Below are 129,361 nucleotides of genomic sequence, written 5' to 3'. Positions count from 1 at the left end.
TCTGTGGGTGTGGCATGGCTTGGTAGGAGTGGCAAGGGAAGGATACTGCAAAATCCCCATTCCCTCCCAAATCCAGGGGAAGGTTACTGCAAAATCCCCATTTCCTCCCCAATCCAGGGGAAGGTTACTGCAAAATCCCCATTTCCTCCCGATCAGCTGGGACTTCGGAGGCAGAGAATAGATGTGGGCAGAGCCAGTCAGAATTTTTACTACCAGTTCTCTGAACTACTCAAAATTTCCGCTACTGGTTCTCCAGAATTGGTCAGAACCTGCTGAAACCCATCTCTGCTTTGCAATCACTAAACAAATGATTGTAAATCAAGGACTACCTATATTTTATTTTGCATACATTCATGTCTGTCCATATTGAAATGTCTGTGTTTTCAAACAAAAAGACAGACTTGGTATTAGCGTTGGAATCCAGCAGGTTTTGACAGGTTCTAGAGAACCGGTAGCAGAAATTTTGAGCAGTTCGGCGAACCAGTAGCAGAAATTTTGAGTAGTTCAGAGAACCGGCAAATACCACCTCTTGCTGGCCCCAGAGGGGGGAGGGAATGGGGATTTTGCAGTATCCTTCCCCTGCCATGACCACCAAGCCACACCAAGCCCACCAAGCCACGCCCACAGAACCAGTAGTAAAAAAAATTGAATTTCACCACTGCTTTGAATGGTCACTAAACAAATGATTGTAAATTGAGGACTGACTATATTTTATTTTGCATACATTCATGTCTGTCCAGATTGAAATGTCTGTGTTTTCAAACAGAAAGACAGACTTGGTATGAAGATGCTCCTATGTTGACTCAAGATGGGATGTGTTCAGAGGCTGGACAGTCAACTCTCTTAGATAATGTAATATGGATTTTGAACTGTGCAGCAGTTGGACTCTATGAGCCTTTCCAACTCTATGGTTGTATAGAACCCTGGACAAAACTTCATAGGCTGTTTTTAACCAGCTGGGTCTCTTCATCCTCCCAATTTTTATTTATCTATGGATTTATGTATTTGTTTGTCAAATTTAGGTCCTTCCAATCTCACTTTCGGCGAAGGGTAAAACATAAATAGTTTATTCTGGATAGTATAGGAACGACAACAGGCATTTCATATTAAGAATTCTAACAAGAAGTAATATAAACCATCATTTATACTAAAGCTTCACTAAAGCAGACAAGATATCGTAGAAGAAGAAAAAATATATCTTTTGGACAGGCTCGGTTCTTTCATTCAAGAGAGTCAAATTCAGTATTTGTTAGTTGAACTGTGGGTTTTCTGACTCACATCTGCTGCAGTGCTGCTGCTGCTCCCTCTCCGTTTATTTTTCTGCAAGACATTGGCGCGGGTGTACAAATTAGGCACAGTGGGTGGGAGGCCCTTGCTGGCTTCAGGCTGGGATTCGGGATAACAGCCAAGGAAGACATGAGTGGTTTCCCCCAAATGATATTCTCTTCTCCTCCCATCTCCAGCTGGTGTCTGGCTACCAGGTGAAAGCCATTGGGGAGGAAGGAAACAGAGAAAGAAAGGAAGAAAGGAAGAAAGGAAGAAAGAAGGAGGGAGGGTGGAAGGAAGGAAGGAAGGAAGGAAGGAAGGAAGGAAGGAAGGAAGGAAGGAAGGAAGGAAGGAGAAAGAGAGAGCGAGTTAGGTCATTGCCATTATTTCCAACATCCCATTTCCAAGTTATGCGAGGCAGAAATAGAGCTCTGGCATTCAATCTGAAGAGGCCACAATCTCATGGGATAGTTGGTATACCTTCCAGCATCCCTGTTCAAGAGGAATTTGTCCTGGCTGCTTTTGGTGTGTGTGACTTGCTGGTCAGAGCTGGAGAACAACCCTGTTCTGGCCTCCACATGGGGCCAACTCAAATATGGCCTCCCTGGCTTGAAACCTCCCCATTTTAATTCTCCTAGAATTTAGTGGCAAACCGATGCTTTTCAGAATTGCAGCTTTCAAAGAAGTGCATTAAGCATTTCTCAAAGTCATCTGTTAATGTAATCATAAAAATAAAAACCATCCAGAAGCAACCATTTGTGTCTGTATGTTGAATGTCAAAATGGCTGCCATGATTATATGGATGCCATCTTGACCTTCTTTGTCTCTCTCTCTCTCTCTCTTTCTCTCTCTCTCTTACACACACACACACTTGCTGCAGGCACCCCCTGTAACTGGGAGCTTATCCAGCATCCTTACGCAACTTATTTCCTGCCTTTCGGTGTGATGAAAATATTCTCTTTTTGGCAAGGTTAAAGTAAAGATTTAAAAAATTCTGCATGCATATTGGGAAGGTGCCATCTTCTTCAAGCTGTAACCGGTTTGGGCCAGTCTTGGCTCTTATTGGCAGAGGTATTGTAGAGAACAACCAACACAGGTGAGAGCGTGTTTTGCCAAGTATTAGGGCAGTGATCAGGTGCCCAGGCAATTAGTTCTTTTGGATCTAGAGACAATAAATACCCCAAAAATACAGGTAATTCTCGACAACCACAATTGAGCCCAATTCTTGAGTTTTGCCCCTTTTTTACAACCTTTCTTGCCACAGTTGTTAAGTGAATCACTGCAGTTGTTAAATTAGTAACATGGTTGTTAAGTGAATTTGGCTTCCCCATTGACTTTCAGAAAAGTTGCAAAAGGTGATCATATGATCCTGGGACACTCAACTATCACAAATACATGCCAGTTGCCAAGCATCCAAATTTTGATCATGTCAAAACCACAGGGGCGCTGCAATGATCAGAAGTGTGAAAAATGGTCATAAGTCACTTTTTTCAGTGCCATTGCAACTTTAAATGGTCAATAAATAAATGATTATAAGTTGAGGACTACCTGGGAAGGGATTTTAAGCTTTATTATTATTTAATGTGAGCAAAGTGGCCAACTTCCACAGTACTTAGTGCTAGGTTCCATGAAGAACCTTCCCATGGACAATAGCAAGCCCACAGATTTTTATCAAAACCTGGCGCTATGATTTCATAGCCCTGGTATGGTCAAGAGACCACAAGATCTGACATTGACTGGCTGACACATGACTCCAGGATGGGTATCAAAGACCGGAGACTTTCATAGCAGGAAAAGCTTTGAAACTACATGAAAATTCCCCTCCACCCCTTCTCTTTCATTCAGTGAGCAAGGGTGAAAATAAGCTGGCTAACTCAGAATGAGCTCTAACTTTCTAGAATGTTCTTAATACGAAGTAGCAATCAAGATATATGTCACTAAATTCCTCAAAATAATGGTCTTTCACATTGCTACCAAAGAGGGAGAACTCAAGTGAAAGGCTGTATATAAAAACATGACTGCAGAATGAGATGGTGAGGAGTAACACTGTCTATGCCCACACAAGAATTCTTTTCAGTCATCTTATTTCCAGACACCAAGCTTGCCACTCAGCCCCATGGCTTCTCACAAAGAGAAATCAACAAGCCATAAAGGGAACAAAAAGACCAAAACACCTCCCCACCAGGGGTGAAATCCAGCAGGTTCTGGAGAAACGGTAATGGGAATTTTGAGTAGTTTAGAGAACCGGCATATACCACCTCTGGTGGCCCCAGAGTGGGGTGGGAATGGAGATTTTGCAATATCCTTCCTCCAGGAGTAGGGAGGGAATGAAGATTTTGCAGTACTCTTGCCCTGCCAAGCACTTTGAATAGTGAAGCATCTGAAAGAAAACAACCAAACTCAGAGAGCATCAAGGACCTCTCAAACAGAAATCTGGTTTCTATGGCAACCTAAAAACTTGGAGCTCCCCATTTTCAGGAAGCTGACTGGGTATGAGGAAAAACACTTTGCATGTGTTCAGATACAATGTTCCTTATTCAACTTTTGTAAATTGAGATCCAGGACTTCTTGCCTGAAATCCAAGCTTTGTTTCTGGGATCTAGGTCTGCTTCTGGTCCGAATGCTTAGAGTCCTTTTCCTCTCCAAGAAAAGCCTCTGCCTTGGAGGGTCACAAGGTTAGACAAACCCAGCAGCGCTACACAAATTTGCTTTGGCCAAGCCCTGGTTTGCTGGCGCAGATTCGCCCTTCACAGACTCTGCCTCCTGGCTCACCAGATCCACTCAGCTCAAGTCAGATTAACAGATTAACAGAGTTGGAAGGGACCTTGCAGGTCATCTAGTCCAACCCCCTGCCCAAGCAGGAGGCCTTACATCTGCCTCTACCTAGGATCAAACTCACAATCTAACTCACAATCTCCTGATTGTGAGGCAAGAGCTCCACCTCTAGGCCACTGGGTCTTGCAAGACAAGACAAGTCAGCAAGACCCACTTCTCAACCCAAACCAGGGATTAATGAAATGGTGGAAGAGATGGAGAAACTGGTTCTGGAGGTGAGAGAGAAGGAGAAAGATCTAACAGCAGAAGTGTCATCCCTGAAATGACCAAAGGAGAAGGAGCAACCCTAGCAAAGACAAAGTTCACGATACAGCAAGACACAATGGGAGAGGGATTTAATCAGTGGTAGAATTCAAATTTTTTTACTACCTGTTCTGTGGGCGTGGCTTGGTGGGCATGGCATGGCATGGCAGGGGAAGGATACTGTAAAATCTCCATTCTCATCCCAGTCCAGGGGAAGGATACTGCAAAATCTCCATTTCCTCCTGATCAGCTGGGATTCGGGAGGCAGAGAATAGATGGGGGTGGGGCCCCACAGAGGTAGTATTTACTGGTTCTCCGAACTACTCAAAATTTCTGCTACTGGTTCTCCAGAACTGGTCAGAACTTGCTGAAACCCACCTCTGGGCTTAATGCATTGGATGACAGATTCCAATTACCATCCTCTGGGATTTTTAGAAGGATCTGAAAATCTGTTTATTCAATAAACTGATGGAAGTGACTATGAACAGAAGGCTAAGAACAGTGATAGGTCTGTTTTGTTGAAAATCTTATTAGTAAAGCCAGGTGGAAGGTAGGCTTCGAATCTTTTAATTGTACATCATTACGTTCACTCCAGTTGTCAATATATTCCGCTTGATTTTATTCCCTTTGCATAATTTTTAATTGCTGTTTGGTTCTTATTGGTTAATTTTGCAAAATTGTGCTTGGAGTGTGTCCTCGTAGGGAGTGTGTTATAAATAAAAGTTTTATTTGTTTATTTGGTTCCTAGACGCTTTCCTCTGAATAGCAAGTTCACAACCACCCACACCAACAAAACAGACTAGTAGTAAAGCACAAACACCCAACAGGAATAATATGTGCGTGAAATTCTGGGAGACATCTAACAGACTGCCACAAACATTTCACATCTGCACAGCCCTACACTCACAGCCAAGAAACTGCCCTCTCTCTTACAAGCACTGCTTTGTCAGATCATGTATTTGCTATAGGCATAAAGTAAATGTAACTTCTGCTTCTGCGGAGCTGCACAAAATATCTGAATCCTAGAAACGGAAGGAACAATTTAAGAGCAATTCTCTGCTCGGTGCAGGAATTCAAATTATAGTATGACAGTCCTTAATTTACAACCATAATGGAGTCAAAAATTTCGGTTACTAAGAAAGGCAGTTGTTAAGTGAGTTTTGCCTCATTTTTACAAATCTTTTTGCCACAGTTGTTAAGTGTATCAATGCAGTTGTTAAGTAGATCTTGGGGTCATTAAGCGAATTTGGCTTCCCCCATTGAATTGGCTTGTCAGAAGCTGGCTGGGAAGGTTACAAATGGTGATCGCATTGCCCTGGGACAGTGCAACCGTCATAAATAAATGCTAGTTGCCAAGCACCCAAATTTTGATTATGTGACCATGAGGATGCTGCAATGGTCGTAAGTGTGAAAACCGACCATAAGTCACTTTTTTCAGTGCCATTGTAACTTTGAAAGGTCACTAAATGAATGGTTGTAAGTTGAAGACTACCTATATCTCTTGCAGATGACTGTCCAGCCTCTGATTCTGAATCCCACAGTGAAAATTAACTTGCCAACTAACTCATAAATTGTACTGCTGACAAACAGTTGTTCCTTTTAGGAGTTTTGTTCCCTCCCTAATATCTGCCTTCCTATAATTGAACGCTCATCCTCCATTTGGTGACAACACACCACTGTTATTGATCTTCTACAGGGCTTCCCTTTGAATGCTTGAAAAGTATTATGATAATTTTACCACCCATAGTCCAAACCATATTTTCCCAAGGCTAAACAAATCCAGTTATTTCACTATTTCCTTAGGTCTTATTTTCCATCCTCCCATCCCTTTTTTGCATCAGTTTTAGTTTCATTCAATCTTTTTAAAAATGAGATGCCCCAAACTAGATGCAGAGGTATTGAAGCAAAATCTAACCAATAAAGAATAATTATTACTTTCATTATTACCTTCCAAAATTTGAAAATGTATATATTATGCATGTATTTATTTATTTTGAGTTAATATCTTCTTTTTTTTAATGGGGCATTCAAGGCAGTTTACAACTATACTTCGATCGATAATCTAAAATCCATTTCCTTTTCTAGAACTCTTATCACGTTAATTTATGTTCAAACTTTGAACAGCTATATTTCTCAATTCTTTTTATACATACTGTTTCCAAGTCAAATGTGTCATATACTATATCTCTGTGTTTTATTTCTTTTTGCTAATGAAGAACTTCCTTTGCAATTAAATTTCATTTGCTATTTTCAATCAAAATCCTTTTAAACATAGCTGCCATCTTTAAGACCATTAACTGTGCCACCTCATTTTGTGCAAATCTGATAAAATATATTTTACCAACTTGATCCAAACCATTAACGAAAATGTTGAAGCAATAAAAAATGTTTAATGCATTATCTTGTTCCTTGAGGGTTGCGTTTTAGGACAGTCCCAAAAAATAATATACAATATGCTTAGCGCTGTGTACAAATCCTCTGTTCATTATTTAACTTATTGAACAGTGAGTGTGCAATCCATATCACCAAAATTGTGTACTATTGCTACCATATCACAAAAATTGTGTACTGTTATAGATGTTACCCAGTGTGGCAGGGTTTACGCAACACACTAAGCTTAGATGGACTGGGCAGTTTGTAATTAAATATGGTTGATTTGTTTGGGACAGTTTGACTAAAAGTAGGATAGTTTGGCAAATATTAAATCTGACGTGTAAATGATTTAATGGTGAGAAAGTGATTAAAGGGAATAGACATGAAAACAAAGTCAACAGCAAGGATATGGAAGAGCTATCTGTCACCTTATTCTAGTGTAGGAAACAGATGGATGGATGAAAAGTCATGGTTCATTTTAATTTCACTCCTTTTCATCTAAGATCTGTCTTTCTGTGTCTGCATTTGTGAATTCCTTTTGTCCATTGATCAATACAGTCCCCTTCTGTCTTTCTATCTCTTGGTTATTTTTTCTTTCTCCTGGTTGGCATCATTCCATGGAAAGTTGTATAGTTATGCCAGCAGGGAGTTGGACCCTGAGTGTACGTCTGTTTGGGGTGGAGGAGGTGGGGAAAATTCTGTCTGTTACCATCTCCAGACCAATCAGACCCCTAAATGTCATTACAGCACCAGTCCCTCAGCCCCTATTGCTGACGTCCTGTCAAAATCCCACCTCAGGGTTGAAATAAACAGGCTCCTCAGAATAGACAGGAGCTGCACCAAGGTTCGACCCCAACATACCAATATTAGCAGGGTGCGAAGAATGTGAGAGAAGAGAATTTGCAAACCCAGACAGATACGCACAGATCCTCTTCACATACAGGAGACTTTGCGCCATCACCGGCATTAAGAATGTAGAGGAAAGGAAAAAGGGAATGAAGATTGAAAGAAAAAACTTCTTCATGACTAGATCCAAAGCAGTGACCATATGCATCAGATACAAGAGAGATGGGGGGGAAAGTGACTCCCCCCAAAACTATCCTTTACAATCTCAAACCATTTTTTTAAATACAGCAACAGGATGGAGCAAAAAGAGGAATGGGAAGGATCAAAAGGACAACAGATAGACTTATAGATGGAGTAGAAGACCAAAAAGTAGAGAGACAAAGAAGTGGTATGATATTGACTTTGATAATCAACTTAATTGATAAGTAGAAATAGAGATCGGGGGTTCACTTTCCTTGATTTCTCTCCTGAGGACTAGAATGTTAAAAAATTCTTCTGAGCAGCTTACCTTGGACCATTTCCTCATGATGACATCATCAACAAACTTTTCTTCGTGGCTACTGCTAGGCAATGGCTCCTCATCAGAAGGAGACGAATCAGCGGCAGTCCTGGGAGCTGTCTTGAGCCTGATGTGTGTTACCGGGGTGGCTGGCAACCTCTATGCTCTGGCGGTGGTGCGGGCCTCAGCCTCGGTCTCCTCTCTGCATGTCCACCTAATTAACCTAGCTTTGGCGGATCTTTTGTATCTCTTGACAGCTCCCTTCATTGTTCACAATGGGCTGGTGAAGGACTGGCCTTTTGGGGAGGCTGGCTGCCGGATTCTGCTCAGCCTAGACCTCCTCACTATGCATGCCAGCATCTTCTTGCTGACTCTGATGAGTTGTGAGCGCTACACTGCTGTGGTGCACCCGTTCCAGGCTGCCAGCCGTGCGCGGCGATGCAGCCGACCTCTGGCCATTGCTGTTTGGCTCCTGTCCTTTGCTCTGGCTCTCCCCATGATGATCATGATCCACCAGGAGGAACGTACAATGGGGAATGGAGCTGGGGTGCGTCGCCTCTGCTCCCCCACCTGGAGTGAGGAGCAATACAAAGTATACCTGAGCATCCTTTTTGGCACTAGCATAGTGGCACCTGGGATAGTCATTGGGTCACTCTACTGGCGCCTGGCAAGAAGCTACTGGCTGTCACAGACCCGTGGAGGCTTGGGACGTTCCCCTAAGAACCGGGTCTTCCTCCTCATTCTTGTGATTGTCTTGGCATTTTGGGCCTGTTATTTGCCCTTTTGGATCTGGCAACTCCTTCCCCTTTATTGCCCATCAGCAGCCCACCTGCCCATCCACACAGAGATCTCTGTCAATCATCTGGTGACCTGCTTGACCTACGGGAACAGCTGCATCAACCCTTTCCTCTACACTTTGCTAACACGCAACTACCGTGAATACCTACGCAGTCACCAACGAGGGGCTTCCTGGGGCTTTCTGCCATGCCTCCAGAGCAGAAATGGGTCTCAGAGGGAAGGGGTCACAGGCACCTGAGACACAGGTAAGCAAGGAGGGACACTAGAGGAAAGCCAAGATGAATCTTGCTCATAGTTTAAGTTTAAGTTTAAGTTTAATGTGATTTATATGCCGCCCTATCTCCACTGGACTCAGGGCGGCTCAGAACAATAAAATGCACAATTGCACATTAAAAAAATATGAAATTAAAAGTCCAAATTAAAACAGTTTAAAATCAATTAAAACTATTAAGAACCCCCCCCCCATCAGTCCATAGTTGGTATGAACTTGACAGAATCATGACTTATAATACTAGGGTAATTTTTCAGATGTTTGAGATCACAACCTGATCATCCCTGTGATGGATCTGGAAGTCAAGAGAATGGCCCAGCTAGCATGCCCAGGTCATGCATTAGGGGCAATCAATAGAAATGCTAATTCTCAAGTGGATTAGAACAAGGTTGCTACCAATTCTTCGTAATGTGCAGAATGGAGAAACCATATTAATTGTGTCATTAGCATATATGCCAGGTTTTCCCCTTATTCCAGCCACTCTCCAAATTAATTTAGTGATTTTTTCCCCCACTGGGGGAAATAACTCTTGCTGAGTAAAGCTAGATGATCTCTTTTAATCTAGGCTGCTTAGTAAGTTTCTCCTATGCCTCCATTGTGGAGTTCAATTCCAACTGACCTAGTCCTGGATCAGAAAAGATCCAGCTCCATCAAAACCATGTTGAAAGGGGGACTTGTGATGTAAGAAATCAGATTATAGGAAATAAGAGTCAACTTCACAATAAAAACAGGGTGGCTAATTAATTGATATCCAACTGTAGCATTTGCATCCCATCCTTATTTAAAAAAATCTGTCCAGCTCAATTGAAAACCATTTAATTCCTAAATTGGGTTTCTTTTTTTTCAGGCCCACAAGTAGCCCACAGATTGTAAAATAATGGGGATCTTTTAATTGAAAAAGAGATCATAAGCAAACTTACAGTTCACCACACAAAGATGCTGCTAATTTTATTTTAAAAATTCTTCCTTCAGTAATACAATAAAATGAAGTAATGTAAAGTGATTTCTAAAATGAATTCAGAGAATATATTCTGGTTTACGGAAGGGATAGGAAATCTATCAATTTACCACTTGGAAATTTATGTGCTTAATAGATTCCTAAAGTGTATGTGCAAATATATATATGATTTTTTAATAATTGTGTAATTAGGATTAGAAAATATTAATAGTGAACCTATTCAAATACACACAGAAAAACATTTTAACAATAATATTGTGTGTCATAAAATTATAAGTTCCACATCTGATAATATTTTTCAAGGTTTTATACCACACATTCACATACAGATTTCTGAGCATACTTTTTTTTCTTTCAATAGTTAGAAATAGAAAAAATTGATCCTTGCCAAATTTTGAATTTTTCAAAATTAAAGTTTTTGACTGCTCTAAAAAAATTCAAAATAATGAATATGTGTTGTAATGAATATACCTTTTGACAATAGTGCTTTAATACAACATAAACTTCCTCTTTATTATCATAATTAATTGCATTATGGGTGTCACAATTGTCTTTCTCATTAGGAAGTCTGGACTGTTTATTGTCCACAATGACTCTTTAGAATGCTGAGAAAATCAAACTGGGAAAGAAACTAAAATTGTGCATTTCATTTGAAATGCTCTGCTAAATTCTACTTCTTAAATATCCATCTCTACAGCTTCAGCCTCCAACAAATTATATTGAACTTGAAATTATATTTCAAACTGCCAAGGTCTTAGCAGATACACGAAGTTGACTCAATTTATTATTTACTGTTTATAAAAAAAAAAAATTATATGTATATGAAATCTTAATCTGTTCACCGCCCTGAGTCCTTCGGGAGAAGGGCGGTATAGAAATTCAATAAATAAATAAATAAAACTATATTTCAAATTATTTCAATTAAATTGAGATGAGTGCACCCTAGAACAGAAAATCCTACTTTTAATTTGTTATTTTCAGTAATAATACGTTAACTTCAGACTCTAATCCTACCTCACTTACATAGAAAAAAATCCTATTGAATTTGTATAGGATTTACATCTGTGTAAGAATACAATGTGTTGTCATTTAAGATGAGAGTAAGTGTTGAAATCTTTGAGCAAATTTAAAAATGTTTCTTTCCATTTTTTTCACTGATTAAATCATTTTCTAGATTAGCTAATATAATATGCATTAATTTTAAGGTGCTAAAATCAGGCATACATTGCCCAAGTTATATATTTACCCATTAAAAGCATTTGTTCACTGCAGTAATTTTTCTTTTCTTAAAATTAAATAGAAGATAGATGATTTAAAAACAATTTTAATATTTTAACGTTTTTAATATCTTTAATACTTAAAGTCTAAATTGGTTTTAAATTGATTGGGGTTTTAATCTTTCTGGGCCAAACTATTTAATTCAATTTTATTTCTGCTTTTTAAATTTTGTATGTATGTATTTTATTGTTGGCTGTTCACCGCCCTGAGTCCTTCGGGAGTAGGGCGGTATACAAATCAAATAAAAGTAAAGTAAAGATGAGAGAGAGAGAGTAGGTAGATAGATAGATAGATAGATAGATAGATAGATAGATAGATAGATAGGAAAGAAAGTGAGAGGGGGCGGTGGAAAGGGAGAAGGAGACAGACAGAAATAGAAATAACACAGTTTGGGTTTGCAGACAAATAGATACATATTTAATATTATTATTTTTACTTTTAAAATGTATTACAATATGGTATGCCAATTATATAAATAAATGACATAATTTGTACATGTTATTCCTTTCCTCACAGCTAAATGGTTCTTATTGTGTACTCAATATAGCGGAACAGCAGAAATGGATTCTGTACTAACGTTTGGCTGTAATGGTGCTGTTTTAAATGAGCTAAAATGTGAACTTGCATTTGTGCTAAAGATAATTACATTTCAGTAGAAATGAAAAACATGATTTGCTTTGTTCTGAACATAAAATATACAGGGATGCAAAAGATATTGTAATGCATAAAACGGTAGAACAAGACAAGAAATTTCATGATTGAAGTAAACTATATGAAAAATGAGCATAAATTTATGAAAGGCCTAGAGTAGATTATCATATGTGGGGTCTAAAATGACTTAACTTGTGATTTGGAACTAATAGAGCAGAATTTCAAATTGGGAAAATGAATTCTACACAGTCTTGAGTCCCAATTCTTGTCTTTTATAAGTAATGCTGCTGTTTTTCACCTTAATTTCACTTTAATGAGACTTCATATCTTTTCTATCTTTAAGGATTGAAGAAATGTATCTCAAGTGCTTCCGTCTGAGCTTTCTCCTGTTCTATATCTTCACACTTGATGGGGGGGGGGGAAAAGTACTTTTGGATAAAAATGTAGCACAACGTTCTTTGTTATATACAATATTTCCTGGCTAAGACAGAAACTGAACATCTGTAGCCAGTTATAGAGGCTTATCACCTGATCTAAAATAGAATTCCCAGGTTTTTATATACACCAGTTCTTAAGCATCTGAAGAGCAGAAAGTTAAATGAAAGTTTTCCTCATTCCTTTGGGTGTGTGCTGATGGACAATTTTAGATTTTTGAACAGGGTAAATAATACCTAACTTTGGTGCAGGCCACTTGATCAACCCCCTATTTCAATTAAATCCTTCCTGGGCTCTTAAATCTTCAACAGGAGACTTTTTTCAATGGCTGCTGAAAATATTTGTAATCTCCACATCACTTTTTCACTTTTCCTTTGGAGTATCCTAAACTATGAAGCAACTTGCACTGGAGTAGAGGCCGGTTCATCCTGCTGAAGTTTAAGAAGGTGGTAAAAAGATGTAATTTTTTAAAAAAGAAATGCTGCTTTTTACTGGTTTGTTAGATTGTATTTTATTGTAAAGAAATATTTGTAAACCACCTGGAGCATGACATATTAATGTTGAAATAAATTAACTAAATAATTCCCCAAGCTGGAAGGATCGTTTCTTTTTTCTTTCTTTCTCACTTCTAAGCAGTCATTCAGTGCACACTTCATGCTGGTTTCACGTCTGCTTTTTAGTTTTTATTGTGGGGGTGGATAATAGGTTTATTTCAGGTTGAACAATTCACACCTCTACTGAATGTCAGTATTGAATACCGCTGATTTCTGCATCCCCCAGAAATTCCTAAGATTGCACTGCCAAGTAACGTGGCATGATTTTCTTCTAGTGAAAGACCAGATATAATGAGTTAAGCTCATGACAACATGCCAATTAATGTTTCATGTTTATATGGTTCCTAAAAATAAAGTCTCCTTCACATTGAGTTTAGCCTCTGGAAACTTCATGGGGACATGCCCATTTCATTTCCTTCTTTTTCATATAATAATCTTTCAGTACAGTAATACAGAAATGGTTTGCCACTGCATTCCAGCTGGATGTTTTTCGACTTCCCACCTTAGACTCAAACCTTGGTGGTTTTGGTGTCTTCCATCCAGCTGTAATAAAGTCTGGAGGTCACCACAAGAGGGTTAAAAAAAGTCAAGAAGGTCACATGACCCTGGGATACTGCAACCACCATAAATACATGCTGATTGCCAAGCACCCAAATTTTGATCACGTGACTGTGGGGATGCTGTGATGGTTGTGAGTTTGAGGACTGGTTATAAGTCACTTTTTGCAGTGCTGCTTTAACTTTAAACAGTTGTTAAACAAATGGCTATAAGTTAAGGACTCTGTATCTGTAACTAATAATGCATTAATTTTTTTTATCCTTGTAATTATCGTAGGTTTCCTTAAGAATCTGGAGAAATGGTCAATTAATGAAGGGTCTGAGCTCACCACTATTTATATCACACTTTTTCATAATACTCTGGGATGAAGAAATATTTATTTAGGGCCCTTTCTTCTTTACTAGTTTATGGCATCTCTCTGGTATCTCCCAACCATTAATGCAGAGATCTAAATCTTGTCCACTGGTTATCTTGGAACAATAATAATTAGATGACCTAGAAGCGAGTAAACATCTCAATTTGCAAAATTAGAATAAAATAGAATAGAATTTTTTATTGGCCAAGTGCGATTGGACACACAAGGAATTTGTCTTGGTGCGTATGCTCTCAGTGTACATAAAGAAAAGATACTTCATCAAGAATCATAAGGTACAACACTTGATAGTCGTAGGGTACAAATAAGCAATCAAGAAACAATATCATAAGGATACAAGCAACAAAATTAGTCATACAGTTACAAATGGAAGGAGATGGGTGGTGGAAACGATGAGAACGATGATTAGCTTTGGGACTGCTGCAGTTCCCCATTCTGGAAATAATTATTCTGAAGAACGGATTTTTTTTTTAGTTTCATATTTTAAAACCACCTTTGTAAATCCACTCTAATTTGTATTGCATTATATTGATTTTCTTGTTACTGTATATTTCTAGTTCTTTGTCACAATTCTTTTTCTAAAGAATAAGAAAAAAACAATACTTGGGCTTTTAGATATTTTGCTTAAGTGCCTTGATAGTACAGTGGTCTAAGCACCCTGTTATTAACACAGCTGCCTGCAATGACTGCTGGTTCGAATCTCTCCAAGGCTCAAGGTTGACTCAGCCTTCCATCCTTTCTAAGGTAAGTAAATTGAGGACCCAGTTTGTGGGGGCATTAAGCTGACTTTGTATAAATATACAAAAGTATGAAGGCTATCGCTTAACGCATTGTAAGCCGTCCTGAGTCTCCAGAGAAGGGCGGCATATAAATCAAATTAAAAAAAAAAAAGTGGATTTTGAATCACCTTTCAGGCCACGTAGCATATTTCAATAGAATAATTTCTTGCTGGTTTAAACACACACAGCTACAGCAAGCAGCCTAAGAACAGATTCTTTGAGGGTTGGGTTTTTTTTATTGTTGAGGTTCATTGGAAATCCTTCTGGAATAAGATCTTGCATCTCTCTGCACACACCATTTTCCTGGAATTTCCAACAATGTAAAGTGATGGGTGGATGTTTCAACTTGAATTTCCCGTCAGCAAAAGTAAAAATACTTGGAAAGCAAGCAAATCTCTACCTAGAAACCACAACATTTTTTCCTCACACAGTCATTTTTAAGTTTTAGAACTCTGAATCTATAGTTCCATCTTTGTAGCAGTTGGCCAATGAGCAATTTTTTACTTCTAAGAGAAAAAGCTCTGATAAATACTAATGTATTTTCTTTTCTTTTTTAAACATTTTTTATTGATTTTACAACAACATAACACAACATACAAAACATCAACACATCATATGTGTGTTTCTACCTTCTACATTCCCCATTTTTCTCATTCTTTATTGTCTTTATCTTTATCGTCCTTTTATTTCTAGTTTTATTCATTTACAATATTTTACACATTTATCACATCATTTATTCCCTTTTACCTTCCCTAGTCTTTAGCAAATCATACAACTTATTCCATACTTGATAATATTCTGTATCTTCTTTTTCTTTTATTTCTTTTGTTAATTTATCCATTTCATTCTTTTCTTTTTGATAAATTTTATTAAAACTTTTTTTAAAAAGATAAAAACTAATATAAAGGAAGGAAAGAAAGGAAAGGAAAAAAGAAAAGGAAAGAAGGGACAAAGGGGAAAAAAGAAAAGATGAAAAGAAATAGGAAGAAATTTCCTTTACAACAAATACAAGTACAACTATAAAATTATATCTTGCGCTATGGTTACCAAAAAAAAGCCTATTTCTTCAATTATTTTCTATTCTAATGTCTTCTAATGATCAAAATCACAAATCAAGAGTTCATTTTTTTCCTGCTTCATGGAAAAAAGTCTATAAGGGGTTTCCAGTCAGCCGAAAATATAAATGTTTTCTTTTCTCTAATCAAAGAAGTCGATTTAGTCATCTGTGTAACTTCCATCATCTTCATCCACCATTCCTCCATTATGAGTAATGTCAAGCTTTTCACTTTTGAGCATATAATAATCTCACTGTGATTACCATATATAAAAACAAAGTTCTCTGACTTTTTTCCCAGCTGTTTATTCATTAATCCCAAAAGAAAAATCTCTCATTTCAAATGTAGATTAATTTTTAAAATCTTCTGAACTAGTGGTATAGTTCAGGGGTCTCCAACCTTGGCAACTTTAAGCCTGGAGGAATTTAATTCCCAGAATTCCCCAGCCAGCAAAGCTGCCTGAGGAATTCTGGGAGTTGAGGTCCTCCAGGCTTAAAATTGCCAAGGTTGGAGACCCCAGTCTAGTTCATTACCTTATCTTTTGTTATAAAGAGTCCACCAAGAAGATGCACTTTTTAACAATAAACAAAAAGGCATACCCAGGGAGACCTGGTCTGTCTAACTGGCTTAGTACAAATTTATATTAAAGCACTTTTGTTGAAAATAAAAATACCGTATTTTTTGGAGTATAAAATGCACCTTTTTCCCCCTCTAAAAGGGGATGAAAATTTGGGTTCATCTTATATACCGAATGTAGCCCCACCCATCCACTGGCCCCCACCCTTTGGCCTCTGCCTCCCAGCAATTTACCTCCTTGCAGCAAGGAGCAAGAAGAAACAGCCCGTTTCAGCTTCAGCACAGCTTAATTAGCACATGTTGGTTGTTGGATCAGCCTTCCGACTCAGCTGTTTCAGGCTGCAGGGATTGCCATTGCCTATTGCTGCATGGGCCTCTGCTGTTTGCTGCAAGGAGATAAATTGCTGGGAGCAGTTTTTTTTTTCTTGTCAATCAAGCTATGATGAAAATGAAAATGAAAGTAAAGCAGGCTATTTGCTGTTTGCTGCAACGAGGCAAAATTGCTGGGAGGCAGAGGCAGATTTCTTTTTCTTGTTTTCCTCACCAAAAAAGGTAGGTGCGTCTTATAGTCCGGAGCATCTTATACTCTGAAAAATATGGTAATTTATAAAAAAAATAGTTAAAAGTTATTGTTCCCTTTCTTCATATTGAAAACGTCTTAAATCTTTTTTTATTAAGCTTTTTGCTAAACATTCTTGAATCTTTAAATCCTGAAAATCTCTCTTTCTTTTTTTGTAATCCTCAAAGGTTTGATTCACCCAAGAAGATATCTAGGTTTGTAGATTAATTACTTCTCAATGTGATTAAGAAATGAGGAAGAAAGGCACAGCTTAATGTCCACATAAGCTACACCACAACTGTAAGATAAATAGAATCCCAGGATGGAATTGGACCACTTAGCCTGACTGGGTGGCTCAGTGGCTAAGACACAGAGTTTGTCGATCAGAAAGGTTGGCAGTTCGGCGGTTCGAATCCTTAGTACAGGTCTCCTGTGTGAGCAGGGGGTTGGACTATATGACCTCCAAAGTCCCTTCCAACTCTGTTACTGTTATTATAACTTGCCACGGCCAACTCACCACAGGACAATTCCTCGGGGTACAATTCAACGCCAGATAACTTAAGAGAAGGACAAGTAGAATTGCAGCTCACCCCAGCCTCGAGGACCTCTAACTTGAGAAGGTTCAAACCAGTGGTGAAATCTACTTACCTTCCCTACCAGTTCAGAAGTGTGCGCGACATCATCATGTCCAATTTTTGACCCTCTGCGTATGCGCAGAGGACCAAAAATGGGTTACTTCCAGTAACCTGGTAATGATGTCCGCGCAGGTGGCCGAAACCTCGTGCTGCTGCCGCTACCGGTTCACTGAACCATGTGCCGCTGCCGCTATCAGTTCGTGCAAGCTGGACAGAACCGGCAGGATTTCACCACTGGTTCAAACCTTCAGCAGATAGGCCTACTGCAATTCACTTGTCCCTCTCTTGAGTCATCTTGCATTGAATTTTCCTGAGGCAAGTGGTCCATTGTCCTAGACAGAGGTGTTAAACTTGCAGTGTCACATTGTCGTCATGTGATGTATCACTTTTCCTCCTTCGCTAAACTGGGGTGGGCGTGGCCAGCATGATGCATCCAGCCTGCGGGCTGCGAGTTTTACACCTGTGTCCTAGACCCTCCCAGATTCCTGGTGTTGCGATCATCCTGGTGGGCTTCTCATGAGTAGTCCAGATTAGAGAAAGCACAAGGACAGGTGTTTCTCGTGATGAGAGAGCCCAGAGCTGACTCTGTCACCCTCTTTTATTATACAAGGGTATAGGGCGTATCAGAAGGCATGATTACAGCTATACATTCTCATATTACATCTGTGATACAAAGGATTTTCTCCATATCTGGACATAACTTTCACATCCTACCATATTACAGTAAATCACGTGAATTCTAGGAAAGCGATACCTAATGTAAAAACAAAACTTAACTCTGCCATGTTATCATATTTGGCTTTGTTCCCAGCATCCCATCACCTGCCAACAGAGAGGCCCTGTTACCAGAGATCTACCTCAGTTGTCAGGAATGTTCTACAAGGAGATATCTCTGCTATGCAGGCAAACACAGCCTCCAATCTAAATAGGGCTCCTCCAATGGTCATGTAGCTGAACCCGCTTTTCATAGTCAGATTATTTCGGTGCTAAAGTCCATACACGTGTCCAACCAGCTAAACTGGTCTATACATGTACTATGGCCACCGCATTCCCACACCTGGCAGCTCAAATACTGAGATAGCTGCAAAAATGTTCAGCTTCTACAGTTTACTAACTAGGAGCTGCTGTCCAGACTGCACACAGGTTATCTCATGATCTCCCTTTGATCCATGGAGATTACTCCAGTCTGCCAGCCAGTGTTCTTGGCTGCAATATCTCTCCATTCCTTTGGAGAGCATCATTGTATCATAATTCCCCACCAAAGTTCCACCACCAGCTTTAAGGGCCTTCTAAATGAGAGGTTTTATAACTGAACCTTCCAATAGACTGTATCCCTAAAATATTCAAAATTTAAGAAGACAAAGGGGGCTAGCACTGATATCATATGATCCTAATTGCTCTAGAGTTCATCTTAAGGGTTATGAGATGATTCCTGAAAATTTGAAGAGACAAAATGGTATGAGTTGGCCAGGAAATTGCCAACGCACTCTTGCCTCCCTGTTGACATTTCTGAAAATGTCTCTTTAATTTTCACCCTAGTAGCAGGAATTTTGATGGTGAGCAGTTCTGAAATTGGAGCCTTCCAGAAAAAATAAATCTGCTTCCACTTCGAAGGCAAATGGCTTCTTTCACAGAGTCAGAGCACAGGAAAGGATCATAAAGGTTGTCCATCATCCTGCTAATTAGTCCCCTTTTTTCAGCATTTCTGATAAGTGATCTAGTCTCTGCTTAAAAATTCAAATCACAATCCATTCTCTACCAAAACAGGTGGTTCCACTGTGGAATACTTCTGCCCTATGAACATTCTTCCTAATGTTTAATCTACACCTTTCCTGTAATTTAAAATCCTTAGCCTGGTTCTGACTCTCTAGAGCAGGGGTGTCAAACTCAAGGCCCACAGGCCTGATCCAGCCTGTGAGGTACTTAGATCTGTCCCGTGGGCCTGCCCTGGAAACAGTGAAGGGCCGGCCCGCGTTGCCTCTGCTGTTCGCAGCCCTCCCAAGCTCAGCTTTTGGCCGTGATGGCCTCCTGCAGCCCTCTGCTGGTGAAAACAGAGCTCAGGGAGGCCACACGCAGCCTGCCCGAGCTCCGTTTTCAGCTGTGACAGCCTCCCTAAACTCAGTTTTTGCTGGCAGAGGACTGCAGGAGGCCGTTGTGGCCAAAAACGGAGCCTCGACGAGTGACATCAAGCTGGCCATGCTCACCCTGGTCAACACCCCAACCACCCCCCCACCAAGGTCAAACACAACCCTGATGCAGCCCTCAATGAAATTGAGTTTGACACTCCTGCTCTAGGGGAAAACAGGGCAAATTCTGCCATCAACCATGTGGTAGTCAGGGGCATTCATGGCAAAAAAAAATAAAAATGAAATAAATAATGAAGCCCTGCCAGTTTTCAATGAGTTACAAAGGACATAAAAAAGAGTGGGGCATCAGGTTTTTTTTTATTTATTTATTTGATTTATATGCCGCCCTTCTCTGGAGACTCAGGGCAGCTTACAATGCGTTAAGCAATAGCCTTCATTCTTTTGTATATTTTATACAAAGTCAGCTTATTGCCCCCACAAACTGGGTCCTCATTTTACCTACCTTAGAAAGGATGGAAGGCTGAGTCAACCTTGAGCCTTGGAGAGATTCGAACCAGCAGAAATTGCAGGCAGCTGTGTTAATAACAGGGTGCACTAAACCACTGTACTATCAAGGCTCTTTGTACAGTTGTACAGTTACAGATGCCATCTTGATTTTTCTGCCAATCTGTATGGACCCTCAGGCCACAGATCTTCTAAGGTGGAAAGGTAGCAGTTCTATAACCTTTCATAGCATATTTGAAATGGAGATGAGCACCGCCCCCTAAAGTTGGCTATGACTAGCGGAGTAAAATCCACAGGGGCTCCTTTACCCTTATAGCATCTTCTCTAACTTTTAAATCTGTCCTCCTCAGACTTGGTGCCCATCTTTATCGTCCTCTTCTGGACACATTCCAGGATATTGATATCCTTCTGCAGTGACCAGGGCATAAAACTCTTGGGGCCCAATTATAATGACCATGAGAGGCACCATTAGATTGGTCTATACTACTGTTTCTCAACCTTGGCAGCTTTAAGATGTGTGGAATTCAATTCCCAGAATCCCCTTCTGGGAGTTGCTCCACACATCTTAAAGCTGTTAGGCTGAGAAACACTGGCCTACACTGGGCTTTCTTTAGGGCAGCTAAGAATCAAATTCTTGCCAACACTCCAGAAGATAGGCTTAAGATACAGAAGGATCTTGACAGACGTGAACATTGGGCCCTGTCTAACAAAATGAAATTCAATGGTAAAAAAAAGGAAGATTTAGGTAAGAAAAACTAAATGCACAGGTATAGTATAGGTGGTACCTGGCTCAATAGTAGTAATTGGGAGAGGGATCTTGGATTCCTAGTGGACAATCACTTAAATATGAGCCAGCCGTGTGCAGCAGCTGCCAAAAAAGCCAACACACTCCTAGATTGCATAAACAGAGGGATAGAATCAAGAACATGTGAAGTGTTAACACCACTTTATAATGCCTTGGTAAGGCCACACTTGGAATACTGCATCCAGTTTTGGTCATGACAATGTAAAGAAGATGTTGAGACTTTGGAAAGAGTAAAGAGAAGAGCAACAAAGAAGATTAGGGGACTGGAGGCTAAAACATATAAAAAACAATTCCAGGAATTGGGTATGTCTAGTTTAATAACAAGAAGGGGTGATATGATAGCAGTATTCCAATATTTGAGGGGCTGCCACAAACAGCCAATTTTCCAACGCACCTGAAGGCAGGAGAAGAAGCAATGGATGGAAACTAAGCAAGGAGAGAACCAACCTAGAACTAAGGAAAAATTTTCTGACAGAACAATTAATCAGTGGAACAACTTGCCTCCAGAAATTGTGAATGCTCCAAAATACTGGCAGTTTTAAAGAAAAGATTGGACTGATATTTTTCTGAAATGGTATAAGGTTTCCTGCCTGAACAGGGGGTTGGATTAGAAGACCTCCAAGTTCCTTTCCAACTCTCTTATTCTGGGTTGTAAATTTTTAGATATCATATCACAAGGTAAGCTGTTGTCTATTATGCACCTTACTGCAAGGACCAACATGGCTTACTTGATTTTGATCTCACATACACAGTGCATTCAGAAAGTATTTGGAGCCCCTTCACTTTTGTCAATTTTGTTGTGCTGCAGCCTGGTTATACAGTTGTTGAAATTCACTTTTTTTTCATTAATCTACACTCAGTACCTTATAGTGACAAAGTGAAAACAGAATTTTAGAAATGTCTGTAAATTTATTAAAAGTAAAATAACTGAAATATCACATTGGCATAAGCATTTAGACCCTTTTCAACACTTGAAATTTAGTGTTTTCGCTTCTTTCCGGGTATATTCAGTTCACTGCTTCTTCCTCCTCCCAGTCTTCATTGTTCTCGGGAACCTCAGTGGCCCAATCAGGTTCCCGTTGAGTGCGATGGACTCCGCTTGTCTTTTCGGATGCTGGCGGCGGAGTTATCAGATGCTTCCGCGGCTTTGGCTTCCTCAACCACATCTTTAAAGGTGACTCCCCTCTGGATCAGCAACTTCTTCTGCAGAGTCAGGTCCCTCATGCCCAGGATGAGTCGATCTTTCATCATCTCCTCCGGGTTAACGAATTCACACATATTTGCAATTTCTCGCAGTTTGGCCACAAAAACACTGATGGTTTCCCCCCCTCTTTGCTGCTGGTGGTAAAATTCATTTTGGCTTACCATTGGTACTGCTGTTGGGGCATAGTGGTCCTTTAGAATATTCTGCAGTGTGGACCAGATCATTGATTCAATGTCTACCGGTGATGCGAGGATCTGAGCCATCTTGTAAATTTTTGTGCCACAATAAGTGAGGAAAAGGGCTCTTTTGTCTGGAAGGTCTTGGTAGTTGTTGGCTTCCAGGAACATCCAGAATCATCCCATATAAGTGTGCCATTCCTCCGTCTGTGGATCATAGGGAGCTGGTGCAGGGGAGATTTGGCTGGTCATCTTTAGCTTTTTTATTTTTTTATTTTTTTATTTTATTTTGAATTTGTATACCGCCCTTCTCCCTGAGGACTCAGGGCGGTGAACAGCCAAGTAAAAACATCAAATACAAATATTAAAATACAGTTAAAATATACATATATAAATTTGGCCCCATTAATTAAAAACAATAAACAAAACACTTAAAAACACTTAAAAAAAATTAGGCCAGCCCGGCTTGCTGGAAAAGGAAGGTTTTAAGGGCACGACGGAAGGCACCGAGGTCTTGGATTCTCCTTATCTCTGGAGGCAATTGATTCCAGAGGGTAGGTGCCCCCACAGAGAAGGCCCTCCCCCTGGGGGTCACCAGCCTGCACTGTTTGGCTGATGGCACCCCGAGGAGGCCCTCTCTGTGGGAGCGCACGGGTCGATGGGAGATCGTCGGTGGCAGCAAGCGGTCTCGAAGATAGCTAGGCCCTATGCCATGGAGCGCTTTAAAGGTGATAACCAACACCTTGAAGCGCACCCGGAAGACCACTGGGAGCCAGTGCAGCTCGCGCAGGAGCAGTGTTACATGGGAGCGCCAGGCTGCTCCCGTCACTACCCGCGCTGCTGCATTCTGGACCAGTTGGAGCCTCCGGGTGCTCCTCAAGGGGAGCCCCATGTAGAGAGCGTTGCAGTAGTCAAGGCGAGAGGTGACGAGGGCATGAGTGACTGTGCACAGGGAATCCCGATCAAGAAAGGGCCGCAACTGGGCAAAGTCGTTCCTTTCGATAAAATGGCCGCGGATGCCACGAGGTGAAGGTCAATGTCCTTTGTCCCCTTTCTAGTCCTCTTCAAGACCCCACCTTTGCCATCAGTGTTAGATAGGGGCACGAATAAAAGAGGCAGGATGCTGTAGTCCGTTTCAACACTTTATTTCCAGCCGCGATCAGAAGTAAAAGATCAGCAGGCTGCCGGAGCTCTCTTTTTAAAGAGCTCCGGCAGTCTCCCTGGCCACTGACAGCGGTTTATTTCTTCCCACCGCTAGATTAGCCAATCAGTGGTGGGCATGCAAATGGGTGCTCCGTACATCCGTACCAGGGGTGTATTCTACTTACCTTTACTACTGGTTCACAACAGGGCCATGCACGTGCTTCTGTGCAGAAGCGTTCTGATGACGTCGGGGTCAGTGGGTGGAGCCTCCCGCTGGTTTTACTACCGGTTCTATAGAACCGGTGTGAACCAGGGGCAACCTACCACTGGTCTGTACGGAACACTGAACTACAGTGGCCTCCATAATTCTCAAATGGAAAAACCAGGACTTTTCCAAGAGTTTGTGCCCAGTCAAACTGAGCAATGGAGGAAGAAGGGCCTTAGTAAGAGAGGTGACCAAGAACCCGATGATCACTCTGACTGAGCTTCAGAGATCCTGTGTGGATACGGGACAAAGTTCCGGAAGTACAACCATTACTGCAGCCGTCCACTGATCTGGGCTTTATAGCAGAGTGGCTAGACGGAAGCCTCTCCTCCATGCAAAACACATGAAAGCCCATTTGGAGTTTGCAAAAAGGCACCTGAAGGATTCTCTGACTGTGAGGAACAAGATTTTCTGGTCTGATAAAACCAAGATTGAACTGTTTGGCCTCAATTCTAAATGTAATGTCTGGAGAAAACCAAGCACTGCTCATCACTGCTCAAAATCATCCCAAAAGTGAAGCATGATGGTGGCAGCAACATGATGTGGGGGTGTTTTTTAACAGCAGGGAGACTGGTCAGGGTTGAGGGAAAGCTGAATAGAGCAAAGTACAGGGATATCCTCAATGAAAACCTGCTCCACAGCGCTCAGGACCTCAGACTGGGTCGAAGGTTCATTTCCAACATGACAACGATCCTAAGAACACAGGCAAGACAACACAGGAATGGTTTACGGACAACCCTGTGAATGTCCTAGAGTGGCCCAGCTGAAGCCCTGACTTGAACTCTATTGGCCATCTCTGGAGGGACCTGAAAATAGCTGTCCACCGATGGTCGCCATCCAACCTGACTGAGCTTGAGAGGATTTGCAAGGAAGAATGGCAGAAAATCCCCCAATCCAGGTGTGCAAAGCTTGTCACGTCATACCCAAAAAGACCCAAGGCTGTAATTGCTGCCAAAGGTGCTTCAACAAAGTACTGGGCGAAGGGTCTGGATGCTTATGCCAATGTGATATTTCAGGGTTTTTTTTTCTTTTTAATAAATTTACATACATTTCTAAAATTCTGTTTTTACTTTGTCATTGTGGGGTACTGAGTGTAGAGGAAAAAAATGAATTTCATCAACTGTAGAATCAGGGTGCCGCATAACAAAATTGACAAAAGTAAAGGGGGTCAGAATACTTTCTCAATGCACTGTATATAACCTGACTTGTAAATGAGGCATCCAATTGATTGCTCTCTTTTCACACAAGACTGAGCTCATTAGAGTGTTTTGATTAATTAAGCTATATTCAGAACCAGATGCATCTCACACTCACCTATTCATGCAATAGATGATTTTCCTAGGACAGACACTCCCAATCATTGACAACAGAGCAAGCTGAAATTCAGCAGGTACAGCCTATTTTCCTTCCAGGTTCTTTCCTTCAAACTCTAATCCAGTTCTTTACTGAGAATTTAGTACTAGTAAACCACACATAGCATCCTTCCACTGCCCCCTTGAGGGAGTTGCAAGTCAAGACAGCCCAGAGCAGGAAATTATTAATAATAGAATAACAGAGTTGGAAGGTTATAGGTCATCTAATCCTACTCCTTGCTGAAGCAGAAGACCTTATCCTTTCTGACAGATGGCTATCCAGTCTCTTCTTGAAAGCTTCCAATGATGAAGCTCCACAACTTCTGAAGGCAAGCTGTTCCATTGGTTGATTGTTCTCACTGTCAGAAAATTTCTCTTTATTTCTAGGTTGAATCTCTCCTTGTTCAGTTTCCATCCATTATTCCTTCATGATTTCATGTAGGTTGCCATTTTATGGGACTTTGGAGGGTGTCCTGGGCGGGACAGTTTTTTGAAGTCTACCTCTAAATTCATAGAAAATGCTACTACTTTGGAGAATGATTTCCAACATCACAGATCCTTGGGCTGGTGTAATTTCTTTTTCTTTCATCAGCTTCCAATTTTTTTGAATGCACCAAACTATAGTGAGAAAACCAGATCTTGTTTGCTATACTCAGAATATCTTCAGTATTTATTTTTTATTTTAAATTTATATGCTACTTATCTTCTGTATAAGATGACTCTGGGCAGCTCACACTCTATAAAACAAATTAAAATATAATTAAAATATATTAAAATGATGCCAATTTATATTTTAAAAACTATACAAAAACCAAAACTAAAAGGGCGATGGCACAGGGATGGGGTCTTCTTTTAATTAATTTTAAGTATTAATTACTGGATAGCATCAATCACGTAATCATACATCAAAATCACAATATATATTGCAGAGTAATCCAGTTTGAAATGGGAGGTTTCAATTAAAATTACTAAAAGTGAAGCCTCCAAAAACGTGAGCAAAACTCTTCATGACTTTTTTTTTTTAATTTGATTTCTATGCCACCCTTCTCCGAAGACTCAGGGGGGCTTACAATGTGCTCAGCAATAGCCTTCATCCTTTTGTATATTTATACAAAGTCAGCTTATTGCCCCCACAAACTGGGTCCTCATTTCACCTACCTTAGAAAGGATGGAAGGCTGAGTCAACCTTGAGCCTTGGCGAGATTCGAACCCTGCAGTAATTGCAGGCAGCTGGTCTTAATAACCAGCTTAATAACAGGGTGCCTTAAACCCCTGTACTACCAAGGCTCTTGGTAAACTTGATGGTTTGGTAAACTTGATGGTTTACCTGTCTTTTCTATTTTTAAAAAAACTTCCTAGGCTTCTCCACAGCTTTGAGTTTTCTAAAACTGTCTATAAAGCTCAGGCCACAGGAGCACAGAGGAAAGGCCTGCAGACAGCCCTTAGTGTCAAATTAAGGGGCAAGGGGGCTTTTGCAGACTAGGTTGCTCAGTGGGTAAAACACTGAGCTTGTCTATCGAATTGCAGTTCGAATCCCTAGTACAGGTCTGTGTGAGCAGGGGGTTGGGCTAGATGACCTCCAAGATCCCTTCCAACTGTTATTGTTACTGTTACAGTCTGCTGGTGAAGGTAATGGAGTTTCACAAACATGAATTCCTCTCTGGTAACCTGGTTAATCTTCGGCCTGTCCTGTGTCTTCTCAACCACCTTTCCAACAAGAATTCTGGCTTGTGTTTCACTTCTTCAGAGGATAAAGTTGCCAAATGATTCCTGTGCATTGATCAGAGCCAGACATGTGCAGCTACAGAGGCTCCGCCAGAGAAGCGGCTACGAGGACTCCTTATGTTGAATTCTCGCCCTGCCCCTTCAAAACGCCGCAAGGCCGCGAGAAGCCGCTAATCCAACTTCAGCAAGGAAAGGGTTACGCCGGCAGCAGAGCAAGGCAGCGTCGGGGATCCCCGCTCTTTCCGCTTCCTGCTCAGGCCTCTGAGAAGACGGGCTGCTGCGATCTCGGGGTGAGAATCGGGTGGGGAGACACTTCTGCAGTGATAATCTCGATTAGTCGAGGAGGGGGCGGAACAGATGATATGCTTTGCAAGTCCTTGCATAATTGCATTATTTCGATTAATTCTGCGCTTCTAGCAAAAGGGCGAGGGTGGGGGGAATTCTCCTGGCTGGAACGTGCGAAGCAGCGCGGCTGAATTGTATCCAGTCTCGTTGCTATCCTGGTCACCCGCAGTGGCCAAACCACTGTAATTTTATATCTCCAGGTAGTAGCTTATATACAGATTTAACAAATTTAATAGATGTCTTTAAGACACGTGGACTTCATCTCCCACAATTCCTCATGCTGGCTGGGGAATTCTGGGAGATGAAGTCCACATGCCTCAAAGTCGCCAAGTTTCAGAAATACCTTAAAAAAAAAAAAACAAGTGGGGAGCTTTATTTGCCCATTGTGATTGCAGTAATTGATCTGGTCTGCCCTCAGTTTGTCAGTTCTCACTTTGGAAGCCATGAAAGTGGATGCCTGTTGTATTATCCCTTTCAATTTCTGTATTACTATTATTCTTCTCATCTTTCCTATTACCTATCTTCTTTTCTACTTATAACTTTGTTGCATATATATATATATATATATATATATATATATATATATATATATATAGAGAGAGAGAGAGAGAGAGAGAGAGAGAGAGAGAGAGAGAGTTTATATTGTTTTATTTAGTTTCCCAATATGATTTATGTTGATTGCTTATTCAGTAGTCTATGACTATCACTATTATATCTTATGATTTATGGTGAATGTATTTTTAGGATGACTATGATCATGATTTATCATTTATAGCTTTTATGTACACTGAGAGCTTATGCACCGAAGACAAATTCCCTGTGTGTCCAATCACACTTGGCCAATAAAGAATTCCACCCCACCCTTTCAAAAGCAAATTCCATTAAAGATCCTCCTTCAACTTGGGGTCCCTTTATGGTATTGAGACTACTGATGCTTAGCCAGCAAGGTGACTGAGGGATACAGAGTTATGGGCCCATTACCCACAAACGAAGCTGGCTTGCTTTACTTTAGGAACCTTTGTGCAAAACCAAACACCCCCCCCCCTTACCTACTTCTAGGTTGCAGTTTTTTCATTCCTGTGTCCTTACCTTTCTATTTATCTTATTTTATTCTAATTCTTCCTTGCCATAAATTTCCCCTTTTTAGCATTTTGGATAGGTAATTGTGGGGGAAAATATCTTGCCAAAATCATTGTTTTGCTGGACTTCTAAGGGAAAAGGTTATACTGGGAAGGTGAAAAGGGATTCTGTTTAAATGAAGCAGCTCAGGAATGTGGCTGCTCCCTGTGAGACTCAGAGCTATGTTGAATTAGACAAGGTTTTTTTTCCCCATACTCTGGTCTAATAACAGTCATCCAGATACTAAAACAGGTAATCCTTGTCTAGTAACTGGAACCAATCACATTTATCACCTTCGCAGGTCTGTAAAGCAAAGGAAACGTGGTGTAAGATTGTAAGCAGAATCAGTTTCACTTAATTGCTTCACTTACCAACTGAGTTGCCAATCTCAATTGTGATCACTAAATGAGGACTACCTGTACCAAGCTTCTTCCTCCTCTTGGCTAGCCAATAGATGCTTTGGGATCCATGGAATTGAATAAGTAGCTACTATATTTTGTATTACTTTTTAAAAATGTTAAAATCTCAAAATGTTGTAACTGGCTTGTGGTGGAATTGCTGCAGCTTTTAATCATTTGGCTTGCCCTTTTCTGCATTTTTTTCCTGCTCTTAAGTATATTATAGGTATACCTAAGATGTGCTCTTAGGTATATTGAATCTCATTTTAGGATGCCCCAGTGGCACAGTTGTATGTTACAATATACTTGTGTCTGATTAGAAGTATCCAGGCTTGCCGTATTCATAATTAATGCACGGTTGACTGATTACTAGGATAAGAACTGAGCTAGAAATATTTACATAATTGCTGAAATTGTTTTTTGGATTTTTCTTCCTCCCCAGAGCCATCTTCTGCCTGCCCCCTTTCTTTTCAATTGCTGCCCATGATGAAGAAAAACCTACGGAAAAACCAGGACGAACGTTACCGCCTGAAGTTTCAGCGTCTTTGTCGCGTGGCCAAGGTGCTGGTTTACGAGAATGCAGCCTTGTGCGATGAGATTGCCCGGCTGGAGGCCAAATACCTGCAGGTACGTGAGGAGCGCCGTTTCCTGCTTACTCGCCTGTTGCAGGCACAAGCCTTGGCTGAGGATGAATCTCCTATGCCGGCTGCGGCAGCCAGCCTGCAACCTTCCCCAGATGAACCACCTGCTCGCAAAGCACGCCGGGAACGGAAAGGCAAAGAGAATGGCCGAGCATCCAAACGCAGGGCACCCTTGGAGCTGGGCATCCGCCGGCTGGTCCCCCCGCTTCCTTTGGATCCTGCCGGACGGCCAATTTTTCCTATCACTTTAGGCCCACTGACCGTCTACAGTCTGGGTGAGATCATCTCTGACCGTCCTGGTTTCCATACAGAGAATGCCATCTACCCTGTGGGGTATTGCAGTACCAGAGTTTTTGCCAGCACCCGCAGGCCAACTCACCGCTGTTTGTACACCTGCCAAATCAAGGACGGTGGCACCGGGCCACACTTTGAAATTGCCCCTGAAGACGAACTGGGGGTTGTAATAACAGGATCCACCCCGGATGCCTGCCATGGTCAGCTGTTGGAAGCAGTGGGGGCTGGCCAGCTCGAGCCAGTAGGGGCTGAATTCTTTGGGCTGTCACACCCCGCAATCCAACACCTCATCCAGAGCTGCCCGGGAGCACATAAGTGTGCTGGGTACCGCTGGTGCCGCTTTGAAGTCTGTCGCCCAAATGATGGACCCCCTCCTGAGGGGCTGTCTCCAAGGAATCCAGGCACTGATTTTGAGGCATTCCAGAGTCAAGGTTTGGCCGGGCCTCTGAATCTAGATTTCCCTGCGGCTTCTCCTTCTTCACCCAGTGGAAACGGCTATACTGAACTTTTTCTACCTTGTGCTACTTCGGCTGGGTCCCCCCTCCCTCCGAGTCCAGAAACTGACCCTGATTGAGAACAGCCAGAAGGCAGCTGCTTTCCAGGTGCTCTATCCTTTCTTTCTAGCTCCTCTGTGTGGAGAATAGTATTGCCTAATGTCACTAGAATGGGCTTGATTGAAATTTTCAGAGTTGTTTTTCTTTACCTTTCGGTTTATAGTGGCTCCAAGCACCCACTTTATTTCTTAAGCTTTCAACAGGGACAGCATGAATAGAAGTAATTTAAACACTACTAAATTGGGGGAGATCGGGGCTTTTAAAAGGGGCTATGGAATTTTTCAACTCATGAGGTTCACAAAGCTTTGGAGCCGTAAACCCTCCACCCAAAAAAATATAAAAAAAAAAAATGAGATTGCTTCATTTTGCAAAATCATTGATATTGTGGCTTTATTTTGGAGGCAGCAACTCTCATTTCCAGTTCACTTATCCTGGAGCAGCATTTGCTCTGTAGAGCAGCTACAGAAGATCTTGACCTTTGTCATTAGCTCATCCAAAGTGGGAACCAGTCTGGAGAACAGTTCAGCTTCTTGTACAGAAATTCATGTGCTGAAGCGTTTTTAAACCACACTCCCATTCTGCCTGAATAAACAAGCTGTTGGCTTGTCCAGGTGTACCAGGAGCAAGGACTGTTACACGTTCATAAGTTCCCTTCCGAATTTGCTACCTTCTATAGCAGGGATGGGCAACTATGGCCCCTTTATGACCTATGGCAAGTTCAGGAATTCTGGGAGTTGAAGTCCACAAGTCATAAAGGAGCCATAGTTGCCTACCTCCCTGCTCTACAAGTAATCCTCACTTAAAAACCCTAACCGGGACCGGAATTTCAATTGCTAAGTGATGTGGCTGTTAGGCAAAACATCACATGACCACACCACTTAGCAATGGAATTGTTCATAGTCCTAGTTGCAGGTCATTAAGTGAGGACTGTACACTTTTCCTGCCTTGCTGTACTCGCCTCCACTTCAACTCCTCCCTGCCATCTATCTCACCCCAATCACTGCCTTTCTAGACACCCTGTACTCCACTGCTTGTCCCTGCTGCCCCAGCTGACTGCTGTCTTCCTCCCACTGCCAAAGACAGCTGCTTCGCATGGCAGCTGTTGAGAGACCACAGGGAGAAGAGAAGCAGAGGAAAGCCGAAAGGGCAGAGATGGGAGATGGAGGAAACTAAAGTGCACCCTGAGATCATAAATGCAAGTCGGCTGCCAAATAATTTTGATCATGTGAACGCAGGGATGCTGGAGTGGCCATAACTTCAAGAACTTGGCATAAATATTCATTTAACACCATTGGAACTTTGAACTATCACTGAATGAATGGTTGTTAAGTGAGGACTACTGGTAATATTTGTTTGTGACTCTGCAGGGAGTTACAGTTCAGTCTGAGAATCCTATCTTAAGCCAATACATCCAGTGATATAAATTATAACATCTGAAGTCAGGGAAAGTATACAACAGTTCATGTTCCAATAGTAGAAACTGAACCTTCATTTTGATCCCAAACAGCCAAAGAATTACTCAGGAACCATGTGAGATGAGATGAGATGAGATGAGATGAGATGGAATGCATGTAGCCTGTAGTTTACTAACCCCTGGATTAGAGTCGGGCATGCCGGGGTTTAAAAAAAACCCCCAACCCTCTGGCTATTAAGTGAACATCTATTCTCTTTGTTGAGTTTTCTTGCATCCGGGCTGGCAATTGGTGTCAAAATATTTCCATTATAGCCTGATTGAAAAGGTAATATTGTTAGATCATGTCTTGTGTTCAGTTTGGACATCAATTAACCTGTAGAAATTATAGTGGGTATATTTATTCTTTCACCCAGAATCTTGAAGTGAGTGTATCAAAGAAAAACAGTTTTTGTAAATTGTGTGTGTGATGCTCATTAGGCAAAGATACAATCAACCTCATGCTAATATTGTGTTAAGGTACCTTCTTCTTGTAACTGAGTATTGTAATCCCCCTTCCTGTGCCGTTTGTAATGTATGAATGCTAATAGATTAGCAATTAAATTACAAGTGTTCCTATAATTTTTCTATTGTATATTAGGAAAAAAAGGTAGAACATTTCAAAGTAAACCAGAAGCACATCTATTGAGGAACACCGGTGGTTATAGAGCTTCCAAAATCATACACAAAATCAAGCACATGACTGATATGTATTATCATGATTTTTTTCCTCCTGTTATTGATTTTTCTTAGTATATTAAAGAAAATTATCCAGAAGCCTTGACTTTGCAACCTGTTTTGTCTTTGAGCCTAAAATCTGCCTATCAAGAAAATTTGATGGTAGGAAAAGGAAAGAATATGAATACAAAAATAATGTTGCTCATCTGATAATAAATTCTCCTTTTAAGAAAAGGATTTCTTTTCCCAATTTGTAACACATAGGCTCATAATCTTATCTGTGCAAATCAATTGTGACAAGTTTACAGGTATGTTTATCAGCGTCCATATATACATAGTCCTTGTCTTATGACCAGTTGCTTAGCAACCATTTGAAGTTACAGTGGACACTCCCCATCACCTCCAATGGCACTTAAAACATGGTTCTGAAATTCTGACATCTGCCCCCCCCCCAAAAAAAACCATCCTGTGATCACACATTGGATGCTCAGCAACCACAGCCATTTGCAGTATCCCATTGTTATATGCTTGTGTTTTACAACATTTTTTGTTAAAAGCTATTTACTTTTGGCTTTCAGCAAAAATGGCCCATAGCAAACAATGGGTTCATTTTACAACCGCAGCATTCACCTGAATGCCAAAAAAAAGGTAAAATGGAGTCAGTCTCATAGATGAACTGTTTTAGATCATCACGACCTACTGTAATGGCAGGCTCCTATTATGGTCATAAGCTGAGGAGTAACTATACATATCTGAGACATGCCAGCTACATAACTACAATATGTCCTATTTTTCTCAAATTTGATAGAACCATACCAAATGGCCTTTTTAAAATATATATGGATGCACAATTATCAACGTAAATAGACATTGTTTGCACACCAGTTTTCTCTTACAAGTTCTGTATTAGTATTTCTGAACAATTTGATCTAAGGGGAAGAACAAAGTGATACTGATCCTAGCAACACAGATGTGAATTGCTGCTGAATGATTTTCCAGGACAAATGCTTTAGTATGATTCATAATGGCTATTTGGATGCATTTAATGTCCATCACAGAGAGATCTCAAAGGAGCCAAGTATGTATCCAAATAGGGTCCATCACACCACAGCATTCCCCTCCAGGTGTGTGTGTGTGTGTAAGATTTTCACGAGCTTTGCTTGAAGAAGGCAGAACTATCTCCCAACAACTCAGGAAAAATGGACCAAGAAGGTATCCAGTTATACTAAGATTACTGATCTTTCGGTTAATGTATCACTGTTGGCTTGGGAATTAACTGTTTGGATATTATTGTTTGGGTATATTGAGGTGCTAATGAGACAGCAACCCTGTCCTCCAATGGAAGCCAGGAAACAATACCAGATATTTCTGCCAGAAATTGTCCAAGTTATCTTCTTGCTCCAGCACTTTCCTAGCATCCTCATTTGGTACATGCCATGGGGCTGTCTTCCAACAAGGAACTTGAAAAGGAGAGCAAAGATGCACACAGGCATGTCCGAAACATAGAAACCTCATTTACCGTTAATAGCCTTGATTTGGATCAGGGTGGGTGGGTGGGTGGGTGGGTGGGAATAAAACCAGAATTTAGCTGGTAAGGCTTCAGTAGCTCCTGGAGGTATGTCGGTAAAATTAAGCAATGTTGTTGTATACCCGCACAACGTCTACGTGATCCTCAAGGGCCTCTAACAACCTCACAGCCCCTTCCATCTCTGCGTCTGATAGCTGAGCGTGGACAACTGGGATGAATTCAAGGCCAGCAGACAAAGAACAAAGACCCAACGACTCCAGTTTTTCACGTACTTGGTGCAAGGTGGACACAGCAGAAATAAACTAAGTGGTGGAGAAGACAAAAGAAGGAAAGAAGATAACTGTTATAGCCCAGGGATCTGCAACCTTAAACACTCAAAAGAGCCATTTGAACCCATTTCCCACGGAAAACACCAGGAGCCACAAAACCTGGGTGGGTATGGCCAACTCGATGTCACTCACTCCCACCTAGTCACATGACCACTCCCTAGCCACACCCACTCAGGTTTTGTGGCTCCCAGTATTTTCTTCTCTCTCTCTCTCTCTCCTCTCATCTCTCCTTCTCATCTCTCTCTTTCTCCCTCATCTTCCTTTTCTCTCAGTCACTCCTCGCCTGAAAAAGTAAGGGTGACGGCGGTGGTGGACACTTGCTCCATATTCCAAAGCGGGAAAGAAGCACCCCTGTACTTGCCTCTTCTTCCAGCCCTTGTTGGTGCTGTGTGCACCTCAGTAGCTTGGGGAGACATGCAACTTTCTCTCTGCCCTGTCGTAATGGGCTCCAGGGGGAGGAGGGGATGCCGCCTCCCCCACTGTGAAGCACGCTAAATTTAAGTCTGCTGTGCAAGGCGATGGAGGCGGCGAGAGCAGCAGCGTCAGCCACAGCCAGGCCAGACCAGTGTCTCGGGGTGGAGAGCAAGTTGCACGTCTCCCCGAGCAACCAAGGACTCCCAAGATCCCTCTCACAGTTACTACTACTGAGCCAGATACCACATATACTGTAACAGTATATAAAGTGTCTTGTTAGACTTAGTGGGAGTGAGTTCTGGCAGAGTTTGGAACGCACTTGATGAAGATCAACTATTGTATTTCCCCAAAAATAAGACCCAGTCTTATTTTTTCCCCTCCAAACGAGGCATTAGGTCTTATTTTGGGGAAATGTCTTCCACTGTCTCACCTCACGGCGGCGGCACCAACAGCCTTGCCCAGCAGGAGCCTGTGTGGCCACTGCCGGCCCACTTCTTCTGTGGCCGCTTGCCACTACTAGCACACGGCACCCCTGGCCTCCGTTTCGCCATCAGAGGCCTTCAGAAAAGGCCTCTGCAGCTGAGAAACGAGCTTCAGGTTGATGTGTGTGGCACCCCTGGACCTCCGCTTCACAGTCAGAGACACTGTCAGAGCTTGTTTATCAGCTGCAGAGGCCTTTCGTGAAAATGTGTGCTACTTACTTTGCTAAATTTAAACCCACCCTTTCAACTTACCCTGAGCACCACCTTCTCATCCTCCTCTTCCTCTTCCTCTACATCTTCAGCTCCGGCTTCAATTGCCAAGTCAAATGCCCGATCCAAGCTGACAGGACTGCCAGATTTGTCTTCCTTGCTGACAGTCACAATCCCCTTTTTTTCAAAATGACTGTGAATCCCTTCAGCAATACTTCCCCTGCAAGGAATCAAGTCTTCAGCCTAAGACTTAACTAGTTGTTTGCTAGAACGTCTACAGCCTCTGCTGTGGAAGGACTACTTACAGGAAAGCCCACTTCTCCAAAGGAACAAAGCACCCATAGCAAATCCCTGTTAAACTTGCATGCCCTCCCCATTACCTCTTGCAAACTAGCCAGCCAACACTCCTGAGGTTGCACTAACCCGTTTTTGTTTAAAAGATGTCGGATTTCATTGGAAGTCCTCTTTAAGTTGTCTGTCAGTATCTCAACATATACGGATGAGCCACCCGGACCTCGGACACCGCAGAGGTGATAGATGGATTTCGTTTTGTCCTGCCAAAGTTAACAATGGTAACCATCAGCAAATCACATAATCTTCCCCATCACTTGTTTTCAAGTATCAAGCATATTGTCCTCAGCTGCCCCTTTAAAGCAATTTAACAAAAGCGGGATCCAAATGCATTTTTTATTTCTTTAAAAGATTTGTATGTCCACCTATCTTAAACACAATTCTGGGAGACTCACGACAATGAAATTTGTATGTAACTCAATCATAGTCCACAAAACCATAACAAAAATACAATGCTTAACATGGAATGTATAAGTTGAATTTAACAACAGAAATAAAGATGACAATGATGAGTTCAACAGTAAAATAAAATGATTATGTTGAAGTTAACAGCTAAGAAATAAAAATGATTATGTTGTAAAGTAATGAAGATGATTAAAATGGGAGTAATAGTTAAAATATTTTTAAAATGTTTATAATAATTGTAACGATTTATATTGTTAAAAGATATCCATCTAAGCAAAAAGGAAAAGAAAAATGGAATGACATTTGGTTAGGATCTAAGATTTAAGTAACTGGTTTTTGGGATAATGACATAATTGACAGAATTTAGAGAAATAACCTTGTAAAATATTAAGTTGTGTTAATTGGAAGTTAAGAATTGTTAGTGATTTGTACTAATTTGTGACCGGATCAATGCTTCGTTTTGGAAAAGATGTGTTTTATGTTTGTGTTTTAAAAATTAAAAAAAAAAACTTTTTTCAAAAAAAAAATACAATGTTTAAGTCATCTCCTTGGGATGCCCTACAACCAACCTAAATATCCTCCTTCTATCCTAACACCTGGGTAACAAGCCAGCTCTTGGTGGGATATCAAGGGGATAAAAGGGAGGGGATCTGCCAAATCACCAAAGGAAGAGTGTTTCATAAGGTAGGATAACCACGGAAAAGGTATCCTTTTGAAGCGCTGCTAGATGGCGAGGGAAGGGGCCAGGAACATGGCTGTCCTATCTGATTATGGTAGGATAGACAGCTATTCTCAGGAGGAAGTGGTTCTGCAAATATCTGGGTCTTATTCCATGTAGAGTTTTAAAGGTGATAACCAACACTTTGAATTGTACCTGGAAGGAAGCTGGGAGCCAGTGCAGCTCAAACAACAAGTGACGTAATATAGTCAAACCTAAGGAACATCTAATATAGCACATGCTGCTGTTGTCTAGACCACTTATAGCTGCTACCTGGTCTTCAGGTGTTCTTCAATGCATCCCTTAAAAATGTATTCCTTAAAGATATTTCTAGGTTGCTTTTCTGCTCTACAAACTCCACAAAGGAATGGACAATTTAAGACCAAACAATAATAAAAATCACAAAGCAGAGACCAAAACCTGGTTGGTCCTAGTAACCGTTTTGCCCCCAAATATTGATAGTCCACAACTTACAACAGTTCATTTAGCAATGTTCAAAGTTACAATGGCATTGAAAAAGGTGACTTATGACCACTTTTCATAGCTACGACCTTTGCAGCATCCCTATCCCTATGATCATGTTGTCAAAGTTCAGATGCTTGGTAACTGGGTCATCTTTATGACAGTTGCAAAGTCCCAAGGATATATGATCCTCTTTTGTGACCTTCCGACAAGCAAAGTCAATGGGGAAGCCAGATTCACTTAACAACCATGTTACTAATTTATCAACTGCAGTGATTCACTTAACAATTGTCATAAAATGGGGCAAAAGTCTCTTAACAAATGTCTCACATAACAACAGAAATTTAGGGCTCAATTGTGGTTGTAAGTCAAGGACTACCTAGATGGCAACATTTCTCTTTTTTGCCACTACTGCTGGCTCACCAAGGAGGGAGCAGGACATTTAGAGGGAAGGATGTGGGGGAAGGCACATTTGTTGTGATATTGTGGAGCAAATAACACGCATCACGTCTTGTATCCTGACCTAAGTATATAATTCTTATCTTGACAATGATGTCATGTGGCTTATCAATAGGATTATACCCCCATCATGTTGGCATTGCCCCAGCTTGTATTGTACATCTTTGGCTATAGCCATCCCTTTATGTAGACCTCCAATGACTCAGAAACCTACCGCACCAGAGATGGCTGTTTCAATAGAGCCTTTCGGCATATTCTTCCTTCGACACACCTCAATAATGTTGGCTAAATTACTGTTAAAATTTGGGTTGGGTCCTCCTTCTGAAAAGGCAATGCAGAAAGAGATGGCAGGTCATTATCATTTGTTTAGGAAGCCCAACACTGCATTTTAAAGAACTGGAAATAAGAAAGATTTTTGTTCAGTTAGTACAAGGAAAGCAACAATGCAGATAGCAGAAAGTAAGGCTGTCCAGAAAAATAGGTGTGCTGAGTTCAATTATATATAATTAAGGATGTGCACACCATGGTTTCTTCAAATAGTTGTAATAAAGGAAAAGAGAACATTCCAGCCTAGTGTTAAATGCAGAAGGTCTTCTATTAAATCTGGGAAAACCCTCTGAAGGTGCAAATAGTAAGCCACATGTTTCATAGCTCCATTTTATTTTATATTCCATTTTTATTATTTTTATAAATAAGGCAGCAAACATACAAATACTCCTTTCTCCTCCTATTTTCCCCACAACAACCCTTTGAGGTGGGTTGGACTAAGAGAAAACGACTGGCCCAAAGTCACCCAGCCGGCTTTTGTGTCTAAGGTGGGACTAGAATTTACAGTCTCCTAATTTCTAATCTGGTGCCTTAATCACTAGACCAAACTGTTTGGTCAGTTTCATCCTAACAATCTTGGCAGAAAGGACTGCTCTCATCAGAAAACAACAATACATGTCACAATCCTGTCTTTTCTGCAAGTCCCTCACTCAGACAAGTTAGCACAACAAGAACCACACTTAGCTAAGATAGGTTTGTCCAACAACTATTGCCTGGAATATGTTTTTCCATATGGTAAATCACAAACCACAAATGGTTGGGTTCACACAACCCACAGAGCTAATATTCAACCAACCACATTATGGTTTCATGTCATATTGTGGTTTAGCCAAAGCAGTCCTTAGGAGTCTTCACCTTGATTATTAAAAAAAGCCAGTGAAATATTGGATCCGTACCCTTCACAGCAAAACGGATCATCATGGTAAGTTTTTGGAAGGCCAAGGCACGTGCAATATCTTTAGGCCCCTTAATATGTTTGACTTTGGACCACTTGTTGTGTCCAGCAAGTGTGGCACTGGAGGCATGGATGGCACAACTGGGATGATGGAAAAGCATCACACGTGATGGTCGAAGCAGAGGACTCAGCCGTGTGTAAATGCAGCCCACGGACATGACTGGATTGGCCAAAGATCCTGGAACAAAAGAGAATATGAAGGAAAATTACCATGGAGACACTTCAAAGAAAATATAATCTATATGTAAACATGATGGCGGTGACCTATTAAATCAATCCTGATTCTTGGTGACCAGAAACAAATCCACACAGGTGTCTTGATGACATTTTCAGAAGCGGCCTGCTATTCAGTTTTTCCTTCGGCTGAAGGAGAATGACTGACTCAAAGTCACCTAGCAGACTTTCATAGCTAGGGCAGGACTAGAACTCAAAAGTCTTCAGGATTCAAATGCTGCCCCTTTAGCAAAAAGTTTTCCAAAAACAAACCCACCCCAGAAAAAACAGCTCAGTTAAGAGTGAGATAATCGCAACTACCCTCCCCAAAAAGTATAACCCAAGTGTATAGTTTATCGGAACATTTCAGAAATGTAAATTCTGGAGTTCCCAGGCCCAACAGCAAAGTCTAAAACAACCAAACCTAATGATCTATTTCTTTTTATTATTATTATTATTATTATAGTTCAAAAAAATAAATGAAAAAACAAAATCTATTTCTTATGTCTTCAAATTTGACAGCTTTAAGACTTGTGGACTCTCAGAATTCTCCAGCCAGCTATGCTGCCAAGTTTGAAGACCTCTGATCTAAAGTGTTAGGAATAGGATAGCTATCAAAAGAACCCCCAAAATAAGGTCCAAATCCTTTTTTAAAAAAAAATCCGTGTTTTTTTTTTTTTTAAATGATTATACTTCGAAGGAAGCTCTTCTTGCTATTGATTCGTTATTTTGCTCTTTATTTCACACTTCTACCAAACAAGCCACGTTCCCCGTTTCGGCATTTGCCCTTCTATTATGGTTAAAGGCATAAGCCTGCCTGCCCTAACCTTGGTTTCAGAATGTCCGATTGGTCTGGGAAGATAGTTTTAAACCTGCGATCCTAAACATAGGCGGAAAGTGTCAGAGAAGGTCGGGATGGAGGTCTTGCATCATTTGCTGCAATTGACCCATTACTCCGCCCTCTCCATCAGCTCCCCTTACCTTCCCACCAGTAATAAAATCGGAATAAAATCCCAGAATTCTGCAGAATCTTTCCACTCAAAGCTCCGCCCCGTCGGGGGAAGAGCTTGAAATTAACTCTTTCTTCCCAGCAAAGACAATTTTGCAATGCCGATTCCCCCCCTCCTTTATTTTTTCCAATGGAAACTCACTCCCCTGTCCTTCAATTGGAAAGGTTCCCTGAGCCGCTTTGCAAAGACCAGCAGTTTTCCTGGCGCCGGAGCTTAAAGGATGCGAGGGACAAGGAGAAAGACCGGGAGGGAGGGAGGGAAGAGGGAAAAAGAACAATTTGGTGGGTGAAGTCACTTCCGGACTTGGGTCGCACGGGTAAAGGGAAACGTCTGCGCATGTGTACCGCACAAGTATTTCACCACTAACGAGCAATGGAAATAGACGGAGCGATAATGACTGGAGTTTGCTTAGTTCAGAGGTCTTCAAACTTGGCAGCTTTAGGACTTGTGGACTTCAACTCCCAGAATTCTCCAGAGTAGCTATGCTGGCTGGAGAATTCTGGGAGTTGAAGTCCACAAGTCTTAAAGCTGCCAAGTTTGAAGACCTCTGGCTTAGTTGCTCCAATGAGTAAAAATCTTTCTTGGAAAGAGAAGGCTGGCCCTGCACGGCACTTTCCTCTAATGACAACCTTGTATATACTGCAGAAAAAACAATGGCTACCAACCTGCCTTCCATTGAAGACCTGTATACTGCACGAGTCAAAAAGAGGGCTGTGAAAATATTTACAGACACCTCGCGTCCTGGACATAAACTGTTTCAACTCCTACCCTCAAAACGACGCTATAGAGCACTGCACACCAGAACAACTAGACACAAGAACAATTTTTTTCCCGAATGCCATCACTCTGCTAAACAAATAATTCCCTCAACACTGTCAAACTATTCACTAAGTCTGCACTACTATTAATCTTTTCATCATTCCCACCATCCATCTCCTTCTACTTAGGACTGTATGACTGTAATTTTGTTGCTTGTATCCTTACGATTTATATTGATATTGTTTCCTGATTGCTTATTTGTACCCTATGTCTATCATTAAGTGTTGTACCTTATGATTCTTGATTAACGTATCTTTTCTTTTATGTACACTGAGAGCGTATGCACCAAGCCAAATTCCTTGTGTGTCCAATCACACTTGGCCAATAAAAAATTCTATTCTAGTCTATTCATAGGAGTAGGTAATAAATTGTCGTCGGAGGATTTGGATTACAATTCAGATTAGATAGATAGATAGATAGCATTCTTTATTGGCCAAGTGTGATTGGACACACAAGGAATTTGTATTGGCGCATATGCTCTCAGTGTACATAAAAAGAAAAGATACATTGGTCAAGAATCATAAGGTACAACACTTAACGATAGTCATAGGGTACAAATAAGTAATCGAATCATATTAGGAAACAATCAATATAAATGGTAAGGATACAAGCAACAAGTTAAAGTCATAAGTGGGAGGAGATGAGTAATAGGAACGATGAGAAGATTAATAGTAATGCAGACTTAGTGAATAGTTTGACAGTGTTGAGGGAATTATTTGTTTAGCAGAGTGATGGCATTTGGGAAAAAAACTGTTCTTGTGTCTAGTTGTTCTGGTGTGCAGTGCTCTATAGCGCCGCTTCTGTCAATAGGGAATGCCAGATGGAGATGATTGAAATAATAAAATTACTGGTGGAGGCCAGGTTCTCTGTGATATCTGTGCAGTTAATGATATTCCATTAATGAGCAAATTTCCAGATGGGGGTTGCTCAGGGCAATGCTGGATGGTGATGTGCAAAATGTAAGATTTTTTTTCCTTCGGGGATATTCTGCTTCCCCCCTATCCCACCCCCATTTAATACTTCTTTAAATTGGCTTCCCAGTATATTTCATACTTTCCTGCCTTAAAATGGCATGAAATGCCACACTATTAATTTTTGGACACATTTTTAAGGGATGCAAAAAACATGTTCAAAAGGCACAAAGGCTGCACAAGAATACAGTCTTTAATGACAGGCTAAGCATCACTTTTTAGAATCACAAATGAAAACATAACAGACTATCCTTTGCTTAAAATTCTGTTTCTCAACCTCTGTAGATTTCAACTCCCATAATTCCCCAGCCAGCATGCAGGGGTTACTGGCCTCTAAGATGCACTTGTCATTCAAGTCTTTGCTTTAATTGAAGCATAGTAATTCAATAAGATTGCAAGGGTTTTCTTCAGAATAACAGAGTTGGAAGGGACCTTGGAGGTCTTCCAGTCCAACTCCCTGCTCAAGGAGAAAACCCTATATAGTTTCAGACAAATGGTTGTCCAATCTTCTCTTAACAACCTACAGTGATGGAGCACCCACAACTTCTGGAGGCAAACTGTTCCACTGGTTTGTTCTGTCAGGAAATTTCTCCTTAGTTCTAGTTGCTTCTCTCCTTGATTAGTTTCTATCTATTACTTCTTGTCCTGCCTTCAGGTGTTTTGGAGAATAGATTGACCCCCATCTTCTCTGTGGCAAACCCTAAGATTGGAACATTGCTATCATGTCACCTCTGGTCCTTCTTTTCACTAGACTAAATATACCCAATTCCCCCAACAGTTCTTCATATGTTTTGCCTCCCTCTAATAATCTTTGTTGCCCTTTTCTGCAGCCTTTCCAGTTTCAACATCTTTTTTTATAATGTGGTGACCAAAACTGGATGCAGTATTCCTCAGTTTCCACCAATCCATTTCATATAAACCTGTTACATAATTTCCCAATTTTTTAGAAAAGAAGAATGGAGAAGGCCCTTAATTATCTTTGGCTGGAAAAGAGATATAAATGACTAACTTTATAACTATGTATAAAAAATGTGATGATTAGAATATTGTCTTATATGGTATAATGGACTGGATAAAGATCAAGACAGAAGAAACACATAGAAGAAGAAGAACTTTGGAAGATAACACCGAGATGCCACAGGGAAGGAATAACTGATATATTAAATGTTTGTTTGTCTAAAAATAAAAAAACTTTTTTTAAAAAAAATTATCTTTGATGACAGGCAATAGAAATTTATTTGAGATGTGACTGATATTTGTACTAGCAATCTTTTCCCATTAAATTAATAATCTTGTAATAAATTCTGGTTCTACATGTATCTAGCCACTGATACATTAGCTATGCTTAATTTTTTCATGCTTCATCTTTAACTTTCAAGTTAGAAATGTTAGTAGCTTATATATGTTTTGAGTTCACGGTAGCATTTCTGCAGTCTGTTCAGTGTGTTTGCTCTTTTGATTAACCAAAAAAGCTAGCTTATTACTTGTCCCAAGCAACATAGCTACTGAGAATCATTTAGTAAGAACTATTAAGCAATACAATTGTACTCTAGGAATATTCTACTAACAACACATTGTTGTAGAAATCACAGTAAAGGTATGTTTATGTTTTTCTTATAACTTGCATTTTTTTCTATGTGCAAAGCAATGGGTGGAGGGGGGGGGGATTGCCCTTTAGAGTACTTCAAAAAGCGAGATTTCATGAGAATGAACTTTCATGTACAATACACAGAAATAAATATATTTGCAAAAACTACAGTGAACAAAAGAAAAAGAATAATGAATTTTACTTATTGGACTTGCTGCATGAATTGCAATAGGTTAATCCATGGCTAGCTGAACCATGGTTTACTGAGTTCTTTCCGTTGCTTTAATTCACACAGCACATTGCACTGTAAAGTACCCAACTGTACTAAAGTATTGTAACCATTATAAGCTAAATGTATTCAACATATTGAGCCACAAAGTAGTCAAACACATTTTAGAAACTATTTTAACTCCCTACCTCAATTAAAAGCAGCATTACATTTGCACATCCTGAATTCATCTTATTCCTAAAGTAATTTTGTTCTCTAAACTTGGCTACAGGCTATTTTTTTATTTTTATTTTTTTTTATTTGAGGTTAATAAACCTTGCTAAGTCACACAAGAGAAACAAGAAACGTCTATCTTAAGGTATATATATCCAAGGATACATTTCCCATTCTTGCCCAAGGCTTCTTCAGTTTGATGGGAAGAACAGTACTGCAGATAGATGAAGGAGACAGCACGACAACCATATGCAACACAAAAATCCACAAACAGGTTTGAAACAGAAAATCCTGGACTCTTTTCACAAATTATTCTGCTTTTTTCCCTGTTCCCATATTAACCATTCATTTTTTTTTCCAGAGGGGAGGGAGCAGTGTTATTCTGTCACAAAAATAAAAAAAAGAGATGTTGATGGAGTGGTATAAACCAGTGTTTCCCAACCTTGGGAACTTTAAAGCATGTGGACTTCAACTCCCAGAATTCCCCAGCTAGCTATGCTGGAGAAACACTGGTATAAACTGTATTTGGGTCTGTTGTATTAGACGTAGAAAGTGCTACTCAGATTTTCAGGTTCATGCACCACTATCGGAGAGGAATGCAGTAAATGTAAGTACAGGTAGTCTTCAACATATGACCACAATTGGGACCGAAATATCAGTTGCTAAGTGATGCAGTCATTAAGTGAGTCATCATAAGACGACCCAATTTTACAACCATTATATTTCAGTTGTTAACCAAATCATGTGATTGTTACGTGAATCATGTGGTCGTTAAGTGAATCTGGCTTCCCCACATTCACTTAATGACCACATTATATTTTGACTTTGCTTGTTGGAAGAAGGCTGGGAAGATTGCAGATTATATTAATGTGACTGCAAGATGCTGCAAATGTAGTAATTGTGAGCTGTGGCTAAGGGCCCAAATTATGATCACTTGATTATGGGGACAATGAAATGGTTGTAACTTCAAGGATGGGCCATAAAGGAGCTGTGGTGGCACGGTGATTAGAATGCAATACTGCAGGCTGCTTCTGCTGATTGTTGGCAGCCAGCAGTTCAATTCTCACTAGGCTCAAGATTGACTCAGCCTTCCATCCTTCGGAGGTCAGTAAAATGAGGACCCAGATTGTTGGGGGCAATATGCTGATTCTATAAATTGCTTAGAGAGCGCTATAAAGCACTGTGAAGCGGTATGCAAGTCTAATTGCTATTGCTAAATCACTTTTTCTGAGGCTGTAATAACTTTGAACAATCTTTAAATGAATAGTAATAAGTCAAGGACTATCTGTAATATCGGATACATTGTACATAACTATTGAACAAGACAATATATTGTAGCCACAGACATCCAGTGTTGATAACCTAATTAACACATGCAACCTGTCTTAATCCAGAAATTCCAGTCCTCATAATTTTCAGCAAATACTTTTTCTCCTCCCTAGACAAGATTCCACCTGACAGTCAGGTGTCTTTCAGGAGTATAATATGCACATTGCCTTTCTGAAATCCCCATCTGAACCCACAGCTCCAAGCATTGCTTGTAGAAATGAAACTTCAAAAGGCTGCTTCTTTGCCATGATGGAAAAATCTGCTTCATAAGCTATTTAAGGACCTGAGAAAACTATCCATCTACATACACAATACACAAACACATTTATGTGAACACTGGCAGTTGCCTGACTGAGTAAAAAGGGAAGCATAAATTAACCACTGTAATGGGGTTTATAAGACCAAAAATTATTATTAGATGGGTTACTGTGCAAAGAGCTAAATCTATCTGATTAAGAGACATGTAAAAGCATGCATTATATTCTATCCTAGTGTTTCTTAATGTTTGAAGAAGACTGTGGAGTAATTGAATTATTGACGTGGTTCAGATGGAAAGTACTTGTGTGGTTACAGTTTGTGGTTCTTTGTCTGTTAAGCAACTACCAGTAAGTGTAGCTTCAGTTAGTAACTGTGGCAAGTAACTATGCCATTTCCATTTAGAAGTCAAAAATATGAACAGGAAAAAAAAATATTGAAATCCAGCATATATTGAGCTCATTCATAATATGATGTTGGTGAGCAAACAGAACTAACCGAAACTTATTGTAGAAAGCAAAGAAGGTGACTGCTAGTAGAGATAAGCAGGAACTATTACGTAAGCAAAAACGGGTGGAAGCGTTTTTAAGGCCAGAACAGTCATGACATTCAGAAATGACTCAGGCAGATGCCTCTCTAATTTGCTGAACTATAAGGAGGTGGGGGGGGGGTGTCACAGCACCACCAAACTTTCTGTTATTGTAATGTAACCAATCTCAATAAAAATAGCTTTAATCTTCCTGTGGAATTGATTTGCTGGTCTGGTCCATTTGGGCTGACACTTATTAAATGAACTATGATTAAAACTAACTTTAGAACAAAGCTGGGGTTGAGCCCGAATTTGAGATATGTGTAACTATTTTATTTAGTTCTCTTTTATATTGATTTATTCTTTTTTTTTCCTCTTTACTTGGTAAGGGGTTTTTTCGGGCTCGCCACATTCTTAAAGTGGGGGGAAGAGTGAATAGATAGTGAGGATTGTTTTGCCTAGGTGACTTTCTTTCCCGTGGGAACAGAGGCTGCTCCTGGTGAGAATGGAAGGTGGAGTTTAAAGACACAGGGAAATGTGGAATGAATGTTTTTTGGAGAATGTGACTTCTGAGGGATGTTTCTAACTTATAATATTATGTGGTGTAATTCCAGTTTGTGTCAGATCCAGAATTACAACAGACTTTGCCAATTTGATGCCTACCTAAATAAAAGAAATTTATTTTGGAAGATGGACTTTGCACATTTCTTTTTTGAATGGGTTTCATCACTTGGAAACCTGACAACTGGGGAGTTTGCAGGGTGTGGTTAAAAAAATTCAAGATAGTAGCCATGGGGTTGCAACTGAACTTCTGTTTTTATGTATGTTGTGTAAAAATACATGTGAAGCACATTGTAACACCGCATTAAAAAATGAGTGAAATTTCAATCACATCTTTGTGGCTACCATCCTGACTTTAGTATCAACCTGGTCAAATTGGCAATAAAATGATTCATTCATCTATTGTGGTATAAAAGAGATTAAAGGTGTAATTTCTAGAGAGCAGATGGTAGCACAGAAACACAAAAACTCATGGCTATTGTATTTCTCTCTACAATGATGAGAGGGGTTTGCAAGTTAGAAGCAGTATACAAACAGTGGTTTGATGTGATTACAGCTCATTTACTACATGAAAAAAAATGAAAAATCTGTGTATAAACATTGCTTTCAAAAACAACTTAAAATAATACAGATAGTCCTTGACTTACAACAATTCAGTGATGACAACACTGAAAAGAGTGACATAGAACTGGTCCTTGCACTTACAATAGTCACAGCATCTCCATGGTTACTTGATCAAAATCTGGGCACTTGGCTATCAAGATATGATGGTTGCAGCATCCTGGGGGCCATACGATTATCATCTGCGACGTTCCCAGTTTGTTCCCGACAAGCAATGTCAATGGGAAAGGCCAAAGGTGTTTTTTCAAGAGGCAACTGGACTTTCTAGTTTTTTCTTTGAAGATGTTTCGTTTCTCATTCAAGAAGCTTCTTCAGCTCTGACTGAATAATTCAGCCCCACTATTCAGTGAGATCTGAAGAAGCTTCTTGAATGAGAAACGAAACATCTTCAAAGAAAAAACCAGTCCAGTTGCCTCTTGAAAAAACACCTTTGGGACAACCATGTCTGGATGACTGACAATATCCATAGTCAATGTGGGAAGCCAGATTTGCTTAATGATTTGCTTACATGATTTGTTCAACAGCTGCAGTGATTAGCTTAACAACCATGGCAAAATGATTGTAAAATCAGGCACAGCTCACTTAACAACTGCCTTGCTTAGCAACAAAAATTTCTGGTCCCAATTGTGGTCATAAATTGAGAGCTACCTGTAACTATATTCTGTCTTGCTCAGCCAAATTTGCTTTCCAAGCCACAGGGCTAAAAAAGACCTTTCGCACAGGATGGGAAGAAAACTTAGCTCAGTAGTGTCCTCACCTATCCCCAAATCAATTCTTTTCAAAGGCAGTGAGATGGGGAGTGGTTTTGCTTGTAAACAGACAGTACATTTACCACAGAAATGAGCTTTCATAATTCAGGCCTCAAATTGATGATTGTCATAGATGTAATCGATCTTTTTAAATATATATTGTTTATTGTAGTATTCCACACGTAGGAAGATTTTTTTAATGCATATTTCCAACCATGTCACTAAGCAGTGGGTGGCAGCCTTAGGATGTTAGGAACAACACAGCATTAACTTCTGCAACTGTTGCCCCCAGATTCTCCAGTTAAGCTGCATCAAAGGAGACGGAGGAGTTGAAAAATGGCAGTGCATCTTAGTGTTGCTAGAATAAGGGTTAAATATTTTTTTGTAAAAAAAGAATCAGTGGTTTTCAAAGTCCCTTGCCTGGTTGACTGTCACAGTGGGCAGAAGAATTTATAAGCATGCAGGCTGTATGCCCCTTTGGCTATCAGCAAAGGATGTGTGGATTGTATTAAGGTTTGTGGATTGCATTGCTACTGCACAAGGAAATGCAGAACGAGAGGTTGGCTACGTCAGAATTGGGAGTGAAAGCAGAAGGGGGGGGGAAACACGAAGCGTCAGTCTTGCGTTTTCAGAGTGACAGGTTTTCCTGCCTATCTCATGCTTAATTCAGAGGCTTAAAAATAGCCTCCAGATGTTTATGATTGGACAGCTGCAGAGCAAGAGCGGCCTGTCTGAGCAAATAGGACTGTGAGAAAAGACACAGCAAGATCAAAGGAGCAGATGCCAAAAGACAGCAGCAAAAGAAACCGGACAATTGGTGGGCAAGAGGAAATCCAGAAAGATTTGTGTGGGTTGAAGAAATCGCTCGGTGGGTGACGAGAGAAATGTTGCACCGCATATAGGTGTGGCCTTAAGAGACGTGAAAATTTGCCAGGGAAAGTGAAGAGAGAATATTTGTGGATCGATGGGGTGCAGGAAGAAGATTTTATAGAAGGAGCAGGAAGAAGATTTCATAGAAGGAGCGGGAAGAGAGGCACTGGCAAAAAACAATCTGGGTGAGTCAAGGAATTCCTTCAGTGGAGCAGGAAGTGGGAGAAGGTATGTTGCTTGATTGTGTAATAGTCGTGAATATATTATGTCATAGATTTCATTATTTGACGTGGATTCTGTGACAAAGTACATGTAGGATGTGGTATCCTGCTGACCCCAAAAATTGGGGGGGGGATGTCTGTGGGCTGAAAAAGGTGGGGAAGAGTTAAGCAGTGAATTAGACATTTGAGCTCATCTCTCCGTGAAAAGATGAACCTTGATCCAGAACACGTGTATTAAAAAAAAAAAAAAAAGCACATGACCATAAAAAGCTAGTGGACAGGTCCCTCTAAGCTTGACTCATACTTCTACCTCTCAGAAGGGCTAAAAGTTGTTGTGAGAGATGGAACCTGAGCAGACCTTGAGTTTCTGGACTGGAGATGATGGGAAAGTCTTGGTTAGTTCTCTTAGGGAAGAAGAGGCAGGTTTGACAAGAGATAATGCATCATGATGAAACCGAAGCAGCTACTACAAAGGAAGGAAAATGAAACAACTGTAAGATGCCTTTTTAGGCATCTTATATCCAGTATATGAATAGGAAAGCTGGTTAGATTTAGTGGTTAAAGAACCAGGCCAAAAACTGGTTGGTGAGTTGGTGAGTTCTAGTCCCACCTTAAGCATGAAAAACTGGCTGGGTGACTTTGAGCCAGTTACTCGCTCTGAGCCTACAACATTAGACTTGGATGACAAGCTGGATGGCCAATTTCTGTTGCAACCAATAGATCAGTTAATACAAAAACAAAAAAGCACAACTTTTGTGGGAAGACACTAGAAGCCATGATGGTGAACCTATGGCACACATGCCACAGGTGGCACATGGAGCCATATCTGTGGGCACGTGAGCTCTGCCTTAGCTCAGCTCCAGCACGCATATGCGCACTGACCAGCTGATTTTGGGGCCTTCCTGGCCCACTGGAAGTTGGGAAACAGGCTATTTCCAGCCTCCGGGGGAGTGGGGAAGGCCGTTTTCGCCCTTCCCGGGCTCCAAGAAATCCTCCAAGAGGATTGTAACTATTGTATCTCTTCTTTTGCCTGCCTGATTGTAAGTCTGGTCATTTCCTCCCATGAATCACCATGAATATAGGCTGGAGAATCTGGATCTTGGTTCTATTGAAGACTTCAGGTTGAGGAAGGTTCCTTTAAAACAGGGACAGGAAACCTGTGACACCCCCAATATTGAGGTAGTCCTTATGGCATAATTGAGCCCCGTAATTAGTCATAAATTGTAATGGTTGTAAAGTGAGTCCCCACATGTCCGTTCCTGATTTTATGACTTTTTTGGTGACATTTGATAAGGGAACCAATTGTAAATGCTGGGTTTCTGGCAAAAATTTCATAAATCATGGTCACATGACCACAGGGTGCTGCAAATGGCCATAAATGCAGACTTTGTCCAGTGCCCAAAATGCAGTCATGTGACTGTGAAGGGGTGGGCGACATTAGAACTAGATCATAACTCACTTTTTGGAAGTCCATCGTAACTTTGAATGGTCACTAAATGACTGGTCATAAGTCGAGGACTATTTGTAAAATTCTTTTAGTATCCCTTGTCATTAGTCATACTTCCTGATGAGTCTGGGAATTGTAGAGTAGACATCACCTTCCTTTGTCCTGAGGTCAGGTGTTCTGTCCATCCGGGTAGAAGACCTGGCTTCTGAGATTGGAACAAGGCTGGCTTTATCAACCCCAAATATTCACAAAGGTTGTCAGAGTCAGGTTCTGATGCAGTAATCCATATTTCATGCTGTTAGTGAAGAGACTTTTGAAACCTTGATGAATCCATTCCAGATTGCATCAATAAAGGACATTCCATATCAGGAGACATCTAAAAGCCAATATTGAACTGAAACCGGAGTGGAACTGTTTAGTTTAGTTTACTTTATTGTCAGTGCACCTCATACAAAGAAATTAAATGCCATCTTCAGTGTACACTATAATTATAAAAATAAAACACAAACACATATCCTTCACATTCTATACAATTGAATTAAAAACCAATATTGCATTAATATTGCACTACACAGTAGAATTCAATATATTGTATTTTTCGGAGTATGAGATGCTCCAGAGTATAAGACACACCTTAGTTTTTAGGGAGAAAAATAGGGGGGGGGAATTCTACCTCTGCCTACCAGGTATTCATCTGGCTAGCATCCTTAGCCTGGTCAGCTTCTGCACATTAGTTCGCTGGTTTCTAGATTTTGATTTGTTTTTGCTTCCCCCCCCCGAACATTCTGATGCTAACCTGTTTTCTGAAATTAGGAGAAATCTTAATTATATAACCATAAGCCTTTGACTTTTCCCCCCCACTCTCTGCTTAGAAGGATTCCTTAGAAGCACTGCAATTTCAGACTAGAAGGCTGCTATATCTCTTGGTCCTTCTGTTGTCACAAGTATTTCACAACCAACTTAAGTTGGTTAAATTATTTATTGGCTCTAAAAGACTGCATTGACTGTTAAGCACATCTCAACAGCTTCTTGGAAAGTTGTTTAGGCCCACATCACTGGCTTGGAAAGGCAATAGTTACTGCAATGGAGACTGGATTGACCTTTGACAGGGAGAGCCAATTGCAATCAACGTCTAAAGAGACTTATCATTCTATAAATGCAACTGAGCTACCAAGTTTAGTGCATCGTGGGAATACTGAAGAACTGCTCCCTCAGACAACATCACAGGAAGGTCCTCCCAAAACATCTCAATGCTGGAAAGATGCTGGAAATGGGTCATCACTTGTGGCCACTCAAGTATTGCAATCTATGAGCAGCCAGTCATGGCCAGATGCCATGAACCACGAAAAGCTGCAATCTAATGAAATGGATAGTCCTTTGAAGAGCTCAGATCCAGCAAATTCATCTGAAGAGGTTGTGGCGGGTGTGGATACTGTTCCTGAGGTTGTATCACCCTTGTCCCTTCCACTGAAAAACACATGGATGCTTCAACTCCACCTAGAGGATGACATTGAGGACTACCTGGAGGGATTTGAGTCCGTGGCCTACACCAACCGCTGGCCCAGGGCAGAGTGGGTTGCTAAACTGAAGCCATATCTGAGCCGCAAAGCTCTTCTAGCCTGCAGCATCTTGGAACCCAATATTGCCAATGACTACGACATAGTCAAAGAGCGCATCCTCAATCAATATGGCATCACAACTGAAATGCAACGCCAGTGCTTCAGGCAGTTCCGTTACCAGGAAGCCATGGGCCCCCGAGAAACCTGCCAAATTCTCCAGGCCCTTGGACGGCGTTGGTTGAAGCCGGAAAGGCACACCAAAGAACAGATTTTGGAGTTACTCATACTGGAGCAGTTTCTCATCATCCTGCCCCCAGAAATGCAAGACTGGGTCCGAGGATGCTGTCCAGAGACTTGTGCTCAGGTTGTGGATCTTGTTGAAAGTTTCCAGCTGGGAAATGAGGTGAGAGTGATATAAGTGGTGGAAAAACAATTGATATAAGAAGTTGCTGAGTTTTGTTATACAGGTAGTCCTTGAGTTACAATTGTAACTGAGCCTGGGAATTACTGTCTTAAGTTGTGATGGGGCATGATCAAATTTGATTTTATAACCTTTTTCATGGTGGTTGTTAAGTGAGCCTGTTGTTCACTATAGGTAAATCTAAAATGCTGGTTTCCAGAAAAACTGTTATAAATCTTGGTGACATGTGATAGGGAGTGCTGCCAATAGCTGAAAAACATCCTAGTTGCTGAGAGCCCAAAATGCAGTCACATAACTGGGGGGGAGGGGAGACATCAACATGTTGAGATCAATTTGTAAACAGCTTTTTTTAGGGGGGCATCATAATTTCATATGGGTTGCTAAACAACTGATTATAGGTTTAAGGACTACATGTATCAATATGCTAAATACCTGAATGAACGGATGCAAAGCTGGGCTGGAAAATTTAAGATTATCTGGCTGTTAGAATTGTTTTAATTTCCACCAAACCACGTTAGTTGACTCTCTTGAATATAGTAGCAGGGGTGTTTGCTCATTTTCAGGCATACCCTATGTGGACTGTAAAAAATCCAGAGAGCCATTAGATGCCAGTAGTGAGGTCTGCAAAAGCCTTGTTGCCATCTAGTGGTTGCCTAGATTTTGCAGCCTGGATATGGTAAATCTCACTTAAGTCAGGTTTTCCTAGTTCAGGGGTGGGCAATTGTGGCTCTTTTACAACCTGTGGACTTCAACTCCCAGAATTCCTGAGACAGCCAAGGAATTCTGGGAGTTGAAGTCCACAGGTTGTAAAAGAGCCACAATTTCCCACCCCTGCCCTAGTTCATCTGGTTCACTACATAGGTGAGGGGAATGAAGATCAGGTTGAGGCGACTGTTGTGGCTTTGCAAACAGAAATAGGAACTATAGGATGGTTTTGAGCCACTAATGATATGCGCTTTATTCTTGTCATTTGTTAACCAATTGTCAGCATTCTATCTTAAATCTGCATTCGCGCCTTTTTCACATATAAAAAATGTGTAGCTTCTCTTTCTCTTTGCAAAGCCACAACAGTCACCACAATCCGATGGTGCAGGCAATGTTAAGATTCTTGCCTCTAAGACTCTAAATTGGCTCGTCACTTGTAGTCATTGCTTAAGGAAACTCACATCTTGTATTGTAGCTTTTAGTAAAACTCTGTGTACAGCATCTTTCCTTCAAATGTGTTCAAATAAAACTTTCGAAATTTTAGTGATTGATAATTCAACTAGATGGCAACAACATTTTGAAATGAATGAAGTGGTTATGGGAGCTGTAAGTACTTGTCAGGCCTAAGATGAAACAATGAAATCCAACTGAATCCAGTTCTTTAGTTTGATATAAAGGATATTGTTTTACCTAATAGACATATATTGACATTGTTATACCTGATAAACAGAATCTTGCTGGACTAAAGATATAACCTTCTAGACTAACAGATAGACGGTATCATTGTTTCTTTTTTCACTGTTTATTCTATTGTTCCATTTCTTTATTACAGTTATATTTACACTTCTTTTCATTTCTCTGTTTTTACTGTTGTAAGCTGCCTAGAGTAGCCCCATGGTGAAATAAGCAGCAAATAAATTTAACTAAATAAATAAGTAAATAAAGCCTGGGAGATTCTAGAACAGGAGTGTCCAATCTTGACAACTGTTGAGACTTGTAGACTTCCCAGCACAGGGAATTCTAGGAACTGAGGTCCACTAGCTCTTAAAGTTGCCAAGGTAGGACACCTGTGTTCTAGGCTGTAATTATCCTGATCCTTTCCCCATCCTCATCCAGTTCAGCACTTTCTTGTCGTGGGCCCCTCTCTGGAATGAGCTCCCTGGGAAGCTGCTTTGCCACTACTGACATCCCCCCTACTTCTTCAGTTGCACATTCCATCACAGTACTGGAATCAGAGTCAAAGTAAAATAGGGACATCATTTGAACTCCATAGTGTTGGAAGAAATTTAATTCAGAAGTTAAATTTATTCCTGCACTGCCTCTATCCTTCCTTTTAATCATTAGCACAATGCAAATAACTGAAACTAGAAAATTATGTGGCAGACGAAGTTAATACAAAATTGCAAATATCACTAAGCTACTTCCTCCATCGATAATTACAGTAATGACCAGGCTAAATTAATTAACCCAAGTAAATAATAGCAGACAGGGAAAATTCTTTCACAATATAGTTTCCCTGGGTATACAGAGGTGGTGCCCAAACTCGGCACATAAAGACATATCAAAGAAAAGATCTGTAAATAAAAGTCAAATAAAATGTTTCACTTCCAGAGCTGCACATCCACCAAATTAAACATTGCAAAAAGCACATTCACACACACCTCATAAAGGACCAGCTTTCCTATAAACATTATCAGTTTCTGTACCCCAAACTGTAGTCTATATTTTTAAATGCCATATTTTCTGCTCTCGAATAAAATTACCTCCTTTCCAAGCAGCATCATTCTTGCAAAATCCCAGCTCGTAATAGAACCCCTCTTTCCTCTAACAATAGTTACATGCTGAGAGAGCTGACTGAAAGGATTTAAGGGTTCATGAAAGCTTTCAAATTGGTGTATTTGGGGATTAATCTATTTGGAGTTCTGTTTTTTTCTTCATCTGATTTTTCATCTCCTTTCTCCGCCATCCAAAAGCCACCAGTGCCACTCAAGGACATTGACGTGAAGTTCTCCAATGAAGAGTGGGCTTTGCTAACTGAGGAGCAACGAGCACTGTATGATGATGTCACGCTGCAGAACTTTCAGAATATGTCCACTCTGGGTGAGGATTGGCCAGTTTCTTCAACCCTCCTTGTTTTCATGGCAACTCAGGAACAATGCTTTTTTAGTTCCATGATGGATCTAGCTTCTAATGCTTCTGATCAAGGACCCAAATCACTAGAATGGGGATTTGTAGTCCACAACATTCGGAGGACATGTGTCTTGGAACGTTAGGTTAGCAGGACCCTGGAGGTCTTGGGGAAATGATAGTTGTCTCCTCTCCAGCATAATGTTATTGTCTGAACCTTCTAATATTCTGTAAAGGTATTTATTTACTTGGTTCAGACACTGCCTTTCATTCAAGGTGATATAGTTCAAGGTGATATATAGGTGGTCCGCAATTTATGACCTCAATTGAGACCAGAATTTCCATTGCTAAGCAAGTTGTTAAGTGAGTCATGCCCAATTCTGCAACCTTTTTTTTGCCACAGTTGTAAAGCAAATCACTGCCACTGAATGAATTGTAATGTCACTAAGTGAATCTGGCTTCTCTCATTGACTTTGCTTGCTGGAAGTGGCTGGGAAGGTCGCAAATGGTCAGGTTCATGTGATCCCAGAATTCTGCAACTTTTGTTAAATACAAGCCAAGCATCCAAATTTTGATCACGTGACCTTGGGGATACTGCGACAGTCATAATTGCAAGGACTGGTTATAAATTACTTTTTTCAGTACCCTTGTAATTTCGAAGTCACTAAACAAATCATTGTAATTCGAGGATTACCTATACATAGCAAACCCTTCCTCCTATTTGTTCCCATAGCAACCCTGGAAGTTAGATTGGCCTAAGAGAGAATAACTGACCCAAAGTCATCTAGTGAACTTCTGGGGTTGAAGCTGGGCTTGAGCTGTGTCTGCCTGCCCCTATTCCACCACCTTCACTACTATACTGAGCTGGCCTTGTATAGGGTTGGATAGGTTAATCAGGGACATTCAAGGGAAAGAGAATAGGACTGACATTGGTGCATCTTTATTTATCTTTTGTTCTGATCCAGATCAACTCTCCCTTCTCCTGCCTGTTTTTAATGTTTAAACCAATGTGATACCTTTTTGTGTTTGACCCAACTTTCATAATTTTTCACTGAGAAATTGAGAAGCCATAAATCTTTGGTTATGCTCCTTTTTCTTACGCTTCTTTCTCTTGGGCAGGAATTCCCCTGGAGAAACCTGAGGTAATCACCCGGATACAGCAAGGGGGAGAATTGTATTTTCAGAATAACACTATCAATTCTCCAAAAGATCGATTCATAGGTAAGGAAGAAGACTGAACGGGGAGTTTAGTTATGATCCACCTAACCTGTTGCCTAGTTCTTTGTAGCCTAATTTTTATAAAACACGCACATACCTTCATATAGACATCCATATTAAATAAGTCCTGTTTGTTCTGCTATTAGCATCAGGAATTATGATTTAAATTATTTGGAGGGGAGGAGGGGGGCTATGTGTGTGCAAATTCTCCAGGGATGTCTGTAGGAGAGGGTCAAAGATGTTAAGATGGCAGGTGCAACTCTATGATCAAAACTTCACCCATTTTGAACATATTTCATAAAAGATGTAAAAGGGTTGAGATTTCAATAACAAAATCAAGGGTGCCATTTGAGTGGTTTTGACCCACTATTACTGATGTAGCTATCTATGTATTTAGGGGGAAACAACCCACTGGTAGAACCCCAGACCCAATTTGCAGCCCCAGAACACATCCAGATTGCACACCCAAAATTTGACAACAAAATTTGCCCAAATATATTTTCTACTTTTTCATCCCCAAAGAGATTGAATAGACTTAGTAGATTTCCCCAGGATCTAACGCACCTTTAACCTTTTTAAAAAGCCATGTTTTCCTCCCCTTCTCCGTCCAGCCAAGCCTGTGCCATCAGCTTTCAGAGAATACCTCTCACAGAAAGAAAAGGAAAAGTATACCCTTGTTATTTTTCTATGAATCAGAACAATGCCCATCACAGCAACATGCAGTTTGGGAATCAAGAGAGAGCTTTCCTTACTTTCTTTCCTTAAGTTTATTTCCCAGTTAAATAATGGGGCTGGGGGGGAAAGGGAGATAACCTCTTCAATTTCCTTCAAAAGCAATCGCTCCTTGTTCTTTCCGTTACAGCAAACCAACTGTCACCAACTGTCACCCAAGGGGTGGAAAAACGTTCTTTTTTAAAGAGAGCCACAAAGACAGTTAAGGTACAAGCCATCGCAATGGAAGTACCTCAGGACAGTGTAGGTCTAGGGGAAACACTTGTCAAAGAGCCATCTTCTAATTCTATCAAAGAGGCTGCTGCATCAGTGCCCTCAACTAGTACTCTCCCCCTAAAAAAGCCATTGATTTCCTCAAAGCCTAAATCTTCCAAAAGAAAGAAGCACCAGCCATCTAGAACAGACGGGTTGGCTTCCACAAAAGGTAGGGATCAACCATCATTGCTGCAGAAAAGATCTGGAAAAAAGGAATCAGGAAGCCAAATTTCGACTGCCAAGGCTGGGAAACAAAAGAAGATCCTGGTTCCTCAAGGTGCTAAGTCATCACAGCTGAAGAAGCCAACTGCATCCGTAGGGCAGCACCCCAAACAGAAGAAGAAATCTGAGGTTCTGAGTGAACCACCCATGCTGAACAAGGAAACCCTGTTGAGTGAAAAGATTGTCCAGGACAAAGAGCATCAGCTGGCATTTCTGGAAGTAAAAGTCCACGAAACCTCTCTCCCTGTCACCACGTGGAATCCTCCTTTCAGTGCCACTGTGGTCTCTGATCTCACGTGCCTGGAATGCGGGCGGTCTTTCAAGCAGAGATTTGACCTGCGCCAACACCGGTACGTCCATACACGGGAGAAGCCATATGCCTGCACGTTGTGTGAAAAGTGTTTCAGACACCCAAGCAACTTACATATCCATTTGCGGACGCATAGCGGGGAACGGCCCTATCAGTGTCCTGAATGCGGGAAAGCTTTTTCCCAAAGTTGCAACCTTCGGACTCATAGCAAGATCCATACAGGTAATAAGCCGTACAAATGCTTTGTCTGTGGCAAGTCCTTCTGCCATAGCTCCAATCTCACCATCCATCAGCGAATACACACTGGAGAACGCCCTTATCCATGCTCGGTCTGCTCCAAACGTTTCAGTGACAGGTCCACCCTGGTGCAGCACGAACGGACCCACACTGGCGAGAAGCCCTACGCTTGTGCGGTCTGTGGACAGAGGTTCAGCCAGATATCTCACCTTGTGAAGCATGGCCGCATGCATCCAGATACCGGTGACCCAGCAGAGCCCACTGAAGACTCATCTTCCAACACTTCCAAAAGGGTCTTCATGCCACCTGGTGGAAAAGCCTCTTTCCGAATGAAGGGTCAGAAGCCACCTGCACGGGATGAGAATCTTGCCTGGATTTCAAAAACATGGGCTTCTTCTTCCTAGGCTAATGGTCAGCAGAATTGCACCACTACATAGAGGTGGTTGGGCATATTGGAAAGGCAAAAGAGAAACCAAGACTTACGATAAGCAAAAGAAATGGCTGGCAGAGAAGTGGTAACAGAAAGCGTAGGAAGGGATGGGAGAATTGCTTCGTCTGGAAGCCTCCCTTGCAAATAATCTGCTGTAAATTGCTAGACTTCATTATCTCATTCAGAGGAGCATCGGGGGGGAGGGGGGAATAATCCATGGGTGCAATACAGTCTATTAAAAAAAAACCCATATATTCTTGCAAAGTTCTCTTTCCCGAGCATTTTTTCCTTTAAAACAAATATTTTTAAATATTTATTTTCTCATTCCTAACTGCTTCCATAGCCTTTCGTGCTGCCATCATCTCCAGGGATTAACACTGCATATGGAAATAGATAACAAGTGGAAAATTCAAGGCATCTTTGCTCCCTTAGTCATTATCACAGAAATGGCAGGAAAAAGCTTCTTGTAAGATGTAAGGAAAGTGTATTGTGTTTGCAGCCAGCAATATTCAGTAGCTTCTCCTGAGTTTGGAGCAAACGAGAAAAAGAAATGAGCTGAGAGGCTTGTGTGGTCAAAGAAAAGCTATCTGAAGGCAGGGCCAAGATACTTTTTTTGACACGTTAGGAATTTTGTAATGCCAGCATATTTTTCATTTTTCCTACCTATGGAACAGCAATGCATCTTCTATACCAGGGTTTCCCAACCATGACAACTTCAAGACTTCTACTTCCAGAATTTCCCAGCCAGCCAACCAGAAATAATGTTATTTTTTTAAAAAAAATCAGTCCAAATACTAGTTAAATGTAAAGATTAAAAAGTAACAGCTTAGCTGTTTTTTATGGTCAAATAAATATTTATTTTTTAAATGTGTCCTAGGGAGGAAATCTTTCACTGCATAGTATACTATAGAGATTTCTCTCTCCTCTTATTATGGACTGGAACCGAGAGTGGGCAAAGCCCCCTCCATTGAATAGACTATTGCTTTTATCTATCTTGTTCCTTGTGCAGCTTATTTATTTATTACAGAATTAAATATACAAGGGCCAAATTCTTTATTTAAAGTTATGCTCAATCCAACATTGAAGTAAATGGAGCCTGGAAAAGCAAATGAAGAAAATGAACTGTAAAACCATAGGTGTAAAGTATAATGCTAAAATAAACTACAGTATTTGGTATATTAAATAGATTTATGTTATTATTGTTTCGTTTACTATTATTGATAATTATTACATTTAAACCTGGGCTGGAACATTAGAAGTATTTCAAAGGGAAGCCTTAATAATGTTTCATATAAGTTGCATAAGTGAGCTTTGCCTCATTTTACGACCTTTCGTGCCACAGTTGTTAAGTGAATTACTACAGTTGTTAAGTTAATAACTTAATTGTTAGGTGAATATGACTTCTCCATTGGCTTTGCTTGTCAAAAGGTTGTAAAAAGTGATCATATGACCCTGGGACAGTACAACCATCATAAATATGAGTTATGATGCGCACCCAGAAAAGCAAATGGCTTTGATGTTTTTAGATGCACAGAAAGCCTTTGACAATGTGAACTGGCGATTTATGATACTACAATTGAAACAGATGGGCTTTGGAGAGAAATTTGTCCAAGCTATAGAAGCTATATATTATAAACAAACAGCAAAAATAATGATGAATGGAGAGCTGACAGAATTTATTGAAATACAAAAAGGAACGAGACAAGGTTGTCCATTGTCACCACTGTTGTTTGTGTTAACATTAGAAGTACTAAACAGAAATATCAGAGAAGAAAAAGGAATAAAAGGAATGAAAATTCAAAATCAAGAATATAAATTGCAAGCATTTGCTGATGACCTGGTGTTTATCTTGGAAGAACCACTTCAATCTGTAAACAAATTGATAGACAAAATAGGAGATTTTGGGAAAGTGGCTGGTTTGAAAATAAATAAAGACAAAACGAAGATGTTGACAAAAAATATCTTAAAAAAACAGAAAGAAGAATTGGCGGAAGTATCAAGGATGCAGGTCACGAATAAGGTTAAATATCTGGGAATACATTTGACAGCAAGATGTGGAACTCTTAAGGAGAATAATTATGATAAGCTTAAACAACAGATAGCGACAGATCTAACAAAACGGGAGAATTTGCAGCTATCATTGATAGGGAGAATATCAACTATTAAAATGAATATACTGCCCAGACTTTTATATTTATTTCAGACAATTCCAATTAAGTTGGGGAAAAATATTTTGAAGATTTAAATAAAATGGTGTTAAAATATATATGGCAAGGCAAAAAGGCAAGGATAAAACTAAAATTGATGCAAGATGTTAGATCAAGAGGAGGTTTTGGTTTGCCGGATTGGGAATTATATTATCAAGCTTGTAATTTGATGTGGATTAAAGAATGGATAACGCTAAGGAATATTAGATTGTTGACCTTAGAAGGACATGATTATTGTTGGGTTGGCATGCTTTTATGTGGTATAAAAGTACAAAAGTGCAGGGTTATTTCAGAAGGCATATGATACAAGAATCTTTGTTATTAAACTGGGAGAAGATCAAACAATGTTACTATTTAAAAATTCCAGTCTGGTTATCACCTATTGAAGCAGTCTCACACGCAATAACATTCAGAAAGGAACAAATTGTTAGATATGGTGAATTATTAAATGAAAGGGGTGAACTTAAGTCGAAGCAAGAACTAGAAGAACAAGAGTTTGAAATGGACTGGTTTTCATATATGCAAATACAGTCTAGTTATGATGAAGATTCTAAAAAGGAGGATTTTTATAGTAATTTGACAAACTTAGATAAGATCTTAACAGATTCTGATGACCATATAATTAAAAAATTGTACAGTCATTTATTAGAAGTAAAACTGGCAGAAGAATAAGTTAAAGAAACAATGATTGCATGGGGGAAAAATGTGGGTCATGGGATTGATTTAGAGAAATGAGAAAAATTATGGTTGCAGAATTATAAAATGACAATGTCAACAGCATATAAAGAAAATTTGTATAAGATGTTTTACAGGTGGCATTTACCCCCGGCGAGAATAGCCAGAATGTACAAGAATAAATTGGAGAAATGTTGGAAGTGTCATCAGACTCCGGGCTCATATTACCATATGTGGTGGACATGCGCAGAAGCTAAAAGATATTGGACTAAAATCCACAAATGGTTGGAAAAAATGACAAAGAAACACACTGACTTTAAACCAGAGATATTTTTATTAGGGATTTTACCAGAAATATACAATAGAGAAATGAGATATTTAATTGTGAATGTTTTAATGGCAGCTAGAATTGTATTTGCTAAAAACTGGAAAGGAGAGAAGATACCCATGGATGATGACGTTATCAAAAAAATTTTGGAGTGTGCTGAAATGAGTAAATTGATATTTGAAATTAGGGAACAAGAAGATAAACAATATTTTTTGATATGGGATTTATTTTATCAATGGTTAGACAAGAAAGAATGGAAATGACATATGAAATATGAAATGGATAAGATAATAAAACATATAAAGGGTTTTTTTCCCCCCTTATGGAGGATAATTTACTGTTAAATAATTGGTAAATGAGAATAATAATGTAATAAGCTGTTAAATAAGAAAATGTTAGATAGAGGATTAAGCACAAAAGATTTGTAACCGATCAATACGCTTTCTGTAATTGTAATGGATGATAATTGTTTTATGTTTTAAGTTTTGTTTAAAAATTAAAAAAAAATTCCCAAAAAAATAAATAAATATGAGTCAGTTGCTAAGCATCTGAATTTTGATCACATGACCCCGGGGATACCACAATGGTTATTAAGTGTGAAAAGCGGTCATAGGTCATTTTTTTCAGTACCGTTGTAATTTCAGACAGTCACAAAACAAACTGTTGTAAGTCGAGGACTACATGTTCTGAACAAATCACACTATTATATGACTTTGTATGGGATATGAACTGACTAAGTTTGCTCAACCTAGCTGCCTAGAGTCACACAGAATAACAGCGTCAGAAGGGAACTTGGAGGTCCAACCCGCTAATCAAGCAGGAGATCCTATACCATTTCAGTCCAATCTGTTCTTAAAAACCTTTAGTGATGGAACAGCCACAACTTTCGGAGGGAAACTAACCCTGATCTTGTCCAAACCCAATGAATGTTTCTTAATGTGATGAAAGAACATACGTATACCATAGAGTACATTCAGTATTTCATACAATTAGAAACCACAAAAGGCCTCTTAAAACCTCTTAAGCTACCAAGACCAAACTTCTGTTCAGTGCAGGAATTTAAAAAAATATCTCAGAGTGATGGCTGTGCCACCTCTAGAATATTAATTCCATTATCACAGTTTTTCCTTACAATATGAACCAGTTGGGTTTATTCAGATGGAGGGCAGAAACTAGCCATCAGGCAAGGGTACTTGAAACCAGATTCCTGCCCTAAGCATGAATCTGGAATCAGTGATGTAAATAACATTTTTCAGCTCCAGAATGTTAACGGTTTATTGGAATCTGCTTCTGATATTTTGGTATCTATTATTCTATATTTTGCCTTCACAACTATGAAGCTGTAGGAAGTTAGCACCCACCCCTCTCCTAGGAAAATGAGATATTTTAGGAAATATTAAAACGGCACAATATTTCCCCTAAAAGGGAGGCAGAAACTCAGCCCTTCCACCTTTGTCAATGGGCCATTAAGGCCTGGGCCAATCTATTCTACATAACAAAGATCTACCTCCTTCAGGGAGAGCCATAGTAGAAATTGCCCAAAGCCCTTTCATTACATCATCACCCAGCAAGAGTCAACTAAGCTTGGGATTCAGGACAACCTACAGAGTTGCCCCTGCATGGCACCAAGGGTGTCTGATAACAAATCAGAATACAAGCTCAAATTCAAAAGCCCAGAGAGGGCATAAAACCAGGGCACTCTCAGCATCTCTTCCCTTTTTTCTGCCCAGGATCTAAAACCATGTGGACCTGTCCACCATTAAACCATCTTTCCAAGCAGTCTCCATGTTTCCAGTGTCTTTCTTCCCCACTTGGAACTGAACCCAGATAGACATTTCTTCCAACAAAAGCTATTTTCTGTAAGACTGATACAACTCTCCCCAGATAGCTATATACAAAGGTGGCCCAAAATACATTTTGGGTGTTTCTCAACCATGGCTACTTTAAGCTATGTGGATTTCAAAATCCAAAATTATCCAGTCAAAATAAGCAATGGACCCATAAGTTTTTTTAAAAAAATCTCTGCCATTAATAGATAGTCTGTGTTAAAAACATATTATAGAAGAGGCATACGTTTTATTGGACAAGAGTGAGATTGCATTGAAAGTGGACTTAAAAATGACAGACTAAAAGAGTGATAAGGAAAAAGATGCTAAACTACAGAATATATAAATGATACCAGCTGATGTCTTAATAATTAAAAATGATTAACAAATAAACAAAAAAGTGACCTGGATAACTTTCCTATATTGGATTTAGAAAAAAAAGTCATGTTTACAGTTTTGAAGGATTTTATGAGGAGAGGAAAAAAATTAAAAGAAATCCAGTATTTGAAAGGATTAAAGATGAAGTTTGTTAAAGGCATATAAAATTGGTGTATGTGATCAAGGTTAAATTAGTATGTTATCTGTGGTTACCCTTAATGGACTTTTACTAACTGAGATCAAATCAAATCAGCCGTTACATTTGCTTATAAATAAGAGATGAGATATGGAAGAAAGTATCATTTGTTGTATTTTAAGAGAAAGTGATATGTTATTAAAAATGCATATACTTGTTATGAACCGATAAGTCATTTCTTTATGTATTTTTCTTTTCTTTTTCTTTCTTTTCTATTTTTCTTTCCATTCTTTTTACTTCTTTTTAGTTAGCATTCATTCGTAACTTTTAATGGCAATGTTTAATAAAATTATTATTATTTTTTTTTTAGAACTCCTTCCCATCATCCCCAGATACCATTCAGGCTGGATGTTTCTGAAGTCCCAAAATATACTTGAGTCACCAGAATGGCAAAAAAAGAGACTCAAGACAAGGCTTGCAAAAAGAAGCAGATTTTATTTATGGCCAAAACAAAATACTGGGTAGGACTATATCCAGAACATACAGATACAATGCATGTGAGGAGATAGCCACACCTTGGGGAAGATATGGCGTCCTTTTTACACCCTCAGAGACATCAGCTTAGTACCCAATTCTGGCCTCCTAGTTTAGGTTTGTGTATTCCTTGTTGCCCTGCAAAGGAACAGAAGCCTCCCAATTAGTGTTATCTCTTCCTTGAGCATTCCTTTGTTCTCCCAATTGCTCATTTGGCCCCCTGGGCTGCAGGTAACAGATCAAAGGTGTAAGTTAGGGCTGAAGTGTAAATTATCTCCCTGATGATGCCTGCAGTTCCAACTGAGATAGGTACCATGCTCTTAGATGGCATGAGAAAAACAGGAAGAAGATAGATATGGGTTCAGATCAAATGGCAGGAACATACGTTTAACAAATACCAGATACATTACAGAGGCCTAATAACAGAATAAGTTTATTACAGGAGATACAAATATAAAGGCATCATATATGTGATACAAATACAAAGGCATATTTGTGTTACAGGTATAAAGGTACAATATATGTGTGTTATACAAATACAAAGGCTATATATGTATTACAGGAACCTAATGGTTACAGAATAACAAGTTTCTACTAATTCTAGTACACCAGTATATTATATTCTAGTATTATTTATTATATCCTTATTACTGTTTCCCTTCATTACAGGCTGAAGGCTTAAGACAGGGAGCGTATCACTTGTGCTGTCTTAGGTTTCCTAAATCATTAAGTTACTGAGTCAAAAAACCTTGGTTACTTTGGCCACACACTAACTGAAGGTTTACACCAGTGTTTTTCAAATTTGGCAGGTTAAGAAATGTGGACTTCAACTCCCAGAATTCCCCAACCAGCATAGGCAATGGTGCATGGCTGGCTGGGGAATTTCTGGGAATTGAAGTCCACATATCTTAACGCTGGCAAGTTTGAAAAACAGTGCTTTACCCTCTGTTGCAAACGCGAAAGAGTTAAAAAAAAATACACGCCGCAGCCAGGCTCCTAGAGTGGCTCGGCGAGCGCCATCCAAAGGGAGGCGATGCAAGATCCGACCACGCTTTCCCGTTCCGTCCAAAGATGGAAAGAAATGGAACGTGGCCTTCGATTTGATCCCCTTTATTAACCTCGAGGGGAGCCGCAGAGCGGTGAGTCCCGGGCAGGGAGAAAAAGAGAGGAAAGGCAATGGTGACAGTCCAGGGCTAGAGAAAGTAGGAAAACAACGCCTCGCTTTGCTTCACTCCATCAGCCACGTGGTTCCTGACTCAAGAGGCTTTTTTTGGATCGCGGGAGCGTCACCTTTTATTGGGCAGCATGAAGTTGGTGTAGGGCTTGCTCTGCTCAGTGCACGCGCGTCTTTCCACCCTTTGGAAGGCCGTGCACGAAAGATTCGGTTCTTCCTAGGTTGATTCGTGTTAGTTTTAGGCGGGGGAGGGAGGGGAAAGGGGAGGGAAAACCGCGCTATACAGTGCACGCGTGCAGGTGGAGGATGCTGGCTTGCTTTTGCTTTGAAAACCAACCCAAAGAAGCTCCCTGCAAGTCGAGCATCGCTGCAGCCGGAAATCAAGGGTTTCCCCACTCTCCCACCCACTAGCCTTCTTTCCTTGTTGGGTTGGTCTTCTGCTTGCAGGGAGCCTGCTGGTGAGCTGCTTTTGGCAGTGTGAGCATTGCAAAGTGTGCGCTTCCCCATTCGTGTCCTGAAGTGGTGCAGTCCGCTCTTCCGCTGCGTTCAGAGGCGAGAGGGAAGCGCGAGGTAGGCTGCATGAAAGCGAAAGGTGAGCCAACGGGGCCCTTCCGCTGATCCTTTTCTTTGCTTTTTTTTTTTTTTCTTTCTTTCTTTTTTGGAGTGAGGGATGGTGGTGTTTCACTATTTAACTCCTCTCCTCCCAGAGCCGCCTTGCTAAAAGGGTCGCGTCCGTGTCAGAGGAAGACATGGGACGGTGATCTGGACTCGCTTCCTTGGCCAGCTCCGGGGTTCATGGTAGCTGGCAATGGTCGTGATAACCTTCAGGAGCCCTCCGTTTATTTTGTTTTCTGCTCTCTTTGTGTATTTCGTTGCCCTGATCATGTTGCATTTTTTTCCTTTCATTTTTTGCATGAAAAAGAGGGTGTGACAGATTTATTATTATCTCTTTTATTCATTAAACATGAAACTCAAGTCAATTGAATATTTAAAATTGTTGTTGTTGTTGTTATTGTGTAATCTTCGACTTGCCAGTATTATTCCTTTCCTCTCTCTCAAAATGTGCCTGTTCTTGTGTTTATTCCTCTGAACTGTTTCAGATGCTTTTACTTTACCTTTTCTGCCTTGTGACAGGATCTGCATCCCAGAATGCTTCTCTTTCTTCAGCTCTTTTCCAAAAGATTTGGGACAAGACCCTCCTCCTCTCCTAAGTCCTGTAACTAAGATCATCTATCTACATTTGAAATAACTTCCATCTAGTTTTCTTGTTTTGTTTCTTTTCCTAGTTCTTTTCCTTCCTTTCTATTTTTAGAATGTAAGAACCTTGGGACAGGGTAACCGACCTCATTCTTTATGGATAATCTCTACAATGGATTGTTGACTTAAGAATAAAAGAATAAATAGGAAGCAGAATAAGGCAATAGAAGAGACTGCACCCCTGCAAATAGGAAGCTAGCAGCTTTCTCTGATGTCCTAAATCTTTTTTTGCATTTTTTAAAGAATGAGATCTGTCTACAGTATTACTGTTTGTTTTCTCTCTCATTTGCAGCTCGATCTTCTCCAGGTTTAGTATTTTTGTGCTGCTAAGAAGGTAACCAGATAAATTCCACATAGTTTTATTTGAATACTTTTGTTATGTAATCAAAGCATCTAAGGGATAAATATTTGATAAATAGTTTTGATGAATGGCTACCACATTGAGAATAATTAAAAGGCTGTATAAATTTGTCAGTGTTTATGGTTATCCCCCAGCAAAATATATCTAAATAACACTGCCTTTATGGTAAAGATGGTAGCTGAAAATTTTCGCCTGAGAGATAATTAGGAATAAATCTTGCCAAATACAATCAAGTGCCATTAAAAAAAAGGCATGAAGAGAATGTTGATGTCAAAGCACTACATCAAAGCGATAATGCAAACTTTAAAAAAAACAGTAACCAAGGAAATTTGGTGGCATAAATTGAAAATAATGTTATTTTAAAAGATTTACTTTTGGGAAACTATCAGTCTCCCATCTTTTCTGACAGGAGTATGCCCACACTGCCTTCTTACAGATTTCCCTAGCCCCTGCCGAAGTCTGGCTCCAGAGCGCTTTGAAAGAGTCTGCAGCAGAGACACAGCTGCTCCGTTGGCAGCTCCTCAGGCCACAAAATGGCTGCACAGCAACATCCAAACAACATGGCTGCTCTTTCAAAAGAGGTAGAGGATGTGAGATGTCCGTTGCAGGTCCAAATGAAAATGGAAACTCCCTACCAAGCAAATGACAGTGCAAAAGATGGAGAAGGAGATGGCCTTGCCACCATTCCATCTGCAACCAGTGAAGAGTTCACAAGAGCAGTGTCCAAAGTAAAGCAGGAGCTGGCCGAAGAGCTACCACAGAGCTGGGAGTGCCAATGGCAAAGGGTGCTAGAGGTGGTACCTGCTCCCTTCATCACTCCAGTCTGGGACAGCTTGCAGTTGCCTCCTTTGACTCAAGGGGGCAGCACCGAGGCCTACCTGGCCACCTTTGAGCGTGTGGCGGACGCTTCCCAATGGCCACGGGAAGAGTGGGTGACTCACCTTGTGCCAGTCCTTAGTGGACAAGCTCAGCAGGCCTATTTCAGCCTGGATGCAAAAGACAAAGCTGATTATGGGAAGGTGAAGGTGGCCATTCTGAGGCTGGATGACTATCTCGCCCTCGAGGCGCACCGCCAGCGTTTCAGGCATTTCTGCTACCGGGCTGCCGATGGGCCCCGGATGGCATGTCAGCAACTCCAGGAGCTCTGTCACTGCTGGCTGAGGCCTGAAGGCCAAAGCAAGGAGCAAATCCTGGATCTGCTCATCTTGGAGCAGTTCCTTGTCATCCTTCCACAGGAAATGCAGGACTGGATTAGGGAGCGCGGTCCGGAGACGTGCGATCGAGCGGTGGCCTTGGCAGAGGAGTACCTGCAGGAGCAGCAGGAGACAGAGAAATGGGCCCAACAGGTGAGGAATGGCTAGTTTTTCTGGGGAGGATGGAGGACTCTCCAGGATAGCAAAAGGGAAAGTGCAATTTGCTGCCATGGGAGATCAAGTAAAGTAAGAGCTGTGAGTTGAAAACAACAGCCTAGAAAAAGGCAGTGACAGGCCACTCCCGTTCTCTTACTAAGAAAACATGAAGTCACCAGGAGTAAAGTTCAATTCATAGGAGATTTTTAAAAATTTTTATACATAGACATGCATAAAATATTTATACATACATACATATATATATGTAGAAATGGGTATTGTTTTAGCCTTTATAAAGAATTGGGCAATAAAGTACACCCCGAAACCATCAGTATAGGTAATCCTCAACTCATAACTGGTTGCTTAGCAACTGTTCCAAGTTCCGATGGAACTACTTGGGAAAACTTACAACTCAGATTTGATTCTCCACCTGTCATGTGATTGTACTTCAGGCACTCAGCAACTGGGCCACATTTGCAGCATCTCCTGGTCATGTGACTGCATTTTACAACAGTTTTGCCAAACTGGCATTTACCTCCAGTTTTTGGCAAAACTGTGCTTATTACAAAACTGTTGGTTCACTTAATGACCGCCATAAAAAAGTTTATAAGATCAGGTTGGTTACATGACCAAGCTGCTTTAGAACCATCATGAGTGAATGACTATCAAGACAGGCTCCGTTATAATTGTAATTCGAAGTCTACCCCTATTACATGTATAGGTGTATAATAAATTATGGCCTCTTACAAGACTTTCCTGAAAGTACACAACCCCAAACAGATACACACAGATATATGTATATGGATACTAATAATGAAGAAAATTGCCTACCCAATTCAGAAAGCAATATGTATCAAACAAATGGGAAGGGCAAACCAAAATCTTTAAAATTAACTGTTACCCTGTTTGTAATCAGTTATGATTGACTGGAAGATACTGGACAAATCAGTATGTATTTCCATGCTGGTTACTCTGTACTAAAGTTGTAGGTACGTGCACTATTACTGTGTGTAAATGAGCCAAGTTGGGTAGATTGTGGGAAGAACTGATTGTCAGCTTTGGAAGCCATATTAGGCCGGAAACTTCCATGCTGCCACCTTCTTGTGTGGGAAAGTAGGAGGGGGGATTTAGTAGAGGAGTTGTCCATAGACATAATAGCATTCTTGCTGTCGGTCAAAGTCAGGGTGATCCTGCATCTGGAGAAGGAGAGGTTGGAGTGATGTCTCGAGATGGGACGGTGGTTGATTGGAGCATGTGATCGACTGAGGAGTGAGGGGATGGTTTTGGGGGTTTTGATTTACTGAGGGAAAACCCGGACCTCTCAAATTCGTACATTTTCCCAGATGTGCCAGTTTATCTATTCTAGTAAATAGAACTATGAAAAATGCTTGCTTCAGAGTCTTTACTTGGAGTTGGGTTTTCTTCTGGAACGCTGACACTGATCAGCAAACTCTATCTGCATTGTTTGGGCTGATTGCATTGCTTGTTACTGCCATTGGAATACCGCAATCCCTATTTGTTTTGACTGCTGAGGAATCACATACTATGCTGCATATCCCATCTTTTATTGTATGGGCAGTACTTTTCTTTGTGCATCAATATGGAGTAGAAACTTGACTAACATGTCATCAAAGTTCTGCACTCAACATCCGTTTCAGCCTACCAATTGTATCCAGTACAGATGTCCATAATTCTAATATATATCCTATCCTTCGATTAGCTATTAACCATGTCTTTCTATCTTTATTTCAGATAACTGTACCAATTGAGATGGTGATAGTTAACTCACCCACTATAGATCAGGCCCAGTCAGAAGCAAAACATCTCCACAAAGAACAGGTTGACAATGAAAATAATATTTCTCAAGGTAACTGTTTTATTTTATTAAACTATATATGAAAAGAAAAACTATATATTCAATAATGTTACTACATAATTCAGCGATTACGGTACATAAAAAAAGCAGAGGAAGCCCTGGAAAATTAAGTTTTGAACAAAAGAAATTCTAAAAATATTTTGATATTGCTCAAAATTCTTCATTGCCTCTTGGTCAAAAAAAAGACTGGCTAGAAGCACATTTCAGCTACCCAGTGCTACAAGTCAAGCCATATTCTATTATTTCTCCATGCCTCCAAAGTCTATAATTCTTTATTGAAAAGTTTTAAAAAATTTTTACAAACATTTCCCCTTCCTCCTCCCTGCTGTCCTTCCAACCCTCCCCTTCCCCTCCCTCCCCCCCCCCACTTCCCAGAGCAAAATACAGGGTATAACATTTGACAATCATAAGCTAACATAAGCTAATTATCAATAGTCTCCTATTGAACTTTTAACTCCCCTTTTACTAAACTAAAATTAAGTACTTTATAAAATCTCTTTGATCATTCATAAGCTATTTGAAATTTTTTAGTCCGATATTTGCCTTGAATATAAATCAATCCATCTTTTCCATTCTAATATATATTTCTCATATGAATGGTCCTTTAGATATGCTGAAACTTTCACCATTTCTGCTAAATTTACTACTTTTAATGTCCATTCTTGAATAGTAGGTAAATCTTCCTTCTTCCAGTACTGCGCCACCAAAAGTCTTGCTGCAGTTATTAAATTCAGAATCAAATTAGTCTCTATAGCTGTACAATCTGTAATGATACCTAACAAAAACAACTGTGGAGTAAACTTTATCCTTTTTTAAAAAATATTTTGAATAATCCACCATATTTTTATCCAAAATGCTTTAATTTTTTTACAAGTCCACCAAACATGAAAATAGGTAGCATCAACACAATCACATCTCCAACATTTGGGTTGTAAGTTTGGGTACATAAAAGCTAACTTTTTAGGATCCAAATGCCATCTATAAAACATTTTATAAATATTTTCTCTCAAATTTTGAGCTTGTGTAAATTTTACATTTCTTACCCAGATCCTTTCCCATGTTTCCATCATTATTGGTTCCTCAAAATTTTGTACCCATTTTATCATACAATCTTTAACTAACTCTGTCTCCGAGTCTATTTCTATCAAAATATTATATAACCTTTTTATATGCATTCTACTCTGGACTCTTAATTTGTTTTATCAAATTTTCTTCACTTTGTATAATACCAATTTTCTGATCTTTTTTCCATCTGTTCTACAGCTGTACATACTGAAACCAGGTTTGAATTGCCCTTTCCTCTCTTAGTACATTCAGAGGCTTTAACTGTAGTACATTTCTTTCTGTAAACAGAACTTCTTTATAAGTAGTTACATCCTGTCTTTGTTCTATACTTATATTTTCTATCGCATGTCTGGGTACTACCCACATGGGTATCTTGCCATTCAATTTATATTGGTATTTTTTCCAAACACGCAGGAGGGCATTCCTTAGTATATGACTTTTAAAAGTCCTATCCACCTTCTTCTCATAGACTAAGTAGGCATGCCAACCATATAGCAAATCATACCCTTCAATATTCAGTATTCTTTCATCTGTTAAATTAATCCAATCACTAATTGCTGACAAAACAGCTGCTTCATAGTACAATTTTAGATTGGGCAATTTCAAACCTCCTCTTTCACGTGTATTCTGCATTATTTTTAATTTAACTCTCGGTCTCTTCCCTACCCAAACAAAATCGTTAATGCCTCTCTGCCATTCCTCCAGATTTACATCCTTTTTAAGTATTGGAATCATTTGAAAAAGAAATAGAAACTTGGGCAGAACATTCATTTTAACTACTGCTATTCTTCCTAACAAAGACAGTTGTAATTTTTTCCATTTATCCATTTCTATCTGTATTTTATGCCATAACAATTCATAATTATACTTGTATAATTTCCCATTTGACGTTGTAATAAAGATTCCTAAGTACTTAACCTTTTTCACTATCTTGCATCCTGTTACTCTTTCCATTTCTTCTTTTTGATTTGTATTCATATTCTTAACTATCATCTTTGTTTTCCCTATATTTATTTTAAACCCTGACACTTGACCATATTGCCTAATTATCTCCATCAAACCTGTAACTGAATTTACTGGTTGGGTTAAAGTTACAACCAAATCATCTGCAAATACTCGTAGTCTATAATCATGTTGCCTGATCTTAATACCCTGTATGTTATCCGCATCCCGTATTTTATTCAGCAATACTTCCAAAGTTAAAATAAACAGTAGTGGAGACAAGGGACATCCCTGTCTTGTTCCTTTCTCAATTTTAAAGATTTCTGTGAGACTACCATTAACTATTATTTGTGTTGTTTGTTTCTGGTATATTGTCTTAATAAATTGTATGAAATGTTCTCCCAACTGCATCTTTTGTGCTACTTTCACTAAAAACTGCCAGTTCAATCGATCACACGCTTTCTCTGCATCCAGAAACATAAGCACTGCAGGGACTTGGTTGTTCTTCCCCAAATACTCCAGTATATTAACAATTTGTCTTACATTGCTTTTCATTTGTCTCCCTTGTATAAATCCAGTTTGATCTTTATGAATCACTTGTTGCATAACTGACATTAATCTATTTGCCAAAATTTTTGCAAAGATCTTATAATCTGTATTAAGCAATGATATGGGTCTGTAATTTTTGGGTTGACTATGATCTTGATCTTCTTTTGGGATCAGGGAAATAAAAGCTGTTCTCCAGGATGGTGGCACTTCTCCTCCCCGTTGTATTTTAACAAATAACTCCTTAAGAGGTTCTACCATTTCTAATTGAAAATTTTTATAATACACTGCTGTCAAACCCTCTATGCCAGGAGCCTTTCCACTTTTTAATTGTTTAATTGCCAAAATAATTTCCTCAGTGGTTATTAATACATTCAGTCTTTTCCTTTGTTCATCAGTAATTGCAAGAATATTTTTCTTCTGCAAATATCTCTCTATATCATTACCTTGTATATTATCACCAGCATATAACCTCGTATAAAAATCTAAAAATGCTTTCTTAATTAAATTCTGTTGATATACCTCTTTACCTTTATACTTATTCTATTGTACGAGATTTTTGTTTTTTCCTTAGCATATATGCTAACCACCTGCCTGGTTTATTTGTGTTACAAAAAGTATTATGTTTAGCATATTGCAAGTTCGTTGCAACTTGATCTGACATCAACATATTAAACTGTCCTCGCAATATTGTAATGGCTTCTTTTATATTCTTGTCATCTGGTTTATCCACTAACTCCTGTTCCTTCTTTTTTATTTCCTCTTCCAATTCCCTCTGTTTTTTTCCCTGTCTACGTCTGTAAGAATTGTTCAAATTTATTAAAACTCTTCTCATATATGCTTTACTTGCATCCCATACCATTTCCACAGGTGTACCCTTATGCATATTTAAAACAAAAAATTCTTTCATTAACTTTTTACATTCTATCACATTTGCCTCATATCGAAACAAGTTTTCTTTTTTTTAAAAAAATATACTTTATTAAGTTTTATATATATGCAAAACAAAAATCTCATTTCTATTAACATCGGATCTGCAGGGTTTATACATATGTACATAAAATATATCTGGTGTCACTTAAGCAATTTGTTGCTACTTACCTTATACTCCTTCTTTAATTCTATTGTTCATCCATGCATACCACCTTTCCCACACAGTATAATACTCTGAGTTTCCATCGTTGTTTATTTCATACGTTAATTTACTCATCTCTGCGTACTCCAGTATTTTCCTAATTATAAGTTCTGGTGGCAGGGTTTTCTCTTTCCAGAATTGTGCATACACCAGTCTAGCAGCTGTGGTTATATGTATTATCAGATGAATCTTTCTCTTTCCATACCCCTTCTTTACTATTCCCAGGAGAAATATTTCCGGTATCAATTCTATGTCTTCTCCAATTATTTCTTGTAGCCATGTCCAAATTCTGTTCCAATATCTTTTCACTTCGGGGCATGTCCACCACATATGAAAGAAGGTGCCCTGACCATGGCCACATTTCCAACAGTTAGAGTGCATTTTGGGAAACATCTTAGCTAGTCTGGCAGGTGCTAAATACCACCTGTGGAGCATTTTATACTGATTCTCCTTATACGTCGCGGCTCTAGTCAATTTGTAATTTTTATTCCATGCCTCTTCCCATTCGTTAAAATTTAAACTATGTCCTATGTTTTTTTTCCCATACTCTCAATTGGTTTTTAGCTATCTCTTCAGCTCTGTCCTCATCTAATAAATAGTGGTATAGTTTAGTCAAAACTTTTTTCTCCGATCCCATCAAAATTTTGTCTAGTCCATTATATCCTAATTCTAAGCCATATTCTTCCTTATCTTTTTGATATCTTGATTTTATTTGTAAGTAGGTCCACCAATCTAAATGTATACCTTGGTCTCTCAGAGTGTCATTTGATTTAAGGTTTCCTTCCCCCATCTAATATGTCTTTATATCTGCACATTTTCTCCATTCCCCACCTGTTTGGATAGATCAAGGCCTCCATTGTGGAGAGCCATTTGGGAACTTTAGTATAGTATCGCTGCCTAATTCCAATCCATGTTTGTATTAGGGACTCCCTAATTTTATGCCTATGAAAATAAGTTTTCTTTTTTTTTCCTGTGTCCCACAGGTAGGCGTGCCACCCCTTCTGTAGATCATGACCTTCTAAGGTTAGAATTCTCTTATTTTCCAATATGGCCCACTCCCTTATCCATACTACCATGGCTGCCCTGTAATAAATTTCCCAATCTGGGAGTCCAAAACCTCCCATATTCCTTTTTCCCTGTAGAATTTTGAGCGAGATCCTCGGTTTTTTCCCATCCCATAGAAATTCCCTGAAAATCTGAAAAAAAAAAAATTATCTAGGGTCACTGGTATATTTTGATATAAGAATAAAATTTTGTGAAGGATGTTCATCTTGATCGCAGCTATCTTGCCTATAAGTGATAATTTGATTTTCTTCCATCTGTCCAAATCTTGTTTCACTTTTTTAATTAGGGGAATATAATTGTCTTCCTTTAGGGATGAGCACCTTATAGTTATCCAAATTCCCAGGTATTTTATTTTTTTGACAACCTGTAATCCCAACGATTCTTCTATCTCTTTTTTCTGTTCTTCAGTTACATTCTTAGTCAGTATTTTAGTTTTAGTTTTATTCAATTTGAAGCCTGCCACCTCTTCATATTTGCGCAATTTGTCTAATACTTTTAGTCCAGATTCTAAAGGGTCTTCTAATATTAGGGCCACATCATCCGCAAATGCTTGCGTTTTATAGACTTCTTTCCTAATCTTTAGGACTTTAATTTCTTCATTTTTTCTAATTTTTCGCAATAGGACTTCTAGGGCCAAAATAAATAGTAGTGGTGATAGGGGGCAGCCTTGCCTTACCCCCTTCCTAATCTGAAATCTTCTTGACCTGTCGCCATTCACTAGAATGCTCGCCCTTTGGTTATCATAAATAGTTTCTATCATTTTTACAAAATTTATTCCAAATCCCATTGTTCTAATTTTGTTTAATCATAAAATTCCAATTCAAATATATCGAACGCCTTTTGGGCATCCAAAAAAATTAGGGCCATCTGCTTTCCGGGATGCTCTTCATAATATTCCAGAGTGTTTAATACAATTCTCAGATTGTCCCTAATTTGCCTCCCCGGGAGGAATCCGTTTTGATCTTTGTGTATACAGGCATTTAATATTTTTTTAATTCTTTCGGCCATTATACTCATGAATAATTTGTAGTCAGTGTTAAGGAGGGATATTGGCCTGTAATTTTGAATTTGTTTTAGATTGGCACCTTCTTTCGGTAGAAGTGTGACATACGCTTCCCTCCATGTATCTAGAATTTTTGCACACGTCAGGGCCTCATTGAAAATTTCCACTAATTTTGGTTGTATTGTTTCTTCCAATTTTTTATATATTTCTCCTGGGAATCCATCCGGGCCTGGTGATTTATTATTTTTGATTTTGGAGAGGGCTGTTTTAAGTTCTTCCATTGTTATCTTTCCGTTAAGCAGTTCCCTCTCTTCCTCCGTTATTTGTGGAAGCTTGGCATTTGCCAGATATTGTCTACTTTTTCCTCTGGGACCTCCTCTTCTTTGTATAGAGCTTCGTAATATTTCCTTGCTCTTTCTAGTTTGTCTTCTTCTTTATTTAAAAGGTTACCCTTGGCATCTTCTAATACATGGATTTGCCCTTTTTCATTTTCCTTTTTCAATTTATAGGCCAACCACCTTCCCGACTTGTTGGCATTCTCAAAGTAATATTGTTTTATTCTTTTTATTTTTAGGGCTAATTTCTCTTGGTCTTAAGATGTTCAATTTATGTCTCCACATCAGCCAATTTTGTTTTGCTACTTCATCTCCAGGGTTTTCCTGAAGCTTCCTTTCCGCTTCTCCTAAGTGGTTAAAAAGATCTTCCAAGGATTTCCTTTTTTCTTTATTTTTAAATGCATTGTAGGATATCACTACCCCTCTTAGATAAGCTTTCATTGCATCCCAGACTATTACTCGTGGTGTTCCTTGATTCTCGTTTTCTTTGAAAAAGAGCTTTACTTCTTCTTTCAGTTTTTCTATACATTCTTTATCATTCAATAATTTCATGTTGAGCCTCCATCTCTGTTGTTTCTTTCTCTTTGTACTCTTCCAATTTATTTCAAGGGGGTTGTGATCTGCCCAAATATTTGGGCTAATATCTGCCGTCCTTATATCTAATCCCACCTTCCTGGTAACCCATGCCATGTCTATTCTAGACCATGACTTTTGCGGGTTAGAATAAAATGTATACTGTCTATCGTTTGGATGCAGGGTTCGCCATATGTCAATTAAATTTAATTCGTCCACTAAGTCAAAAAATGCTCTTGGTAAATTTGCTCGTTTATTTTTGTTAGATTTATTACTTTTATAATCTTTATCCGGATCTACAATGCCATTGAAATCACCTATTATGCAAATTTTGTTGTATGCCAAATTTCTTAATTTTTCATGGAGTTTTTTGAAGTATTCTCCCTGTTTTTTGTTTGGAGCATAGATGCCCACTAATAACATTTTGGAATTACCTCTTGTAACCTCGATCATAAAGGTTCTGCCCTTTGTATCGTTATACTTTAATTCAGCTTGTATTCCCTTTTTTACATAGATTACTACCCCCCTCTTTTTTTTCTCTGCTAATGAAGTAAATACTTTGCCATATTTTGTGTATTCTAAACAAGTACCCTCATCCTTTTTTATGTGAACCTCCTGTAGGCAGATTATATCTGCATTTTGTTTCGCTAGCTTTGTGAGTATTAACTTCCTCTTTTTATAGTCATTCAATCCGTTAACATTTATTGATATTAGCGTTAGATCATTCATTCCTGATTTCCTTGTCTGGTTCCTAGTTTCTGTTTGTTCTTACGGCTCTTACTGGTCTTGTTTTTTTCCCTTTGGCTTCTTCTTCTTCCGTCTTCTTCTCCTCCGCGATTTCTTCCTTGCTGTTTCGTTTATGTGAGGTTTCTTCTAGGTTTGTTGCCTCAATTTCCTCTTTACTGCTCTGTTCTTTTTCCGCCCCTCTTAGCTGGTCGAGGAAATCTTGTGCTGAACTCAGACTGTCTATTTTTATTTTCCTCCTCTGCCAGGTGATTAGCATCCCTTCTGGCAGGAACCATCTGAATAGTATGTTCCTTTTATTCAGTTGCATGGCTAAAAATCTGTAGTCCTTTCTTACCTCCCTCACTCTTCTTGGCACCTGTTTTAATATAATCACCTCTTTTCCTCTATACGTTATTTGTCCCTCTCTCGCCATATTGTACAAAATGTCTTTCACTTTCTTTCTCGCAAACCTCACGTGGACTTCCCTAGAGACCTGTTTCTCCTCACGTAGTTCGTTTGTATCCTATAAACATTGTCCAACTCTCTGATAATTTTTTGCTTGCTCTGTTGGAGTACTTCCGCAATCAGTTCAGCCATTTTATCTCCCAAATCTTCCTCTTTGTCTTCTATGACGTTTTGGAACTGTAAGTAAAACGATGCCCTGTCCATTTCTAATTGGATTAACGAATCCTCTAACTCCTTCTTCTGCATCGTCAACGTCTGGTCTACCGTATCTAGTTTCTTCTCATTTTGTTCCATTCTTTGTTCCACCTTCTGGATCCTTTGCTCATTATTGAATATTGAGACTTGAATTTCATTCATCTTCTGGTCCAGTGCATGTATGTCCGTTTTTAATTCAGTATGGTTATATAACATTTTCTCCTGCATAGCCATCATAGTTTCTTGCAGTGATGGTGGTGTTGTAGATTTTTCCGTTTTGGGTAGGCCTTCTGTTGATTTCTGTGTAGCTGGGGAGGTCATGGTTATAGTGGGATTGGAGGGTGTCTTTTTTCCAGTTTTCAAGATCATTGATGACATGCTTGTCATTTCTCTCAGAATTATTTTTTGATCTCTAATTATTCCCTCAATGTTTCTCCAAATTATCATTCACTGGATGCCACCTCTTTTGTCTAATAATTCCATTGTTTTAGGGTACTAATATCTTTCTTAGTTTTCAACTATGAGAAAGGTCTAGTAGCCCCTCAATATCAATCTAACAATCTATGACACTTCCAATCAATGTCTTAGACAAATAACACTTAAATCACAGTATTGGTAATAGCAATTAATTGATTATACTTAATTAATTGATTATACTTAATTAATTTAACAGCTAATAATTGATTGGTTAATGTGAATTAATTATACTTATGAAGGGTTAATTCAAGTCCTCTATGCACATAAAATATCTAGCGTTTCCTAATATGTTAAATCACTCCCTAAAAAATACAATTGTCATCTAATCCTTAATTTCCTATATCTTGCTTGATTTTTAAAATTAATTTCCAATACAAAATATTATATAGCTATAAATAGGTTAAATTAATATGGATATGTACTACCAATACAAGTAAATATAGTTAAATATTTAGAAGGTTAGATATAGTTAAATATATATATGATAGAATGTACAAAAATATATGTTATATATGAAAAAAGATCCGAATTTGATAAATATAAAAATTTACAATACTTATTAAAGTTGGTAATAATATATAAAAGGACAAAATACTACAGAAAAGAATATCAGGAAAGGAGCAGATATCAAACCCCTTGTTTCTTTTTTTTTTCCCCTCTGAAAAAGTGTAATGTTCTTTACTACTCAGCCTCCAGACTTCTCCAAGCCTTTCTTCTTCTCGAATTCAGTGGTCAGAGTCAAAGGTATATTGCCTTAATAGATTGTATGAAATGCTCTCCCAACTGCATCTTTTGTGCTACTTTCACTAAAAACTGCCAGTTCAATCGATCAAACACTTTCTCTGCATCCAAAAACATAAGCACTGCAGGGACTTGGTTGTTCTTCCCCAAATACTCCAGTATATTAACAATTTGTCTTACATTGCTTTTCATTTGTCTCCCTTGTATAAATCCAGTTTGATCTTTATGAATCACTTGTTGCATAACTGACATTAATCTATTTGCCAAAATTTTTGCAAAGATCTTATAATCTGTATTAAGCAATGATATGGGTCTGTAATTTTTGGGTTGACTATGATCTTGATCTTCTTTTGGGATCAGGGAAATAAAAGCTGTTCTCCAGGATGGTGGCACTTCTCCTCCCCGTTGTATTTTAACAAATAACTCCTTAAGAGGTTCTACCATTTCTAATTGAAAATTTTTATAATACGCTGCTGTCAAACCCTCTATGCCAGGAGCCTTTCCACTTTTTAATTGTTTAATTGCCAAAATAATTTCCTCAGTGATTATTAATACATTCAGTCTTTCCCTTTGTTCATCAGTAATTGCAAGAATATTTTTCTTCTGCAAATATCTCTCTATATCATTACCTTGTATATTATCACCAGCATATAACCTCGTATAAAAATCTAAAAATGCTTTCTTAATTAAATTCTGTTGATATACCTCTTTACCTTTATACTTATTCTATTGTACGAGATTTTTGTTTTTTCCTTAGCATATATGCTAACCACCTGCCTGGTTTATTTGTGTTACAAAAAGTATTATGTTTAGCATATTGCAAGTTCGTTGCAACTTGATCTGACATCAACATATTAAACTGTCCTCGCAATATTGTAATGGCTTCTTTTATATTCTTGTCATCTGGTTTATCCACTAACTCCTGTTCCTTCTTTTTTATTTCCTCTTCCAATTCCCTCCGTTTTTTCCCCTGTCTACATCTGTAAGAATTGTTCAAATTTATTAAAACTCTTCTCATATATGCTTTACTTGCATCCCATACCATTTCCACAGGTGTACCCTTATGCATATTTAAAACAAAAAATTCTTTCATTAACTTTTTACATTCTATCACATTTGCCTCATATTGAAACAAGTTTTCATTCAGTCTCCAGGATCTCCTAGACCCCTCCCCAAACTCTAGTTCCATCCACACCGGATTATGGTCTGTTAAAGTTCTTGGACATATCTTAGTCTTCTTTACCCTGGAAAGAAAATCATCTGTAATTAGTATAAAATCAATTCTAGAAAAAGATTGGTGCCTATCAGAAAAAAAAGTAAAATCCTGTTCTTTAAAATTTCGTTCACGCCATATATCTCTCAACTCCATATCATCCATCATGTCAAAAAAAGATTTAGGCAATTTAGCCTGTGTTTGAACATTTGGCAAAAGAGTCTTTTTGTCTTTTTTGGTGTCCAATACACCAATCACCCATCATTATGCATGATTTGTAATCCATTTGTATTAATTTTTTATGCAAAAGTTTATAAAATTTCTCTTGTTGTTGATTAGGTGCATATACTCCCACTAAAAGTATTTTCTTCCCTTCTATTAATAGTTCAATCATTATATATCTTCCTTGTGGATATGCTTCAATTAATTTAGCCATTAAATCTGTTCTTAGGTATATAACTATACCATTTTTCTTCTCAGGAGCTGATGCAACAAAGTGTTTGCCCAATCTAGCATTTTTTAGGTATTTCTGATCACTTGTTCTAATATGTGTTTCTTGCAAGCAGATTACATCATTTTTAAACTGTTTCAAATAGTGAAATATTTTCTTTCTCTTTTGTGGTGAGTTTAGGCCATTAACATTCCAGGTCAAAAATTTATTTGCCATCCTTGGCCCCTGAAAGCTTATGGAGCACCGACTGGAAGTCCTCCTGGAATTTCCTCTTCGGTCTAGCTCCTCCCACAGCTTCCATATTTGTAATTGCAATTTCTTGAGTTATTATCTGACTGTTGCTTCTTTAATTCTTGTTCTTTATGTTTAGTTGCTGCTCGAGTTTGTCTTTGATCCTTGGGGTCTTCCATTTTTTCAAATAGATCCAGAAGTTGAACATCCTCTGAAAGTTGCAATGATTCTTGTTGAGTAGTCAAAACACCTTGAGCTTGTGCCTGCATTATTTCCTTTTCTCCCTTTCTGACCTCTCCTGGTTCTTTCCTTCATTTGACATCTGGAGATGGTGGGTTTCCAGCCTTTAATATGGTAGTGTAAAAATCTCTTGCCTTCCAAACTGAAGTGAGACGATGTCTCTCACCCAAATAATTCACCACTAATCCGGCTGGAGCTTCCCATCTGTACTGCAACTGATGCCTTCTAAGTTCATCAATTTAAAAAAATGGAACGCTTCACGAATTTGCGTGTCTATAATTCTTGATGTCTTTATAATTTCCAAATATTGGCGATATTACCAAAAAATCCCTACGCAATTTATATGCAATTTTTAATATAATAGGAAATGAATTTCATGTTACTGAAAGCAGCCTTCTATTTTACCAAGACAGGATATTCAGTCTTATTATTCAGAGACTTGTAATCAATTGACAAATGTAATTAGCCCCCTTCTCCTTATAAAAAGGGAGAATTGTTTGCAAAATAATCATAATAAAAGTTTTTCAGAAAGAAAGGATTTGCTGCTAATCTTTTTTATTATGTGAGTTTTTGTACTACAGTATTACAGTCTGGTTTCTGTTAACCCTTAACTTGGATCCTGGATTAATTTCTTCCTTTAAACCTTCTGAGAAAAGGAATGGATCCAAAAATGTGACCCAATGCCCTCAATTTAAAACCATTCTTTTAGGAACCGTTCAAAGTTACAACTAAAAAAATGACTTATGACCAGTCCTCACACTTACCATCACCACAGTCATATGATCAAAATTTGGGGGCTTGGCAATTAGCATGTGTTTTGCAATAGTTGCAGCATTCTGGTGTCAGGTGCATTTGCAGTCTTCCTAGCTGGCTTCCGGCAAGCAATTAATGGGAGATGCCAGATTTATTTATTCATTTAACAACAGTAGTGACAGCATGGCAAAAGAAAAATGGTACCTAGTAAAACTGAGCACGCTTCACTTAATGACCTTTCTTTTCAATGGAAATTCTGGTCCCAATTGCAGTCATAAGTCAAGGACTATGTATATGTATCTGACTCTTATTTCACAATTTTTTTTTAAAAGGTAACCTTGCTTTTAAGGAATAAAGTAGTTGACGATACTACAGGTAGTCCTCATCTTACAACAGTTCATTTAGTGGCCGTTGTACAGCACTAAAAAAAGTGACTTACAACTGTTTTTCACACTTACAACCGTGGCAACATCCCTGGGGTCACATGATTGGAATTTGGATACTTGGCAACTGGTTCATATTTATGATGGTTGCAGTGTCCCAGGGTCATGTGATCAGCTTTTGCGACCTTCTTAGAAGCAAAGTCAATGGAAAAACCAGATTCATTTAACAACTCTGTCACTAATTTAACAACTGCAATGGTTCATATAACTGGCAAGAAGGATCATAGGTTTTGGGCTCCATTGTAGTCGTAAGTTGAGGACTGCCTATATTAAGCAAGAGGGAAGGGGAGGAAATTACCTGTATTTTTCACATTATAAGACACACTTTCCACCCCCCCCTAAAAAAAAAGTGGGCGGAAATGTCTGTGCATCTTATAGAGTGAATATTGCGGGGGGGAGGGGAGTTGGTGTGGCAGTGGGGTTTGCCACTGCTGCCTGTCACTGCTGCTGCCGTTCGCTGCTGCCAGGGAACACTGGAGCCTTCACTGCTGAGCAGCTGATTGGTGATTGAATCAGCCTCCTAGAATACAGCCAATCAGCTGTTCTAGGCGGCAAGGATCACTGTCGCCTATCGCTGGCGGCGATCATCCCTACCACCGCCTAGAACAGCTGATCAGCGGTATTCCAGGAGGCTGATCCAATCACCAATCAGCTGCTCGGAAGCGAAGGCTCCAGGGTTCCCCACTGGCGGCAGCTCAGTTCAGTTGATTGGTGGTGGGCACAACAGAGCGGAGCCCTGACGAGCCACATGCTGGGGCTGCAATAACATGAAGCTGACCAGGCTGTTTGCTGCCAGATGAATACCTGATCTATGCTGGGAGGAAGAGGCAGATTTTTTTTATTGTTTTCCTCTTCTAAAGCTAATGTGTGTCTTATGGTCCGGTGCATCTTATAGTGCAAAAAATACGGTATATGAGAATATTGAGGGAAAGTCTTGCCTTAATCAAGATGCCCTACGCACAGTTACTCATGCGCTGGTCACCTCATGGATTGACTACTGCAACGCTCTCTACATGGGGCTGCCCTTGAGGACCACTCGGAGGCTTCAGCTGGTGCAAAGTGCAGCCGCGCGGGTTGTGATGGGAGAATCCCGATACTCCCATGGTACACCCCTCCTGCGCGGCTTGCATTGGTTACCGGTTGCCCTCTGGGTGAGATTCAAGGTGCTGGTGATGACCTACATGGCTTAGGCCCAGGATATTTGGCAGACCACCGACAGCCAGCAACGATATCCCATCACCCGGTTCGCGCCCATAGAGAGGGCCTGCTCAGGGTGCCGTCGGCTAGACAGTGCCGGCTGGCGGCCCCCAGGGGTAGAGCCTTCTCGGGTGCGCCCACCCTCTGGAATCAACTTCCCTTGGAGCTCCGATTAGCGCCCGACCTTCGCACCTTCCGTCGTGAAATAAAAACTTGGCTTTTTAAATCGCTTGACCTGGTCTGATGGGGGATTTTAAGGATTAAATTTTAAATTTTTTAGATTTTAGATTTTATTTTGTATTGTGGCTTCTGTTTTTATTATTGTGAGCCGCCCTGAGTCCATTGGGAGATAGGATGGCATATAAGCCGAATAAAATAAAATAAAATAAAATAAAATAAAATAAAATAATAAAATAAAATAAAATAAAATAAAATAAAATAAAATAAAATAAAATAAAATAAAATAAAATAATAAAATAAAATAAAATAAAATAAAATAAAATAAAATAAAATAAAATAATAAAATAAAATAAAATAAAATAAAATAAAATAATAAAATAAAATAAAATAAAATAAAATAAAATAAAATAAAATAAAATAAAATAAAATAAAATAAAATAAAATAAAATAAATAAAATAATAAAATAATAAAATAAAATAAAATAAAATAAAATAAAATAATAAAATAAATAAAAATAAATAAAAATAAAATAAAATAAAATAATAAAATAAAATAAAATAAATAATAAAATAAAATAAAAAATAAAATAAAATAAAATAAAATAAAATAAAATAAAATAAAATAAAATAAAATAAATAATCTCTAATAAAATTCTCCCACCAGGTTTTTAATGCAAAACATCCAAAGGGCTCTGGATAGAGAACTTTGTCGTGCCCTTAAAACAGGGGTGTCAAACTCAAGACCCGCGGGCCAGATCCAGCCTGGGGGGTGCTTAGATCTGGTCCCCGGGGCCAGCTTGGAAACAGCAAAGGACTGGTCCACGGTGCCTCTGCCAGAGAAAATGGAGCTTGTGGGGGGCTGCAAAAGGAGAAATGTTCCCCTTTTGCATTTGAGCATGCAAGAAGGGGCAGGAAAGGAGAAAGGGAAAGAGGAAAGACAAAGAAAAAGAAAAAGAAAAAGGAGGAAAGAGGGGAAAGAGCAAGGAAAAATAAGAAAAGAGGGGAAGGAAGAGGAAAGGAGAATGAAGAGGGAAAGAAAAAGGGAAGGAAGGGAGATTATAATGAGAGTGAGGGAGGGTGTCAGGGAAGTCCTGCCTTAGCACTTGGCCACTACAGGTGCCCCCGACACGAGTCACATGTCATTCCCACCATGACCACGCCCCACATCTCCCTCTGGCTCTCCAAGGTCAAACACAACCCTGATGTGGTCCTCAATGAAATCAAGTTTGACACCCTTGCCTTAAGATTTCCAGAGAGGTTTTGGGATATTCAATCCCAGAAAGAAGGGAAAAAAATCAATCAGTCTTGAAGTGTAGAATTGGGACTGCTCTCTACCCATTTCCTGTTCTCTCCAAACAAGCAGGTAGAAAAGGTAAGACAGTGGAATGGAAGTGAAATGTACATTAAGGCTAAAAATTACACCGAGATGAAAAAAAGATACCTTGTTTTTGAAAGAGGACAAATTTGATATAAAACGTTGGGTGAAGAATACTGACTGTTTTTATGTTTCACATCCCAGGGTAAAATGTGAAGCAGCTTAAATTTTAAAATGCTCCCCTCATTTTTTGGAATGATTTTATGTATAAACACCATTCAGCACTAGTATGCTGAATTTAACACTGGGGCAACAACTAACTTATTTTACGAATCATATCCTCTGCTAGGGCAATTTACATCATTTTGATTAGCTGAAATGATATTCCACAGATATGCTATTACAGGTAGTCCTTGATTTATGATCACAATTGAGCCCAAAATTTCTGTCACTAAGCAAGATGGCTGTTAACTGAGTTTTGGCCCATTTCACATCCTTTCTTGCCACAGTTGTTAAGTGAATCACCGCAGTTGTTACGTGAATCTGGCTTCCCCATTGACTTTGCTTTTCAGAAGATCACAACAAGTGATTAAATGACCCCGGGATAATGCCATCCTAAATAGATGCCAGTTGCCAAGCATCTAAATTTTGATCATGTGATCATGGAGATGCTACAACAGCCATAGGTCACTTCTTTCAATGCTGTTGTAACTTGGATCACTAAACAAATGGTTGTAAGTTGAGGATACCTGTGTTTTAATCATAATTTTTATTTTAAATATAATTTTTGTAAATGAATATTTGCAATCTGTTTTTAAGTAGGCAGCTGAGGAAGCCCTCTGTGCAAATTTCTCAAGGTTAGTGATGGCGTGGAACTCTTGAATAGTCAGTATCTGTGGTATAAATGAAGTATAAATATAAGGCTTGCCAACACTCAAAAGTACTTCTAGTTGACTGTGAGGAAGCATTCAACAAATGAGAGACAAATGGAATACAGTTTTTAAGAAATCGGAAAATACAGAGATGACCTTCCTTATTTTCTAAGCAAGAAAAAAAGAAACTATTTTATATTGGGCTGCATTGTGGCCAATTTTGCACCGTGTGCCAAGATATGTCCTATTTTAATCATTTTAAAAATAAATGATAACAATCTGGATTCCTACAGGGAATCCCACAACCCATATTTGCAAACCACAATCACTAAATATGTTAAGCCAAAACCAGATAACCATATTATGTCTTAGTTCAATGTGTGGACCACAAGGGTGAGTTTTTACATTATAATGAACCACTTCACAACGATGTGAACATCTGTCTTGTGTTATCCTAAACCAAGTAAGTCACATTATGTCTTAATATATGTTTGTGTTCTTAATATGTTTGTGTTTTGCCTCTGCAATTTAGCTTTTCAGTTTAATTCTGGCTGGTAGCAGTTCTTCAACACTTTTCCTCATTACATGTAGTCCTCGACTTAACACCACAATTAAGCCCAAAATTTATATTGCCAAGCGTGATAGTTAAGTGAGTTTTGCCCCATTATACAATCTTTCTAGCCACAGTTGTTAAGTGAATCAGTGCAGTTGTTAAATTAGTAATACGGTTGTTAGGTGAATCTGGCTTCCCCAGTGATTTTACTTGTCAGAAAGTGATCACATGATCCCAGGATACTGAAATCATCATAAATATGAGTACCGTAGTCGCCAAGCATGGAGATGTTGTTTTAAGTTAAGAACTACCTGTACTATGTACCTTGGTAAACTGAACTTAGAAACTATAAAATTTTGGTCTTTCTTCAATCAGAAGGCAGTTTTGCCAGAATGGGGGCAAAGGATCTGCACCAAGGAGAGTTGGAGGCAGAGGAACAAGGATGGAGATCTCCAGAATTCGGGGAGGTGCTTTTCCCAAAAAGCAGTGATCTTCCCAGAAGATCACATGTGAGCAAGTGTGATTCAGAAAGGCCACAGAAAGGCAGCCTTTCCACAAGAATGATTAAGGACGAAGTATTTGGGGGAGTCCCAACCGACCTAGAAACGAAACGACATCTGTGTAAGGAATGTGGGAAAAGGTTTCGGAAGAAGTGGGATCTCATCAGGCATGAAAGGATCCACACGGGTGAGAAACCGTATCAATGTCCAGAATGTGGGAATAGCTTCAACCGGAATACAACCCTCACAAAACATCTCCTCATTCATTCAGGAGAGAAGCCTCACCAGTGTACGTACTGCGGAAAGAGGTTCACACGGCGTTCACATGTTGTGAATCATCAGAGACGCCACTCATGGTAGGTGCCCCTCTTCTTCTCTCGGTTGTGTGGTTGGAACACTCACAATTCACTAAATCCCCATGTAGGCCACCTATGTAGGCAATTTATTTATTTATTTATTGGTTCGATTTATATGCCGCCCTTCTCCAGAGACTCAGGGTGGCTTACAATGCGTTAAGCAATAGCCTTCATGCTTTTGTATATACCTGCTTAGTAGCACCCCCCCCCCCTTGCGCAGCTTAGGGCAACCTTGGGCTCTTGGAGGTAAAAGAAAGAGCTAAAACTAAGGGGAAAAAATAGATATGCAAGTTGAAAGGAAATGTGGGCAGGAGCAGCATGACCTAATAAATCTTTATTGACATTTGCTTCTTAAAGGATCGTAATAAATCAGCATTTCTCAACCCTGGCAACTTTAACATATGTGGACTTCAATTCCTAGAATTTTCCAGCTAGCATGCTGCATGGGGAATCCTGGGAGTTGAAGTCCATTTGTATTAAGGTTGAGAAATACTGTAACAAATGTTTAGATTGCAGAAAAAAGGAGGTAAGGTGTACTAATTAGGATGGAGAAAAAACATTTTCATTGGAGCTACAAAGTTCCTATTGGTTGGAGATTGAAACAAACACCTGATGAAAAACAGATGGAGTATACGGTAACCTCAAGAGTCCCGAACTACAGTCTTAGCCTAATCTAGCTAATATTGTGCATGGTGAGGGATGTTGCCAGTAGAAATCCACAACTGGATGGCTACAGGATTCCTGTTCCTGTTTTAAGGAGATGGGGGCTGTTGTCTGATTAAAGGAGGAGGAGGTAAATTCCTATATAATTAGTCAGCCTTACTTGAGTGTCTTTTTGCATAGTTACCCAGAAATCAGCCTCATTGGACACAGGAACTGACTGATTAATACGCTTATTTGAGTTGTTTTTATGTGCAATGTATTAAACCACTGTTTCTCAACCTTAGCAGATTTAAGAAGTGTGAACTTTGGCTCCCAGCATTCCCCAACCAGCATGGGTTTTGATCATTATGGGCTGGCTGAAGAATTCTGGGAGCTGAAGTCCATGCTCTTAAGTTGCTAAGGTTGAAAAACACTCTGTTAGATACACTTCAGAAATGTAGCCAATTCAGATTCAGGAGAGGAAGCATTTTAACTATTTTAACTCCAAAGCACCCTAAGCCAGTTGTTAGACAAAATTTCTGGCCAGAAAATCAATGCAGAACACCAGCCATTTCTGAGCTAACAGTCTCCATTGTCCAGTTAATCTTGCAAGGAAACAATATGTGATGAACATCAATTAGAAATACAAGACAACACATTACAAAATTTGCAGCTATGGTCTGTCAGTCAAAGTACTTGTCTCCCCAAAAAGGGATTAGCTGCTGCCTGCCTGGTTATCTAATGGGGTCCTTGATTAAAAGGACCCTTACAAGTGCTTTCTATGTACAAGGATCATGGATGCTGAGCAGAACCGGAAAAAGAGGTTAGGGGATCCATATTTCCCCATATGAGGGCATTAGATCCTATTAACGTGATTGCATGCTGCCAAATCTGTCTATAAACTTGGGTTAATAGCAGCCTGTGTTAAAAGTATTGTGAAGCAGAGCAAGTGGCTTTTCTTTTCTTTTTTTAAAACGATTTCTGCATCCTAGTTTCAACCTCTGACATCTTTAGAATCAGAGAACCAATGAGCTTGCAGAGTATCTGGTTAAAGACCTGACAGGACAGATAGTCACAAGTTACGACCATGATTGAGCCTGGAAATTATAGTTGTAAGTCATGATGGTCGTAAAGCAAATTACTATGTGCCCAGACCCAATTTTACTACCTTTTTCATATGGACATTAAGCGAACACCAGTCGTTAAGTGAACTTGTTCAGTATGGAGCAGTTTTGCCAGAAACCAGAAGTAAACTCGTTTCCAGCAAAAACATCGTAAATTGCAATCACATGACCAGGGAGTGCTATAAACAGCCATAAATGCAGACGGTTGCTGAGTGCCCAAAATATTGTCATGTGATCATAGGACCGGGGTGGGGTGGGGTGGGGACCCAATATCAGAACTTCAAAACTGGGTTGTAAGTATCTTTTGGAGAGTTCATCATAATTTTGAACAGTCACTAAGCGACCTGCTGTAAATCAAGGACTACCTTTACCACTATTTCGGAATGTATATGAATGAAATGACATGCAAGCTGATTTTTCAATTTGTTTTAAGTGACTGGAACATTTTTTTTTTCTGAATGTCCTCTTCAGTCCTTTTCTAAATGTTGAAGGCTGTCCAATTTCAGCTTAAACTATGGCTCATTTGAAAGAGAACCGGTCTTGATTTTCTTATTATTCTGATTGTCTGTCCTCTACTTTGTTTGCAGCCAAGGAAGATCTTGACAAAAGGATCTACTGCTTCCAGTTTGGGCAACAGATTGAGAAGCCCTATATGACCGGGGAATAAAGGTAGCTCAGTTTGTGTCCTGTAGGGTTTGGAATTTAGATCCAAGGGTAGGAGTGGGGTGGATTATTGACTATTGGCTGTTTGTCCACATCTTGAATATGATCAAAATGGGTCTAAGGACACACAGCTCTCAGGGGCATCCATTCTGTTGAGTGTACAAAGGAAAATCTGTACATATTTATGCCATTCAGTAATGATAGAAGAACTAAGACTCCATCTAAGTCAAAAGACTATTCATCCACATTTTACTTGATTTGGAATGGGAGTGAGAGATTGCGTTCCTGTTTATTTTGTATTATTTGGACTGCTTGTTGGCTAGAAATGAGTATATCATGCCACTAATTCAGCCCTGAATATAGATGAGTGGATGCTCCTGGGGAAACTGCTAATTTTGATCAGTATTTTTGTATCAGCTAAAGCCTTGTGAAATCAGAAAAATCCTTTTCCTGCTTTGCTGTACCCATGCCCAAAACAAATGATGCTCATTAAGGAAGTAAGATTTAAAGGCAAAACATCTTCCAGTAATGGAGCAGGCTGGCAAAATGATACTTGCCAACTATTTGGGAAGGCAGTCCGCAGATTTAACCTCTGAAGTGTTGAAGCTCAGTGGAAAAACGATACTAACCATTAACTCAGGATAAAAGAAATTCCAAGTTTTAAGTAAGAGGCAAGACTGATTGATTGACCAAGAAGCACTGACCTGGTATGCTTTTAAATGCAAATTTAGATCCAAAATATATTCCCATCATGGAGACTTCAGTCCTTTTGCACGTCAAGCTGCCCAGATGTAGGTATACATTTGGCAGTGCAATTTGGGGAAGGAAGGCCAGATGGGAAAACAGGAAGCAAAGTGGCCTCATTGTACACTGTGCTTGCTGGGATGGTTTTTTATATTGCTCTGTGGCAATATAGGGGTGATCACAGTTTTACTGCAAGGTTAGAAAACTGTGGCCCTCCAGTGGCTGCTGAATACAGCTCCCAGCATTCACCACAACTGGCCATGCTGGAATAATGTGAAGTGAAACTGACTTGGCTATTTGATGATTCATTTTTTATTCTGTACAGTAGAAAACCAGTGCAACATTTGTTTACATAATAAGTTATTTCCCCCTTTTTACAAACAGTCTGGAAACTGCTTAGAGACTTTTGATTACAGAATTCATAAATTAATTTTCACAAAGACAGACATCTGTTTTAATATATTGTCAAATCATTTTGACTTTTCAAGCTTCTTAAGATCCTATTCTACCAGCAGTACATATATTTCACATGAGAGGAAAAAAATGACTTTTTTTCAAAGCTGGGTCCTTTTTAAATACAGTACACCACAGATAAAATCTGGAGTAACTTCAAATCCTATGGCTTGATCATGTGGCCATTATGTGAGGAATATTTATTTTTTAGGAATGATCTTTTATATATTCTTCAGTTTCTATGGCTGCCTTTTTAGCATATAGGATAACTGCTATCTTTATAATACAGACTTTCAAGTTTATTTTGTACACTATCATAATCAAAGACTCATGTTAGGTAATTTCATTAAAAACATAATTCTACCTTGATGGTCCAACTGATAGACTTTTAACCCCATTCATTAATTTATTTAGAGGCATGGATTTATTTAGAGAGTTTAGGTAAGCTACTGTGCCCTCAGTCCTCTCATCTGCAATATTTGGTTAATGCCAAGCTAAAGAATTACTGAAAGTGTTTGTTAAATACTATGCATAAATGAGAAAACGGCCATATAAAATCAGAAATGTGTAATCTGGAGAATCTCTCTGCACTTCAGAGTGTCTTTTTTACAATCCATTTAAGCATTCAATTCGCTATAGGTACAGTAGAAACAAATAACTGTATTATTTACATATTCATTTTAAGTTTACTGACTCTCTCAGTCTAAAACACCAAACTTACATACTTTGCAGCCAGAAGTTTTGGAAATGGAAACTTGGAACTAGTTCTTCTCATTTAAATTAATGATTCTGTGCACTTCCCAAGCATTCCTGCCTCACAATCCATAAACTTCCAGCATGACTATGGTCCTTCAATTTAATTATTCCACTTAATGAAAATTAAATATTGTTTGTTAAATGATTCTGGGGTGGGACACATGAGCAGAGAATCCAGTCCTACTTAGCTGTTTTCTAGACTTTTGCACGTCAGACTAAGAAAAGCTGAACTGTACACCATGTTGAGATCCTGTGATCCACTCTCAGCAAGGAAATAGGCCTTGGTTACTTTTTAAAGGTCTCTTTTAAAAGTCTTCTCCTTCACGGTTGCAGTTCATCAGCCCAATGTTTCTGCAGGATAAAAGTGATTGATTATATTGGATGAAGACATAAGTGAAGCAGGTACAATATATACATAAGAAAAATAAAGAAAATAAAATCTCAGCTTGCCTAAGCTGTAACCAAAATTATTATTGGTGAAAAGAGAAAAAATACTGATTCAAAGAAGAAAAGATTAGCTCAGAATTCAAAGTTTCAATTAAAACAGGACATAAAAACTGTTGAACTTAATTCAGGAAATAAACATTTCAAGATAAACCACACAAGTCTAGAAAGAACAGCAAGAGCTTCACCTGAGAGGAGGTGGGATCGGCCTCTAAGTTACCATAGCAACCTTTATGGTGACGAATCAGATCTCCCCAAAGGATAAGATTCTTGCAGCTGAAGAAAAGGGGGGAACCACGATATTGTTAGTTTTAGTTTCACATCAGGCATAAAAGCTGGCCTGGTCACTTTAGGCCACTCACATTTTCAGCTCAACCCACCTCACAGGACTGTGGGAAAAATAGGAAGAGGAAGGCATGTTAGGTGTGCTTACTACCACCTTAAGTTAGTTATAAAATAATAAAGGTGGGATAAAAGCCAATACATAAATAAATAAATAAATAAAGCTAATAATTGGGAAACAGGTGCAAGGACAGAATACCAACATCTACACTCCACATTCCCCCAATGCACAGGAGAAATTGCTTACCCCGGGCACTGTCCTTCAATGGGCAGGATATGATTAGGCTCCTTTTCCAGGAAAAGATGAGACAGGCAAAACATATGAGCAGCCATGGTACAAGTTGGGTGAAAACAGTGCAAGGGAATGTCCTCATCCCCATCCTGCAGAGGAATTTTAGAAAGAGTGTACTTCAATCCAGAGGAACCTGCTGCTCCCCAAACAAATACAGGGTTAACTGCCACCATATTTTGATCCTAAATCCAGTTCTTCCCCACCCTTTCTTAGTCAAAGTTATTTCTTCCAGTTCAGATCCAATTGTGCCTTAGAAGTGGCATTTTAGAAGCTCAGCTCCCATTTTCTCAGAGCAATTTCGCCTCTTAGGGTCCACTCAACTTCTAGCCTTCCTATTTGTTGAAAGAACACACAGCACCCCAGATTGTTACCTGGAAAGTCTTTAGACAGACACTACAATGTTTTGTGGTCTCCACTTTTTCCTCTGGAGATGACGGTTCAGCACATTTAGTATCTTTGACAGCTCGAACTGGCCCAAAGGCTATGGGCATGTGTAAGGGGGGTTCCAAGCCTGGGGGGAACTCTCGGCAGTACTCCTGCTTGAGCCATCGTATGGTGAGGGGCAGACGGCACCATGGGGCAGTTTGCAACATGTGGGCTACGACACGCAAGTGGAAGTCAAACTGACGCTCCCGTGTTTTGCGGCGGGTGACATGGGTAAGACGGCGGGACGAGTGAGGATGTTGCCAGGCCCATTCAAACTGGAAATTAGCAAGAGAGAGAGGGAATAAATCAAAAGGGGTTGCTGAAACTTAGGAAGGAATGAACAGAAAGTAAAGATCTGTCCACTTACTGTTAGGGTTTAACTATGGCTTTTTCAGTAACATAGTACTCGACTTAACCACCACAATTGGGACTGTTGCTAAACAAGGCAGTTATTAAGTGAGTCACATGCAATTTTATTATCTTTTTTTGCCATGGTTAAGCAAATTACTGCAGTTGTTAAGTGAATCATGCAGTCATTAAGTGAGTCCAGCTTCCCACATTGACTTTGCTTGTTGGAAGCCAGTTAATAATGTTGCAAATATTGATCACATGATCCTGGGATACTGTAACCATCATAAATATATGTTGGTTACCAAGTATCCAATTTTGATCACATGACCAATTTTGATATATCCTGCAACAGTATTAACTGTGAGGATTGGTTTTAAGTTGTTTTTTTTCAGTGCTGTTGTAACTTTGAACAGGCTAAATGAATGGTTGTTAAGTCAAAAACTAACTATACTTGACTTCTGGTTGACGTCACAGTGATATCAGACACAGGGAATGGGTCTCCGCATTCCCTGTGCCGAGTTCTCCCTGTTCGTGGGCTCCGTGAGAAGCCAAAGCCGCCCTGTAGGGGCAGTGAAGCAAAGAGGGGCGCCCTGTGAGGTCGAGGAGAAGCGCAGCTCTCCTGCCTGACCCCGGGGTTCCTTTTCCCTCTCAGCCACAGCAAGAAGAAGAGGCAGCCTAAAGATGGCTGCCACAAAGCTGGGACAACCGAGGAACAACTAAGACTGGTGCTGGAGCAAAGCAGGTGAATAGTAACTGGAACTGGGGGTGAGGACACTTTTTTGCCTTAAATTTAACCCCAAGGAATAATTTAAAACTATTTCCTCTGAATTATTTGTTAAAGTGGCGTCTAAGCATTCTGAGAAAATACCAGACCAGAAGTGGAAGACGCAAGAGAGAAATATAATAAATTTTGAAATATACAGAAAATTGGATTCTTAAACTGGGAAGAAGTGGTACTAGGAAGGCAGTTTAAAATGCTGGAATTATTTACTTATAAATCTTACTCTGATTTTATAGTTGATTTATAACTAAAATGACAATTGGCTAGTGGCAATACTGAAATATAAATTGAGAGTGCCACCTGCTGACAAAAGGAAAAATTACAAGTCTGGGAATATCTATATAAAAGACTGAAAATACTTACTGGATTATTCTCATCTATCCTATGTCTGCTGGAGACTCAAATACGAAAATAAGGAAACTATATAATTAAAAGGACCCCTGAATGTTATGCTAGAAAATTAAACCTGTAAAGGGGATGCAAAGAGACTTTTGATAACCTCTGGGACTATTTAAATGGAACTGACTGTTTACTTATGGGATATAAAGAACTGTGATCAGTGCATTCCTTGAAGGGCAATTTAAGGACTGAATAAATAGTTCATGGACTGTTGGATAAAAGTTGAATTTCTTAAAAAACAATATAAGATGCATTATAAGGAAGAAATGAGTGGAACATTGAAGGAGATGGCGTTACTCTTTCAAAATACAAAGGATATCATGGAGAAAGGATTTAAGGAGATTACGGAAAAAATGGAAAATACTATACGAGGGATGATGAGTGAAGACCAAGACGCCCAGGAATAGGAGGCGCCAGCAGAAGAAATGGAGGAAGGGATTGAGCCCAAGAGTCAGAGAACAGGAGAAGACAGGAAGGAAGAGTTAACAAAGAAAATAACAGTGACTGATGAATTAAATGTGGGGAAAACATACTATGAGAGTTGGAAGATACTTTTGAAAGGGAGATAGGGGTCTGGACAGAAATTTTTGAAACTTAGGCAGTGGAAGAGGGTAGAGGTGGGAGAAATATTTAGATTGAACATTTTATTTAATATTTGCTAATGATTTCTAATAGAAATAATTAGATATCCTTTGCAGTTTCTGATTATCTTTCTCATTATCAGAAAAATAATTACATATTCTGATGGAATTACTGACTGTCAGTTTTCAGCTCTTTTTAAAAGTGAAGAACTTCATGTAAATAAACTGGAAAACTTCTGTGTGAAAAAAAAAAATTAGATTGAACAACCAAGACGCAGACAGAGATAAAGATCCAAGAGAGGAATATATGAGAGACAAGTCAAAAAAAAGCATAGCAATTAAAATATTAAAGTGGGCAAGAGATGATGGGCAGATAATTTCTTTTTTATGTTGTTCTGATTTGCTTTTCTTTTTCTCTCGCTTTCTTTCCTTTTATTAGGTAGGTGACATGACTAGAAGTTAGGATAGAAAGAAAATGTTTTTTATATAAGGGTGATATGATTAAAAGGTAGAATAAAATAGAAAGAAGAGGGAATATTAATGTATACACTTTTATATAATAAAATAAAAGCAATGAGAAAACAAGGAATAATTGGATGATAGATTGCAACTTAATGTAAATGTGTATTAATAGAAATATATAAGTTGATTAAGTGTAATAATTATTATTAACTTTACTAGTTTTATTCGCATTAGAATGTATGACACTCAGGTGCCACACTGTTCACGCATTGATATGTTTGTAAAGAAATAAAAAAATTTTTTTAAAAAAAAACTATTTATACTCAATTGGATGGGTTCCCAGAACATACTGAATCCCAGATTAGTTAGGTTTGGTGAACGCACAGAATCTCAAGCTAGCTAACCACGTATTAGCTTGTTATATTTTGTAAATCCTGAGAAAGAAAAAATAATAAGTACTGAGAAGTGCCTTACGCGCAAAGCAGCCACATCAGAGGGGAAACCATGAACAATCAACACCATGTCCCTGCAAGAAGAAAGAAATACATGAAATTCAAAAGGACAGCAACTCATTTGTCCCAGAAAGTTCAAATTTCAGTCTCTAAGGATCTCCGAATTTTCGCCTCACTCAAATCTCATCACAAAAGAGAAAAAAAAAACAGATGGTGAAAAAACGGTTTCCTGTAGAGCAATGTTTCCCAACCTTAGTCATTGTAAGACACATGGACTTCAACTCCCAGAATACCTGCTGGCTGGGGTATTCTGAGAGCTGAAGGCCACATCTTAAAATGGCTAAGATTGGGAAACACTCCCTTGGAGCCTCCCAAGTTTTTTCCCCTACATCTGGTTGGGGCTAAGAAGGAACTGTATAAACTTCATAAATTATTTGCGAATATAGCATCTTTTACACACTCATGGTTCCAAAGTCTCCTGGGACCAAAAACACTCATACCATGGCCCACGTCCACTTGTCTTCCAGGCCCCACCACACCGCTTCCCAGCATTGTGTTGGTCTATGCGTCGTTCGGGATTGACAGTGAAGCCAATGTAGATCCGTCCCTGATAACGGGGGTTGGTGCAGTATAATAGATATACCCCAAAGAAGCCACATACTTCCACCACCATCTCTCCCACAAAGGGAGGAACAGGCTGAAGAAACCTACATGAAAGAAGAAATCAAGTGTTAGAAAAACTGAACACCCATAACTATCCACCCCATTATAAGAATCCAACAAACAGGTTTGATAACTGCTAGGGTAGCTCGCAAATGTTTTTGAACTACAATTCCCAGCATCCTTTTCTAGCAGTCATCTGGCTGGTGCTGCTGGAATTGCAGCTAAACTCTCCCTGGTGTTATTTTCCCTACTTCTCTTCCGAGATACTTTGCTAGGATTTTGACACGCGAATCACAAATTCGACTCCTTTGTATCTTCAAGGCAAGGAGAATTTTTTGCCAACCAGCAGGATTCCCCACCAAAATATCTGAAATTAAAATTCCTGCATTCCCAAGTGGAGGAGGAGGAAAAAAACAAAACAAAACAGTACCTGTTGAATTTCTGCCTGCTGTGCAACCCAGAATGCAAACCTAATCCTGCATATAGTGGCTTTTACTATTTAGCAGAGTCCCCTTTCCCTTCGGATGCGGCTTGAGCGACCAATAAAGCAGACATTTGCCATCACGCCCTGCACCTTTCCAGCCCCAGCCCTCCACGTTCTCGTCGCCACGCCCCTTTCGAACCTGCCCTACCCTCGTGACCACAGCAGACGGTAGGCCGTTACCTAGCAATCTTCCTGTCCACGCTACTGACCGTTTTTTCAAACGACACCTTGCTTACATGCTATTGGCGAAGACAGCGAGATGTCCCGCCCACATAGGGAAAAAACTGCAGTACCGCAACTGGATGAAGTAAGAAGAGCTATTTAACAGGAAGGAGCTCTAGAGATCCGAATGGAGGTGGCTTTAAAAAAAAGTCACAGTATAAACTTAGATTTTTTTTTTTAATGTTAACTTTAACAAATTATACGCATGTGTTCTGTATACTGTTCGTACTCTATGTATACGTTTATATAGAATTGCAAAGAAATATTCCTAAACCATGAAAGTTTAATCCATCCCAGACCAAGCCAAGTCCAAAAATGCCAGACAATTTCCAGAAGCCTGGCACTCTGACATCACCAGGGGTGAAATCCAGCAGGTTCTGGCAGATTCTGGAGTAGCGGAAATTTTGAGCAGTTCGGAGAATCGGCAAATACCATCTCTGGCTGGTTCCAGAATGGAATGGGAATGGAGATTTTGCAATATCCTTCCCCCAGGAATGGGGATTTTGCAGTATCCTTCCCCTACCATGCCCAGCAAGCCACGCCCATAGAACCGGTAGTAAAAAAAAATTGGATTTCACCACTGGAAATCACCTATCAATAGACACATAGACATTAACAACATTTGGGCACCCTTTTTTTGAACTATTACCATCTGGCAGATGGTACAGGATAATAAAAACAAGGACAAATAGTCTGAACTATTTGTTCTAGACTAGAGCTTCTATACCAGGGCAATAACCATATTGAATTCTACGGTATAGTGCAATATCTGGTTTTCAATAACAATTATATGGAATGTAAAGGATGTATGTTTGTGTTTTTATTTTTATAGTTGTAATGTACACTGAAGACGGCATTTAATTTCATTGTACCATGTGCAATGACAATAAGTAAACTAAACTAAACTAAATTAAACTAAACCATGCAAAAGAGAGCCCAAAAAGACCCAAGCATTTTTCCACTAGCAAATCAGCACCCAGATCAGCATAGAATAACTTCAAGGTTAACATCAGACCAACAATCAAGTAAATAATACCTCAAACAAGAATACTGTCGAAGCGATGAATAAACAGCCCAACCAAAGAATCTCTAAGACTGCCCTCACTAACACTGACAGACAAGCCACTAGATTAGAATATAAATTGAGAGAAAACCAGGGGTGAAATCCAGCAGATTCTGACAGATTCTGGAGAACCGGTAGCGGAAATTTTGAGCAGTTCGGGGAACTGGCAAATACCACCTTTGGCTGGCCCCAGAATGGGATGGGAATGGAGATTTTGAAGTATCCTTCTCCTGGAGTGGGGTGGGAATGGAGATTTCGCACTATCCTTCCCCCAGGAATGGGGAGGGAATGGGGATTTTGCACTATCCTTCCCCTGGAGTGGGATGGGAATGGATATTTTGCACTATCCTTCACCTAGAGTGGGGTGGGAATGCAGATTTTGCAGTATCCTTTCCCTGGAGTGGAGTGGGAATGGAGATTTTGCACTATCCTTCCCCTAGAGTGGGGTGGGAATGGAGATTTTACACTATCCTTTCCCTGGAGTGGGATGGGAATGGAGATTTTGCACTATCCTTCCCCTGGAGTGGGATGGGAATGGATATTTTGCACTATCCTTCACCTAGAGTGGGGTGGGAATGGAGATTTTGCAGTATCCTTTCCCTGGAGTGGAGTGGGAATGGAGATTTTACAGTATCCTTCCCCTGGAGTGGGATGGGAATGGAGATTTTGCACTATCCTTCCCCTAGAGTGGGGTGGGAATGGAGATTTTACACTATCCTTCCCCTGGAGTGGGGTGGGAATGGAGATTTTGCACTATCCTTCCCCTGGAGTGGGGTGGGAATGGGAATGGAGATTTTGCAGTATCCTTCCCCTGGAGTGGGATGGGAATGGAGATTTTGCAGTATCCTTCCCCTGCCATGCCTACCAAGCCACACTAAAAAAAATTGGATTTCACCACTGGAGAAAACCCCACTCCTTACCCCAGTAGCACTGATGATGCTACCTAATCTGGGTAATGAAACGCCTGCAAGAAAACAAGCAAGCTCAGAGAGCACCAAGGACTCATCGAAGAAGGTGTTTAGGATAACTTTTAGGAGCGGCTGGGCTGCTGTATCACTCTTCCTTTGGTTGCTCTAGGGATGAAACCACCGGGGTGACGTTTTGCAAATTGATTGGCTAAAGACCGCCACGGGGAGAGGATGTGACGTCACGCAGGGGCGGAAATGAAAGCTACTGGCTCCTCTTTCATTCAGGGAGGCTTTACAGGGAGCGATGGAGCCGTCCGGAGTTCTCAGCGCGGAGTCCCTGCGCGAGAGGCTGCTTCAGGGACTTGGGGCCGAGCACGTGGTAAATGGGGTAGCTTCCCATGCACTGCCCGAAAGCTGACAGTCCAAAGGGCTCGATTCAAGTTGGCACCCTTTCTGCTCTAAAATTCGACTTAAAAAAACCTTGCTTGTTCTTTTGCAGGGCTATTTTTTACGTTGCTTTTTAAAAGTACACGGCTTAGTCATTTTCCAGCTTAGTTTTCGTCTCCCGTTATTCATAGCGTGCCATTGTTTATTTAAAAGTTTTGTGCCGCTTAAAAACATACGTTCTATTGAAAAACGCAAATATTTCTTTTGTAAAAAAAAAAAAACTTCCATTAAAGGGCTACAGGATACTTCTGCTTCTCTGACAGGATAAACTAGTTTTCATGAGTTGGTTTTTTCAGAATGTGCTTTCCATTATCCCCAGCGAGCCTAGACTTTAGAGCACACCAGGTTGGGGGAAAGTCTGTAGAGATCCTCAGTCATCCAGGTCATGGTGCTTTTTCAGGAGGCAACTGGACTTTCTTGTTTTTTCTTTGAAGACATTTTCCTTCTCATCCAATAAGTTTCTTCAGCTCTGACAGGATAGTGGGGAATGGAAGGATTTATAAACGCAAGGAATATAAATCCTTCCATTCCCCACTATCCTGTCAGAGCTGAAGAAGCTTCCTGGATGAGAAGGAAAATGTCTTCAAAGAAAAAACAAGGAAGTCCAATTGCCTCCTGAAAAAGCACCCTTGGGCCAGTTTGAGGAAAGATGGCTTTAAAATTTCCCTACTTTTCCAGAAGTAAATGACTTTTTAAAAATTATCCGTATCGATTTTGCATTATTAAGTTTAAGCTCTAAATCTTGCTCTTTGCTGGGGTAAGAGTGTGTTTGCTGTTTTAATAGGCTGCCGTCATACCAACTAATTTAAAAATGTCTTCCCAGAGTGATGGGAAATAACTTCATACTTTCAACAGAAGAATGCAGGTAAAAGAAAGAAAAATAATAGATTCTGAGCAGCCTATAAAATTAGGCCAGATCAAAATGACAGGAGCCTATTTGTAGACCTGTTCTAACTTTCTCTAAATTCAGTGAAATTTGATCCTTACGATACATTTAAGTATTCAGTAGCTTCATTAAATTCAGTGATAGATTGTTTTTAAATAGGCATATCAAGGATTATGTTATGGATATTTTTAACCCAAATTTTGGTTTCTTTTGAAACGGTTTTTCCTTTTTTTCCTTATTTGATCTACATTTCATTTTCTAATTATATATATATATAATGCACTCTTTTCTGAGATCCCTTCCATTTTTATTCCCTGTAATTTCCTGATAATAAACTGGCCTTTCTTATGCTTTTTTAACAACTCCTCTCAAAGTTTACTTCCCCATTATCTGTTTGGATATAAATAAAATGTATACAGGTTATTAAATGTATTATTATATTCTAAATTTTATATATATAATTTCTTTATTTTACACCCTATAAGGAGGTAGAAGATACTACTCCTGGGCGCTGTGCTACAAGCTTCAAAGTTTTGGTAGTTTCTCCATGTTTCCGAGGAAAAGCACTGTTACAACGACACCGGTAAGTGTAGGAAGAGCTAGTTTAGTCAGTGGGAGATGGACTGAACAGTCTTTTATTTTCTTATTGGTTGGAATTATCCTAACAGTTTTCCAAAACTTTAGAATGTTAGGAAATGAGGACTACAAAAACCAGGCATTCTTTACATTTATTTTTCATGCTTTCCTGCTTCCTCAGTCATCTTCCATTTTGTCTTTTGCTCCTCTATTGATTTAATCTACCCTTAATTTTAAATCCCATCTTTCCCCTGAAGTGCTCAGAACAGGGTAGATAATGTTCACTTTCTCCATTTGATCCTACAACAGCAGTGGTTCTGTGAGGTAATAGTTGATTTAGATTTAGTCCAGAAAAGTAAATGCATTCATATATACAATATGCTCTTTCTTCTGGAGTTTATTTATTAAATACTTTCTCATACTTTCATTATCCTGATTTAGATGTATAGATCTAGTTTAGAAATAGAAATGTATTGAACCCATAGGATAAATAAAATCGCTATTAAAAATAAAGGCATTTAAAAATTGTGATTCCCTAAGCATAGATCATACAAAGGCTGCCTTTTAATATGCTGTGCTAGTTTTAAAGGCTACCTAAATCGCACATGATTATGAGATACCAACATTGCATTTTAGTACCTCAAAATTGTATTCAGGCTACTTCACAACTTCTCTATGACATTCTTTTTTATTTGGATCCTTCCAAATATTTTAATAACAAATGAACAATTTATCTGCATTGTTTTTTATTACATTATTAACAATGTAAGGAAAAATAGTTGAACATCCAAAAAAATGCATAATTAATGGTATGATTGTATGAAAAAAGTGAATTATGTATTTGTCCCTACTTAACAACAGGCCTGTTTAGCTACTATTTGAAGTTACAATGTGATTGAAAATGGTCCTCACACCTCTGGCTGTTGCAGTGACCCCATGATCATATGATCAAGATTTGGGCACTTTACAACTAGTGGGCATTTATGAGTGTTGCAGCGTCCTGTGGTCACGTGATCTCTATTTTGCACACTTCACAGCTGGATTCTGACAGCCAAGGTAAATTTGCAAATCACAGTCATGTGATATCTCATTTAACAACTGCATCAGAAGTTAGATGTAGTCAGGTGCTGTCTTGCTTAATGACTGCATCACTTAGCAACAGAATTTCCCATCCTAATTGGGTTCGTTAAGAAAGAACTACAGGTAAGTCTTGTTTAATAATCCTAATTGGGACCAGAATTTCTGTCACTGAGCAAAGCCTTTGTTAGTGTGACTGCAGCACCTAGCTCCAGTACACCTGGTTGTGGTTGTTAGGCTGGGACTGTCTGTCATTAGGTGAGGACTTCAAATTTTTTCCTGCCCTGGCATGCTTGCCTCCACTCCCTCCACTTGCCTAACCCCCCACCCCCCATCTCTGCCCTTTTGGTTGTCCTGCCACCTTGTCCTCTGCCTTGCAGAGTTGCCTTGTCCAAGGCAACAGAGTGAAGTAAAGTGGTCAGAAGGGCAGAAAAGAGGTACAGGATTGGCAGGTAGGAGGAGATGAAGCCCACCGTGCAGTTGTAAATGCAGGCAGACTGCCAAGTGCCTGAATTTTGATCACATGATTGCAGGAGCACTGCAGCTGTCTTAACTACGGTCATAAATATAAATAAAATAAATAAATAAATAATTTTATTTCTATACCGCCCTTCTCCCGAAGGACTCAGGGCGGTGTACAGCCAATTTAAAAACACAACACACAACAATAATTAAAAATTAAAATAATTACATAGATTTGGCCGATTTAAAACCCCAAACATCTAAAATACCCCAATTAAAATTATTAAGTTGATAGCCCTGCCTGGCGGAACAACAGGGTCTTCAGTGCGCAATGAAACACTCGGAGGTCGGAGATCTTGCGTATTTCCGGGGGCAGTTCATTCCACAGGGCTGGGGCTCCCACAGAAAAGGCCCTCCCCCTGGGTGTCGCCAGCCGAAATATCATTCGTTCAGCACCATTTTACGTCAAATATTCATTGAATGAATAGTTGTTAAGGATTACCTATTCATATAACCAGAATGGTATCAATTCTATTTGTTACTAATGCCAAAAGGAAACATGTACGATTTATTTATTTAGTTAATTTATGTCTGCCCCAATCTAGAGCAACAGTCCCCAGCCTTTCTGGTACCAGGGACTGGTTTCGTGGAAGCCAATTTTTCCACGGACCAAGGAGTGGAAGGGGATGGTTTCATGAGCAACCTAGATCCCCTGCATATGCAGATGAAGCTTTGCTTGCTCGCCAGAGTGCCTGTGTGCCCCAGTTCCTAACAGGCCACGGACTGGTATAAGTCCACAGCCTGGGGGTTGGGTACTCCTCTATTTAGAGGATTCTCAGCAGAGGCTAAATGGGAGAAAGATACTGCTCTACCTGTCTGGGTAAAGCATTGTTTTAACTAATATTGTTTCTTTTAAAATATTGTCTCTGTTGAAACAAGCGGAAATAGCTATCACAGTGTAGGGGATGAGCAGGCAGAGCTGGGGGCAGAGTTAAGCATATCAGTTTAGAATAGAATAGAATAGAATTAAATAGAATAAGAATAAAAATAGAATAGAATAGAATTCTTTATTGGCCAAGTATGATTGGACACACAAGGAATTTGTCTTGGTGCATACGCTCTCAGTGTACATAAAAGAAAAGATACATTCATCAAGAATCATAACATTTAAAGTCCTTGCTTTCCCACAAGCGGTCTTAAGTCCAACCCCTCTTGAATTCTTTTGACTTTTATCTGGCACCAATTTAAGTGCTGAACTTCAGTTGACCAGATTCTTGTGTAGAGGCTTTAATAAATCTCCTGGGCTGCAGTCTTATGAATGGTCCTGATTTTTTGCGCCTGACACGCAGCTTCAGTCTCGGTTAACTGAGAATTCCTGTTTGGCTCTTCTTTATAGTGGGCACATTTGGTAATTTTACAGAGTTTCCTGTAAAAGGAACTCTGGGTGAACTTGCCAAGCCGTCAGCTGAGCTCCCCCTGAGGGGTGGCACTTCCATCCTTTCTCCTTTTTAGGCTTCAGAGGCTGTTAGCATTGCTTTCAAATTTATGAACAGTTTTATTCTTAGAAATCTTTCTAGAAATGGGGTTCTCAGTTAGTCCTCAAGTTACAAACATAATTGGGGCTCAAATTTCCATTGCTAACCAGGGTGGTTGCTAACTGAGTCGCACCCAATTTCTGACCTTTTTTTTTGCCACAGTTAAGCAAATTACTGCAATTTTTAAGTGAATAACACGCTTGTTAATTGAATCCAGCTTCTCCAATTGACTTTGCTTGTTGGAAGTTATTTGGGACGGTCATAAATGTTGATCATATGAACCCAGGATGCTGCAACCATCATAAATATATGACAGTTGTCAAGCATCTAAATTTTGATTATGTAATTGTGGAGATGCTGCAAGGACCGTTGTAAATCAGTTTTCGATGCCATTGTTACTTCACATGATTGTTAAACAAATGGTTGTAAGTTGAGAAGTACTTGCAAAATCATAATGGAGTTTATTTTGGAGGGAGGGATGGGCATATGAATTCATTGAATCATGATGATTAATCAAACTGTGGCTTAGCCAAATATGCAAAATATGTTGTTTTTAAAATATCCATCTGTTTTATTATGCATATTAGAGGTTGAATTTAAATTTGAAAAAAATGAGCTAGGAACTTGGAGAAATACATTATTGGCCAAGGGGCTTCTCCGATGCAGGCAGAAGGTAAAGCTGGGATAACACAACATCTTAGGCCAAAGTGAGCTTTGCCTATTTGGCTTGGCATCTGGTGTGAATCAAACTAATTGCAACGTATTCTTGAAACAATTAGTGATTCAGGTCTAAAGATATTAAGGGGGTGGAATGCATTTGCTGTCTCCCGATTTCCATTTGCCGTTTTCTGATTTTACTCTTTCTCTTCTTTGTCTTGCCTTAAGACTGGTCAATGAGCTCTTATCTGAAGAGCTGAAGCTTATTCATGCGTTCGAGCAGAGAACACTGACTCCTGAACAGTGGGCAAAGGAACAAGAAGCTAAGTGAGACAAGCTTCTTCAGTGACAAAAGCAGCAAATACTACAGAGACCAAAAATTCTAAGATGGTAAAGAGAAGCAGATGTGAATTGAATTTAGCAAGGCGGGAATTGCTTCAGGGGAAGCACTATGACAGTTTGAAAAAGCATGAAGCAGAAAATAAAACTGGAGAAAGGTTGTAAGATAACTATTGGTGTCATCTGTTTATTCCCACACCAAGTATCTTGGAGACCCAATTTAATACTCAGACTTGCTTTGGGTGGGGAAAAGGTAGTCTTGTCCTACTAAGGCAGTGTTTTTGTTTTCAATGTTTAAATTTTGAAAATGAACATTTTTGGAGTTCTTGATACTCTGAATTTGGTTGTTCACTTGCAGGCATTGTATTAGTCAACTACATAACATCATCAGTGTGTAAGATTTGCTGTTCATTTGCAGTAGCTTCCCTGCCTGTTTTGATAGGTGTGTAGTATTTATTCTGGTGATTCTTCGATTAAAGTACAGGTAGTTTTCACTTTGTCATTCAGTGATCATTCAAAGTTATGATGGTGTTGAAAAAACTAACGTTACACACCACTTAAAACGTTCACCATGTCCTTCAGTCATATGATCAACATTACAGTCAATAGTACTGTCCTATGCCAGAGGTCTCAAACTCAAGGCCCGCGGGCCGAAACTGGCCCATGGGGTGCTTAGATCTGGCCCACAAGGCTACCCTGGGAACAGCAAAGGATCAACCCGCGGTGTCTCTGCCAGGAAAAATGGAGCTTGCAAGGGCCCTCCTGAGCTCCATTTTCTCTAGCAGAGAGTTGCAGGAGGCCATCCCAGCTGAAAACGGAGCTTGATCAGAAGCCCGTTTTTGCTGGCAGAGCACGCGGATTGCCACAGGCGCTTCTGACATGAGTGATGTCAAGCTGACCATGCCAACTCTGGCCACGTCCCCCCCCCCAACCAGGTCAAACACAATCCTGAAGAGGCCCTCTATGAAATCGAGTGACACTCTGTCCTGTGCCTACCTTTGTTTATTTCTCTCGCTCCCCCACCCCCAATTGCAGAGCAAATCGATTAGATAAAGGGATTGCAAGAAAGTGAAGCTGTTTGTTGTTTCACGGATCAAAAGCAACGCAATTGTACAAATCTCTCCTTTGCCTGATGTTTTCCCACTGTTGATGTGATCACTGTAGTCTCAATGTGTAGAAGAGCAGTTTGTTTTCTTGAAATCCTTCTCCAATTTTCTCTGCTGGGGGTGAAAGATTGGGGATGGGAAGATCAGGCAAAGGGGAGATTGCCTAAAGAAATTGCTTGCTTCCCACACCCATCCCTAACCTTGGAAGAGCAGTGAGATAAAAGAGGAAGAGGGCTCAAGAGTATAATGTAGTGATGGCTAACCTTTTCCGGATTGAGTGCCCAAAACGTGTGCGCCCAAACCCCCCAAATGCAATGTGCGTGGGGCCCCCATGCATGTGCCCTGCCCCCGTGCATGTGCACGCGGGGCCCCCATATGCACCCCGTGCCTGCACAGCAGAGACCCAAAGACCAATTGGCCGGCGGGAGGCACGCACACATGCACAGCAGAGCTGAGCTGGGGCAACGGCTTATGTGCCCACAGAGAGGATGCTATGTGCCACTTCTGGCACACGTGCCATAGGTTCTCCATCACTGGTATAATGTGTCCACTGGGGTCCTAGTGTAGTTGCATTGCTTTCAATGCATGCAAGACAGCAGGCATTTCAAAAAGGTGGGTGTTTAGAAGGCAAAAATGGAAGGTGTGAAACTGATTTTCTAGTGGGAAGGCAGTGGCATTTCACTTAGTGGTGGAGTTGCTTGCCATCCTAAATAGGGTTGTTATGTAAGGACTATCTGTATTTTCTGTCTGATTGTTTGGTGTTGAGTCTTGCTGATCTGAATGTTGGCTGCCAGTGGGGATCAAATGATGCATCAAAAAATGTATCATCTATTCTGATCCAAAAAAAACCCAGCATAACGAGTTCTTGTTGAGAACTATCTGTCTCTGCTTTCCCTTTCTTAAAATGTCCTTTGTAGGAGAACTAGGTTAGTCTGTGGTGGCAAAAACCAGGAGTCTGGTAACAGTTTTTCCAACCAATACATTTTATTAACAAGCATAAGCTTAATAGGCACTGACATCAGAACTCAAAATAAGGACAAAGTAATACCAAGGATTCGGCCTGTCAGGACATCATGAGAGATCTCAAAATGTATATTTTTAAAAAACAAACCAGGATTTTTATCAGCACTATTCAATGAGAAATTCTAAAGCATTCAGGCAATCTCAGGTTTCAGCAATAGATTTTTAACATATTAGAATTATTAACTGATAGCCTCTCATTATCACCTATATTTGCATAACCAACTTGATTTTTCTACCCTTCTTCCTCTATCCCCCTCCAATTTAAATGAGTAACACTCTATACATCTTACGAAGTGAGCTGCAGCTCACCAAAACTTTGCCTTTTAATAAAACATGGTTACCTGGAAAAGGTTCTTCCAGGCTCCTCCCAATGTTAAAAAGTCTTATGTGGGAGATGAAAACTCTGCTCCTTACTCTAATTTCATTTTAGAGAAAAAAAAGCCACTACTGACCATTGATCAACTATTCAAATTGGCCCCCATACTTAATCAAGGTGATCTAGATTAAAAGGATCATGGGTTAATTAGTTAATTTAATTAATTCTATTACATTTAAAGAATTGGCTACAAATCATTGGTGAATACATGGGTGGGGGGAAAAAAGACCGTTCCATGGAAGATAAAGTGATCCAAGTGGGTCAGGATTTTAATAGCTCTGTTAGGCCTAGGGAGCCTCTCAATATCAGACATGGGCAGGAGAACTGCTTCCTTCCTTTCCCTTTGGCATCAACAAAATGCTGGAGTAGATTATTAAATTCTTTGCAGAAGTCAATTTGCTAAAAGGTGACAGCATTTTTCACACGTTAGTTAATGACCAACTAATTAAAATTCATACCTGTCAATCCAAATGCTTAATTGATCAGTTAAATATTGTAGCCCTATTAAAACAAGAGAACCACCCCCACACCACGTCCTCAAAAGCAAAATCTTAAGTAAGGGGATATGCAGCATTTTTAAAAAAAAATCCAGAAGAAAAAAAATTTGTTTTCTACCGGGAAGGAAAAGCAGAGCAGAAAGCAAAGATCCAGAATTGAAGGCCTGTGTGATACAACCCTGCAGGTTGTAAATAAGTGGGCTATCATCCTGAATGCCTTCACCAAAGCTAAGCGAAGAAGTATATTTCGTATCTTTTCAGGTGGAGTCTGTTAACCCAGAAAAGGGGCTCTGTCTGGAATAGACAAACTGAGTTTCTGCCCTGAGCTTAGGGTGGATGAATCTTAATAATGCCCTGAGGATCCACCCATTTAAAAAAAAAAAAAATCAAAGGGGCTTTAAAAGGCCAGTGAAAGATAATCCATTGTGACCAGTGGTAATATTCAATTTTTTTTTACTACTGGTTCTGTGGGTGTGACTTGGTGGGGGATCATGGGGCAGCACCTTGGTGTGAGTGACATCAAGTTGGCCATGCCCACTAAGTCACATGACCCCACCACCACCAAGCCACACCCACAGAACCGGCAGAAAAGTTCGGCCGAGTCTTCTAGCGTTCAACCTGGCTGTTTCTCTCCTCCTTCTCAGCCTCATACAAACAGAGCAAACAGGCAAACATCTCACAGCGCCAGAGGGACTCGCAGAAGGTCCCAGCGCCGTGAGAGGAGGAGAAGACTTGGCTGAACTTTTTTGCCTCGGTTCGCAGCGGAGCTGCTCAGAAGGCAGCTCCTGTGGCTTGTCCCTTTATGGTCAACCCTTCCCCCCCACATCGAAGTACCTTAACAGACTGCAGCAGCTGACTTCTGAGCAGCTCTGCTGAGACACTGTCCCTCCAGTGCAGCACGCCATTCTCTTCTGGGTCGCCGCAAGCGGCACCGGCAGGCAATGGGGTTGCCTGCCTGCATGTGTGCAGCTGACGCAAAGAACATGATGGAGGCAACAGTCACTGGACTTCACTTCAGGCCTCTCTTTCAGCCGGTAGTTTTTAGCACAAGAAGCCTCCATCCGCCATCTCTTTGCCAGCGGGAACCGAGCCAGCAGCAGCGGCTGCAGGCTTCTTGTGCCAAAAACTACCGGCCAAAAGAGGCCTGAAGTGAAGTCCCACCGTTGCCACCCTGTTCTTTGCGCCGGCCGCGCACCCCATTGCCTACCGGTGCTGCTTGCAGCCAGACCTGGCCAGGAAAACGGCCTGCTGCGCCGGAGGGACGGCATCGCAGCAGAGCTGCTCGGAAGGCAGCCGAAAACTACCAGTGGCTGGAGGCTTCTGGAGGCGGTCCTTCGGAACAGAAAGTGAGCAAGGCAGAGGGTGAGCAGGCGGCATGCAGGCAGAGGCCTGGGGCAAGGCCGGAGCTGGGGAATGGTGAGTTCCCTGACCTGGCCAAGGTGAGCGGCGAGCGGGCAGAGAGTCCAGGGCCAGGCTGGAGCCAAGGAATGGCGTGTTCCCCCGCCAAGGTGAGCGGGCAGAGGCTCCTGGGAGAGCTAGGGGATGGTGGGGCAGCCATGGCAAGCTCTGGGTACGGGCAGGGGGGTGGCTAGCGCGACTCGCAGGCTTACCTGTAGGCAGGAGGAGGCAGATCAGGGCCGCTCAGTTGGGGCGCAGCAGGCACGCACCACGTGGGAAGGCAGTTTAGGCAGGCAACTTAGAGCAGAGACTACGCATGCGCAAGCGAGGACCCACACAATGAGGAGTGGCAGGGCAGGGCAAGCGGGTGGGGCAAGCAGCGGGCGGGGTGAGGAGCGGGCGAGCGGCAACCAGGCAGGCGGGGGGCCAGCCAGAGGTGGTATTTGCCGGTTCAGTGAACCAGTTACAATTTCCGCTACCAGTTCACCTGAACCGGTCTGAACCGGCTGAATATCACCTCTGATTGTGACTCATGAAGTACCAGACCGGGAAGAGAGGGAGAAACTATTCCTTCACAATCCTTTCCAGCTCCAAGATGCGTCGCTCCTGTTCCGACACAGAAATTTGCAGTCGTTTCAGGTCCTCTGAGAACTGTTCTAAAGTTGGACCCTAAAGGACACATTATGTAATTAACTTTATTATGATTACTGATAGACTTGAAGAGCAGATTTTATTCAGAAAAAGTATGTGCTATCGCTCCCTTAATTTACAACTTTGACTCAAAGCATTTACTTGTCATTGTTCTAAAATTTCCCCACCAACCCTATGCAAATCGTTGCTCCGGCATAATATCACCTTAAAAAACTTGGGATTGCAGGGTACATAACTAGAACATCACCCTATCCCTACCATTAGTAGAGAATAGGGATCATTTCAAAATTCTGGAAATTGGGCCGGATTCTCCCATTTATAAGACTTTAAGGGGCAAAGACTAAAAAGCTGGGCTGTTCCAGTAATGTCAGGTCATCAGGTATACTCCCCCAAAGCCTTGAAGGACCACAAAAGGCAGATAAGTCTCTCATGGTTAAAGACACGCCCTCCCCTCCCTCCACAAAGGTGTAGAGAACATTGGGTGGTATTCCAGGAGAAGGTGAGGACCATGAAGGTCAATGGCTTGTCAAGGCCAATCCTAGACCAAATAGCCCAGAAGACCTAGACCTTTGGGTCTTCTCCGCCTTACCCCTTGCTGTGTCCTTTCGTGTGGAAGACTTCTCTTGGGCCCCTGCAGGAGAGTCTGGTTGACTTTGAACTCTCGGCTCTTCTGGGGAATGTAGCCATCCTTGAGGGAAAGGAGGATGGGGCTTGCGTTCTTGCCTGCTAGCCATTCCTCTGAGGTCAAGGCAGGATCTGGACCAGCTGTGTCAGGATACAGGTCCTCTTGGAACAGGTCTGACTGCAGAAACCGTACAAAAACACAGGCTCAGCCCTACAGCAAGGAAAATCCTCTTCTATCCAGATTTAAAAACATAAGTTCGGCTTCTCACCACACATCCCAAATGTTAGCATTCTATTCAGGGCAAGCTTTTGTCCAGGTAGTCCTCGACTTATGACCACAGTTGAGCCCAAAATTACCATTGCTAAGCAGAGCAGTTGTTAAGTGAGTCTTTCCCCCCTCCCATTTTACAACCTTTCCTGTCAGAGTTGTTAAATGAATCGCTGTAGTTGTTAAGTTAGTAACACACTTGTTAAGTGAAGCTGGCTTCCCCAATGACTTTGCATGGCGATCACATGATCCCGGGACAATAAATAAATATGTCATAAATATGAATCAGTTGCAAAGCTTCTGAATTTTGAACACGTGACCCACCGAGGTGGGTGGGTTGATGCAACAATCCTAAGTGTGAAAAATGGCCATAGGTCACTTTTTTCAGTTGTGTTGTAACTTCGAACAATCACTAAACAAACTGTTACAGGTTGAGAACCACTTGTATAGCCACCGGGAGCCAAATCCAGCCTGTCAGCTGATTAAACAATTGCCCAAAAGATTGTGAAGATACAGAAAGGAAAGCTGCTTGTTCAGTGGGCAAATGGCTACTGCTATCTCAAGAAATTGGGAAGGTGGCTTTGCAACTTTTATTCCGGGATAAAAGTTACATGCATTGAACCAAGACTCTGATAATTTTGGAACAGATGAGCTTCCTCAGTGAATTGGTGCATTTACCATGTTTCTGTAAGGAGTACAGATTTGAGCGAACCACAAGCTATTTAAAAAGATTTAAGTCACTGGATCAAAAGCAGGAGGAAAGCACACTGGATCAACCCAAAAGATCCAGAGATAGATTAGATGCCAGCAGAGGCTCTCAAGAGCTATATTGTCCCAGAAACAAGAAGTCCTCTTTACTACGATGATGACTAATAAACTGGCTGCCTAGAAGGTTATTGGACCTGAAATTCAACATATTTGAAAGGTATCGGATTGGGAAAAATTAGTGGTGATTCATTCCCCATCTTATGATTACAAAATTCCTAAATCAAGAATATATACACTTCATAAATTAAGTGCTCCTTTTACTGCAATGGCTGGATTCACACAAAGCCATATACCATGGATTGTATGTTTGCTGAGTTTGAGCTTAGTACATTGTATGAACAGTTCTGTTTTGTAAACTGATTTATTCCATCAACGTTAGTTTCACATTAAGTGTGCACCCAGCCATTCTCATTTGCTCAACCAACCCTCATTAACAAAGCCACGACTTGGCATGACATGCGAACCTATTCTATTGCACTCTTCCAGGTAAATCAAGGAATTCTGCCTCTCGGTTGCCAGCCTTACTGCTGTCTCATTAAGTTTCCCAGCTTTGCCTAGATCCCCTTTCTTCCTCCACAATTATATTGAGACCAGGTAATTTTATACAGGTAGTCCTTGACTTACAACCTGTCGCTTAGCAACCATTCAAAATTACAGTAGACCCTGAAAAAGCCATGTACGATCCAGATGCAAAGTTCTAATTTCCTTTCACACACACACACACACACACACACACAATCATGTAACAACATTTTTTTTAAAATTTAATTTATATGCCGCCCTTCTCCGGAGACTCAGGGCGGTTTACAATGCGTTAAGCAATAACCTTCATACTTTTGTATATTTATACGAAGTCAGCTTATTGCCCCCACAACTGGGTCCTCAATTTACCTACCTTAGAAAGGATGGAAGGCTGAGTCAACCTTGAGCCTGATGAGAATTGAACTCGCACTAATTGCAGGCAGCTGGATGTTAAATGCTGCCTTAGGAGGCATTAGCCTCCTATGCCACTAAGGCTCAGTGGACCACATTTACATCAGTTTGCAATAGCCTGTAGTCACATGACCATGATCTACAATGTTTTTCGAATGAAGGCATTATAAGGGACAACTGTTCTCTAGCAGAGCTCATGCTTCGCATAACAGGTAAGGCTTCTACCTGAAACTCTGGAGAGCTATAGAGCAGCACTGACCAACCTGTGGCCCTCAGCCTAATTTAAAAAGCAATCAGTTCATCCTCTTGGCAAGCTGCTGGACAGGGTAAGAAGAGAAAAGGAGGTTGGTCCAGTGGCGAAATGTAAAATTTGTTACTACCGGTTCTGTGGGCGTGGCTTGGTCGTGGTGGGGTAATATGACTGGGCATGGCCAACTTTTTTTTTTTTTTACTTTTAAAACCATTTTTTCTACCACCTCTTCAGCTGAAGAGGTTGTAAAAAAAAATGCTTTTAAAAGCCTCTGACGATCCCAGCTGAGCCGCGCGATCATCAGAGGCTTTTTTTTTTTACTTTTAAAAGCATTTTTTCGACCAAAGAGGTTGTAGAAAAAATGCTTTTAAAAATAAAAAAAAGCCTCTGATGATTACGTGGCTCAGCTGGGCAATGGGGTGGGGGTGGGGGGCAGGGATTTTTGCTACCAGTTCTCTGAACCACCCGCCTCCATCGCTACCTGATCGGGCGATCCGGTCCGAACCGGGAGCATTTCACCCCTGGGTTGGTCCCTGCCCGTATACAATTCCCCCAGGAATTATCCACAACCTTGGCAACCCTGAAGCAGATGATGCCCACCTAAAAGGATGAATGGTGCCAATGCAGCTTCCTAGAGAGATGGTTTCTTAGGCTCAAAGAGAAACCAGTCTCAGCCCTTTCCTTCCCTGATATGAACTTATTTTTCAGTTGTTCTCCCAATGCCTTTTCCTACTGATTGTAAAAGGTCGGTCCACTCTTACCTTCCGGGGCACCGTCATAGCAATGGGCTCACATTTCCTCTCGTGTAATTTGTAAAATCTAGAAGGAATAAAAAAACGATTCAAGGAAGGAGAAAGAAAGTCTTTGGAAGGGTCTCCCCTAAGACAAAAAAGTCCAGGCATTATTTTTGATTGGCCCAAGGAATCTGAGTGATGGATTACAACAGAATATACCCGTATTTTTCAGACTATAAGACGCACCGGTGTATAAGATGCACCAAGATTTTGAAGAGGTAAGCAAGGAAAAAAAAGTTTTTGCCCTCCCCAGCCCACAGGAGCACTCTGAGGCCTCCCAAAGCCTCTGCCTGCCCTGTTTTTGCGAAAAATGAGCCCGTTTTTCCACAAAAACGGGATGCACAGGGCAGGGCTTCGGCAGGCAAAAAATGGCTGTATTCAGTGTATAAGACACACCAACGTTTCTACCCTCTTTTGGGTGGGGACGGGGAGTGCATCTTATACTCTGAAAAGTACGGTAAGTGTCAGGTTTCTATTCAGGGATGAACCTTGCAGAGATTTTGTACCCTTGCTATTTGTCATCTTCACCTGACACCAGTGTTGGGGAGGGGGTGTAAATAGGGTGGGAGACCAGTTAACATCCCTGTGAACCTCTTGCAGGAATTTGGGGAGAAAAACACACATTCTCTACCTGGCAATCTCGCACTTGCTGACATCCAGCCCTCGTTTGGGCATCCATCCCCCTCCTCGCTGTGACTCCTTGGAAGTAAACATGGATAAATAGTGCACGTAGGGCGCTTCGCCAGTCAGCTCGAAATACCGGATGCTGCTGTCACCCTGCAGTGGATGTTGAGGTATTTGAATTTCTCCTTATTAAAGGACTTCTCACGTGAACCCCCGCTGAGTTCATCCAAAATGTTCCTTCTATATTTGCAATTGCCAGTCTTTTCCCTGCACCCAGGACTCACCTTGCCAGTCAGGTAAACCACGTTGGTATCTGGGTCATAATAAGGCAAGAGCACACCACTGCTTGTATCTAGTTCCTGAAGAGTCAATGGTTCCTCAGGATTTCTCTATAGAGGAAAGAAAGAAAAAAAAGAGAGGTGGGGAAGAGAAGAAAAGAAAGAAGAAAGAAAGGATAAAAGAAGGAAGGAAGGAAGGAAAGAAGGAAGGAAGGATTTTAGAAAGACATTTGTAGTGTTAGTCTGGAATAAAAGCCTTGAAAATTCAGAATAAATTCCTAGCCAGAGTTACACTGAGTTAATTAAGACAAAATCTCTTTGAAACATTTGCTTGCTTGCTTCTTACATCCGAGCTCTGTTGCCTCGTCTCATCCAAACTGCACTCCTCCATTTCCTTCCCAGTTCCTCACAGACGCTCACACTTTAGCCATAGTTCTACTTGAAACTAACGAAATGTTTGCAAGAAAACAAGCAAGCTCAGAGAGCACCAAGGACAGCTCATGGCAACCCTGAGCTATAAATATTCTCCCTTATTGATAGTTCTACTTGCAGAAAAAGCATGAAGTTCTTACAAAACATACTTGTGGGTTTCTGCGGTCTAAAGAACAATGGAAAGAGCCAGTGTGGTGTAGTGGTTTTAAGGCACCAGGCTAGAAACTGAGAGATCATGAGTTCTAGTCCCGCCTTGGCAGTGGTGGGTTGCCCCTGGTTCAGACCGGTTTGTAAGAACCCATAATAAAAATGGCAGGAGGCTCCACCCACTGACCCGAACATCATCATAGGTGATCTGCGCATGTGCAGAAGCTTCTGCACATGCGCAGAATGGCGCAGGCACGATGCGAACCGGTAGTAAAGGTAAGTAGAACCAACGCCTTGAGCAGTTGACCTTGCCAAGAAAACTGAGGGACTTGTCTAGCCAGTCACCAGGATTCAAGACTGACTTAAAGGTACTCACCCCCCCAAAAAGAACAATTATCCAGACTTCTGAGCAAGAACCTCTTGTTCTCTGGGCAGAATTTCAACCTGCCCCTCCATCAATAACAAGGCATCATAACTGATCTGTTTTATAGGGTTGTTATTAAAGCCTTTGGTAGTAAGTGAAGCATGTTAAGCATTCAAAATCCTATACAAAATACAGAAGATCCCTACAACACCAGAGTGAATTTCCTCTTGCAATGTCCTTGGGTCTACATTCTATTCTTTAAGAAATTGTTTGTTGTAGAAGAATTACAATATGCACAAAGGAGAGGATTTTGATGTTGAAATGGGCTTTCCTGCAATTTTCTTCCTCAGCGCAAGGCTTTGGCAATATCCATGCTCTTATTTTTCCTCACTGGCCTTATTTGAACGGTAAGGGCCGCCCACTTTTCAAATCACTTGAACAACGGGTGGCCACTAACATTCAAATCTTTGGAAGGCGTTGCTCAACTGCCACCTGTAAAGGTGTCCTCCACTCTCTCTGCTCACCAAATCCCAGAGGGCCACCTGTCGCTCGCTCATGCGGCTGAAACCTGTTGTAAAAAGCTTCCCATCCTTCACAGTCGTGACCCGAACAGGACGAGATCCCTCGTGGGCACGGGGCAATTCCTGAGGGTGAGAAAATGAGACAAAATGAGACTTTCAAGAGCAGAGGGACTGTTTATCACATCTGAATGATGAAGTCTCGCCCACTTCTGGACAGTGAGAAATCATCCCGTTTTGTTGGGTCATTTTCCAGCCTTCTCTCCCAGCACAAAATATGTCATTTGCCCAAATCAATATTGAGTGGGGAGTGGAATTCTGTCTGAACAAAAAGAAACATTTCTCCATGATAAATCAATCTGGAAGACATGAGGATGCCCACTAGTGGAAATGGCCTTTAAAAGCAGGCATGCAAGTAACAAGAAATACATGTAGTCCTCAACTTACAACTATTCTTTTAGTGACTGTTCAAAGTTACAACAGCATTGAAAAAGGTGACTTATGACTGTTTTTTACACTTACAACTGTTGTGGCATTCTCATGGTCACATGATCAAATTTTGGATACTTGGCAACTGGTTCATATTTATTTATGGTTGCAGTGTCCTGGGGTCATGCGATCATGTTTTGTGACCTTTTGACAAGCAATGTCAATGGAGAAGCCAGATTTACTTAACAACTCTGTTACAGGTAGTCCTCCACTTACGAAAGTTCATTTAGTGACCGTTCAAAGTTACAACAGCACTGAAAAAAGGGACTTATGACAATTAGTCACATTTATTATCATTATAGCATCCCCATAGTCACATGATTTACATTCAGAGGCTTGATAACTGACTCACATTTATGACGGTTGCAGTGTCCCAGAGTCATGTAATTATCTTTGGTGGCCTTTTGACAAGTCAAATCAAAGGGGGAAACCAAATTCACTTAATAACCATGTTACTAATTTAACAACTGCAGTGATTCACTTAACAAATGTGATAAGAGAAATCGTAAAATGGGGCAAAACTCACTTAACATATTTCTCACTTAACAACATAAATTTTGAGCTCAATTGTGGTCATACGTTGAGGACTACCTGTATTAAGTTAACAACTGTAGTGATTCACTTAACAACTGTGGCAAGGAAATGGAGTAAAATTCACTTAACAACTAGTTTAGCAACAGAAATCGTAAGTCAAGGACTACCATTAGGAATAATTTACCATGGCATGTAAGAAATACAAAAACCTATGGTGGTACAGGTTGCTCTCAACTTACAATTGTTTAATGACAGTTTGAAATTATGATGGCCATGGAGAAAGTGACTTGTGGCTCATCCTCAAAGTTATGACTGTTGTACCCCATCCTATGCAATCATGGGATTGCAATTTGGGGCTTGGCAACCAGCTTGCATTTACAACGGCTGCAGTGTCTTGCTCTCATATGATTGCAATTTGCAATCTTCCCAGTCGGCTTCTGAAAAGCAAAGTCAATTGGGGAAGCAGGATTCACTTAAAGACCGCATGATTTGTTTAACAACCACGAGTTGCTTAACAATCATGATAAAAATGGTAGCAAAAATGGATCCAGTCATGTGACGACTTGCTTAATGGCTGCATTGCTTAGCAAACATAATGTGCAAATGTTGTAAGTCAAGGTCTATCTATAGAGACTGTTTCTATTAAGGCCTTCACATAAATCCAGGGGTGAGCTTCAAAGATTTTAGTAAGGGGTTCTCTGCCCAGTTGCTGGGTGAGCGTGGCCATGGTGGAATGGCCTAGTCTGCCTCCTGCACCAAAGGGGGGGGCAGTTTTGCCCTCCCCGGGCTCTGGAGGCTTTCCCCGAGCCTCTAGGAGGGCGAAAACAGCCTCCCGAGGCTACAGAGGCCCTCTGAACAAACCTATTTCTGCCCTTCCCAAACTTCCGGTAGGCCCGTTTTTCACCCTCCCCGAGCCTCCATGTGCGTCCTGCACTTACCTGCATCCAAAATGGGCCGGGTGGGGACTCCTGGGAGGGGCGGAGTGGGGTGGGCGGGCCAGCCAGGAGTGAGAGTGAAGAGGGATTTGGGGGTTCTCCGAACTGCACAGAATCTTAGCTAGAGGTTTTCCCGAACCCCTGTGAACCCCCAGCAGCCCACCCCTGCATAAACCATTCCAAAGTCAACCTCTATCCCATTGAATTTTCAGATTTTGCATCAGTCAACGAGCATTCTGTGATTACCCAGCCTGTTCTATCCTCCCTAGCTTGTTATGGGGCTGCCTCTCTCTTTTTCTCTACAGATGTTCTGAGATTTTCTCATGAATGCTTTGGTTAAATGAGGACCAAAAGACTGAGATCATAGTATGGATAAATGCTAACAAGGAAGTCTCCAGAGTCAAAGCAGCATGCTTGGGAATTTGAAGGTACAAAAATCAAGGAATACCGTAAGTGATGGCAACGTTTCTGCAACCTTCTGACTATATACTTTGAAATATAAATCACTGAATTAATTCATGGCTGACTGGATACTTGGCTCTCCACATTGCTGATCTTCAATACCTATTAGCCAACACAGCCAAAAGTAAACAACATTAGAAGAACAGCAGACACTCCCTTTTGGGGACCAGACAAATTTGCTAACACAGGCAATTATCGATCTAATTTGCATTTGCTCCTTCTGGACCTGCCAGTTTTAGACTTTCTGGAGTGTGAAAGTTTTTCCTACATTTGCAGCGGTGCCCCCTGCCCGGGGGTCGAAAAGCCGCACATGCTTATCCCGGCAGGCCGTGCAGAGCAAAGAGCCGTCCTGGTTCCAAGCTGCACTATAGATGACATCTGGGTGCAACTCATCCAAGGAAATGGCCGCTTGTCCAACACTCACATCCCAGACTTTTACAACATTGTCGCAGCCTGTAGCAGACGGGAAGAAGACAAGACTCATGAACAGGAAGGTGGCCGATTGCAGTTGTTGCCCTGGGTCCATCTTTGGGCCTGATTTTCCTTACCTGCACTCAGTAGGAGGTTCTGGGCTGTTGGATGCCATGTTACAATCCCCACCCTTTTAGAGTGGCCTTCAAGAGTCACCACAGGTTCATTCAAAGATCTTGTAAGACCACCTTCAGGCACCGACCAGACCTAAAAACATGCAAGACAAGAAGTAAATAAGATTATCAGAGAACTGGAAAGAAAACTTTGCCAGAAAGATTCTGTTGCCTCATGTCTGCCTGCCTACCTGACTGTCTGTGTGATCAAGACCTAAAAGCGACCCAGACAAGAGTGGGCATATCTTTAATATTTTGGAGGTCATCTAGTTCGATGCCTTGAAATGTTGCAGAGAACAGATTGCATGCAAGTGACTCTGGAGTACAGGAGGCAAACTGTGAGGCATATTGCTTGCAGATGGTAAAAGATAACCTTGTTTGTCTGCCATCCAAATTCCCCATTCGGATAAAATTTCCCTTCATTTGATACTTCTTTAAGTATCCTTGTCTATATGTCATTTATTTTTTCCCACAAGTCATTGCTCTTTGCCCTCTCAGACTCTTCTTTATCTCCCAGAATGGGATGTTCAGCTTGTCATTTCTGTTTTCTTCCATTTTTTTGCTCACTCCTGATTTTTCTGAGGGAAAACAATTCCAGCAAGAATTGTTATCTACCAGTTGTAAGCTGGTGGGGGGCTGGGGGTGGTGGTGGAGCAGTGGTGGGTTGCTCCCGGTTCTTGAGAACTGGTAGTAAAATTGGTGGGAGGCTCCACCCATCTGCCCTGACGTCATATTTGGATATCTGCGCATGCGCAGATCCCGTTGCGAACCAGCAGTAAAGGTAAGTAGAACCCATCCCTGCGTGGGAGTATGATGGGGAGCTACTACTGAAAGAAACAAGACAGCAGGTTGGATGAGGGCTAATGTTCTCCAGATGCATTGGAACACAACTAATAAGCCCTAGTCAAAAGACTGGTGGCCCAGGATGACAAGAGTTTAGTCCAGTGGTGGGATTCAGCCAGTTCGCACCACTTCAGGAGAACTGGTTGTTAATTTTCTGAGCAGTTCGGCGAACTAGTTGTTGGAAGAAATCATTAGGGCAGAGAACTGGTTGTTAAATTACTTGAATCCCACCACTGGTTTAGTCCCAAATCCTAGAGAGGTTTGGAAAGCTTACTGCTACTTTAAAAAAAATCTGTGCACAAAAAAAAATGTTCTTGTAAGCAAGAAGGCAAGGTTGTGATCAGTGATGTCCTCAGGAACATAAAGTGCCTCTGGCTTTGTGGCGTCCGGGCAAACTGCTCCCTGGTGCTCTGAACCCAGTCCCTCCCCTCTCCTTCTTCCTTTTATTAATTTGACCACTTACCATAACAGAGCAGTCCTCGGATGCACTGGCAATAACATGGTCATTGTGGGGGCACCACTCTACATCTAACACAGGAGCTGTGTGCCCTGAGACCACAGGGTGGGCCTTATCCAGGCGACCAGTCTGCAAAAATAGGAAGATAGAGAGAATGTTAGTTCTGATGCATCAGAGGTTTATTTCAAATGGCAACTCTTACTTCCCATTGTTTGTGCTGTTTTATTGTATTCCATAAAACAGACATTTTACTTTGAGAACATGGCCCATAAGAAGCCATATGATGAGAACCAGGAGATCCAATTATTCCTGGGCTCAATGAATCAGTGTAGGTGATCAGTGTAGAGTGAGCAATAGGCTGACCACATTCATTTCCCCCCAACCTTCTTGAATCAACATCCAGAATTGGAAGAATGCCTTCAGAGTTTTAAGGCCTATCACAGGTACAAGTTGACCGGCATCATCCTGTCCCAATCTCCTTAATCTTCACTGCCTCTACCAACAGATGAGAGATAGAAAAGGTAGCTTCACACAAAACCCCAAAAAACCTGGTTTCTAAAACAAAACACAAGAGAGGCATTATTCAGATCAATCACTCTGAAATAGGTCTGTCTTCAGAATTTGAGCGTGCTAAGGTCAGCATGAATCAAGTACATGGTGGCCTAGCAGTTAAGATTCTGGATTTGTTGACCGGAAATTTGGCAAATTGGGATCCAAGCACCACATGACAGGGTGAGCTCCTGTTCTTGACCCGGCTCTTGCCTACCTAGCAGTTTGAAAGCATGCAAATGCAAGTAGATAAATAGGTTCCACCAGTGGGAAGATAATAGCATTCCATGAGCCTCAGTGTATAGTCATGCCAGCCACATGACCATGGAGGCTTAACCATGTTGCTGCTCAATAATTTATTAACAGGAAGAGAAATTCTCATTAAATGTTAAAAGTTTAAAACAGAAAAATAATGCAGCAGACTCATTGCTAGACCAAACTTTTAGCATCCATAGATACTAGGCATCTGGATTTTTTGCACCCTCCTCTTTTACTTCCAGTTATAACTGCTAAGATCCTTCCATCTCTTTCTTAATTTTTTCCCCACCCACCCCTCTTTCCTTCTTTAATTAGCTCTTTCTCAGGCACGTGTTTATAGATCTCTGTTTCCACAGTGCCGTCTAACCCACCCCCTTCCCAGAATCCCACATCTTTCTGCATTCAGGGAAAATAACAATAGAGTTGCTAAATTTTCACCAAGGCACTGTTTCTGTGCCTTTAGCTGGATCCACAGACATTACCATTGTCCCTATTTTTATCTATTCAGTTTATACGACACTTAACATGCTGAATCATTTTCATAGCAAATCGCAACTTTTCACTTGTGAAAATGTTCTGTTAACATCAATCTCTGTTAAGAGAGTTGGAAGCAGGATTCACTGCTGCGGGGAGGGGGGTTATTTTTTTTTAAAGTTTTCTTTTACTTCTTATTTTAATCAGTTGGCAAAGCCCTTAAAGCACCTGGGGCAACAGACTTGAGAAACTGGCAACCATTTGCTATCCTTTCAGCCATTCCCACAATTTGAATTTTAAGATTTTCATTCCCCCATTCCCTCTCCTTCTGTGACCTTCCCATCCATTGCCTCCAAGAAGCAAGAGCTGATCGGGCTGGAATTCGCAACCTGGAATCCAGGAAAAACATTAAGCCAATGGGTTGAATCTACTGCTACTTATCCAAATGGGAAAAGAATGGAGATCTTATGGCCACCAGCCTGGTTTACATTTCCCACACTGTTTATTGCTTGCTATCCCTGAATCTTCTCCATGTCATGCTGAAGTCATGAGATACATCCTAGGGGCAAGCACAAGATCCTCGCCAAGGAAGTCTGGAAAAGCAATCCACTGTCTTGACCTACATCTAAACTTTGATTTTGAAAGGGGAAAAATGTAACGGCTAAAGTAATTCATAAGAACAGTAGTCATCAAATTTGAAGGAAATTTTATGTAGCTACTGTGGCCTCCCAAGGAGACGCTTAAAACATAGAACTCGGCTGTGGGAAAGAGAAGTTACATGTTACAGAAAGCAGGAGAGGAAGCCAATCCCCTGCTACCAAATATAAAGCTCAGATTGACAGAGGATGGAGGCTTTGAGGAACCAACTTGCAAGCTTTCATTTTCGAATGGGTTAAACCACAGGGATGAGAACCAGGACTGCTGAGTTTGGGGATCAACAATTGAAGAAATGGAGTTTAGTGTGAAGCTAGAATCACCACGAGAAAGCACAGAGGAGAACTTTAATTATTGCCAACCGATGTCAGTTCTTTTTCCTCCTGCTGCCACCAAAGCCACTTCCTCTTCTTCATTTTTTTTCTTTATTTTTTTTTTTCATCTTATTTCCGTAACAGGTCCTAACCATTTAAGGTAAAAAGAAATCAGCAGTTCCACCAATCCCTGCCCCCTCCTTGCATGCTGTGCAAGTCCCCAGAAAACCACAAAAAAGCAGAGGAAGGGTAAGAAGACAGAAGTTAGATTTGCCGTTTTCTATGGGATTCCTTGGCAAGACACTGCCTTGAGCGCTGCTGGGAAGAAGACCTAGGATAAACCAGAAAAGCGTTGAAAGAGGCCTCAAAGCGGGGGGGGGGTGTTTTACTAATGTGGGGGTGGGCACCTTGGACAATGGCAGGACCAGGAAGGCTCCTCCACCACTGGCCTCCACGACGATGGCTAAGAACTGGGGGTTGACAGAGCAAAAGTTTCCATCCCATGTCATTTGAGAAACACGGATGTCATCATAGCATTGGTCAGCCTTCACCGGTTGCCCGTAGACATGGCGGAACTTACTGGACCTCACAACTTTGCGGCTCATGATTCCTGCAAAACAGCACATCGTTAACACCATACAGTCATCACTAGGAGCATGCAACCACCCTACCACTAGCACCATTTCCTTCTTGAAACCTTGAACCCATGTGAGTCGATGATGGCCCTGAGCCCCATTTCACCACCTGCCAACCACGCTAAGGCCTCTCCATCTCGGCCCAGCACCAATCCCACACAGAAGAACCAACTGGGATCGAGAAGATTTGATTAAATTTGCAGCTTCTAAGGCCATACAGCTGCAGAAGACCATTGTGCAAACCTCACCTCCTGCCTGAGCAGACCTTCCAAGGCCCAAATGCTTCCCACAGAATAGGAGAGTTCTTCAGAATACAGTAAAGCTGAGGAAAGTGCTGTGTTCAAGTCTTAGGCCGGCCAACCACCCAAAGATCCCAGAAAATGAATATGCAGCCTGGTCGTTTATTCACAAATTAGCTCTACCAGATCTATTTATTAATTATAAATAAATAAATAACACAGATGCAACCCTTAAATCCACACATTTTCTTCAATGGAGCTCAGGATATATGCATAATTTATATTATTTTCACAACCACCCTAAGAAGTAAACCGGCTTGAGGAATAAACATTTCCAAAAGACCAGCTAGTTGGCTTCACCATTGGGGAAAATGACTGCAGATCTCTTTGGCTAAACCCAGCCTTTATTTCATCATTCTCTGAGGACTTCCACGTGCTGGACTATAACCCCCATCATTCCCAGCAAGGACAGCTGGACATCAGGAGGGAGAAAGGTACTCTCTTGAATATGACATCTAGATGAAATGATGAAACGGCATCCACTTCCAAGGCTGCTGGCTAATGTGGGTGAGAAAGAAAATGCCTTCCCAATTCTAAATGAGACAAAGCGCCAATTAAATCGGAGAGGAAGGGCTTCTGCTGTCTGAACTCTAATACAGAAGTGTGCTCCCCTGTGACCTACCTCACAGGGCTCTGTGCTTTGCCCATCGAAGTTCTAAAGCCAAGATAAAATCAACAGCGCAAGATTCTCCTTGCAACCCATTGCTCTCTCAGCAAGAGCCCCATCCACAACACAGAAACACACTCTAATCCTTCTGGTTACACACACACACGCGTGCGCGCACACACACACACACACCCTGTGCACTCACCTGCACCTTCCGTAGCTGATGTGCCACACAATGCATTAGGAATAGAGCGCTCAGGCTTTTTAAAAGCCATCGCCCAGGAACAGCACTGGGAGGGCTATCTCTTAAAGGGCCAGCACACAGAAAGCTTACCACCTCTGCTTGTCATACTTTTTCTCACTTCCTCTCTTCCTCCCCCCACCCCTCTTTTCTTTAGCATCCTTTAACCTGATGATGGCACAGAATTGCTGCTTTATTTGCACAAAATACTGTACAGGCATGCGAGATGAGAGGGGAAATGACTGCCTGTTAAGAAGAATTATGTACAGGTTTCATCTGGATAGTTCCAAACTGTGAAGATCCTTTCTTTCCTGCTTGAAGAAGAGCCTTGCAGAGCCCAGAGGTTTTCTAACTAGCTACGTAAAAATCTCATGGTGTTCCATTTTATTTCTGTATCTATTGTAGCGTGAAGCTCTGCTTCAAATATTTACTTCTCTTCCTCCCTGATAAGCAGAGCCACAGAAAAGTTTCAGAAAATGATACCAGCTGCAAAACTGAGCTCCCCTCAAAACAGTACCTGTTTTTAGCCCTCCTGTGTGTTGATATCTCGTTCAGGTGATTTACCTCACAATATCACCCAGTTTGGAGGCTTCATAAAAGGCTAATATAGATGGGCACACCGAGGCACACCCTTCACCGTTTACACCACTGCATTGTTGACCAGTTGAAACTTCAAGGGCAGCCCCATATAGAATGTGTTGTAGTAGTCAAGCCACAAGGGGACTTTCTGTATGAGTGTCTGTTTATAGAGGAAACCCACCATCTTAAAAAGAGGCTATGCTAATTACAGTAATAAGGACCTGAGAGTTTGTATTATTATCATATACTTTATTCATTAAACAGGAAACTCAGTCAACTGAATTTATTACTACTACTACTACTTCTACTACTACTACTACTACTACACGTAGTCCTTGACTTAACAACTATTTATTTAGCAACCATTCACAGTTACAACAACACTAAAAAAAAATGACTTATGACCAATCTGTACTTACAACAGTCACAGCATCCCCACAGTCCCATGGTCAAAATTCAGGTGCTTGATCAACTGGCAGGTATTTCTGATGGTAGCAGTGACCTGGGGATCATGTGATCATAAGTTGCAACTTTCCCAGCCAGCTTCCAATAAACAAAGTCAATGGGGTGGGGAGGGGGGAACTGGATTCATTTAACAACTGCATGATTCATTCCGTAACTACAATGATTTAACAATTGTGACAAAAAAGGTGATAAAATTTGGTGTGACTTACTTAACAACTACCATGGTTAGCACCGAAATTCTGGCCCCCAATTGTGGTCATAAATTGAGGACCACCTGTACTACTTTCCTGACATTAAGAAAACATGAAAACTGACTTCCCCCAAAACAGTTACGCTCATTCTGAATTAACCTGTATAGTGAATCATAAGCTAAACAAGCAAGTTGAATGTCACAACCTCTCCCCAAATTTAGCCTCTAGATGTTTAACGTGTTTAAGTAGTTGTCTATTGCCAAAAGGTGATTCTAGTAGGGTTCACTGCAATATGAGCAGCCAAATCTGGCCTGCATTTTCTTGTCTTCAATGTTCTAGCTATCTTCTCCAACTCAGATTGTGGGAAGAATTGGAAAAAAGAGCCTGTGAGCATTTCAAATGAGAGGACATGGCAGGAGGGAAATTGGCTTTTATCTTATTTATTTGTTTGTTTGTTTGTTTGTTTGTTTGTTTGTGGAGGGATCAGTGACATCATCAGAGTGGGTAGGGCTTATCTTTTCAATCTGCTTTTAAATGGTTGTAGGGAAGACTTAAAGGCCAAATAGGGATGAAATGGTCCAGATGCTTTACTGGCTGCATTTTGACACTTTCTCTTCAAAAAACTGAAAATGCAGTAGTGAAAAGATTTGCTGTCACATTTTGGGATGTGCAAATGGGGCAGGCAGGGGAAGGCTGCATCCTAACCTACAAGAAGGGGCAGGACTGAGATATTAAACCAGAAAGAGCTTTTGCAGCTATCATAAATAGCACCTAGAATCATTGAGAACCATTGAAGGCATTGAAGTGGATTAATGGGAAAATAGTTTTATAGTGAGCGTGCATACACACAGTACTCGCCTGCAAAGGAAATTTAAACAGCACAATTCAGTGACACTATTGGTAGGAGAACTGACAACTTGGGAACCTCAGACTGAACTAAGATTTTAAGGTGGAAGACGAAACAGTTTTCCCGAGTCTGGAAATACAGCTCCAAGACTGAACAATATCTGAATCATCTCCATCTTTCCTGGCATTGGATTCAAGACTGCCAAGAGGAATATCTTTCTTTAAGTTCAGCCTTGAGAAACAGAAACACAGTTAAGCAATCATTCCAGATGAATCACCTTCTTCAGTGCCTGGCAGCACAAACCACAGACCAAACTTTACTCTGTTTGAAAACTGCAAGTACAATTGTTGCAATCCAGTAGACATTTACTGGGAAGTCTTACTTAGAAGAAAGACAGGAGGCTGCATATTTAGTATGGAGAGCTCTTTCAACCACAGACTTCATATCAAGACAATTGGTGCCTTCTGTATGACATCTGGCTTGCATTTTGCTGCTAAGCAATCATGTGAGTGATGGGTAGAGAGAGAAAGAAAAAGAACATTTAAAATTCAACTATGGTTGAATTTACGGTATTCCCCCCCCCTCTTTAACAGAGGTCCAATTTTTGGAGACTGCCTGGACAACTCCCTGCAGATTTCTTGGCCAGGTTTTCCAGAAGTATTTTGCCATTGCTTCCTTCCTAGAGCTGAGAGAAAGTGACTGGCTCAAGGTCAGCCAGCTGGCTTCGTACCCAAGGCAGGACTAGAACTAAATATCCTGGTTTTCTAGCTTGATGTCTTAACTACTACACCAAATCTGCCTCTCATGTACTGTATTAGATTCCATCTCAGATAATGCTATCGAAGTGAAAAATATTTACCATTCCGGTCAATTTGAATGAAGAACACTCCTAGCACTACAGGTACTAAAATTCATTTAATACACTAAAGTTCATTATAACCACCTTCTATAAAATTAAACATTTTTATATTTAACTTTGTTTAACTTTAAAAATATCCCAACACATTGCATTTGACAGGCTTTTTATCCACTGTTCACAAGAGCTCATATCAATGGAGACTACAGTTTTTTTTTTACCATCCTGTATTTTTGTACAGGTAGTATTTGACTTACAACCACAATTGAGCCCAAAATTTCTGTTGTTAAATGAGACATTTATTAAGTGAGTTTTGCCTCATTTTACCATCTGTCTTGCCACAGCTGTTAAGTGAATCACTGCAGTTGAT

General features: G+C 40.4%; 8 protein-coding genes across 29 annotated transcripts; 5 read left to right on the top strand and 3 right to left on the bottom strand.

Moving 5' to 3' along the window:
- Positions 1-8,087: 8,087 nt before the first annotated feature.
- LOC117666856 (urotensin-2 receptor-like) lies at positions 8,088-9,098 on the top strand. The gene has a single exon (XM_034419861.2). The coding sequence runs from the start codon at positions 8,088-8,090 to the stop codon at positions 9,096-9,098; it is 1,011 nt and encodes a 336-aa protein (XP_034275752.2).
- A 17,668-nt stretch (positions 9,099-26,766) lies between these two features.
- TBRG1 (transforming growth factor beta regulator 1) lies at positions 26,767-32,381 on the top strand. 3 transcript variants are annotated; one of them, XM_034419605.2, is made up of 2 exons: positions 26,767-27,093; positions 29,108-32,381. In XM_034419605.2, exon 2 carries the CDS (start codon positions 29,149-29,151, stop codon positions 30,172-30,174), a length of 1,026 nt encoding a protein of 341 aa, XP_034275496.1. In that variant the 5' UTR covers positions 26,767-27,093; positions 29,108-29,148; the 3' UTR covers positions 30,175-32,381. The 3 variants fall into 3 exon arrangements, with proteins under 3 accessions (XP_034275496.1, XP_034275497.1, XP_087747939.1); XM_034419606.3 differs by having other exon boundaries at positions 27,067-27,348; XM_087891813.1 differs by lacking the exon at positions 26,767-27,093 and adding an exon at positions 28,731-28,749.
- Positions 32,382-33,167: 786 nt separating this feature from the next.
- Positions 33,168-40,408, bottom strand: TACO1 (translational activator of cytochrome c oxidase I). 2 transcript variants are annotated; one of them, XM_034419607.3, is made up of 6 exons: positions 40,287-40,408; positions 38,864-39,100; positions 37,855-37,961; positions 35,669-35,799; positions 35,288-35,465; positions 33,168-34,112 (listed from the first exon to the last, which is right to left on the bottom strand). In XM_034419607.3, the coding sequence occupies exons 2-6, from the start codon at positions 39,078-39,080 to the stop codon at positions 33,912-33,914; spliced, it is 834 nt and encodes a 277-aa protein (XP_034275498.1). In that variant the 5' UTR covers positions 39,081-39,100; positions 40,287-40,408; the 3' UTR covers positions 33,168-33,911. The 2 variants fall into 2 exon arrangements, with proteins under 2 accessions (XP_034275498.1, XP_034275499.1); XM_034419608.3 differs by lacking the exon at positions 40,287-40,408 and adding an exon at positions 39,963-40,142.
- Positions 40,409-48,686: 8,278 nt separating this feature from the next.
- Positions 48,687-59,946, top strand: LOC117666739 (uncharacterized). Of its 3 annotated transcripts, none has more exons than XM_034419613.3 (5): positions 48,687-49,107; positions 51,423-52,509; positions 55,206-55,332; positions 56,479-56,580; positions 57,440-59,946. In XM_034419613.3, exons 2-5 carry the CDS (start codon positions 51,631-51,633, stop codon positions 58,735-58,737), a joined length of 2,406 nt encoding a protein of 801 aa, XP_034275504.2. In that variant the 5' UTR covers positions 48,687-49,107; positions 51,423-51,630; the 3' UTR covers positions 58,738-59,946. The 3 variants fall into 3 exon arrangements, with proteins under 3 accessions (XP_034275504.2, XP_034275502.2, XP_087750018.1); XM_034419611.3 differs by having other exon boundaries at positions 48,692-49,107; positions 51,420-52,509; XM_087893892.1 differs by having other exon boundaries at positions 48,757-49,064; positions 51,420-52,509.
- Positions 59,947-65,844: 5,898 nt separating this feature from the next.
- LOC117666740 (zinc finger and SCAN domain-containing protein 31-like) lies at positions 65,845-97,209 on the top strand. 11 transcript variants are annotated; one of them, XR_015734197.1, is made up of 9 exons: positions 65,870-65,986; positions 66,469-66,613; positions 67,571-67,612; positions 68,076-68,985; positions 70,741-70,855; positions 87,956-88,267; positions 88,352-88,436; positions 90,790-90,871; positions 95,148-97,209. XR_015734197.1 is itself a non-coding variant. In XM_034419618.3 (8 exons), the coding sequence occupies exons 4-8, from the start codon at positions 68,173-68,175 to the stop codon at positions 90,803-90,805; spliced, it is 1,341 nt and encodes a 446-aa protein (XP_034275509.1). In that variant the 5' UTR covers positions 65,851-65,986; positions 66,469-66,613; positions 67,571-67,612; positions 68,076-68,172; the 3' UTR covers positions 90,806-92,642. The 11 variants fall into 11 exon arrangements, 8 of the variants coding, with proteins under 8 accessions (XP_034275516.1, XP_034275509.1, XP_034275508.1 ...); XM_034419618.3 differs by lacking the exon at positions 95,148-97,209 and having other exon boundaries at positions 65,851-65,986; positions 90,790-92,642; XR_015734195.1 differs by lacking the exon at positions 66,469-66,613 and having other exon boundaries at positions 65,863-65,986; positions 68,049-68,985; positions 95,148-96,730.
- SLX1A (structure-specific endonuclease subunit SLX1A) lies at positions 91,899-98,761 on the bottom strand. 6 transcript variants are annotated; one of them, XM_087893889.1, is made up of 7 exons: positions 98,676-98,761; positions 97,849-98,055; positions 97,371-97,422; positions 94,268-94,597; positions 93,852-93,985; positions 93,451-93,538; positions 91,899-93,169 (listed from the first exon to the last, which is right to left on the bottom strand). In XM_087893889.1, exons 2-7 carry the CDS (start codon positions 98,019-98,021, stop codon positions 93,140-93,142), a joined length of 807 nt encoding a protein of 268 aa, XP_087750015.1. In that variant the 5' UTR covers positions 98,022-98,055; positions 98,676-98,761; the 3' UTR covers positions 91,899-93,139. The 6 variants fall into 6 exon arrangements, with proteins under 6 accessions (XP_087750015.1, XP_087750016.1, XP_034275521.1 ...); XM_087893890.1 differs by having other exon boundaries at positions 98,644-98,724; XM_034419630.2 differs by having other exon boundaries at positions 98,442-98,701.
- A 2,134-nt stretch (positions 98,762-100,895) lies between these two features.
- On the top strand, positions 100,896-106,837 carry BOLA2B (bolA family member 2B). Its single transcript, XM_034419635.3, has 3 exons — positions 100,896-101,067; positions 102,507-102,604; positions 106,557-106,837. Exons 1-3 carry the CDS (start codon positions 100,993-100,995, stop codon positions 106,657-106,659), a joined length of 276 nt encoding a protein of 91 aa, XP_034275526.1. The 5' UTR covers positions 100,896-100,992; the 3' UTR covers positions 106,660-106,837.
- A 1,901-nt stretch (positions 106,838-108,738) lies between these two features.
- CORO1A (coronin 1A) lies at positions 108,739-126,110 on the bottom strand. 2 transcript variants are annotated; one of them, XM_034419631.3, is made up of 11 exons: positions 126,018-126,110; positions 124,679-124,881; positions 122,029-122,151; positions 120,687-120,816; positions 120,407-120,591; positions 117,725-117,844; positions 116,264-116,368; positions 115,987-116,132; positions 115,323-115,380; positions 112,308-112,520; positions 108,739-111,736 (listed from the first exon to the last, which is right to left on the bottom strand). In XM_034419631.3, exons 1-11 carry the CDS (start codon positions 126,085-126,087, stop codon positions 111,632-111,634), a joined length of 1,458 nt encoding a protein of 485 aa, XP_034275522.1. In that variant the 5' UTR covers positions 126,088-126,110; the 3' UTR covers positions 108,739-111,631. The 2 variants fall into 2 exon arrangements, with proteins under 2 accessions (XP_034275522.1, XP_034275523.1); XM_034419632.3 differs by lacking the exon at positions 126,018-126,110 and adding an exon at positions 125,828-125,889.
- Positions 126,111-129,361: the final 3,251 nt, after the last annotated feature.

This window comes from Pantherophis guttatus, chromosome 4, assembly GCF_059756535.1.
Source record: "Pantherophis guttatus breed Tessera chromosome 4, ASM5975653v1, whole genome shotgun sequence".
Classification (NCBI taxonomy): domain Eukaryota; kingdom Metazoa; phylum Chordata; class Lepidosauria; order Squamata; family Colubridae; genus Pantherophis; species Pantherophis guttatus.
This window is presented reverse-complemented; position numbering and strand designations above follow the sequence as displayed.

What these genes read in the sequence shown, in the direction of transcription:
- LOC117666740 (XM_034419625.3), top strand. Translation starts at nt 68,173, where the DNA reads ATGGCTGCACAGCAACATCCAAACAACATGGCTGCTCTTTCAAAAGAG. An exon ending in CAGAGAAATGGGCCCAACAG is followed by an intron (nt 68,986 to 70,740) that starts GTGAGGAATGGC and finishes TCTTTATTTCAG; the next exon opens with ATAACTGTACCAATTGAGAT. An exon ending in GCATGAAAGGATCCACACGG is followed by an intron (nt 88,268 to 88,351) that starts GTGAGAAACCGT and finishes TCATTCATTCAG; the next exon opens with GAGAGAAGCCTCACCAGTGT.
- TACO1 (XM_034419607.3), bottom strand. Translation starts at nt 39,080, where the DNA reads ATGTCCGTGGGCTGCATTTACACACGGCTGAGTCCTCTGCTTCGACCA. An exon ending in AAACAGCCATCTCTGGTGCG is followed by an intron (nt 35,800 to 37,854) that starts GTAGGTTTCTGA and finishes TAACTTTGGCAG; the next exon opens with GACAAAACGAAATCCATCTA. An exon ending in CATCTTTTAAACAAAAACGG is followed by an intron (nt 35,466 to 35,668) that starts GTTAGTGCAACC and finishes GATTCCTTGCAG; the next exon opens with GGGAAGTATTGCTGAAGGGA.
- LOC117666739 (XM_034419613.3), top strand. Translation starts at nt 51,631, where the DNA reads ATGGAGACTGGATTGACCTTTGACAGGGAGAGCCAATTGCAATCAACG. An exon ending in GTTTCCAGCTGGGAAATGAG is followed by an intron (nt 52,510 to 55,205) that starts GTGAGAGTGATA and finishes GCCATCCAAAAG; the next exon opens with CCACCAGTGCCACTCAAGGA. An exon ending in TCAGAATATGTCCACTCTGG is followed by an intron (nt 55,333 to 56,478) that starts GTGAGGATTGGC and finishes TCTCTTGGGCAG; the next exon opens with GAATTCCCCTGGAGAAACCT.
- CORO1A (XM_034419631.3), bottom strand. Translation starts at nt 126,087, where the DNA reads ATGGCTTTTAAAAAGCCTGAGCGCTCTATTCCTAATGCATTGTGTGGC. An exon ending in ATCAGCTACGGAAGGTGCAG is followed by an intron (nt 124,882 to 126,017) that starts GTGAGTGCACAG and finishes GCTGTTTTGCAG; the next exon opens with GAATCATGAGCCGCAAAGTT. An exon ending in CCGAGGACTGCTCTGTTATG is followed by an intron (nt 120,817 to 122,028) that starts GTAAGTGGTCAA and finishes GCATGTTTTTAG; the next exon opens with GTCTGGTCGGTGCCTGAAGG.
- LOC117666856 (XM_034419861.2), top strand. Translation starts at nt 8,088, where the DNA reads ATGATGACATCATCAACAAACTTTTCTTCGTGGCTACTGCTAGGCAAT.
- SLX1A (XM_034419629.3), bottom strand. Translation starts at nt 98,021, where the DNA reads ATGGTGGTGGAAGTATGTGGCTTCTTTGGGGTATATCTATTATACTGC. An exon ending in ACAAGTGGACGTGGGCCATG is followed by an intron (nt 97,423 to 97,848) that starts GTATGAGTGTTT and finishes TTCTTCTTGCAG; the next exon opens with GGACATGGTGTTGATTGTTC. An exon ending in TCTGTCTAAAGACTTTCCAG is followed by an intron (nt 93,986 to 94,267) that starts GTAACAATCTGG and finishes ATTCCTCTGCAG; the next exon opens with GATGGGGATGAGGACATTCC.
- TBRG1 (XM_034419605.2), top strand. Translation starts at nt 29,149, where the DNA reads ATGATGAAGAAAAACCTACGGAAAAACCAGGACGAACGTTACCGCCTG.
- BOLA2B (XM_034419635.3), top strand. Translation starts at nt 100,993, where the DNA reads ATGGAGCCGTCCGGAGTTCTCAGCGCGGAGTCCCTGCGCGAGAGGCTG. An exon ending in GACTTGGGGCCGAGCACGTG is followed by an intron (nt 101,068 to 102,506) that starts GTAAATGGGGTA and finishes ACACCCTATAAG; the next exon opens with GAGGTAGAAGATACTACTCC. An exon ending in GCACTGTTACAACGACACCG is followed by an intron (nt 102,605 to 106,556) that starts GTAAGTGTAGGA and finishes TCTTGCCTTAAG; the next exon opens with ACTGGTCAATGAGCTCTTAT.